Below are 144179 nucleotides of genomic sequence, written 5' to 3' on the forward strand. Positions count from 1 at the left end.
TAAGAATCGGAAGAGCTCCAACCTTAGCCAAAATGGGAGATTGTATCAAGCTGGTATCAGAGCCACCGTTCCTCGGGCATGCGATTCCTATGATGACAACCAGAGCCATGGCTACACGGTGAGATGATGAAGAAGAGATTCTCCCAATAGAGGAGGGGGAAACAGTTGCGGGGACTTCCACTCGCAGAACCGTCCGATCTAATCGGAATACGAAAGAACCTAGTGTTCAAGCCGTGTTGGGATCTCTTTCCGAACAAATGGCCATCAACAACCAAATGATGATGGAGATGATGCGGGAATTATGGGCGACGAGGGAAGCCATGGCGAACGGGAACGCACCATCGACCCTACGACGCGACTCCACTTCCATGAACACACCGCCGTCAGTTCAAAATTTGCAACCACAAGAGCCGCTGCTGCCACCACCTTATCGGCAGAGGCAAGCAAGGATGGTTCCACCAAGCCTAGTTGTAGGTGAACCCATCCGACGAGCGAACCACTATGGAGATCACCTTGGAGATCAAGATCCATGGGCGGGTCAATACGATCCGGAACCACGGCGAGTTAATCAAAACTGAAGGAGGGATCATCAACCCTTCATGGTGCATCCTCCTTCGGTTAGACAAGGACTAGAACATGATCCAAAACGAGACAATGGCATCCGTGGACAAATCATGCGTCTCGAATTCCCCAAGTTTAAAGGTGGCGATACGATCGATTGGTTGTATAGGACGGAGCAATTCTTCACATACCAAGGTACAGCGGAAGAATATAAAGTGACGCTTGCGAGCTTCCACCTTGAGGATGCAGCCCTTCTTTGGTTTCGAGCAGCCAATGCCAATGAGGCTATCGAAACATGGGCTGAATTTTGTGCTAATATCACACGGCGATTTGGAGCGTCGGGGTGTGAAGACTTCGATGCTCTCCTCTCAAAGGCGGTGCAAAAGACCATGGTTGGGGCATACCAAGAAGAATTTGAGAGGATAAGTAGCAGATGTCATCCCTCATAGACAGATCAGCAACTTCGCAGCACTTTCATCTTCGGGCTGCGAGGAGACATACAAGCCGATGTGAGGGCTTTAAGGCCTAGAACTTAAAAGGAGGCCTTCGAAGATGCGGTGCTCATGGAAGACAAACAAAGGGCCATGAAGTTACACTTGAAACAGAATTGGACGAGCCAAGGAAGCCGCAATCAAGCTCAACCAACCATAGCGGCGGGAAATACTACTGGAGTACCAAGAACCATTGCTGCGATGGTGCCTCCTCGAGCACCCTTGAAGCCATCCCAAGATGTGAAGTACGTATCTAGAGGTCCGAGATGAGCACTCACACCTACTCAAGTGGAGAAACAAAGAGCCAAAGGCCTATGCTTTTGTTGTGATGAGAAGTTTGTGCCCGGGCATCGCTGCGCTAAACCGATGGGATCGGTGATGCTAATCGACGGATTGGAAGAGGCTGAGAACGAGTTCGCAGCTAAAAATTAAGGTGTGGCTAGACATCAAGGAGAAGAAACTGTGGAGCAACCCATGGAGGACATGATAGCCGAAATCTCCCTCACAGCTGCACCAAAGACTTTACGGGGGAACGATGTAGTCAAGAAAACCACAGTAAGAATCTTGATCGACATTGGGTCCACCCACAACTTCATTGATAAGAGACTCCTTAGGAAGATTGGGCTCGAGTTGGAACCCACGAAAGGGTTCGATGTGACGATTGGAGATGGCACCATATTGCGAGCGGATTTTATTTGTGGAGGTATGGAATTGAAGGTGCAAGGCCAATGTTTTACGTTGGACCTTTATATAGCCTTACGAGGTGCCGACATTGTTTTGGAGACTTAATAGCTTCAAAGCTTGGGGCATGTAACATTTGATTTCTCAAACCTCACACTGACATTTTGGAGGAATGGTCAAAGGGTGCTGCTGGATGGAAATCAACCGCAGCAAGGGCCGACATTGCAACCACTTGTGGGCCTTTCTTGTGCAAGGGACTGAGCTCTACTATTGCAAATGGCTGTTGCTAAAACAGAACACCCACCACCAAAGGAAATAGCCGCTAACATGTAAGAGCTGATGTAGGAATTTAAGGATCTCTTCGAGGAACCCGAAGGACTACCGCCGACCCGTCAGCACGAGCATTGCATCCAGATCATTCCAAGGGCTGAACTAGCAAATGTCCGGCCCTATCGGTACCCGCATGTCCAGAAGGAAGAGATTAGTAAATTGGTGGTGGAAATGCTCGAGCAACGAATTATTCAACTGAGTAGAAATGCCTACTCGTCGCCGGTGCTGCTGGTTCGGAAGAAAGACGGAAGTTGGCGATTTTGCGTCGACTACCGAGCCTTGAATGCGATTACCATCAAAGATCGGTATCCAATACCAGTGATTGAGGAGTTGCTGGATGAACTCACAGGATCAGCCTACTTCAGCAAACTTGACTTAAGAGCGGGGTACCATCAAATCCACGTCGACCCGAAAGATGTGCACAAAACGGCGTTCCAAACTCACGATAGCCACTATGAGTTTCAAGTCATGCCGTTTGGGCTCACCAATGCACCGGCCACCTTCCATGGGCTGATGAATGACCTTTTATGCCCGCTCTTGCGTCAGAATGTGTTCGTCTTCTTTGACGATATTCTAGTGTATAGCAGAAGATCCTCTATTTTTAGATATGTGGGGGACCAATGCAGAAGATCAAATCATGGAGGAGCTTGAGTCAGAATTCAAAGATTGCTTCCCAAATTTCAAACCTTGAGGACAAGGTTGCGGATGCATGGTGGATTGATACGATTTAGATTTCACCGGTGTCGTCTCGAGCACGGATACACTTTAGGAGTGTCTTTGTTTCTTGTTTTAATGTTTAATTTCTAACAAAATAAATTTTCTGTAAGTCGCGTTCGAACGCGGGTGGAGTGCGGTCGAACGCAGTTGTGAACACCTGCATCACGTCCAGAGAGTGTGATTGTGCGTTCGAACTCGTTGTGAACGCCTACATCGCATTCGCAAATCTAGAGAAGAGGGAAATAGGTGCATTCGATTGTGCGTTCGAACGCTTGGATCACGTTCGCAAATCCAGATAAAAGAGAACTAGGTGTGTTCAAACACGATCAAGCACGTTTGAACGCGGTCGGCGAAAATGTACTGTTTAGGGTTAAGTTTGAATTGATAAATTGAGTTTTTGCCTTGCCTCCTTCATCTTCTTCGCTCTTGTTCTCTCAATCCCCGGCGACGCTGCTTCTAACCTCCCTCAACCAGCCAATCACCCTAGTCCCTTATGGGTAGCCCTCTCCTCCCCCTTCTTCTAATCTATCCAACACTTGCCCTAACCCTTCCATCAACCATAACCCTTCCACCACCACTTTTCACCGGTGCCACCCCATTAATGCTGGTCCACCTCCAACCACCATCAGCTAGGATCTCGTGCCTCCATCCACGGATCCTAATCAGACCACCCTGATGTTCATCCACTAATCGGATGATATCTCAAGATTCCCACATCTGATTCACCTAAAACATGATTTGTTGGAAAGATATTTTCTAGTGTTACAACATATCAAAATTTCACATCGATCCAATGGCGGCATCTTTTGGGATCTATTTACAAAGTTCTATGCCAGATCTACTCCAACTCTGAGAATCGGAAGAGATTGAACCTTAGCCAAAAGGGGAGATCGTATTAGCCTCCTCAAGAGTAGTAGGATATAGAGCACATACATTCGCTTGTATCTACTCTCGTAGCCCCGAAATAAATGTACTCATCAATGTACGTTCGGGCCACAATGGCTCACAACGACTACTAACTCTTTCAAACTCAGCTTGGTACTTCAATACGGTAGTCCTTTGAACCATCTTGCTTAATGTGGCAGCAAAATCTTCATAAGCCGCTGTCCCAAATCTGTGTGTAATTCTCCTACAAAAATCAGCCCATCTGATAAATCCACCACCACAAATTATCGATCTATACCAATGCAATGCTGTTCCTTGGAGGTGAAAGCTTGCCATCTGGACTTTTGCATCCTCCGCTATACCTTAACAATCAAAATATTGTTCAACTTGAAACACCCAATCCGTTGGATCACCGCCTTAGAATTTTGGAAAGTCTAAACATGCGGTTCTCCCCCGAATAGCATTGTCGGGTTGGCGAAAGATCCTAGGTTCAAGTCTAAACCTTTGTGCATGTTGATCACCTTCTCTAAATCCTTGACCACGTACATCACCATCTCCATAAGGATTAACCTTATCCTCATAGCGTTAATCCTCCTCATCGACGAAGCGCACTGGTGCCACACGCCTCTCGGGTTTCACCACCGCCGATCTTGGGTTTTGTAATGGAGGTAGAGGATAATGTGAAGGCATAGGTAGGAGGGGATCATTGACACTCATATGACGCACCTGGACTTGTGAGGTATCGGTTCTATGGGGTCCAACCGCTGGTCCTTCTTGAAACTCCGTTCGTCGTTGAGGAGATGACAAACCCAATTAATTCATTACATATTCCTTGAATTCATTGTGATTCTTTTATATGTTGTCAACTATATGCAACAATGTTTGGAATATGCCCCTCAGTTCATTCATATTCGAACCCATGGACGTTGGTTGACTTGGCCCTGTCATGGTTGCTCCAAAGGAATCGGCCTCACGGTTAGGATCATCGTGCATTCAGTCCTCCCTTATCGGTGTGCTCTCTATAGGTCTCTTTGTTGATGTCATCTTTCTTGTTTCAACCATTAATGGAGGTCTGAGGTTCGCCTGCTCTGATACCAATTGATAAGCTCTGATACCAATTGAAAGGCTTGGATACCAATTTGATGGATCTAGAATCAAAAGATCAGCTACGGAATAATTCCTTAAGATCTGAATTTATTGCAGGAAGTAGTCTGCGCAACTGTAGGAAAATATCTATCATATATTCTTCGGTATTCATAAAATTACGAAACTAATTGGGTTGGATCCGTAACTTTTTGATCTACAACTTTTGTATTTACCTCCTTTGCATATTCAAACTGTAGCAGGGACGAAAATATGGAATAACGTGGGTGATGGTGGTGGTGACGGGTGGAGTGGATGTTAGGGTTATGGATAGGTATAGAGATGAGGGTGGATTGTGGAAGTGATTAAGAGAAGTAGATGAAGGTAACGAAGTGGTCGAGATCCCAAAGAAGATGGGTGACTCGACAGACGAGGGAGATTAGAAGCGAGGAGAAACCTTGCCAACGGTAGAGGTGGAAGGATGGTGAAAAGGGAGAAGGGAGGAGTCTAGAGAGAAGATAGGAAGCAAGAAATTAAGAATCCAATAGCATTATGAAGTTGGTTGCCATCCACATATTTATAGAGGCTAGCCAACAAGACCTAAAACAATATGAAATCCTAATTTTAGAGGATTCCCGTCGATCGCGTTCGAACGCACTTAAAAAGCCCCTTCTCTGGATTTGCGAACGCGACATGGGCGTTCACAAGGCGTTCGAACGCGGGCGTTCACAAACGCGGGCGTTCATAAGGCATTCACAAGGGCGTTCGAACGCGACTCCACCTGCATTCGAACGCGACCTACAGAAATTTTATTTTAATAAAAATAAACACCTAATGCAATAATAAAAGATCCTAACTAAGTGTATCATTTCCTTTCATAAGTGGATAGCATCTGTGAACGCTCAAAAAGAGCCTTGCTCATGTAAGCCATGGGTCTGCCTTCTTGCATCAAAATAGCTCCAATATCAACTCCAAACACGTCACACTCAATGGTGAACGATTTGGTGAAATCTGCTAAAGCAAGGACCAGGGCTGAGATCATCACCTTCTTCATGGCTTCGAATGCTTCCCTTGCTTTGTCCATCCATATGAATGCACCCTTCCGCAGCAAGACCGTGAGGGGAGCCGCAACCTTGCCATAGTTTGCCACAAATAGACGATAGTAGCCGCTTAACCCGAAAAAGCCGTGTAGCTCCTTGGTAGTCTTGGGCAGCGACCATTCCACCATGCTTTGGATCTTCTTAAGGTTAGCTTCCACGCCATCTTTAGATATGATGTGGCCTAGGTACTCGACCCTTTGCTGCCCCTATGAACACTTGAGTCCTTGGCCTTCAATTGGTGTTGCCGTAATAGGCTGAGTACCTTCCGAAGATGTCGCAAGTGCTCCTCCCATGTGCAGCTGTATACTAATATGTCATCAAAGAATGTCAGCACATATTGCCTCAAATGAGGCCTAAAGATATCATTCATTAAGCTCTGAAAGGTGGCGGGAGCATTGGTAAGACCAAAGGACATAACGAGAAACTCGTAGTGCCCATCATGAGTTTTATACACCGTCTTATGCACATCGGACGGTTCTACTCTAATTTGATGGTACCCCACCCGCCAATTCATCCAACAATTTTTCGATCACCGGTATGGACCGATCTTTGACGGTGATGGAATTGGAAGCTCGATAGTCCATGCAAAACCGCCACAATCCATCCTTCTTCCACACGAGCAAGACCGATGAAGAATAGGTGTTTCAACTTGGTTTTATCACCCTGCTGGACAACATTTCTTAGACCATTTTCATTATAGCCTCCTTTTGAATGAAAGGATAATGGTATGGCCTATCATTTGCTGGACCCACCCTAGGTATGATCTCAATACGATGATCTTGCGTCCTAAGTGGAGGCAATCCATGTGACTGCTAGAATACATCTTCAAATTCCTACAAAATAGTATTAAAGTCAGTGGGTAAGTGCGTTGGATCATCCACATCCTTGGCCTCCTTAATGAGTTGCATGAGGAACCCGCGGCACTCGGGTTTCAGCAACCCTTTTAGGGATTGCAATGCTCCTTTGGCTTCCTTCTTGATGCAGCTAGTAGTTGGATCGGTTGGCCTTCATGACTGAACTCCATCGCCATGGTGGTGAAGTTGAAGGTGACCGATCCAAGATCCCGAAGCCATTGCACCCGAAGCACCAAGTCGGCTCCTCGTAGAGCCAACAGATATAGATCAGTTCAGAAGACATGACCCTGAATTTGTAGCTGGACCTTGCGACATATGCCCTCTCAACATGGTGCCATCACCGATAGCTACATCAAAACCGTTGGAAGGCTCCAACTCCAACCCCAAATGCCTCATAATTCGAGAATCCACAAAGTTGTGGGTGCTTCCTGAATCAATAAGAATTAGGATTTTATTCTTCTTGATCATACCTTCGACCCGAAGAGTTTCGAAGTAGACTCACTAGCAAAAGAATGAAGGGAGAGCTCTGCCACCTTCCTCCTCTTGCTACACCTCAAGATCTTCAATGGGATCATTCTCAATTATCTCCTCCATGAGCATAATGGTAACGAGCTGTTTGGAATATTTGTGGCCCGGTACGAAGCGCTCGTCATAATAAAAGCATAGGCCCTTCGAGCATTGATCTTCGATCTCCGCTAGTGTGAGGCGTCGACCCATCATCCGTGGCTGTGCCCTAGGGTCAATGGCTATCCGTTGTCAGGGTAGCCAATTGGGGTTTGATCGATACCCACCTTGAACGTGCCACACCCGAGATTGGCGGTCTAGGGTTAGAGTGCAGGTCGCTAGTGCTCCATATTGGATGGTGAGTCACCTTTAACTCCCTTATCTTCTCTTCCATCATTTGAGCTGCTAAAAAGGCTTCTAACAAAGTAGTAGAACGAGTCACTTTGACTTCTGCTTGGATATCTCGACAAAGCCCGAAGATGAAGGTGCTTTTCAAAGTAGAGTCCGACCACCCATGGACTCGATTACTAATTCTTTCGAACTTTTCTTAGTAGGCTCTTACAAAAGTATTTTCGGTTAGCTTCGTCACGGTGGCTTGGAACTCTTCATAATGAGGGTCCAAAATGCACACAAAGTGCATTGGAGAACTCCCAAGTAATAAAGGCACATGCACGATGTGCTGCTTGAAACCACCTCACCGATACATCTTCAAGGTGGAATAAGGCTAGAAGCACCTTCTGGTGGTCAGGTGTCCCTTAATAGGTAAATAATTGCTTTGCCCTATAGATCCAATCCAACGGGTCTCCCCCGTTAAATTTAAGAAAATCGACTCGAATGGTTTGGAATTGTAGCATTTAATGACATCCTCGGTGAAGCGGCTCTTGTTGCTGGGCCCTTGGTTGATATGGAGCTCCTCCCACTCCTCCCAAGGTTCCTCCTCTGGGTATGGGGCCATAGGAGCCCTCGGGTGCAAGGGTGGTAAATCGGCGCGGCACCCTTGCGCTTCATTGCATTGCTACCATGGTGCCGCTAGGATTGGTCCTTGCTGGACCCGATCTTGTGGTAAGGGATGATCATCTTGTCCTCGATAATGATCACGAGGTGGAGATCAACTATCTGGTTTGGCAACAACCGGTGGTGGAGCCACAAAAGCCGCAACCCCAGTTGATCTTCCTCATTGTTTCTAGGCGGGATGCCTCCTTGATTAACTTCCCCACCATTAATATGCTCAGGGGTATGTCTTGGAAGATTTTGGTTCATGTCCACCAGGGTTGCCTTCATCTCTAACATTGTTTGTGCCACGAACACCAGGGTTCATGAGAGATCAAAGAGGCCTTTTGTTTGTCCTCGCGAACTCTATGGGGATGGCGATCTTAACGGAGCCATATGGTCCATCTCTAAGTCTTGGTCGCTTGTTTGCTTTTTTGCTTTCGATCTTGTTGTAGCCATGATGGTCTGAGGAACGTTGGCTCTGGTACCAGTTGTTACGAACCGGCTTGATCCGATGCATCACGGTTCTAGACCAGTTTGAGGACAGGACTTTGGAAGGAAACTACGGATGATCTAGCCATTGGATCTTGCTAAATTTTGGATATGTTGTCACCCTTGAAGAGAACTTTCTAATAAATCTAAGATCTCAGAGTTTGGATGGCTAGATCTTAAGATATCGGTCGAACAGTGGACAAATGTCATATGAACCCTAACTTGTTAGCCCTTCAATGGCTAGATAGGTGCTAGGTTAATTCTTTCGAAGTGAAGGGGGAGAAGTTGCTATAAAAGAGGAGAATTAGGAGTTAGAGGAAGCCGCCCAAGGATTTGGACGATGGAAGGAAGGAGATGGGAGAGGGCACCAATGGCTAGAGTAAGAAAGAATGAGATAAGGGCAACAATGCCGTTCCAATTAGGATTTCCTTCACATATTTATAGAGAGGCTCACCCTTGGAACCCAAACAACTAAGTTAAAATCCTAATAAACCAACAATTTTCGCCGTGGTGCGTTCGGACGTGCTCAATCGTGTTCGAATATGCAAATACAGTTCTCTGTTGTTGCGAACGTGTGCAAGCGTTGTCGTTCAAATGGTTGCGTTCAAACAGGCCGTTCAAATGTGCAAATCACGTTCTTTGTTTTTGTGAATGCGTGCAGGCATTCGCATGGCTTGTTCGAACGCGGTCCATTGCGTTCAAACACCCCACAATAAAAGGTTTTATTTCTTCAAGCAAAAACCTAACCAGATAAATAGACTCATCCCAATGAACCTAATGTCGTGAGGGGAGCCATTATGATCGAGTCATATCAGGTTGGGTTAGAGAAAGAGTAAATTAATATAATCAATAAAAAAAAAAGGCCTGAATTTACATTTCAATAATAGAGGAGCCTATTTCTACCAATTAAAAAACTAAAGGTTTTGTTTTTTTGTTGCAAATCGCCCTTTTACTTAAATGAGACATAAGGACGCATGTTTATGATAAAAAAAAATATGTAGCTATGCACAAAGATTGGACATAAAAGTTTGTTGATATTTTTTCATTAAAATCTAGTTCAAAGTCTTCATCTGGTTCTCCTTATCTAGATCGCTCAAGATTACCCTGTATGTGGTTTTGACAATGAATTATTGGAACATGTTTATGTTCACTGTGGTTTCTTTAGATCAGCTTCTTATGGTGGCATATTGGAAAATTCTTTCTGTCAATTGGAAATCTTGGGAATTTTTCTATCCTTCAAATTCTTCTTTCGACTCTACCTCTAAACTTTGTAAATTATTCTGAATTTCCTTTTAATATGTACCAGTGGGTTCTTCCCATTTTCTCACAAAATAAGTATTGCATCCTTCAACCCCTACTTCGTTGTTGTTAATAATAAATTGTAGATCAATTATGTGAAGAACGAAAAAGCAAATAGTGGTGCCAAATCTACACCGACACAATGTAATAATGAGTGTTTTGCAATCAAACATTACTGAAGGATATGAAATATTAATACGACAGCTAGTTCTCTCTAATTATCAGTTTCCTCTTGCAAAACAAGGCAAGAAATAAACGCAGTGGAATAGAGTTGGCATCAGATCAGAAAAATAAATAAATAACAAAGATAAGTTGTTAAAAAAATTGCGAGTCCATTATCTGCAAATGGGACAGAGTTGTAACACAGGTTAACTATACATGTAGAACAAACATTTGAGACAGATACAAGCCATCCTTTCTTTCAAGGAGAAAGGAAATAAAGTTAATAAACTGAAAACCAAAGGTGTCTTCTTCATGCCAATATACAATGAGGTTTAATGTCATCTAGGCAAATAGCAAATATGAGGACTTTCAGCAATAGGTATTGGTCAAGCAAATCTTCAAACCAAGGAGCAAAAGAAGTTGATTACCTCTGCTACCACAAACAAATTCTATCCACAACAATTGTGAGCCATGGAAAAACACATGATGCTTCAAGGTGTTTCACAAATGGTAACTGGTATGATCAACAACAGTAAGACCATTCTGCGTCATGCATATGTACTCAAAACACGCTCTAATGTTCATTCTTTCCCTTTGAGAAAAATCAGCAAAACATACTCTAATGTTCATTCTTTCCCTTTGAGAAAAATCGGCTGAAACCGCGTCCATGTTTCTCAGGCGCTGAATTAGTCAAGGGGAAAGAGGAGGCTGATCTCGACGACCTGTGCTTTTGGCGTTTCGAGCTGATAGGTGATTTTGGAAAAGGGCTTGCCTCGGTATCAGATGGACTCATGTGGGAGTTGTATCCATCGAAGGGGGATTCGGCTCCTATTCGCTCATTCAAATTAGCTGCAGCATTTTCAAACTCAAACTGACCTAAGAGCTGCTGAGTGTGCACCCCTCGAGGATAATCACCACTTGTGCCTGGTTCATCTTCAAAAAGATCATCTTCAAATTGTTGTCTGTTGTTTGGGGAGGAACTGAGGGGCTCCATTGGAGGACGCAGAGATTGCAACTGCCGACCAAGAAGAAAAATCGTCTCCTGACACTCTGCAAGCTTCTCTGTTGCTGTTGCTATCTCTCTCTCCTGCCATTATTTCAAAGGTAATTAAAGAGTACTAGTACTATCAAACACATGAATATTCCAAATATTTTCAGGTAATTTTGGCCTTCAAATTGCAACAATGAAGTCATTGAATGAATCTAGACCAGTTATCTTTAAGTTTGTACCAGAAACAGTTGTCTAATATACAAAATTGTAATTGAAGGATGTCCATACTTTATGCAAGTCAGATATCAATGGAGATATGATGAGCATTTCTTGATGCTCCCAGTAAATACCATAACAATAATATACCATCAGTAATACCAATCATTTGAAACACCTCAAATTCCAACAGAATCTCATCACAGAAGGTTACCAGAAGTATGGAAGAGGCCCCAACCATTGACTAAAGTAGTTAACTTGATACAGCATATAAATCACTAAACGTAGCAGATATAGAGTTCTTCTAATCTGTCAAAGTAGCATTCTTCGATCTTACTGTCTTCCTGGAATTATTGGAAAAAGACAAGAAAAACTAAGAGAAAGCCCTAGTTGGGAAACAGTTGGGTGATAATATAATTAAGAGACGTGATTGATTCTATGTAGGGTTGGTCCATTTCATAAGAAGACCTAATCCAACTAGAATTTGAAGGGTTTTTTTCTTTTGAGGAGTTCTACTCCAAGTAGGAAAATGAAAATCTTTTTCCTTCTAGGCGTTCTATTCTTAAAAGGAACAGTGTGATTATCGCATATTCTTTGGGTTAAAGAATTCATTGGCTTGTTCGTTCAAATATGCTAACATGGATGGAGCATCCACAATAAAGTTAGTTCATCCATTGGAGAAGAGGCTAGTGTTAGATCCTTTTTTAGAAATTTTGATTTTATTTGTGTTCTGTGTGAGTGCATGGATTTGTACTCTTGGTTTTAGATTTGGAAATGAATCTAGTGTTCGATCCATGGTCTTTCCCTGGTTGAAGTTTTTCCACATAAATCTCATTTTTTTATCAGTTTTTCATTTTCTTTTTCTATCATTTGGATCTAATATGTGATATCCAGCTGAAAAAATAGATTTTGTAGATTAGCGAAGACCCTAGCAGTGAGCAGCAAATAAGAAAATTCTAGTAAATAGAGGTGCCTAAAGTCAAACTGCATTCTTCACTGTCCAACACTCAAACCACAATTCACTTTTATCAAATCCCTAATTCGTCATAACTTTCTTATCACAAAATTGGAAATTATCAATTAAATTGTTTGCCAATATGGCTTTTCATCATGGATGGCCGTGCCGACCGGCACGGGACGTGCCAGCGGCGTACCGGCAAGTGGCACGAGGGGTGCCGCACAGCACCCCTCCTAATAGCTTCGCCATCGACCTCGTCGTCGCCGCTAGCTTTCGCCCGAGCTCGTGTCGAGTGCCCTAGCCAAAAGAGGGGAAAAAAGAGAGAGAGAGAGAGGGGATTATTAGTTAAAACTTAAGTTGCAGATTCAGAGCGGCGACGGCGACCGGGAGCGGCAATGGCTACCAGGAGCGGCGACGGCGATGGCTAAGGTGGTACATTTTTCTCTCCTTTTCTTACGGCACGGCCGGCAAGTGTTGCGGCATGTGCCGTGCTGTGCCGTGCCTGTGGCATGGCCATCGTTGCTTTTCATATTGTTTCTTTAGGTACCAACTAGATTAGATTATGGTTTCAAGTTTGGCATGAGCTAGCCTAGTTCAATTTGAAACAGATTGTTTTCAGCTATGACTGTCCCAAAATGTTGTTGGGAGATAGGGACTTCTAGTCTAAGTGAACAAGGATGATACAGACCTTGAATTCCAACTCAATCCAAGAGCAACCTATTAGGTGAGGATTCAAGAGTCTATATAAATCAAGGATTCTAGTTTCGGCCGATCCCGAGTGGGATCGGCCGAAACCACCCGATTTTAGCCTGTACAGGTGGCTGCAAGCAACCACCTGCAGCATGGAGTTGTCTGCTGACAGTAGCAGCTAGAGAGAGAGAGGGGGAGAGAGAGAGAGAGAAAGAGGAAGGGAGAGTGAGGGAGAGAAAGGGAGAGAGGGTAAAAGGAACAAAGAATGAGGGAGAGGGAAAGATTAAAAAAAAAGAGGGTATGAGAGAGAGAGAGAGTGAGAGAGAGGGAAAGATTGAAAAAAAAGAGGGTATGAGAGGGGAAAAAAGGAAGAGAGAGTGAGGGAGAGGGAAAGATTAAAAAAAAAGGTGAGAAAGAGAGAAAGAAAAAGATAGAAAAAAAGGAGTGTCGGAGAGAATGGATACTTTAGACTAACAGTTAGAGGGATAGAAAAGAAGAGAGGGAGAAAAAGAGATTTTTACTTTTTAGGCTTTATATGTGAGTAATTATTATTTCTTATTTTCTTATAATTTTTTCTAAATTTTTAGAAATTTCTCAACATTTTTAATAATATTTAGAATTTTATTTAATTAAAATAGTCCGATCCGATACAGGTGGCCGATACGGCCGATATGACCGATACAACCGATACGTATCGTTTTTCGGACTGCCGATCCCGATCCCGATACCGATTTTTGAAACCTTGATATAAATCCATTCACCTTACCCTTTTTCCAAATATGGGAGTGACCCTGAACAATCTTTCAAGTCCAATCTACTACTCAACAAAAACCTTGGTCCCAATTTCTCTTTTGTTCATCTTAATGGTGTCGAGAGTCGGTCTCTTCCATCCCCTAACTAGTCTTTATGAGTCTGCAAGTCCTAGTTGTCAAAGCTCGTGCATCATCTCCATGCGCTTTTGTCCTAACCTGAGCCCAATCCCAAGGCCTAGCTTTACCAGCTGTATCACGCTGCAACTAATTAGCATCACGCTGCAACTAATTAGCATTAGATGACTTCACTCCAAGAGCTGACATATCCGCAAGACCCACCATGCAAGCAGTCCAAGATCATTGAACCATTAGCTATATTATCAATTGCTAGGGGATGGGGTTGTTGTGATCCAAGTGAAACAAAGCTTGATACAAACCTTAAAAAAGCTATTAGGTGAAGACCTCTATATAAATCTTTTTGTGTTTTCCTTTTTTTCAATGTGGAACTAAATCCTCACATGTGATACTCAACAAATTCACCCGAGAATTGGTAATTAGTTGCGGTCTTGATAGTTTCAATCAGTTTCCATGGTTTCAATTAGTTCCGGTTTTCATGGTTTGGCTGAAACTACCAAAACCGGTTAAATAAAATATATTAAATCCATTTTTGAATCATCTTGCCGACCAAACATAACTGAAAAGAACTAATAATTCACCTCTCAACTCTCTACCTCACCCTATTTCACTCATTAATCAAAATCTATAGCCCCTTGGCTCTCTTCCTTCTTTCCCTTCCAATCTCTAGCCCCTTGGCTCTCTTCCTTCTCCTTCCAATCGCAAACCTAATTTGCATAATACCACTTAACTTTATACTGACAAGGAGACAAGATGGTACATATATAATCTTTTTCCTGCAATGTATTTTCAGGTTTCTCCTTGTGTGGAGATACCAAGATCTTTATGGTGGCAACAGTTTTCATGCCTAAGACTTCAGGCAAAGCCAGGGGCAGCCATCTCGCTGTTGTATGATCCCTCAAAAGTAATCAAAACAGGACATTGGCAGGACAAAGAAAAACTTCAAAATTTGGAATGAATGTACTTCTACTGAATAGACCCAGTATCGAAGAGCTGAAGTATGACAGATTGACGAGAAAAGATGTAAAGCATAAGCAATCATTATTCAGGCAAAACACTAGAAATGGCAAGGAAGAAAATGAAATGAACGTGAAAAGTTAATATTCTAAATTACTCGCAAGTTATCGTCATACATTCATCTGTAGGTCATGAACATTTACCTGCTTCATTTTAATGTCAGTGTCAGGATCCGAGCACATTGAACTCTTCTCTTTCCTGATAAGAGGAAAACCATATGAGGAAGTCAAATGGGAGGAAATACTAATCTTTTCAAGCAGCAGTAAATGAAGAACCATAAAAGAAAAAATGAGGCAAATAAAGCACCAGCCTGAAAACAGAGACTAAAACAAGGAGAGAAAATATAGTAGATGAATTCAATGCTAACCTTTCCATCTGCTCTTGAAGTTCTTTGTATCTTGTCAAATCCTCCTGATGACTTTGCCTTTCTGCAAGAAGCTCCAAATTCAAAGTTTCTAGTTTCGTCTTCAGGAAGTTCATTTCAGCTTCTAATTCTAAAGTGTGTGATTCAAGTGAATTGTAGGACTCAGCCATGCACTTCAACTGTGTCTCAGCTAAGCTGTTTGTTTTCTGACTGGCAGCCAATTGTGATCTTAGCTCTGCCATGTTCTTCTCTGCTTCAGCCAACTGAAGTTTTGTGTGTTCCAACATTTCATTACATTCTACTAGTTCTATCTCTAGGTTTGTTTTATCTGATTTCAGTTGCTCATATTCCTCGAGAGAACATTTCTGTGCTTCAGTCTTCGATCCAAAGTCAGAATTAATAGGCCCTTCAAACTCAGGATCAGAGGAGGAATGAGATATGACAGAATGACGACCTGTAAAGTTCGCTTCTATTGGTCCATTCATAGCCACTTTATTTTCCAATAATGTTACCTTGTCCACGCAATCCAGATTATTGCTTTCTCCATCACTGCCTTTAACATTCGACATCATAAAGTTTATCTCACTGGTTTCAGATAAGATGTAGGATAAAGCAATTATAAAGTCACATAGACTTTTCTCATTAATTGGAACTTTCTTGACAGATGTGGAGAATAGTTCTATTTTCTCACGAAGTCCATGATAGTCACAAGGCCCACACTGAATTTCCACTTCTCTGCCAATTGATTTCACAAAATCATGAAGTTGAGAAATAGCATTCCATAATTCCTGATTTAGGGCATGTTTTGTGTCACTCTTTATATCACCATCTAGTTTTGATGAAGTTCCATTGTCTGTAACTTCATCATGACATTCTTTTTCATCACAATTAACATCCACTGAAGGTTCATCAATAATGCAAGCTAGAGAATGCTGGGGCAACTCTTCTTGTATATCTCTCAGAATATAGCTAATATTCTCTAGGACTTTTCCCACATCATCCGGTAAAAGTTGAGAATCAAATACTGAAGCTATTCTTGATTGAAGTTTCAGCAGTGGAGAATCCATTTTACTTGATGCAAACTCCACATGAGGGGATTGGTTACTGGAATATGATGGCCTTTCAGGTGATAGTAAAGCTGGCTCTGATTCTTTGCCACTCTCATTCCTTTCAGATACAACAGATAAGGTATTACTATTGTCAGCATTCTCAAATTTCATGTTAACAACCGCACCCTCTGAATTATTGTTTTCAGCTGGTAAACAAGCTAATCTCTCCATTTCTAGAAAGTCATCCATTAGTTCCAAATTATTAGAATTTTCGGCCTTACCTTTGTCAACTTCTTTTCCCTTTTTGAACTGTGAGAGTTCAGATATCAATGCAGTAGCCCAAGACTCAGAACAGCTTCCTTCGTCGTCAATTCCATCTTCAGACATGGAGCTCAAACTTGGCCCATTGCTTCCATTTTGGCTCAAAGTAACATCAAAACGGATGTCCATATTTGAATGTGATGGGCTCTTTTGCTGGTTCAGAGCCAGAAACTGCATTTCCATGCTGCGAAGCTTACTTGTTGTCTTAGCACACATGTTTCTTGCTGCCTGTAGCTCACTGTTACGTTTTGACAAAGCTTCTTTTATCATCTTAGTTTCTTCCTCCATTGCCAATAACCGTGCAGTCAGAAGTTCATTATCCTTTTGGAATGGCTGAAAGTTTTCAAAGGCAAATTCAGGAGCCGGAGGCAGTGTATGATGAGGGGCAGTATTCTTAGCAGGAGAGCGTCGTAATCTATTTTCACCATAATCTCGACCTAGATTTTCAACTTCTAATTTCATTTGAGCCAATGCAGCAGGCCCAGGCAACTTTTTCCGTACAAGCCCACGTAACCTTTGGCACTCTGCTTCCAACTTTGTTATCTTCTTGACATCCTCAAGGTGCTGCTTGTTCGCCACATCAGCTGACCTCAAGCTCATATTCTTTTCTTCATTGCGAATTTCAAGCTCCTTTGAGACAATATGAATTTCATACTTCAATGAACTTATTTCCCTTTCACAAGATTGAAGACCACTCTTTAACACTTCGATCTCAGCATCTGCTTGAGATTTTTCTTCACTGATTTTCATCAGCATGTTTGAGCGTTCTTGAAGAGATCTTGAAAGTGCAGCATTGTCAGCAGAAGCCTTTAGGAGCTCCTGATCAAAATCAATTATTCTTGCTTCTAGCTCAGACTTGACTTCTTCCCATTCTTTGGTTCTTAAAAATACCACATCATGCAGTTTTTGCTCACTTTCTTCCTTAACATTCCTTATCTGTTTCATGCATTCCTTTAGAGCACCATCTAGATGAGATGATCTCTCTTCAGCTGCTAGCCTTGACAGTGTAACAGATTCAAGTTGATGTTTGAGCACCGAGGCTTCTGCTTCAGCTTTCTCCCAACCTACAGAGAATGACAGGATATTCCAGAAGAATATTATTAACCAGCAATTTCAGAAACCATGACAATTAAATCTTGGGATCAACTTCTAAATATGACTGCAGACTCATGAATTAAGTAAGGTCTTTGCTAATAAGAATTGACTGGAGTGAAGAAAAGGACAAACATTATTATACCTGAAACTGCTTCTTCGGCGACTTTAGCATGCTGTTTTACTAGGTTTTCTTTAGTGGTCATCTCAGATTGTGCTGTGGCTAACTTTTCATTCAGGACTTTCACTTCCTCTTCCAAGTCAGTGAAATGTGCATATGTTTCTGGAGAAATTTGTACATAATTTACCACTTTTGTGTTTTCCTGAAAATGAAGAAAATTGATTCATGTGAGAATAAGTAGGGTAAATCATACTATGAATAATGTTTATCATTAATTTTTCCAATGAACAGAATTCAAAATGTCTCATGTCAGAAAGATAGAGAAGATAGCATAAGCGCTGATACTATAAAAAGGCCAATTAAAGCAAATGAAAGAACATGTCCATGACAAACATTCATGCATAAACAAAAGGGGATTCACTACATTTGCATACAAAAAATTTTATTAGGAGAAATTGTTATAATGCGTAAAGAACGGCATTTGCAATTCAATTTAATTTTATATAGTTTAATACCTAAAATACCTGTTTCACCTTTTACAATCTCCCTCCCCCTCCCTCCCAAAAACCCACACAAATGGATTCACATTAGTCACTAACAACCTCAACCAACCATGCTTCCCTTCACACTACTGGTCTTTCTCACCTTCACTACTGCCCGCCAATTCTACACTCTCCCCAGTCTGTATTCTCCTCCAACAACCCCTGCCTACTCTCCAGTGCAAGTCAACCCCACTCCTAACTCCTTCCTACCTCCTATCACAAAAGTCATCTTCTCAGTAGGTAGAGTTTGCTCTAAGCCAACTCTTCCGTGTATCTGAATAACATGATGGCACTACATAGCTCATTCTTATGAGGTTGAAATATACCACAACTAATGATTAACCAGGCATTAAACAGTTAGAGAATAGAATACATGGCTGAGTTTTGAATGGAAGAAAATCTTATATAGCTTGTGGCATGTAATTTGTCAGCGGGTACCCTATAATTAGCACCACAACATTTGATATTTTCATTTGTATTGCAGAACAATAGAATAGCCTAACCTCTGTCTTGCATTATGCCACACACCTTCTTAAGTAAATGCTAATAGAACCCTCACGGAAGAAAACAATTTTTTCTGCAATATGTACTGAGGCATGCTTAGCTAACTAGGTATATTATGCTTATAGTCAAGAATTTGCAGAATATTCCTGACTGTCAATATGCACACCATAAGATGGAAAAAATATTATCCTTCAATTTTAGTACTTTATCAGATAATAGATACCATTTATATTTTGAAGCAAAGGCCCCATTACAGGCCACAAGGAGAAACACCAAGATTTCTAAATGGTACAAATGCGAGTGGATAGAATGTTTAACTACTGATATTTGCTTAGATCAACTGAAAGCTTTATCTCAGAAAATGAGATCACTTCCCCTTCTTCGTTACCTCTGTGAATACATGACCTTCCTGAGTACTGCTATCTAAATGAATTGGGCTCTTACAACCACATTGTGTGTTCCTAAACTTTGACAAGCCTATGCAGGTACATGGGTGACTAACAGCCAGAGAACATTTGCCAGGGGGAAAAAAAGTCTTTTCATTTGTTTCTTTAGTTTAGAAACCTCATTTTACCAACAATAGAAGCAGGTGATTTGGAGAGATAAAAGACTTCCAGACCTATTACAACATGCCTCCAGAAATTGTGCTGGTGTTGGCAAATGACTAATTAAGCTGATTGGAATAAATAAATCCTCGTGTGGCAGAAGACACTATGCAGACCAGAGGTAGTCATTTTATAGGAGAATAAAATTACCACTGCCCTTATGCTGCCAATACCATTGCATCTTACACCATTAGCAAGCCAAAAGAACACAGAAAGGAGGAGGACTTGGATTACCTTAAATTATCAGTACTTGGTAACTTCATAAATATGATTACCTTAACTCAAGGATATCATTAAATTTTGCAGGGCAAGCAAAAAGTACGGTGTCTTATGACCAACAATGAGAAAAGATAGGGCTCAAGTTTAAAATAATGGATAAGCTGGACTCGAGCCATAACAGTTTAGCAACAAGCCAGACCAAGTAAAATCATGCAAACAAACCTGATCAGTTTGGTTGACACCCGAATTAGGTAAAGATGTATTTGATGGATCTGCTGTAGATGCTTTTTCAGAAGATTTTTTCTTCCAAGGCCAGCTTCGTCTATCCATTTTAAACTATATATCTGATGAAATATGCTGAAAAATCAAAATTATGCCAATGTCAACAATAATGAAAATAGATTAAAGTCACAAATAAGAGTAAATCATGTATGATCTGCCACTGTTGAGAACAAGGATAATAAAGAAGCTGCAAATTTCCTAAATAAGTTAGCAAATGGAGAATAAAAGTAATAACTTCTCGTTCTCAGGGATAATGTTAAAAGATATTTGAATAGAATAATTGATGATAAATTTTTGCATGTAGTCTACAAAAGAGTAGACTACAGACTTTTCCTAAAAGACCAAGTATAAACAACTGCAAGTCGGAATCCTGCAACTTACTTATAATTTCCATAATATTGTAAGATACCCTCATCTGACAGAAGCAAATTGATGAATGCTAACAGAATTGGACTCCGGCATAACATGCTTAATTGACAATGTGGAAGTTCAAAATTCAAATGTGTTCTTAATTAGAATGAGAGGATCATTCCATCTACCACTTGGATACATCTAGTGATCTGCAGCAGTCATGGTTACCACCAAAAGAGGTACTTGTACAAATAAACTTGGTCAAAACAACGGCAAAACTTCTGGTTGAAGCAAATCAAATATAAGTTCAAAACTGAGTATGAATACATGGATTACAGCATCTGTAGCCCTTATTAGGGACATAACACTAGGATGCAACAAAAGGATCATAGATCATCTCAACCACCTATTTGAGTCTAAATAGATAAAATGACATGCAAGTGAAGCATTTCCACCCAACCAATTTAACTACATTTCTCTAGTACCTGCATAAGTAATTACAAAAAGAAACATGTAGTTGATATGGGAACTAAATCCAAAAGAAAACAATAAGAAATAGTATAAAAGAAGTACCCCAAAAAAAAAAGTAGACCTGTTGTAAGGTAGTTGCAAGACTTAAAATAGGTGGGGCATAGAATGACAAGACCCACAGAACAATTAAATGATCACAGACGGTAATTAGAAGCATCCATTGCCCTGTCCGATAGAGTAAGTACCACACGGAGTAACTCCTTGCAGAGGAATAATGCAAACTCTACTTCTTTTTTATAATTTTTAAATCAGTTTTCATGAAAAAGCTTTATCCAATGAATTCAATAGCCATATAAACTTGGTCAAAACAACGGCAAAAAAAGAAACAAACCTTTGCAATCCAAATCACTACTTGAAAGAATAGAATTTAAAAACAATAATGAGAGAATAAGATGTCAGATAGCACAAAGCTAGATCCTTTTATATATTTGGCTAGAGAAATAACCCGTTTTTATATAATCTCTTTGTTTATCATATGGAAAACCATTAATCGTACGGCGTTGCAAGACGAGTAAAACAAGAGGAAGAGAAACCTGACAGTGAAAATATTCAAATATGCCCAAATCCACTTCAAGTACCAAAACTACGAGAAAATAGAACAGGAACAATCGTAAGAGGCAAAACCCGGAGAGAAAAAAAGAATCGGAATGCAGAATTACCAAACCTCTCCGAAATAGATCCAATAGATTGATCAGAGGGAATCGCTTCAGAATTCCATTAATAAATCAAATCGATGAGCACACAACAACATTAAAACAATAAAACTTGGCAATAAAACCGCTATAACACGCCAAACTCAGCAACATTTCGATTTTTAACAAGCGATTTATCGAATCCAGCTGCAAAAGTGAGGATCAGGAACCGAGAGAAGGCTCAAAAATCAAAAGAAAGAAAGGTCGCATCCTACCAGATGGAATGCAGATGGAAGGATAGGAATTTCAGCAGCAGATCTGGATTGAGCTGCAGGCGGATTGCATGAATGATGGCATTATTCCCTTGGGTTGCTTGCTTTAGCTTCAATCTACCACAGTAGTTTATAGTTCGGTAGATATAAAAAAAGAGAGCGGAGAAAGAGAGAGAAGAGAGAAGAGAGGAGAGAGGAGAGAGGAGAGAGGAGAGAGAGAGAGTGGGAAGAAAGTGGTGGAGAGAGAGAGCAGGTAGGAGTAATTGCTCCACTTAAAAGCTTGGTGATAGAAAGGATCCAAAGATGCTCGCTTTTGTTAAGTGTATTCAAATGGTGTCCTTTTTTTGAGACTAATGACACGTATTATCCTCTGGCAAAAAATAAATATATATTTTCTTTCCTCGCACCCTATCGACCATGTGGGACAAATCCACCTCTTTGACCGCTGGGTAATTACGCATTACAATAGAAGCGTTTTAGACGATTTCTACGTTCCAGTGTTGATGAAACTATACACGCTGTCACTGGAAACGACGAATTAACTTAAATAATTTAATTTTGTATCAAAATAAATAAGGATTAGGAGACAGTTCTATTTAACTTACTTATATTAAAAATATTAAAGATTAATTACATGTTGACGCTTCAACTAGTATCAAAAATTGTACATACACATCCCCTAAGCTATTTAAATATATTATTAAGTCTCCTTCGTCAATATTTTATTATAAATTTGATATAAATCATCTTAAAAAAATAACTAACTTAATACATAAATAAAAATACCTTTATCTTTCTTTTATATTCTTTGGTCCTGTTCTTTAATCATCTTCATGATAATTTCTCTAAATATTAAACTACAAACTAATCTTCACTAATTCTTTCAAAATTACTTCTAATAACAATAGAAGTAGAAGCATTGTTATCTATTTAACTAGTTAGTTAATTTTGAAATATTTTTTCTAATAGAATTTCTAACGAGAGGGCTTAATAATACATTTAGATAATTTACTAAGTGTATTTGTCTACTTTTTTTTCTTAAGAAGGTAAAAATGATACAAAGTAATAGTTGATGGATCAAATTAATTAATCTTTTTCAAATTTATAATATTTAAAAGATAAAAATATAGGTTCGATTAATTTGGGCAAAAAAATTTACACTTAACTGTTGCAATCCGATCAAAAATCCAAAAGATACTTTATTAAAGTACATGAAGTGAAATATATTTTATCACTAAAACAAAATTATTTTAATATATTTTAACGCTAAGATAAAAGTATGTTGCATATCATCCCTAATTAAGCTAATAAGTTTTGGGGAAAATATAATTTACGTTCGTCTAATTATGTCAAAATCCAGAGTGTCTTTTCGAAAACTGCTAATATTTTCTTCCAAAAACTAATTGTGAAATTAATTTGTTGGGAGTTGAACGGTGCCTTAGTACCTAAAAAATCTTAATTCCTAATGAATTGAATTTATTACTGAAAGGTGAAGATCCAAAACCTCGTTGTCCTCTTCCGTACTTCATTTGATCCAGAGCTCAAACGTACAGTTTTAGCAATAGCACTTCATTTAAATTAAATTAATTCTTGTGTCCTTCAAACGACAAAAACAAGAATAGAATTCAATTCATTTTCTAGACTTATATCAGCAAAGTTTAAAAGGGCGGTCACTTGTTTGCTCTTAACTTATGGTGCATTTAAGGAGAAGTTGGAGAATGCCTATCACCTTAATGAGTTAAAGGAGATCGAAGTTGGAATATGTCTATCAACTTAGATTATAAAATATATATAATAGTCACCTTTTCCTTTGTAGTAAGTGATAAAATAAAACATTTTCTTAGAACAGAGCAAATCAGACTGACTATTCAAACTAGTGCAGTACCGAAAGAATCGAATAAACTAAAAGTAATAATTTCTTTATATATATATAAAGAAATCTAAGGATTATTCTCTTGAGAGGCTATATTATTTGGTTGTATATCTATTCTTCAACATTTCTGTTGTTTTTCTCCTAGTCGCACTACTTTCATGCCTAACATTATGTGGCACTGAGCTCTAACAAATGGACCTGATTAGGCCATCCGATAATCATCATTGGGTGTCCCAATGGCCTATGTCACCAAATGCTCGCTTGCAATGTTTTGCCGCGAAGATTTACTTCACCTACTAGCATATTAGCATGATGTATTATCTTTGTATAGTGCATGTATGATTAGATTATACTATCATTATGTGAAGGCCGTTTGTCAAGAAGTGCATGAGGCCCTAGTAGTGAGTTTTTTTTAGGTTTCAGTTATTTTTCTTTCCTCGCTTTGAGGGCCTTCTTCACTGTTGCCGTCAACCTGCTCTCTTCTCTCCATCTCTCTCTCTTCCTCCTTATTTGTCTTTCCTCTCTCATCGTCATCTTATCGTCTTCTTATAGTTTCCGTTGATTATGTTAAGTTTAATTGATAATTTTATTTATGTAATATGTCTAGATTTTATATATGAACATATACATTAGTTATGACAAGCCATGAGATATTTAATAAAAACATATTAAAGTGAAAGATTGATTTGAAGTACTCAAATAATGTCACGATGGTTGGAGTAGAGTAAAAAAAATATCTAAGGGCACAAGAACAGTCACTTTGTATTTAATTATTAAATCAGTTATTCAAATGGACCCCACAGACGTTTAGGCATTTAAACAACCTTTCTAGGCGTTTGAACGGTTGGGCCTATAAAATCCAACTTATTATGAGCATTCAAATGGGATTTCGTGCATTTGATTGGCCTTATGAAAACACAAGTCTAAGATTGACTTAAATTAGTTTTTCTTGTCTATTTTGCAAATATATATAAGTCCTTGAACCCTAGAAGATGTGGAGAAGATTGAAGAATAAATATTAAAGCCCTTCGTTGATCAAGAAGATAAAAGATTTGAGAGCTTAAAGATTATTCTTGATCAAGAAGATAAAAGATTTTTTCTTGACTACTTGATTGCAATAGTGCTGCAGGCAAACTTTGAACATTTTCCTTATATGATTATCTAAGGTCATGATTCCTATTGCTTTTACATGTGCCTTTAGGCTTGATGTTTTTTTTTTATTGTAGTAATGCTTACTGTGTAACCAAGTGTGAGACTCATATCAAATGGTCACCGTTTTATTTCTTTTCCCAATTGCGTATCAAACAATGTTCTATGAATTAATATATCCTTACGGACTTTCATTAACAAAAACAAATGATTAGATAATACTATTGATTCGAGAGCACAAATTTCAAATCCATGTAGCTTTGTCTAGTTTTGGACAATCATCTTATTCCCTATTTTATCAATTACACGCATCGGAGAGACATAATCACCACCATTCTAATCCTTTGAGATATTTGTTTAGTTGTATCATATTTTGGATGGGCAAGATTATAAATGTCAAATGTGCTTGATTTGCATGCTGATGTGTATCCGACAACACACCAGATATAGACTAAATCTGGTTTGAGGTTAACTCCTAAACTCAATTAGTTAGTTTTATTTTTTTAGTTTTGATTTTTTGAAGAGTAAACTTAATTAGATATAAAAAAAATAAAAAATTATTTAGAACTAAACCAGTTTAGGGGTCTCTAAACTCAAAGCAAGAAAGGGCTAATGTCTTTAAGCACCTATTATATATCTTTGAAATTTTTGTGATTCATCATCAATTGCATATATTGAGCAACCGCAATTACAACTCATTCTAATGCATTAGATTTTCATATTCCATTCTGGAATGCGATGTGCGCATCATAACGACCGAAAATAGCATCCACCCAAACCAAACCAACCTTACAGCCATCCGGCGGTTTGTCCCTTTCGTTGCACTCAATCTCCCAAATTTTAAACAACTGATATTTAGTTGATACCTAATTAGTATGAGATAATAGCCTAATAACTAAAGATGGTCCCCCGCCCCCTACTCGAGCTGCCGTCCTTACAAAGCAATCGAGAGAGGGTCACATAGGGCTTCTAAATCACGAGCTCTTTGGAGTCAGGGTCGTCGTTGCATCCACACACGTGAAGTATATGACACATCAAAGTGCGTCGAGATTCGTGCTGCATCCTGGCCACTAGGATTTCCTTCGAATTGAGCAAGGTTTGGGTTTCATTATTTGGGTTGCCGTGATGGAATTGGGTAGTGCGAGTAATAATGGAGTAGGTGGGCTCACAAAACGTTGCTGTTTTGGTGTTTGTTTTCGTCTGGGGGAGAGAGAGAGAGAGAGAGAGAGAGAGAGAGAGAGAGAGAGAGAGAGAGAGAGAGAGAGAGAGAGAGAGGAACGGATTCCCGCGTGGGGTTTAGGAGAACGAAGAACGAGAAGAAGATGGGCGAGGGGCATTTCCGTCCAGACAACAAGAGATGGGCGTTGCCGTTTGATTAGATGCCATGCGTGCTCTTCAAACTTCCAACGCATACTGGCCCACCCCTTCTTCTGTTAGATCCAGAAACACTCCCCCCCCCCCCCCCCCCCCCCACATGTGATGAATTGGCCAAATTAACCCTATGCTGCAATCTACTAGTGATAATCCCATCTCGACCACCGACATACCAGCTATCTATGTCCAAAAGTTGAAACTTGGATTTAGTCATTTTAACCCATAATTATTTTATCTCTTTTTTAGTTGGACAGAAATTATTTTACTTAAATATATCATATGTTATAGTGATTTAACGAGAAACATTCTATACAGCAAAAAAGAGAAAATATACTTAAAATATTTTTAGTTTTTTAATGTTACAACATATTTATTTGAAAATAAAAGAGTATATGAGAAGGACCATGAGGAGGAGGGTAGTTTGGTAAAGTTGCCGAAACAACATCCCCAAGAAAACATGGCACGAGTTTGTTGGCTGGCGGCCACTTTCCCCGCGGCGGTAAGTCGAAGGCTTTTGTTTTTTCTGCTCGCGGGTGGGTCTCACACGGGACCGGGGGGGGCGTTGTGGGGGTGGCGCGTCCTCGCGGCGCTTAGTTGTCATCCGTCTGACCAGCACCGCGACACGTAGGCGCACGGGGTTGTACAGGCCCACGTGGATGACTGGACCGTTGGAATTCGCCGACCGACACGTGGCGAGAGCGGTGGGAGCAGAAAGGCTCTTTTTAGAGCTTTCCCGGTGCCGATTAACCGCGAGGGTGTAAAAGATTATTTTACCTTTCTGCCATTGAAGTGTCTCATCACTCGTCAGTCATCGCATGCTTACATCCTCCGGAAAAGGAATATTTACTGTTCAAAATTAAATTAGTTAGAACTCCAACGTATATCACTGTTCAAATTAAAAATAGTTTTTTTTCTTCGGTAGCAAAAACTAAATAGTTATAAATAATATCTGAATTGAATGTTCTACATGGGTTAGAATGTCTCACTTACTATAGAAATTTAATACGATTTGATTCATATTGGCTTAACGCGTGATATTGTGTGTATTGAGATAAACCTATTTATCTAGTTAAGTTTGTAAGAAGCAATAAAACCATTTTTGTCCGAGCGCATTCGAACGCAGGGATAGCGTTCGAACAGGGGTGCGAATGCCTGCACACGTTTGCAAAAATATGAAACATATATTATGCGTTTGAACAAATTAGGCTGTTTGAATGCGGTCGTTCGAATGCCTGCATATGTTCATATCGATAGAGAACAAAAATTCTGCGTTCGAACGTGCTCACATTCAAATGCACCGCGACAAAAGTGTGGGTTTTCTTAGGGTTTGTTAAGGTTGTTTGGAGTTGTTTGACTTAGTTGAGGAGTTCTTAGGGTGAGCCTCTACAAATATGTGGAGAAAACCCTAATTGAAGTCGGATGATGATAATTGAATTGGCTTTGGCCTTTATCTCATTCTCTATTTGTCTCTAACTATTGGCGCCTTCTCCCTCCTCCCTTTTTTCATCACCCAAGTCTTTGGTTGGTCTCTTCCAGTTTCTAACCACTATTTTTTTTATATTAACTTCTTCCCCTTCACACCAAAAACTAAACCTTGCACCTATCTAACCATTAGAGGGCTATCAAACTAGGATCTAATTGACCTTCGGCCACTATTTGATCGATATCTTAAGATCTAAACATCTGAATCCTGTGATCTTGTATTCGTTGGAAAACTCTCTCCAAGAGCAACAACATATATAAAATTCAAAAAGATCCGTTGGTTAGATTGTTCACAAATCTCTTTGAAATTTACGTGCTTTATTGAGTCCAAAACCGTTGCGGATCGGATTAGGCCGGTTCATAACAAAATTCACATTCATATGGCGAAGAGAAATGTTGAATATATAATACAAATTAAAGGGAAAATAGGTTTAGATTAAATTCATCCGGTATAGTTTTATTTGTGTTAATATATCTCTTTATATTATAGACTTAATATAACTATTTTAGCTTTTAACATATTTAATTAAATTATTAGTCAAATTTAAATTTGTAAATAGAGACAAAGTTGTAGAAAATTAAATAATCTTTTTAATGCACTTAAAGTAATATCGCAGTTTTGAGATAATAAAGATATAAATATATTGAACAAATGCATCTTTTTTATTATATTTTTGTCATTGTAAATTTAATCGATATTATTTTACATGTGTTGAAAAACTTATCTAATTCTCTAAAATTGTCTCTAATGAGTATCTTCAAATTCGACACATAGCTAGCTGACGCTTGCATTTATGATCGGAGGTAACTCGGTCATCATAGTAAAAACACAAGCTTTTTCTTCGACGCTCTTCTAAGTTGTTGGGTACAAAGCGGCGCCTAATCTGTCGGTTAAGCTAAGTAGTTGGTGCAAGCTGAGTTAGGGCAGATGTCGTCTCTAGTAGGCCGCCTTTCTTCTCTACTTCTTGCATATCTGGTTCAGCTGATCCAACTTGGACTCTATCAGTATAGCTAAGGAGAAGGCCTCGTCAGAAGTAGTGGGCCTCAAAGCCTTAATCTCAGCTTGAATGTCAGGCCTAAGCCCACTAATGAAGGTACTCTTTAAGACCGAGTCAAACTAGTTAGTGATTCGATTGCATATCCACTCAAACTCCTCCCAGTAAGCTCGAACTGTTATTGACTAAGTTAACTTAGTCAACATGGCCTGAAAGTCCTCACACTGGGTCAGGCTGAACCTAGCACAAATCGCATCCATAAAGTCCTTCCAAGACTTGAATGGTCGAGTTCGCTCAGTCGACTGGTACCATCTAATCGCCACACCCTCCAAATGGAATGAGACTAGCTGGACCTTTTGGTGGTTGGGCATGCCATGGTATATGAAAAACTACTTCGCTAGGTAGATTCAGTCTAGCGGGTCTCCTTTAGAAAATTTTGAAAAATCAAGCTTGATGGTCTGAGCTTGGATCCCAAAATATGGTCTATCATCACGGGCAAAGTGACCTCGGGGTTGAGGCTGGTCTTGTGGGTCATAGGCCCACGAGTTCGGCTCATGTCGGTCTTAGGCTACACGCGGGTTTGGCTCATGTCGCCCCTAGGCTGCACGTGGGTTCGGCTCAATTTGATGACCCGGGCCCATCGATTCATTCCACCATTCTTCCTCAGGCTCGTACTCATGCTCGGAGTCTTGTTCATGGGTTCCAAACTAGTTCGCATGAGATGGTCAAATTGGTTCGCAAAAAGTTGGCCTACCTTGAAAAGCATGCGCTTCATCTCCTTCATTCCAATAACCTAACCCTAAGGCTGAATTTGGAATTCAGCCTAGGGCGTCGCCATAGGATGCATAGGGGACGATGGTGGCTGGGTTCGGTCGGGGGTCACTAGCAGCTAACCCCTAGTTGGTCCTCGCGGCGGTGGAATGACGGAGAAAGGCCGAACTCGAGCTTAGGCTCGAGCTATTGTGGGGGCGGCCATGGTGCATCGCCAATAGGTCCACCGGCTCCCAACGGCTGTGGAAAGGATCAAGGGCCCCATTATGGGGGAGCAGCGGCAATGAAAAGCAGCGGTGGAGCCACCTCGGCGTAGGGGTAGCTTCCTATGGCTGTGTGATACGATTCGGACTTCACCGACATTGTCTCGAGTTTGGATTTACCTTAGGATAAGATTGAGTTTTAGGATAAGATTGAGTTTTAGGATAAGATTGAGTTTTAGGATAAGATTGTGTTTTAGGATAAGATTGAGTTGTTGGTTAGCCTATAAAAGTATGTGTAGGGCAACCAAAATTATTATTGATTATTGAGAATTGAGTTTGCCTTGCCTCCTTCATCTTCTTCGCTCTCGTTCCCTCAATCTCCCCGGCAACGCCGCTTCTAATCTCCCTCGACAGGCCAATCACCCTAGTCCCTTAGGAGTGGCCCTCTTCTCCCCCTTCTTCCAATTTATCCATCGCTATCCCTAACCTTTCCATCATCCATAACCCTTCCACCATCACTTTTACACCGGTGCCACCCCATCAACACCGGCCCTCCACAATCCACCATTACCTAGGATTTCGTGCCTTCATCCACGGAATCCAAAACAGAGTATCCTGACGTTCGTCCACTAAACGAACGATATTTCGAGATCCCCATCTCCGATTCGCCTGAAACTAGATCCGTTGGAAAGCTCTTTTCCGGGCCTACAACATATCAAAATTTCACAGCGATCCAACGGCGGGATATTTCGGGATCTGATCTCAAAGTTCCGTGCAAGATCGTATAAATCTTGAATCAAAGCCATAGCACCAAAAGAGGGTTCGTATCAATCTGGTATCAGAGCCTATAGCCGAGGAAGGATCGTAACAAGCTGGTATCAGAGCCACCGTTCCTCGGACAAGCGCTTCCAATGACGATCACTCGATCTAATAGGAATACGGAAGAACCTAGCGTTCTATCCATGTTGGGGTCTATTTCCAAACAGATTGCCATCAACAAGCAAATAATGATGTAGATGATGCAGGAAATACGGGCATGGACGAAACCTTTTTCAACAAGTAAGGCAATCACAAGACAGCATTGGGAACCCTCCACAACATACCCAACATCCTCCACGGCCTCCCCGTTCATCACAAAAATAGGGGAAAGTTCGGCTATCCAGCAAGAGCGAGATTCTACACCTCGACCTATGGTCAGCCGCAACGAACTGCCACCAACTACAATAAGATCTGCAACCATTGTAGCAGCCCTCGGAACCTCCACATCTTCCCATGCACCGGAGACCTTGTCGACAAATCGCGAAGTGCTGGCTACGCCACACCTGGTCGCTGGATATCCCTCATCAGGAATCCTCATCGGTGGTGAAGGAGATGATCCGAAACCGCGAATTTCGACACTTGGGCGGCCTTTCACTAGCTCCCTTTGCAACCATAGTGAGTCAGCAACTAAGAAGAAATCGCATATGGCCTCCAGCGATCTTCTACCATTCTCCTCGGTCAATCGACAGTCGACCACGACAGCTTCATCACCAGCGATGACGTTGCAGCTCCCTGCCAAGCTACCACTCAAAGGAGAAGGCCACGATCTTCCACCCATGGCAGCTGAAAGTGCAGATGTGGCTGGACATCGAGGAGAAGAAGTTGAGGAGCAACATCACGCGGAGGACACGATGGCCAAAATCTCCCTCGACGCCTATTCGGGGACAGCCGCGCCAAAGACCTTGCGGGTGAACGGTGTAATCAAGAAAACCACAGTGAGAATCTTGATTGACACCGGGTCCACCCACAACTTCATTGACATGAGGCTCCTTAGGAAGATTGGGCTCGAGTCGGAACCCACGGAAGGGTTCGATGTGACGATTGGAGATGGCACCACCTTGCGAGCAGATTCTATTTGTGGAGGTGCAGAATTGAAGGTGCAAGGCCAAATTTTCACATTGGATCTTTATCCATTGGCCTTGCAAGGTGCCGATATTGTTTTAGGGACCCAATGGCTTCGAAGCTTGGGGCCCGTGACCTTTGATTTTATAAGCCTCACATTGACTTTTTGGAGAGATGATCAGAGAGTGTTGTTGGATGGAAGTAAACCGCTGCTTGAACTTCCAAAAGAAAGGGGGCTCGCTTCTTTCTCGGCACCCACTTTTCCTTTCTTTTCAGATCTACGAAGAGCCAGTGCAGAGGATAGTGATCTGGTCCGACTCATGGAGGAGTTGAGAGCGAACCCCTCAAGCAACCCCGAGCACGAGGAGCGCAATGGGTTAGTACTAGAGCGCGGGCGAATCAAGGTACCCCGAAACGAAGAGCTACGGAGGCTATTGATGTCACACTTCCATGATACTCCTATAGCAGGTCATGAAGGGGTATTACGTACTTACAAGCGGCTGGCCCAAAACTGTACTTGGACTGGGATGAAGACGGACGTGAAGAAGTATGTGCGTGAATGTCAAATCTGCCAACGAACCAAATCAGAGGCACTCAAGCCTAGCGGGCTACTGCAACCACTACCGATACCAGAGCGTATTTGGGAGGATATCTCCATGGACTTCATCGAGGGGCTGCCGGAAGTTCGAGGACAATCGGTGGTGTTTGTTGTGGTGGATAGACTGAGCAAGTATGCACATTTCATAACATTGTCTCACCCATTTTCAGCAAAAAGGGTTGCTGAAATTTTTGTTCGGGAAGTGGCACGCTTGCATGGGATGCCTAGGACGATCGTGTCAGACCAGGATCGCATCTTCATAAGTGAGTTTTGGTCCGAGTTCTTCAGATTGCAAGGGACTCAAATCAATCTTAGTTCAGCTTATCACCCCGAGACGGATGGCCAAACCGAGGTGGTGAATCGTGGACTAGAGCAATACTTGCGATGCTTTGTGGCGGATCGACCAAAGGATTGGGTCAAATTTCTTCCCTGGGCTGAGTGGTCATACAATACCGCTCATCACTCAAGCATTGGCATGACCCCATTTGAGGCGGTTTATGGGCGCACTCCCCCTGTCTTGCGTGCCTACGATAGACTCGCGGCGACGGATAGGACTGAGCTTGACTTGGAGCTTGCTGATCGAGATGAAACATTAAGACGGCTCAAGACTCACCTAGCCACAGCACAAAACCGCATGAAGCAAACGCATGACAAAGGCAGACGTGAGCGAGAATTTGAGGTGGATCAATTGGTGTTCGTTCGAGCTCAACCGTATCGATAATCCACATTGAGGCCAATTTTGAACCAAAAGTTGGGATACAAGTACTATGGTCCGTACCGAGTGCTACAACGAATCGGTCCAGTAGCTTACCGATTGGACCTACCTGAAGGAACCAGGATACATCCCGTCTTCCATGTCTCGGCATTGAAGGCCAAGATCGGGCCTAACCATGTAGTGGGTTCGACCTTACCCGAACCAATGGAGGAAGATGGCTCCACTGAGCCGGTTCGAGTCCTAAGTCGTAGGAGAAGACGCCAAGGATCCAGATTAGAGACTGAAGTGCTGATTGAGTGGTTGGGCAAACCTACTGACGAGTCTACATGGGAGCTAGAGGCAGACATCATGGATCGCTTCCCAAATTTCAAACCTTGAGGACAAGGTTGCGGAAGCGTGGTGGATTGATACGATTCGGACTTCACCGACATTGTCTCGAGTTTGGATTTACCTTAGGATAAGATTGAGTTTTAGGATAAGATTGAGTTTTAGGATAAGATTGAGTTTTAGGATAAGATTGTGTTTTAGGATAAGATTGAGTTGTTGGTTAGCCTATAAAAGTATGTGTAGGGCAACCAAAATTATTATTGATTATTGAGAATTGAGTTTGCCTTGCCTCCTTCATCTTCTTCGCTCTCGTTCCCTCAATCTCCCCGGCAACGCCGCTTCTAATCTCCCTCGACAGGCCAATCACCCTAGTCCCTTAGGAGTGGCCCTCTTCTCCCCCTTCTTCCAATTTATCCATCGCTATCCCTAACCTTTCCATCATCCATAACCCTTCCACCATCACTTTTACACCGGTGCCACCCCATCAACACCGGCCCTCCACAATCCACCATTACCTAGGATTTCGTGCCTTCATCCACGGAATCCAAAACAGAGTATCCTGACGTTCGTCCACTAAACGAACGATATTTCGAGATCCCCATCTCCGATTCGCCTGAAACTAGATCCGTTGGAAAGCTCTTTTCCGGGCCTACAACATATCAAAATTTCACAGCGATCCAACGGCGGGATATTTCGGGATCTGATCTCAAAGTTCCGTGCAAGATCGTATAAATCTTGAATCAAAGCCATAGCACCAAAAGAGGGTTCGTATCAATCTGGTATCAGAGCCTATAGCCGAGGAAGGATCGTAACACTGTGGCTATCGGATTCGACCACCCAACTGTTGCCGGCGACTGCAACGGCCACTTCTAGCTGGTAGTCGGCCCAAGGAAGCCGGCTGTGGCCACCGGTGGGCATGTGAGCGTCAGACCTACGGCCACCAGCCGTAGGTTTTCTATAGTGCAAATTGCCATCGCTAGCGGTCTTCAAGCTGGAGTGGGAGTCCCATGGGAGGGATCGAAAGTGAGTGTGGGGGTCCCTTAGGAGGGATCGAAAATGATGGTGGGGGCCGGGAGCGACCAGATGGCCACCGGTGTGAGGTTAGGGTCTTTAGCCCTAGCTCCACTACGGGTAGGGAAGACAGCTCGAGGGCCGTCTCTAGCGGCTGCTCCGACATCGATTCAGCGGGCTCGACCTATAGGGACGGAAGGCGTTCCTTCTCGACTGGAGGAAGGGTTCTCGCTGGCGGTTAGGTCTCCTCTCCACCTCTTTCACGATTTGAAGTTGGTGATCATGGCTGGGCTATTTCTGCTATAGCCGGCGATGCTAGTAGCATTGGCGGCATGGGCTGGCTGCGCTGGGCTAGGAGAACAGTCGTCAAGGTTTGGATTGCCTTCTCGATCCTTTTAGAACTTTCCATGGCTCTCCTCAATGATTCACGCAGCGAGTTCATGGACTCTACCCATGCCTTCGCCCACGTTGGCGGCTCGTTGTCAACTATTGGTGGTGGTGGCGGGGGTGCCAGATCCATAGGAATGGAGATGAGATCATGGTCCTCCATGGTTGATCCCTCCTCATGGGTCTTAGAACACGTGTAAACCATCTTCCAAGGAATGTCGGCTCTGATACTAATATTACGAACTAGATGTGGAATGATCCGTTTGTAAAAAAATTATAAAAATTTAGGTGGAGGTAGCCTCGTGAGCTAGGGTTCTAATGGCTTTGGTTCACCTAAATTGGAAATCGAAATGAAAAGTTAAAAATAAAATAGTGGGGATAGGTCAAAGAGGGCAGAACAGTAAATATTTGATGTTGTGGTGATCATTAGAGGGTGGCGGTTGGCCGTATTGTAGGGTGGCTTTTGGAGGTAGGAGGTGGCTAGCGTTTGGATGCTTGAAAGGGATCTACAGTTATGATCTACTCCTATGAAGATAAAAAGAATCTAACGGTTAAGGTAAAAAGATAAAAACGAAAATAATAACTAGCTAAACTCAGATTTTTCCCAATGATAATTATCAACATATGTTCGCCCCTATTTATAGGAGTAAAATCCCTAGTGGATCGGATCCACATGCAGATTATCTGATTTATTTAAAATATAAAATAATAAGATAACGCTAAGTAACTAACTTGACTCAACCTGACTTAACCAATGTGGTCAGATCGTAATAAATGTTATAATACGATCTCTTCTTAGGCTAAGGCTCGATCTATCCCGATTTTCAGATCTGGACAAGATCTGACATAGAATTTTGAAAATAGATCCTAAAAGATGTAGCCGTCGGATCAATGTTAAATTTTGATATATTGTAGCCCTAGAAAAGAGCTTTCCAAAAAGATCTAGTTTTAGGGTAATCGGATAGTGACATCTCAAGATATCGTCCAAGAAGTAGACGAACGTCAGAGAGTCCGTCTAAGGATCTATTGATAGAGGCACAAGATCTTAGATGAAGATAGATGGTGGTGGACCAACGTTAATGGGGTGGCACCGGTGAGTAAGTGGAGATGGAAAGATTATGGAAATGGAAGGGGTTAGGACAAGGTGATAGATAGATTGGAAGTAACGGGAGGAGTGGGCCGCCCTTAAGGGACTAAGGTGAGTAGCCGGTCGAGGGAGGTTAGAAGCGGTGATGCTGCGGAACGAGAGAACGAGATAGAAGAAGATGGAGACTAGGGCAAAACTCAATTCATTTAATAATGATTCCATGGTTACCATCCACACCTTTAGAGGCTAACCAAACAATTCAAAAATGACAATTATTAATCCTAAAAATAGTAGATTTTCGCCGACTGCATTCGAACGCGATCGATCGCGTTTAAATACACATTTTGCATTCTCTGTATGTGCAGGCGTTCGCAAGCGCGTTCGAACGCATATTTTGCATTCTCTGTATTTGCGAACCTGATGCAGGTGTTCGCAAGTGCGTTCGAATGCACTCCACTCGCGTACGAATGCGATATACAAAAAACTTATTTTTCTATGAATTAAACACTAAAGCAAGAATAAAAGACACCCCCAAAGTGTATCCATGCTCGAGATGATATCGGTGAAGCCCGAATCGTATCAGGTTATGGTGATAAGATGGTTTATTTTTTGCATGATCTATTTTGGTCTTAGGTTGGGTTTGTTGCTACATCGTCTTAGTTTTCTCTTCCCCTTTTCTCCTCTAACGCTTCCTTCATACAGTATTGGGTTGCAGTTGGTGCTTGCAAGTTTTTAGATCTGTCGATTCCATACCCTGCCACAACCTATAACCTTCTATCTACCACCTTCTTCTATCTTTCTCCAATCATCTACCACTGCCTTTAATTGGGTCTAGGTGCTATGCATTTTTGTTGGAGCCTTCTTTTGTTTTCTAATTTTTGTTCCTATTTTATGTTGTTAGGTTTCTTAAGGGTCTTTTCTATTGTTTTTTTGGTGGTCATTATTGAAACTCCTACCTTCGAGGATCCTTAGGGCCATGTCTTAGATTGTCAGATTGATAGAATCTACAGGCTGATTCGAAGCGCTCTGCCCTTAGGGATTTGTTAGGGCTATTCATCACTTTATTTTATATTTGTGTCCTTAGGTCTGACACTTATTTTTAATGTAGTGCATTATTGTAAGTTATAAGTAATTTATTTTCACATCGTAGGTAAGTTAGTATTATTTAAAATAGTATAAAAATAATAAAAAGAAAGAGTATAATAAGACTTGATTTTGTAGTTCCTATGTGAAACTAAATTATCCTTTTCATACATTCGCGCCGATTATTACAAATTTAAGTAATCTAATATTTCTAATAGTTTATAAAATTACTTTAGATACATCCAACAATCGTACTTGGTCCAATTTTATATTTTTATTTACTCGATAAGCTAAGCAAGTTTATTCACTGTCCATGTTTGAATTCGTATTGGAAAAAGAAAAATGGATATATATATCACCCCTACACCAATAATATTTATCTTTTTATAATATAGAAATATATCAATGTCATCTTTCTATTAGTGTACCGTCAGATAAATTAGGAGAGTCAACTTATGTGGCAGCCACTTCAGATATAAAATAACCTAAATGCTCGGGAAGACAACTTAATTTTATTTTGGTCCAACAATAATGATGAATATAGCATTATCTTTCCTCTCCGTTCCCTCATTCCTTCTATTCTCTTCCTCCTTAATGATGCTTCCACCCATGGCTTTCCTGCAGGCGAGAGTCTCCACCATGACAGGATCTCCCTCTCTTCCTCCTACCTTGCCCTTTCCGTGCACCTTGACTTCACTATTAGCCTTCTCGATGCGCTCATGAATTGGGTAGCGGATCGAGGCACAAGATCTGGGGCAACATCGCTGAGGTTGTAGCCCTTGCCCTCATCAATGGCACCGATCCCAATGTCCACAGTTAGTACGTCTCTAGCGAAACTTCGTTTAATGGATCTCATTGACCTCCTCTTCCTTGCTTTTATTGCCATATTTGTTGGACTCTAGTGGCATTGCTGCTCAAAAGTGAGCAATGACGGACTTCCCTCGGGGCCGCCAAGGTGGCTGATGGTGGCAACCTCTTTCAAGTGATCCTCCAATGGTGCCTGTTCATGTACGTGGCGTGGCCTGTTACGATCCGACCATGTAACAACCAAAAAAAATATTAAAAAAATAAAATAAAAATAAAAAATAAAAAAACATAAAAATTCTTCACTGCATGGCACGACAGCTTCGTGCCATGCAGTGGCAGCTGGGAAGGGCGCCACGCGCCCCAAGCACTAGCCCGGCCAACTTGGCCGGGCCAGCTAGCGTGGTGGGCCCCCGCCGCCGCCGCTGCAGCCTCCCTTCCCACCGCCTCTCTCCCTTTTTTTCCTCTCTCTCTCTTTTTCTCTTTCGGGCTCTCTCTCACCTTTCTCTCTTTCTCTCTCTCTCAAACACCCTTTCTCTCTCTCTCTCTACCCGCTACCACCGTCACTCCGTCAGCCTGCCGCTGTCGCCGCCACCTCACTAACACCGGTGAGCCGAGCCTCCTTACTTCTCTCTCTCTCTCTTTCTCTTTGTCGGCTTCCTCTCGTGATCGTCGGAGGATTGGCCGTCGGGGAGAGGCCAACCGCTGAGTGGCCACCAATGGTCGCACCCCTCCCCCATGGCCCAACCCTCTTCTTCCTTCCGCTTTCTCCTCCTCCTCCTCCTCCTCCTCCTCCTCCTTCTTCTCCTCCTCCTCCTCCTCCTCTTTCTTCCCTTCTTTCCTCTTAGACTGCACCCTGCAAGTGGTGCTGGGCTCGGCCCAGCGCCCTGTTGTGCATGGCGTTGGGCTGAGCCCAGCACTATGTATAGTTATTATAAAATATATATATATATATATATATATGCATATTTTTTATTTCTAATTATATTTGATTATGTTATTAATTATTCAATTAGTTTAGTTAATTTAATGTAATTAATTTGTATAAATTAAATATAATTATATCATAGTTATTAAATAATTCTAATTATATCATGTTTAGCAAAACACCTGCAATATAAATTACTATTTTAATCCTAGGTAGGTAATAGTATTTATTAGGGTTATGTACGTATATTCTTACGTAATTATTTGCAGTAACTTAATTCTTATTTTCTTAATTATCAAGGAGAATAATAGGCAGATAATTGTGTTTTAAATACACTATTAAATAATATAATTATGGTTAATAAATAACAAAACAAATATAGAATTGAAGAGTACATAATTACAACAAGAAACTATCTTTTTGTCCGGTTAATTTTAATTAATAGAAAGACTGACATATTTGATATAAATAATTTCAGGTCCCGACCCCCCTGTTCAAGACTCCGTGAACTTAGCTATCGAGGCTTGATTATTATTCTAGTAGCGTGAACGAGTGGTGGTTTGGTATTTGCAGTGGGGTGAGTAGTCTTATCCCCTAGACGCCTTTCTCAAATTAGGATATTTTATATATTATGTACATACATGCTTTGGCCTCCAACATGATTATATGATTTTATCTAGAGATGATTTCAGTCAAGCATATTTTATCATGCATTTGATTAGGCTAATCTGAGATATGAGTACATTGGTGATATATAGAGATGATTGGAGATGATTCTACTACTATAATTGTATATCGAGATGATCTCTAGTATGAGTGTGCATGTGATAGACTAGCGGGAGTGTGCATGTGTTAGATACATGGGTGGAGACTATATTGCATCATTTTTCTCTTGACTCATGTTCCACCTAACATTCCTGTTATGCATTGACTTATTATTGTACTGGATATATGCATATGATCTGACATGTAGAAGGAAAGCATGAAATGTGATTGATAGGATAGTTGATAGAAAGCGTGAAGATACCCGAGTAGGTGCCAGGGTTAGGGGTGCCTGGAGTGATGATTATGGTCACTGATATGCCATATCTCGTGGCTCACGTCCGAGGTTAGTGAGTCTGTGTGCATAGACAATCGAACACATGCCGTTCGCTAGGGCATATGTGGCGAGTTATCCTCACGAGGTTTCTATCAGCTAGGAGGGTGCCTAATCTAGATGGATTTTGATATACCCTTAGCGTATGGCAGGGTATGATTATGACTGAGATACCCTTAGCGTATGACAGGGTATGCTTTGAGCCTACGGGCAAGATGTTGAGACCGCGTACCGGGTGTTGACTGTGCACAGTGGTCTAGTGTGATGATGGTATACCGAAATGTCGGTAGTGATTGTGATATGAAGGATTTCACCTGATTATTGAGTAATTATCATAATTTATACACCATTGCATTTGACATCATGAGATAGTCGGCATGCATCATGTGTCATATTTGAAAGAGAGTTATGATGATAGTATGACATGGAGATCTATTTATTCATTGTCGATGATTATATACTTCTATCAGTTATGACATGCTATCTACTTTTCAATTATATATTATTGAGAAACATTCGTATACTCATTCATGACATAATACTCTTTCTGATTTACATTATCCAGTACTTGATTTATTCTCTGTTTGGCTTCACTGATTCGGGGTAAGGTCTATTCACTAAGCCTTTAGCTCATGACTCTCTTTGTTTCTCATTTCCAAAAACCCAGGTGAACAAGAGGAGTAGGATACTCCCTTAGAGGTCTTGCCGGTGAGTGAGGAATAGAGTGTGGTTAGTGTTATATGCCAGATGAGTTATCTTATCTGATGTATTATTAGACATCCTCCAAAGTGTATCTGTATCCTTGTCTTATATTTTAGTTGGTGACTTTGTACTTGTATAATTATGTATATACCACTATTGTGTATATGTAGTTGTGAAAAGCTCTTGATGATGTGTTGTGGCCTGTGTGGGGCCCAAGTAGGGTTATCTGTATACTGTTGACAGTTAGACTTGAGTTATTCTTAGTTTAGATGTTGTGGATAAAATTATAATGTTGCTATAGGTTTATTTGATTGTTAGTAACTAACCAAATGGTCAGGTGCTACGCACGTGCCGTGTGGGCTCGTGCCATGCACGTGTTTAGGGTTTGGGTGTTACAGACCACATGAGTTAAGTCGAGCAAAGTCGAGTCAAGTCTATTTAGTTATGTGAGCTAATAAGGCAAGTCAAAATAAGTTATGACAGCCCTTAAGGCAAGTCTAATTAAGTCAAGTAAGCCTTTAAGGCAAGTCCAATTAAGTCATATAAGTATTTAAGGCAAATCCTAATTTGAGTCGTGTCAGCCTTTAGGGCTATGTCCAAGTAGGATTCATTGTACCCCACCTCTATATATAAAGGGGTAGGGATTCTTTATTATTCATCAAAGAATCCAGGAATCCTAGTATATCCAAGCATTGAGAGTTGAGTTTAATTATTTTCTTATTACCGCATTTATCGTTTTATCATTGCCGTTAAATCGTCTTTATTTTTTTAGGAGTAGATCTAAGTTAGAAACCATAATTCTACCATGAACCCATAGCCACCATCACCTCCAACGACCACCCTATCTTACAGCCGTCCACCACCACCCTCGGTAGTTCGTCACCCTTCGACGACCGCCGCAATATTGGATATTTACTATTCTACCCCGTTCTGGCCTTGCTTCACTATTTTAATTATTTTTCATCCAGACATTCGATTGATGTGAAACTAAAGCCATTAGAACTCTATCTTGTGAGGCTACTATTAGCTAAATTTTCATAATCATCCTACCGATGGATCATTCTAGATCTAGTCCGTAACATTGATATCAAAGTCAACGTTCCTAAGAAGATGGTTAACACGCGTTCCAAGGCCAACGAGGAGGGATCGACCATGGAGGACCACGATCTCATCTCCATTCCTGTGGGAGTTTCTTTGGAGCCCCCTCCATCCCCAGCAACTATAGACGACGAGCCACTAGCGTGGGCAATGCTTTTTTTTAAAGCATTTTTGGTCAAGTCGAAAGAGAACGCGAAGGATATCTAAACCGCCCTCAAGGACTCATATCAGGCCTTGACAGAGGTCCTACTAGCCGCCCTCCACTGATTTGTGCCGCCAGCGCCGCCGGCCACCCATGACAAGAAAACTCAAGCCGTGAGGGAGGGATGAGCCGACGAAAACTGTGGCCTTGACCCCTCCTCCAACCGTGGTGGAGGTCTCTCCACCACCGTAGATCATCACAGCCACTGCAGCGACACCGGAGCAGCCGGTAGAGACGGCCCCTGAGTCGTCTTCCCCACCCGGGTTGGAGCTAGGGCCGAAAACCCTAGCCTCCCACCAGTGGCCATTCGGTTGCTCTCGGCCTTTGCTACCTCATCCAGTCCCTTCCATGGGTCCCCCGCACTTGAGCCAAACCGGCAGCAACCATAGTATAGAAGGCCGGAAGAGTGCCATCGACGACCCTCCTCGCTGTAGCAAAATTGCGGAAGGTGGCCGCGTGTCCGGCGTTTGAGCAACCACTGATGACCACGGTCGGCCTCCTTAGACCGATTGCCTCCTAATGGTGGCCACCGTAGTCGTCGAAGACCACCGCATGGCCAAACCCAAGGGCCACACTCGCGGCATTATTACCCGAAAGAGGCCATATTGGGGTGGCTTCCGCAGGCCTCACCACCGCTTTGGCTCCACGGTAGTGGGACTATGGCCATCGACTGTAGCCGCCGAGGATCGAGGGACTCACCGGCAAGGCACCACGACCGCTGTTGCAGCCACCCGAGCTCGAGCTCAATAGTTGGCTTCCATTGCTGCTTGCCGCTGTGACGACCAACCAGGGGCCGACTGTCAACGACCCACAACCAAACCTAGCCGTCGCCGCCCCCATGCAGACCATGAAATTTGTACTTAAAGTATGAATTTCATACTTAAATTACAAAATTCAAATTCTACATAATTTTAGCAATATATTCATAATATACACATCTGACATCCAAAAAATATGAAACTAATTGAATAAATCCATGACATCATAATCTAGAACTTTTGTATTCGGAGTTTCTTCATATTTAAAATTTATCTATAGTGAAAGAAAGAATTTGACAAGAAATTCATAGTTTAAGTATGAAATTTATAGTTTAAGTATGAAATTTGTACTTTAAGAACGAAATTTGTAGTTTAAATATGAAATTCTGACAAAAATTCATAGTTTAAACTATCTTTAATTAGTCTTTTACTGTATTAATTAAAAAATGATTAGAGAGAGACTTGTATAGAAAAAATATCTCTAATTAGTCACTTTGGTAAATGTAATAACAACTTTCATTGATTTTAAATAACTTTCATTATTTATTAAAACCGGGAATTTCATACTTAAACTACAAATTTCTTATCAAATTCTTTGTTTCACTATAAATAAATTTTAAATATGAAGAAACTCAAAATATAAAAGTTTTAGATTATGAAGTCCCGGATTTTATCTAATTAGTTTCATATTTTTTTGGATGTCAGATGCATATCTTCTGAATATTTTGTTAAAATTACGCAAAATTAGAATTTTGTAATTTAAGTATGAAATTCATACTTTAAGTACAAATTTCAATTGTGCACAGTTTTGAAAAAGAATATTTACAAGATAATTATTTGAAGTCCAAAATTATGAAACTAATTTAATAAAATCTATAATATCATGATCTAGAATTTTTTTATTCAGAGTTTTTTAAATTCGAAATATATTTATAACGGAATGAAGAATTCATAGTTTAAGTACGAAATTCGTAGTTTAAGTATGAAATTCTGACAAAAATTTATAGTTTAAACTATCTCTAATTAAAAAACGATTAAAGACTTGTATAAAAAAAGGATTAAGAGATAGAAAAATGAGTAATCGAAGAAGAAGAAGAATTAGCAGCAACTATGAAGTAGATGATGAGTACGAATTATTTATCTCTCTCTCTCTTAAAGTGTCCCGGCAATATTTAATGAGGTACTAAATGATAGAAATGACAAAGTTGGAAAAAAATTAAGAAAAAAACCTCAAGTGAAAAAGAAACTGAAAATGACCCTAACCTGTCAAATAAAAGACTAAGTGAATTTTTGGTGCAAATAACCCACTATAGATTGGTCAATTTTCGCATCGGAACTACTATTTCAAACTAGGATGCTCATAGAATTAGACTTCCACATATTATTGTAAAGTTGGTTGGGTCTCGAGCTGTTGGAAATCAAAATGAACGAGTTTAATAAATGACCCAAGGTTGAACTTTTTTCCTAAATCATGTAATCAAACTTATGTATTTTGTTTTTCTTTTTACGAAATACGTAATTTAATGATGAAGTTCATTGTAATTAACCTAATGTATATAGATCCCAAAATTATGGATTTTCTCCTTAAAATACGAAAATTATGAAGTTCTTTATTAGTTAGCAATGTTATTTTGCTGCATAAGTTCAAATGCAATGTATTATGTAAATGTAATTATGAACATGTTGTCTTTCACTCATGGTATAACATGATGACTTACCCTAACAAAATTTTCTATTTCTTTGTCCCAAATAATTCCATAGCTTGATAGAATAATATTGACATATTATATATTAGCAGAATATTACTATCTTAAAAAATATCGATAAATATATCAAAATTGTCAGAAGAGAATATGTACTTTAAATCGGCTTCAAAGTCACTAAAAGGAATTTGCATTATTTAAGACAACTTTGACTTTAATTTTAATAAACTATATTTTTCTGTTTATACTTTTGTGAACTGTATTACCGTTTTCTATAAAAATCTGTTCTTCTTATCCAAATAATAACACTATTAATCTGTTCTTCTTATCCAAATAATAACACTATTATAATGAAATAGAACCCTCACATTATATTATAGTTAGATAGTTGTTTCATTCTAAGGGTGGGTGAGATAAGATAAAACAGAGAAATCCAAACTTAAAAGAACCGAGATATGAAAAAAAAAGAAAAAGTAGCTTTTTCTCCATTCCTATCCTATCTAAACATTTCACCTTTACGTAAAAAAATGTTTTCTCTGCTTGCGACGTTTAATAAGACACTCAATACTAAAAAGCAAAATTAGAAGGGAGAAAAAAGAAAAGAAAAAGTTGTAAGGGAAAAAGAAAACGGGTTTGGGTTGACAAAATAAGAAATTAGCATACTTTCTGTACAAATTTTCAAGATTAACTCGTTTTTACTGTAATATGCAAAACAAATTATAAATTATTAATGATGATTAGACATTGCCTCACTTTATTGCGTCTTTCTTTGATAGACTATCAGACATATTAATAGAAGATGTGATATTTGTTTGACGAAACTAAGATAAATATTATACTTTATAAGTTTCGATGAGAGTTATGATAGCATGAATTTAATATGATTTTCTCAAGGATGTAGCAGTACATGCAATACCTTAAATAAAACTTTTCAAAGGCACATGGAAATAAATATTAAAAAGCACAGCTACTATTTCAACAATATTTTATCATGTTTTATAATTATATTTCTCAAATTATCATATTATTTTTCTTGGAAACACATTTGGACTATCACATCTATATATTTAACTTTGGCCTTTTGTAAAATAATTATATGTATTTTTTAATTAATAGTAATGAGTTTTAGTATATATTATATATATAAATTATGTACATTTTATTATATTAAAATGTGATAATTATATAAAATACATGCTCAGCTTTTCTTTTGCACCTTGGGATATAAGCTTCCGATAATTTTCTTAATAACAATAATTTCATGAGATAAAACGCTTTGGACACCTTAAGATTTGGGAAGATAGACAAACTAATGGTTACGACTAAACGATAATGTGAGATAAATAATAATAACTTAACTCAATACTCATTTCACACCTCCTAATTAACCCATGACTTCTCCTAGTTATAGAAGTAGAGTCATAACTGGTTGTATCTAATTCATCTTATTAGAATTACATTTGCTTTGATTTGAAATTAAAAATAATAAGCAAATATAACCGATTAGACTTGACTTAACTTAACTAACTCAACCCACGTGAATAGATCATAACATTGCACCATGCTTTTGATACCTTATCCTCAAGGCAACTAGTAACAATCCACCCACCATCCTTGCTAGCATCGCACTCGAGCTTCTAGCAAGTCCAGCAAAATTAGCTATTGTGAGCCCACTAGGTCATTCCACCACTCGTCCTTGGGCCCCAAGTCACGCTTATGGGTTCCCAATTAGTTCATGCAAGGTAATCGTGTTAGTTCACGAAAATCCAGCATGCATAGAGATACGTGAATTTTATCTCTCCTACCCAAGCTCAAACCTTAACCCTAGGGTTGAAAATATTTTTCAGCCTAGGGGCACCACCATAGGCTACATGGGCAGTGGCGGTAGCTAGGCAAGGTTGATGGCCAATGGCAGTTGACGTCCGACGGGTCCTCACTATAATGGAAGTCAAAAATAAAGCTCGGGCTAGATATGTTGCAATGACAACCATGGGACATTGTTGGCAAGTCCACCGTCCCCTGATGGCCACGGATAGGTCCCAAGGTCCCACTGTAGTGGAGCCCTAGCTATGGAGAGGCTAGCGGAAGCCACTCTGATGTGGCTTGGCCTGGGCAATATTGCCACGAGCATGGCTATCGGGTTTTATCCACGCGATTGTCCCTAGCGATTGCAGTGGCCACCATTGGATGACAGTTAGGTTAGGAAGGCCAACTGCAATTTTGGTGCAGTCAAGAGGGTTGTCGATGGCAGCCTTTCGACTAGTGCGGGCATGAATGATAGCCATGGATCGGTGTAAGCAGTTGTCTAGGTCTATAGGGGTGGAGGGTGCTCCACCATGGCCAAAGTTGCGGGTTGGGTCTCCTCTCTACCTCCCTTACAATTTGAAGATGGTGAATATTTGAACGATGGATTTGTCGTGGTCGATGATGCTAGCTTTTCGAGTCTCGCAGTGTTCTCCTTGGCAGATCTTACAAATTCCTCAATAGATTCGAGTATTGTCGTCACCTACACGGGTGGTTCGTCAATGACTGGTGGCACCAAGGAAATCTCCATAGGGATGGAGATGAGATCTTAGTCCTTCATGGCTACGATCTCCCTTAGGTTAGTTTTGGATCGCGTGTTCACGGTGAGGAACGTTGGCTCTAATACCACTATTACAAACCATATCTAGAATGATCGGTTTGTAGGAAAAGCTTGATATTTTATGGTGATAGCCTCGTTAGTTAGGGATCTTTTGGCTCTAGCTTTATATGATTTCGAGGTTAGGGTAAAAAGCTATGACTAAAATATTGGAGATAGGCCAACATGGAATAGAAATAAAAATATTCGATATTACGATAGTCGTTGGAGGGTGGTGGTGGACGACCGTAAGAGAGGGTGGCTCATGAAGGAAGATGGTGACTAAGATTTGAAAGCTTAGAAGGGCTCTAAGGTTAAAATCTACTCCTAGGAAAGTTAAGATAATCCAACGACTACAAATAAATGATAATTGCGAGATAAATAGTAATAACTAAACTCAATACTCATTCCACACCTCCTAATTAACTAATTACTTCTTCTATTTATGGGAGTAGAATTATAGCGGGTCAGATCCAATTCATCATACTAGGCTTACATACGCTTTAAATTAAAATTTAAAATAATAAGCAAATATAACAAACTAGTCTTGACGCGACTAACTTGACCAACATGGATGAATTATAATAATTGGACTCCGATAAGAGATGTCAAAATTAATTAAAACATCCCGAGATCAAACATTTTTATATTATGTATAATATTAAATACTAAATCGGAAAAGATCCTATCATGCAATAATATGTAAATATAGGTCAACGTATAATCAATTTAGAAGTCAAAATAGATTCCAAATTTTAAAAATTGGATAAATAGAAATTTCCGTAAAATAGATGTTTAGATTTTTCATATTTTTAGCAATTTTCAGATTTCAGCGATTTTTAGATTTCCAAAATTTTTAGATTTCCAGAAATTTAGTAAATAATAATTTCAAAATAGATTTTCAGAAATCGAACTTTCAGCAAAGAAGCAAAATAAAAAAATTCATTATGTATGGTAAAATGATAAAGAACCAATAAAAAAAATCAAACAATTTGACCAAAACAAAAGATGTGCTAAAGAAACATAAACCGCATGATGTCCCAAAATATATGATGAAAAAATATAGCAAAAACTCACGACTAGGGATAAATAATATTTGAGAAAGCCCCCCCTAGTTAAAATAATCTAAGAATGGATCAGTGCACTATTCTGAATGAGTGTGGTGAAATCTACTCAGGAAAATTGTTCATATTTTCACACGAAGAACACTCATATGGGGTTTCGCAAAAACACATTTTCTTTTCTAACATAAAAAATAGTGAGCATACATGTGTGAGGTGGAAGAAAACATATAGATTTAGTATAACTTTTTATGCTACGTTGTTACAAACCAGCTTAATCCGATTCGTAATAGTTCTGGACTCAATGAAACTTGTAACTTATAAAGGGATCTACTGACCAACGGATCCTCCTAAATTTTAGACATGTTGTGGCTCTAGGAGAGACTTTATAACGAATCCAAGATCACAAGATTCGGACGATTAGATCTTAAGATATAGACTAAATAGTGACCGAAGATTAATTAGATCCTAACTTGATAGCTCACCAATGACGAGATAGATGCTAAGTTTAGTTCTTAGTATGAAAAGGGAGAAGTTGTTGTAGAAGAGATATGTTAAAGTTGGAAAAGGCCAACTAAAGACTTGAGCGGTAGAAGAAGGGAGGAGAGAGAGGCTGCTAATAGCTAGAAATAAATAGAGAAGGAGATATAGGCCAAGCCAATTCAATTATCATCATAAAACTTTAATTAGGATTTTCTCCATATATATATATATATATATATATATATATATAAAGGCTCACCCTAAGAACTCCTCAACTAAGTTAAACAACTCCAAACAACCCTAACAAATCCTACCAAAATTTATACTTTCACTACACGCCTGATCATGTTCGAATGTGGAATTTCTGTTCTCTGTCGTTGCGAACGTGTGCAGGCGTTTGAACGGCCCGATTCCGTTCAAACGTGCAATTTGCATTCTTTGTTTTTGCGAACGTTGTGTAGACGTTCGCATCCCCGTTCAAACGCAGTTTCTGTGTTCGAATGCACCCCGGCAAAAATAATTTTATTGCTTCTGACAAACTCAATTAGATAAATATGTTCATTCTAATGAACCCAATGTTACGCGTGGAGTCAATATAGATCGAATCATATGACTCATCTATGACAAATATGAACAAAACTTTTTTGTTGTTGTTTTCCACTCGTAGTATATATATGATCATGGTTGTATATGGATCTCACAAAGGAGTAAATAACAGCATCACTTCAATTTTTGGATATAGAAAGTATATCTGAGGATGTGTTTTTAATGTAGCCATGTTCTTTCACCTCTCAAAGTTTTGTTTCTCGTCAAAGAACTAGGAGTAGATGTATCTTTTGATATTTCAATCTTTCTTTTATTCTCTTGATTGATCTTCAACAAACTTGTAGGGAATATTTTAAGAAATTAATTAGCTTTTAAAGAAAAATCAAATTCTAATTCCTTAATTCTCTCATCTAGATTTTTCTTAGATTCTACATGTTTATGCACATAAACTTTTAAAAATTAAATTTTATCAAAGAAAATTTTTTGGAAGCTACATCATAAGAGAGATAAATAAATTTCCAAATCTCATTGAAGCTTCTCTTTTCTTGTTTAAGTTGCTCCGCTTTATTGGCCAACTTTGTCGATCCTTTATCTCATCATTTTCATTTTTCAAGCTCTTTGTCTTTCCTATAAGTTTTAGGTTTGCCTTTCGTAATTTGTAGGACTCTTTGGCACTGTATGTAGTCTATGCTGTCATCTGCATCATCCTCGTTCTCACTTTGTCTATCTAAATAGAAAATCTCATAAGAATCATTAGTAGATAATAAACACGAACTTAGAGGTACATACTCCTCTTGGTTGAAATACATATATAATGCTTGAAAATCGCAAGCAAACAAATGCACATTAAATCAAATCAAATAAATAAGTTCACACCATAATGATCGGTGCTCTTTCATTTGATTAATCTGAGGATGACATGCTCGGATTATAATTTCAAGGGTGTAGTATTTCTATATTACTTTAAATATATAAAAATTAAAGGACAATTAAAAGTTAAAGTCAAAATCAAAGACTAAATCTGAATTGGTTTACGAAAACCAAATAATAATTGAACTTAAAAAATCAAAATGGAGTAGAAATGGAAACCGAATACTATTCTAATTATAAAAATCGAAACTCAAGTTAATGAGTGAAAATCAGAATAAGAGTAAAATACAGAAAGCCAAGTAAGAATAGGAAAAGTAAAAGCACATTTAACACACAACCATGACTTTTTTAATGTGAAAAACCTATCTTACCAACAAGAGAAAAAAAAACTGCACATCCATTTAAACTAGATCAATTTATATCATATCATTTTTAGAAATAAGAAGCACTTATAACTCTCTAGACAATCTGTCATCTAAGTGTAAAAGTTCGCATCTCTTGTTCGATGTGTGTTTCTCTTGCTTGAAGTCCATCTCGATTAACTATTGCATGATTAGATTGCCTTTGTGTATGGTTTATAATGCACGCTACGGATCCTTTCTCAAAACTTTTCTGATACGAATTGGATCAAATCGGATCACATCAAAAGGTGATTAGGCTCAATGGATTGAGTCTAATTATCTTATTTGGTTATTTGGTTTAGTTAGATTCTTAGTAGTTTAAGATTTTATTCAATTAGCTAAATCCAACTCTGCGTAGTTTGGGAAAAAATATTCATAGAATATTATACACATATACAAATAATATCAAACTAGTTTGATAAGGTTGCCAACCTCTAGATCTACAACTTTGATATTCATGACTTTTCCATATTCGAAATATATTTGCAATAAAACGAAAGCTTAATTTGAGAGGTAATAAGAGAAGATAAGGAATACTGGTTTAGTTGGTTTGTTAGAGTTTCATATTGTTTTAGGATTTGATGGCTAGCCTCTATAAATATGTGGATGGTAGCCAACTTCATTATGGAATTAAATTATTGATTTTTTGCCTCCTATCTTCTCTCTAGACTTCTCCCTCCTCCCTCTTCTCCCTCCTCCCTTTTCACCATTCTTCCACCTCTACTCTGTCGAGTCACCCTTCTTCTTTGGGATCTCAACTAGTTCATTCCCCTCGTTTACTTCCCTTAATCACTTCCACAATCCACCCTCATCTCCATACCCATCCATAACCCTAACATCCACTTCACTCGTCACTACCACCCTCACCTGTGTTATTCTATATTTTTGTCTCTGCTAAAATTTGAATCTATAAAGGGTGTAAATACAAAAGTTGTAGATCAGGAAGTTACAGATCCAACCCAATTGGTTTTGTAATTTTCTGACTACCGTAAAATATCTGACAAATATTTTCCCACGGTTGTGCGAACTGCTTCCTATAATAAATTCAGATCTTAAGGAATTGTTCCGTAGCCGATCTTTGGATTCCAGATACTATTATTTTGGTATCAGAGCTTATCAAATTTGTATCAGAGACATTTTCATAGGTTGGTGAAGGTTCTCAATATAGATGACTCATTTAAGCTCCTTTGTTGCTACAATAATTGATAGATCTCCAAACAAGGAACAAAGTAAAGCTCTCCTCGACTTTGATAGAAAATAAGTTCCTTAAGAAGAGTAGAACTCTTAAATATTTAATCTATAAACCCACTTGAGTTTTTGGCTTCATCTAACATCCGACATCCTTTTATAAGTGTAGGAAAACATTCATAATTCGTTCTAGAAGAATCCAAAAGATAGGCTACGGAACGATTCCTTCAAGATCTGAATTTATTACATAAATTAGTCCACACAACCGTGGAAAAATATTCACCAAATATTCTCCGATAATCATAAAATTACGAAATTAAGTAGATTAGATTCGTAACTCCCTGATCAACAAATTTTGTATTTACGCTCTTCACAGATTCGAACTACAACTAGGACGAAAATATAAAAGAACGCAAGTGATGGTGGTGGTGACGGATAGAGTGGATGTTAGGGTTATGGATGATAATGGAGATAAAGGTAGATGGTGGATGTGGTTAAAGGATGCAGACAAAGGGGAAGAAGTGGTCGAGATCCCAAAGAAGAAGGAGAACTCGACAGATGAGGGAGACTAGAAGTTAGGAGAGACCTTGCCAATGGTAGAAGAGGTGGAAGGATGGTGAAAAGGGAGGAGGAAGAGAGAATAGAGAGAAGATAAGAAGCAAGAAATCAATAATCCAATAGCATAATGAATTTGGCTACCATCCACATCTTTATAAAGGCTAGCCTACAAGCCCTAATAATAATAACTAATCCTAATCCTAGTGCAATCCCATCGATTGCGTTTGAATGCGCCCGATCGCGTTCCAACGCATAAAAGATGTTATCTGTATATGCGAACGCAATGCAGGCGTTCGAATGCGCTTGATACAAGCGTTCACAAGGGCGTTCAAACGCGACCCTCCTACGTTCGGACGCGACCTACAAGAATTTTATTTTAATAAAAATAAATAACTAATGTAATAAGAAAAGACTCTAACAAGGTGTATCAGCCCACTACGCTTTCCCCCACCTTGTCCTTAAGGTGTAAAGTTAGGGAAACTCTCCAAAATATCAGTCTCCAACTCCCATGTCGTCTCATCGGATGGCTTGCCAAGCCACTCGACTAGAATCTCCATCTCTAATCTGGTACCATGTCGTCATCGACGCCTAGCAAGTACACAAACTGGCTCTATGATCTCTATCTCCTCCAATGGCTCCGGTAGAACTGATCCAATGACCTCATGATTTTTAATCCGTTCTCTCAGCAATGAAACATGAAAGACAGGATGCACCCTCGACCCCTCCGACAGCTCCAAACGATTTGCAACCAGACCAATACGCTCTAACACTCGAAATAGATCGAAGTAACAATATGCTAACTTCTGGTTTCATATCGGACGCTACGTCACCTATCGATACAGTTGTACCCTCACAAACACCCAACTGTCTATGTCGAACTCTTGCTTTCTATGGTTGCGATCATAAACTTGCTTCATGCGGTTCTAAGAAAGTTTAAGATGGGCATGCAACCTCCTCAATGTGGCGTCTCTATCCATCAAAGCTAAGTCTACCTCCGTCCGATCTGCAGATGCCACTAGGTCATAAGCACGTAATGTTGGAGCTGTGCGTCCATACATCACCTCAAATAGAGTCATGCCAATGCTGCTATGGTAAGCGGTGTTGTAAGACCACTCCACACATGATAAGAACTCCAACCATCGTCTCGATATCTCTCCAACAAAGTACCTTAAGTACTGCTCAATGCCTCGATTGACCACCTCGGTTTGGCCGTCCGTCTGTGGATGGTAGGCCGAACTGAAGTTTAATCGAGTCCCCTATAATATGAAAAACTCCATCCAAAAGTCGCTCATAAATACACGATCACGATCCGAGATAATCGTACATGGCATGCCATGTAATCAAACAACATCTCTTATAAAAATTTTAGCCACTAACTTAGCTGAAAATGGATGTGACAATGCTGAAAAGTGAGCATACTTGCTCAATCTGTCAACCACCATAAAGATAACGAAATAACCACGTACCAGTAGAAGACCCTCTATGAAATCCATAGAAATGTGCTCCCAAACACGGTCTAGTATAGGTAAAGGCTGAAGTAATTTAGTCGGTTTCGATGTAGTTGCTTTAGCTCTTTGACAAACTTCGCAAGCATGGACAAAACTCTTTACATCCCGCCTCAATCCTGGCCACGTGCAACTCTGAGATATCCTCCTATAAGTCCTCAAGAGTTATAGGACTTCACCGATGTTGTCTCGAGCATGGATACACTTTAGGGGTGTCTTTGTTTCTTATTTTAGTGTTTAATTCTGAAAAAAAAAGTTTATTGTATGTCGCGTTCGAACGCGGGTGGAGTGCGTTTGAACGCGGTTGTGAACGCCTGCATCAGGTTCGCACATCTAGAGAGTGCGAATTGCATGTTCGAACGCGCCTATGAACCCTTGCATCACGTTCGCAAATCCAGAGAAGTGAGAAATATGTGCGTTCAAACACGATCGGGCGCGTTCGAACGCGGTCGGCAAAAATGTATTATTTAGGGTTATTTTTGAATTATTTGGTTAGCATCTAAAGGTGTGGATGGCAACCATGGAGTCATTATTGATGAATTGAGTATTTTGTCTCGTCTCCTTCGTCTTCTTCTCTCCCATTCTCTCGATCCCTGACGACGCCGCTTCTAACCTCCCTTGACTAGCCAATCACCCTAGTCCCTTAGGGGCGGCCTACTTCTCCCCTTTTTTTCAATCTATCCAACACTTGCCCTAACCCTTCCATCCCCCATCACCCTTCCACCACCACTTATTCACTGGTGCCACCCCATTAACACCGGTCCACCACCAACCACTATCATCTAGGATCTCGTGCCTCCATCCATGGATCCTAAGACAAACCCTCTGATGTTTATCCACTAATCGGACGATATGTCGAGATCCCTATATCTGATTCGCCTAAAAATTAATTTGTTGGAAAGCTCTTTTCCAGGGCTAGAACATATCAAAATCTCAAGTCGATCCGACGGCAGCATCTTTCGAGATCTATTTCTAAAGTTCCATAGCAAATTCTGTCCAAATTTAGAAATTGAGAGAGATTGAACCTTCGCCTAAAGGGGAGGTCATATCAGACAGACTTCGCAAGCACGAATAAAACTTCTCACATCCCGCCTCAATCTTGGCCACGTGTAATTCTGAGATATCCTCCTATAAGTCCTCAAAACACTCTCATGACCAGCCTCTAGAGTTTGGTGGAAGTGTTCCAACAATTTCTACCGCAATCCATCATTTGTGGGCACCTAAATGCATTCGTGGTCTAGCAGCAAACCGTCTCGATTCTCCAACTCTAGATGGTGTTCCGGATCATCCAACACCTCCTACAATAATCTCAAAATATTTGGGTCAGATGTACATGTATATTTTAGCTCGTCAAGGAAGGAAAAAGTAGGAGAATAGGCTGCAAGCTCGGTGGTATCGGGTTGGCACGATAGTGCATCTCCCGCTCTATTTTTTGTCCTCTTCTTGTATTAGATTTCATAATCATACCCCAACAATTTTGTGACCCATCTTTGCTGTGCTGGAGTGTGTATATACTGTCCCATAAAGTATGGAAGGTTTCTTTGATCGGTTCAGATAATGAATCACCTACCAATCAAATAAAGCCTCCACTTTGTCACCACATGCAGAATTGCTAACATCTCTCTCTCATAAGTCGATAATTGCTGAGATTTTTATGATAAGACTTTGCTAAGAAAGGCAATGGGACGTCCTCTTTGCATTAGTACAGCTCCTATGCCAACACCCGACGCATCACATTCTACAATGAACTCTTTGGTAAAGTTCGGTAGCACTAAAATGGGCGCCATCGTCATTGCTGTTTTTAGTTTTTCAAAGGTTGTAGTGGCTTCATCCGTCCATCTAAAAGAGTCATTCTTCAACAAAGAAGTGAGAGGAGCAGCAATCTTGCCATACCCGATGACGAAGCGATGATAATATCCGGTCAGCCCCCAAAAATCCTCGCAATCCTGTGGTGGTAGTAGGAATAGGCCAAGCGGTCATGCATGCTACCTTTTGAGGATCCGCCACTACACCTTCTGCTGAGATGATCTGGCCTAAATACTCCATTTGTGGTACTCCCCATAGGCACTTGGACTCTTTGATTTTCAGCTAGTTTTGCTTCAACAAATTCAGCACATCCTCCAAATGCCGCCAATGCTCAAATTCAGTCCTGCTATACACCAGAATATCGTCAAAAGTAGCTAGAGCATTGGTGAGACCGAAAAGCATCACCCGGAACTCGTAATGCCCATTCGGAGTCCGAAATGCAGTCTTATACACATCCGCCGGGTGAACTCTAATTTGATGATACCAAGCCCTCAAGTTAAGCTTGCTGAATATAGTTGCCCCTACAAGCTCGTCTAGCATATTCTATATAATCGGAATGAGATACCAGTCTTTGACGGTAATAGCATTTAGTGCCCGATAGTCGACACAAAAACGCCATGTCCCGTCCTTTTTTGGCACCAATAGCACGGGGGATGAGCATAAGCTATGACTTGGTTAAATAAGGTATTGCTCTAATATATCGGCTACCATCTTGGAGATAACTTCCTTTTGCACATGTGGATACCAATGCCTTACATTCATCGGTGCAGGCCCGGGCATAATCTCTATGCAGTGGTCCGCCGTTCTCCTTGGTGGCAACTCCTTTGGTTCCTCGAATAGTCCAGCAAATTTGTCTAATAAATTAGACAACTCAATGGTAGTATCTAGACTCATTTGAGGCTCATCTCCTACTGGTTCTAACTGAAGAAGATATGCCAAATCACTCGCACATGGACATCTTTGGTTCCTTGCTTAAATTTCATCCACATGCTCCGGAAATCAAAAGTGACGAGTTCCAAGCTTTGTAACCATTGTGTGCCTAGGACAATGTCTACTCCTCACAGTGCTAACGGATACAAGTCCATAATGATGTCGAGTTCTTGCACCCGTATATCGACCCGGCGACACAAGCTCTTTGCCTTAAGCTTCGTGCCATCTCCAATAGCAATATTCAACCTTGTGGTTGGTTCAGCATCCAAGCCTAATCTCCTTACTAATCTCTCATCTAGAAAGTTGTGTGTACTCCTGGAATCGGTGAGAATGTGCACAAAATACTTTCTAACGAGTCCGTCTACTCATAACGTTCTCGGCACGGAAGTATCCGAATATGCATGCATCGATATTTCAGCTTGGATATCTTCTCCCTCGCCCTCCTGAACAGCTTCCTCATGGACCTCCTCTGGACATTCTCCATTAGCAACAACCTCATCATCCTCCTCATCGAGACTTTGATGAGCATCACACTCTCGATTGGTTTGTAACACCGATGATCGGGGGTGAAATGTTCATCGCATCGAAAGCAAAGGCCCTTCGCTCTTTGCTTCTCCACCTAGGCAGGTATGAGAGTTCGAACGGGGGGGTCTTGTTCCTCCTCTAACATTGGAAGAAGGTCTCAAAGGTGGTTGTGGTTGAGTACTAGCAGCTGTTGTCTTTGAACCCGCAGAATTTTCAACTTGCATTCTAGGGCAAACCGCCCATCTTGAGAGCCTTATGCTTTTGCTCTATCCTCATGGCCTTCTCAAAGGCCTCCTTAAGAGTGGTAGGACAAAGAGCACGAACATCCGCCTATATCTCCTCTCGCAACCCTAAAATAAGTATGCTCATCAATGTTGGTTCGGGCCAAGGTGGCTCACAACGACTACTAACTCTTTCAAATTCTGCTTGGTACTCCAATACGGTCATCCTCTGAACCATCTTGCTTAATGTGGCAGCAAAATCTTTATATACTGTTGTCCCAAATCTACGTGTTATCTTTCTACTAAAGTTAGCCCAATCGGTAAATCCCCCACCACGAATAACTGATCTATACCAATGTAATGCTTGTTGGTGTGCTCTCCATTGGTCTCCTTGTTGATGTCATCTTTCTTGTTTCAACTATTAATGGAGGTCTAAGGTTCGCTTGGCTCTGATATCAAATTGATGGGTTACGATACCAAAAGATAGGCTACAAAACAATTCTTTCAAGATCTGGATTTATTATAAGAATTAGTCCGCGCAACTATAGAAAAATATTCACCAAATATTCTCTTATAGTCAGAAAATTATAAAACTAATTGGATTAGATTCATAACTCCCGGATTTATAATTTTCATATTTATGCCCTTCGTAGATTCAAATTGATGGGTTACGGTACCAAAAGATAGGCTACAAAACAATTCTTTCAAGATCTGGATTTATTACAAGAATTAGTCCACGCAACTATAGAAAAATATTCACCAAATATTCTCTTATAGTCAGAAAATTATAAAACTAACTGGATTAGATTCATAACTCCCGGATTTATAATTTTCATATTTATGTCCTTCGTAGATTCGAATTGCAACTAGGATAAAAATACGAAAGAACACAGGTGATGGTGGTGGTGACGAGTGGAATGGATGTTAGGGTTATGGATGATAATGGAGATGAAGGTGGTACGATCTCCCCTTTTTGGCCAAGGCTCGATCTATTCCGATTTTCAAATCTGGACAAGATCTGACACGGAACTTTGGAAATAGATGCAGAAAGATTCTGCTATCGGATCGACATGAGATTTTGATATATTATAGCCCCGGAAAAGATCTTTCCAACAAATCAAGTTTTAGACGAATCGAATATTAGGATCTCGAGATATCATCCAATTAGTGGGTGAACGTCAGGGAGTCTGTCTTAGGATCCGTGGATGGAGGCACGAAATCCTTGGTGATGGTGGAGGTTGGTGGACCGGCGTTAGTGAGGTGGCACTGATGAATAAGTGGTGGTGGAAGGGTTATAGGTGATGGACGGGTTAGGGCAAAGTGATGGATAGATTGGAAGAAGGGGCAGGAGTGGGTCGCCTCTAAGGGTTTAGGGTGATTGGCTAGTCGAGGGAGGCTAGAAGCGGCGACACCGAGGAATGAGAGAATGGGAGATAAGAAGACAAAGGAGATAAGGCAAAGCATAATTCATTCAATAATGACTCTATGGTTGCCATCCACACCTTTAGAGGCTAACTAAACAATTCAAAAATGGTAATTATTAACCCTAAAACAGTAGATTTTTGCCAATCACGTTCGAACGCATATTTTGCGTTCTCTGTATTTGTGAACCTGATGTAGGCGTTCCCAAGCGCGTTTTAACGCACTCCATCTACGTTCAAACATGGCGTTCGAATGCGCCCGATCGCGTTCGAGCATACATTTCGCCTTCTCTATTTTTGCGAACCAGATGCAGGCGTTCACAAGTGCGATCGAATGCACTCCATCCGCGTTCGAAGGCGACATACAGAAAACTTATTTTTCTATAAAATAAACACTAAACAAGAATAAAAGATACTCCTAAAGTGTATCCATGCTTGAGATGTCCTTGGTGAAGTCGGAATCGTATCAATCCACCACGCTTCCATACACCTTATCCTCAAGGTGACTCGAGTCAAACTTGCTGTGTTCGGTGGGTCATCCTCAGTCGAGCTTGGATACTTGTACTCCTACTAGCCCAAGGTGGGATTCGGGTCCGTCTACATTGAGTCCACTTGGTCTCGGTTGGTCGAACCAATTGACTCAATGTCAGTTCAGCTATAGAAATCTAGTGCATCCGATTGCGCTCGGGAGGTCAAGTTAGATGTAGTTAGGGGATCTTGATTAGGTCCACCTAGTGACTCGAGTTAGGTTCAACTAGCCGAACTGACTGTTGGTTGTGCTCATAATCGTTTTGCCCACTCCATGAATTAGGATCCAAGTCAAATGTGTCCTGGTATAAGCAAACTCGACTTAAGTTAAGTAGAGCATTTCTGATCAAGTCCCTTATTTGACTTAATTGAGTCCCCAAGTCCAGAGATGACTCACACTTGACTTGACCCCTTTGGCTCTTAGGTCCAACCCAACTCATGTCTAGCAATTCAACCTGGTCAAGCCCAACCATGTAGCCATCTTGAAATTCTAACCACTGAGGGTTTTTTAAAAAAAAATTGTTATCCCTAATATTTCTCCCATAATTCCATCTGTATTAGCCGTTGCCATAGGAGTTGCCTTGGCACGTGGAGGCCATAGCTGAGCAATGACCACCTCTGATAATTGCTTTAGTAGGGTTCCCGGCAGTGTGGAGGCTGTGGAGGATGTTAGGTATGTTGCGGAGGGCTCCCCATGCTGCCTTGTGATTGCCATGCTTGTTGAAGAAGGTTTCAGCCACGCTCGTATTTCCCGCATCATCTCCATCATCATCTAGTTGTGGATGGCCATTTGTTCGGAGAGAGACCCAAACATGGCTTGAACGCGATGCTCTTCCGTATTCAGATTTGGTTGGGCAGTTCCGTAGGTGGAAGTCCCCGCAACCATCTCCCCCTCCTCTATTGGGGAGATCTCTTTCTCCTTGTTTCGTCGTGTAGCCATAGCTCTGCTAGTTGTTATCAGAATCGTGTGTCCGAGAAATGGTGGCTCTGATACCAGCTCGGTATGATCTCCCCTTCTTGGCCAAGGCTCGATCTATTCCAATTTTCAGATCTGGACAAGATCTGACACAAAACTTTGGAAATAGATTCCAAAAGATTCTACCATCAGATTGATGTGAGATTTTGATATGTTGACCCTATAAAAGAGCTTTCCAAAAAATCAAGTTTCACGAGAATCGGATGTTGGGATCTCGAGATATCGTCCAATTAGTGGATGAACGTCGAGGAGTCTATCTTAAGATCCATGGATGGAGGCACGAAATCCTTGGTGATGATGGTGGAGGTTGGTGGACCGACGTTAATGGGGTGGCACCGATGAATAAGTGGTGGTGGAAGGGTTATGGGTGATGGACGGGTTAGGGCAAAGTGATGGATAGATTGGAAGAGGGGGAAGGAGTGGGTCGCCCCTAAGGGACTAGGGTGATTGGCCGATTGAGGGAGGCTAGAAGCGGCGACACCGGGGAATGAGAGAATGGGAGAGAAGAAGACGAAGGAGATACGGCAAAACTCAATTCATTTAATAATGACTTTATGGTTGCCATCCACACCTTTAGAGGCTAACCAAACAATTCAAAAATGGCAATAATTAACCCTAAAATAGTAGATTTTCGTCAATCGCGTTCGAACGCATATTTTACGTTCTCTGTATTTGCGAACCTAATGTAGGCGTTCACAAGCGCGTTCGAATGCACTCCATCCGCGTTCGAACGCAGCCGATCACGTTCGAACACGCATTTCGTGTTCTTTATTTTTACGTACGCGTTTTCTATTTTTTCGAATGCACAAAAGACGTTCTCTATATGTGTGAATGTGATGTAGGCGCTCGAAAGTGCCCGACTACATTTGAACGAGCTTTTCGCGTCCTCCATATTTGCGAACTTAATGCAGGCGTTCGCAAGGGCATTCGAACGCAACCCCTTCTGCGTTCGAACGCGACCTATCGGAATTTTATTTTAATAAAAATAAACAACTAATGCAATATGAAAAGATTCTAACAAGGTGTATCAGATTTATCATGAAGGATCAAGATCTCATCTCCGTTCCTGTGGCAGTTGATCTAGCACCCTTGCTACCACCATCAAATAATTTACGATAAGTTGCTAGCGTGGGCGAAGGCAATTTTTAAAGATTTTTCTAATGAGATCACTAGATCCATCACGGAGGCTATTCAAGCCTTGACGACAGCACTCCTGACTCAACACGGCCACCTCGCGCTGCTAGCAGCGCCGACCATAGCTGAACCAGGCTTGTTGCGGCCACCAATACCAAACCGTGAGGGAGGGGATGAGCCGACCCAAACTGTGGCCTCAACCCCTCCTTTGGCAGTGGCGGAGACTCCTTCGACCCTGCAGACCCTCCCAAACGCCGCTGCCACGTCGGAACCACCTATAGTAGTAGCCGCAGGGTCATCTTCCCCACCCGAGATGGGAGTTAGGGTTGAAAACCTTAGCTTCCCACCGGGGGCCATCTAGATGCTAGTGGCCCCCGCCGCCACACCTAGTCCTTTCCACGGGACCGTCGCACTTGAGCCCAGGTTGCTGTTTGTGCCGACACTGGTTGGAAGACTGCCACTGACAATGGTTGGGCTATTGGCCGACAAATGATTCTCTTGTGGTAAATTTGCTCTTTATCCACAGGATTAGGTTTCGAAGTAAAACTTGTTTTGGAAGTGGATCTCTACTCTCCTAAGGATATCCTATGCCATTACTCATGTAGAGGTTTAATTTTTTTCCTATTAACAGTTCATAGATAACTCATGAGCTCATAAGGAATAAAATCATAGTCTTATGCAACATTACTATTATTTGTAGCTATAGCAATGTCTGCAATATCTTGACTATCAGAACCACTTCTTCTATAATAGGACTACTAGGTAACGCTTACTGTACAACAGGACTATCAGGTACAATTGGGTCATTACGTTCTTCTACCGGAATATTGTCCAGCAACATAGATCGACTCTTCTGCAACTCATATTCGAGTCTTTTAAAACTAAATGAAATGAAGATTTGATTAAACTTGCGTCTTTCTATATTGAAATGTCTCTCAAATCTGAACTGATAGTGACGTTTTGGATACTAAGTAAAGGATCTTGCTCGCTCTCAATAACAATATTTTACAAACTAGATGGAGATGGAGGTCCTTGCTCAGTTGAGCATTTTGCAAACTAGATAGAATTGAAGGTCCTTATTCAATATCATCATATGATTGCAAACTAGATTAAGGTAGAGGTCCTTGCTCAATATTAGGTGGATGAAGAGTTTTAATAATGGACAAAAGGTTAAACAGTGATAGAGTGATGAACGAGGAACTTAAACAATGGTCGCAACTCTTCCCTCTATTGATAATAATGAAAAGCTCTTCCTTCAAAATAATTTATGGTCTAACAGTAAATCAGCAGATATGTTTGACGATCTTGTCTTATTAAGTTACATACTATATTAAATGAAAAACAAATTTTTTTGTCCCCACTGAAAAACAAAGTAAAAGCAAATAGTAAAATTGAGTGATTTATAATAAAAATATAAAACGGAGAAAAATTGCTACATCAAACATATCTCATCAGACAAAACTCTCAAGTTTTGATATATATAGATTTAAGGATATCTCCTATGTTGTCATCCACTTTAGAATAGACAAAACCCAATCAAAGAGAAATTAATCTAATCCCACTTGGAAATATTAAATGTAAGTAGGTGATTTGACCTCAACTTGACAACCTAACCTGGAGTAGTCTACAGTGATAGGCCAAAAGGAAGTTTTGAAGTTCGATGACTTATTCATGATATATGTACTTTCATTACCATTTTTAATTAGTCGTAATCTATTTTGGTTTAAATTGACGCGCATTTGAACTATCTAGGCGTAAAAACAAGTGGGATTAAGTCCAATCAGATCCGGTTTTCTATCTGAGTTTAATATGGATGGGATTTTTTCTATTCGTTTTGATATACAAATTTATATTTGTCTTCAGATAGTTCATACGTTGAAAAATAATATAAGAATCAATATATGCATATCATTTAGTTTACAATATTATGAAATAGTGATATGAAACCCTTTTTATATTTTATATAAATCTCTAATCTAGTTTATACACACAGACACACACACACACACATATATATTTACTAATTAATTTTAATAATTATATCATAAGTTCTTATAATTCATGAGCCCCTAAATAGGTAAATAGGTCTTACAAGTAATTATACTCTTTCATCCAATAGTTGTTTATCAATCATAATAAATTTACATCATAAACTAATATTATTTATGTTTTTTACCCTTGCTCATTCTATTTTTTACTTTCTTCTCTTTTTTCTTTAGCGTTAAATATTCACATATCTTGATTTTGTTTTCCTAAGTTATCTTCTCAAGTAAAATTTCTAATTTTGATAAAAACTCAAAATTTTCACCTTTCCAAATCCCAGAGTATTTCTTCTAGCAATATTTATCTTTGATGACAAGAAACTCAAGCACGCTCCACCAAGGCCTCGTAACACTCAATCTCCTGCATTGTCTACCTCTTCTTTTCTCTTTCGTCGTTGGTAAGAAAACTAGGTTTTGCTAAAAAAAGATATTGTCATATTGAAGTAGCCTCCAAATGAAAAATTGAAACAAAGAGATCAAAGTTTTCAAGTTTAACAGTTATTGCTATTCAAACTTGTTGTTTTATAATTTTATTATCGCTACGTAGGTTAATGAATAAACAAAACTAGGTATTTCTCAGATTTTGTATGTAAATGACATGTCTCTATTAAAATATTAGTTATTTGGAAATTGTTTGTATTAATTTACAATGACAGTGGTCAAAATACTTTTTTTAATATTGTTTTATGTTTATATTATATTATTCTTTTATGCGGGTTATTTATGTGAAATCACATAAATAATAAGCTAATTCTAAATCTCATTATTTTTATTCTTATTATTTTCTAACAAGATCGGTAATATTGGTGTAAAACTAGTTTTCAATATATGATTAATGGTAATATAACTACTAATTTTTGGCATAATGGGTAATGCACTACACTCATTAAATAATACCAAATATATGAAGGATGCAAATTTTATGGTACATACTTTCAGCATATATTTAATTAGGGAATCTATAGATATTATTTTTGTAATTCATATATATATATATATTAATAGAATTTATAATTAATAATTATTTACAAATATTCTACCAGCACAATGGGTAAATGACTAGCTATGGATTATGGCACCGACTCCTTGCGAAGAATCTTTTAATTAGTTATGATTGTCTCAAGATTGGGCATCTTTTAATTAGTTATGATTGTCTCAAGATTGGGCATCCAACATTTTCTCTATGTCCGATAACCATCCATTAGCTTCTAGTGGATCAACACCTCCACTGTAAATCGGGGGGTTTAACTGCATAAACTTATTTAAGGTAATGCCCACTGTAGGAGGTGGCTCAGAACTCTCTGCTGATATACCAGCTCCTCTGTTTCGAAGGATTTCCTCAATAAGTCTTTCTTGACTATCTAGGAGGCGCGAAATAGGATCACGTTCCTCTACAAATGGAGGAACTTCTAGGGTCTCAGTAGGGGTCTTAGCTATGGAGGTCACCCTAGACTGTGAACCTCTACGACGAGGTGGCATTTTTCTGTGAAAATAGTCAAATTCATCAACTGATTAGTAATCAAGTAAACGTCTAAAATTTATCTCTTACATAACCCTAAGATCGCAATACTTCCCTAGACTTAAGGTGACAATGTACAAAAGCTCTTGATGATATGCCGGATACTTAACAAACTTGGCTCTGATACCACTCTAAAATGTAACACCTAACTCTAAACACGTGCACGGCACGAGCCCACACGGCACGTGCGTAGCACCTGACCATTTGGTTAGATACTGACAATCAAATAAACCTGTAGCAACATCATAATTTTATCCACAACACTAAGCTAAGAATAACTCAAGTTTAACTGTCAACAGCATACAAATAACCCTACATGGACCCTACACAGGCCACAACACATCATCAAGAGCTTTTCACAACTACATATACACAACGGTAATATATACATAATTATACAAGTACAATGTCACCTGCTAAAATATAAGTCAAGGATACAGATACACTTTAGAGGATGTCCACTAGTACATCAGATAAGATAACTCATCTAGCAGAAAACACTAACCACACTCTACTCCTCACTCACTGGCAAGACCTCTAAGGGAGTATCCTGCTCCTCTCGTTCACCTAGGTTTTTGGGAAAGAGAAAACAAGAGAGTCATGAGCAAAAGGCTTAGTGAATAGACCTTATCCCGAATTAGTGATGCCAAAGAGAGAGTAAATCATGTACTGGATAATATGAATCAGAAAGTAGCATGATGCAATGTATGAGCATGTATATATGTATCCTCAACGACTTATATATGAATGAAATCAATTCTCATGAATGACCATATTATATCTTCAAATGAAATTATATAACATGATGAAATTACCATATAACATCACCGAATATAACACCATATCATGTATAATAATTATGATCCAATGATACTAATCACATCAATGATGATGCATAATGCATGCCAACCACTAGATAATCGTATATATCAGAAGCAGATATAATCTACATATCTCTTACTATCATAATTATCCATCTCAACTCTGAATATCATCCATCATGTTGGGTTACGATACCCGGCCCCAAACTCGATACACATCATGTCACAAGCTAAGAGCATACCCTATCATACGCTAAGAGTATCTCTGGAGATAAATCATACCCTGTCATACGCTAAGGGTATCTCTGTAGATAAATCATACCCTGCCATATGCTAAGGGTATGAGGGTATCTCAAAAGAAAGTAATCATACCCTGCCATACGCTAAGGGTATATCAATGATAGTTATACCCTGTCATACGCTAAGAGTACAACTATCAGCCATCACCATACTCTGTCATACGCTAAGAATATGTGCAGTACTAGTCCGGACCAGATACCGTTCCAGCCATCACATCACATCACATACACAACGATTATCATGATTTCCTATACATGATAGATCATATGCATATATCCAGTACTGTAACAAATCATGCAACTTAGGAATTTAGGTGGTGAAGAAGCCAAAAGAAAAATGATATAATGCCGACTCCAACCATGTATCTAACACATACATACTCCTACTAGTCTATCACATACATACTTATGATAGAGATCATCCTGACATAAAACCATAACAGTATAATCATCTTCAATCATCTCTATATATCAACAATGTACTTACATCCCAGATCAGTCTAATCAAATGCATGATAAAATATGCTTGATTGAAATCATCTCTATATAGTCATATAGTCATGCTGGAGGCCAAAACATGTATGTACATAATATATAATATAACCTAATTTGAGAAAGGGATCTAGGGGATAAGACTACTCACACCACTCGTTCACGCTGCTACGATAACAATCACGCCTCGATAGCTAAGTCCACGGGATCTTAAACAGGGGGGTCGGGATATGAAATTATTTATAACAAATATGTTAGTCTTTCTATTAATTAAAATTAACCCGACAAAAGGATAGTTTCTTGTTGTAATTATGTACTCTTCATTTCTATATTTGTTTTTGTTATTTATTAATCATAATTATATTATTTAATAGTGTATTTAAAATATATTTTATTTATCTATTATTCTGTTTGATAATTAAGAAAATAAGAATTAAGTTACTGTAATTAATTACGTAAGAATATACGTACATAACCCTAATAATTACTATTATCTACTTAAGATTAAAATAGTAATTTATATTGCAGGTATTTTGCTAAACATGATATAATTAGAACTATATACTAACTATGATATAATTATATTTAATTTGTATAACCTAAATACATTAAATTAACTAAGCTAAACTAATTGTGCATATATATATATATATATATATAATTATATATAGTGCTGGGCTCAGCCCAGCACCATGCACTATATATAATTATTTAGGGTTTTTGGATAATTGACTAATCTCTATATATGTGGAAAAGCAGCAAACTTGGAATTATTGATTATTGGAGCTTGTTTTGCATCTAGGCTTGAGTTAACTTCTCTCTCCTGCTTCCTCCCCATTAGTATCCAACCCGAGCTCTCGTCTACGGCCGAGGTCAAAACTCCATGGCTTCTCCCTTCTCCCTTTGGTGATCAGCCATACTTAGAAGCTCCCTCTCCCATCTCATCTAGTTCAAAGCACTAATTCATCCACTATACCATAATCATCTCTTACAACCCTAACTATATATTTCACGTCTATCCCGCTACCTCTTGACCTTTTGTTATTTTTTCCTATATAACTTTTGATCTACTCACCTGATTGTTGAGATTCTAGTTGCGTTAGATTTTTAACTCACAGAGGAACAATATATTCGAATCTCAGTTCATTCCAACAGTTGGATTGATCTCAATTACTTTCTCAAGTTCTATGCTGAGTTCTGTCTAGATTATCAAATCTGATAGAAAATCATCTTTACCCAAAAGCGACCTTAACAAATTATATATGGAACAATCTAGATTTTGGAGTATGTGAAATAATGAATATATATTTGCTATACAACACTGGAATACTTAAAATGTAGATCAATATATAATTTTGTGTACAACTGGAAAATATTTTATCAAACAAGCTATATAATTTATAAATATTTTTTTGAAAATATTTGTGTACAATAATAAGGTATTTTCATATACAATCTATATAATTTTATGATTAGTATTTTTGGATTTCGTATATACTGACTCTAGATTTTATAGATATTAATTTCAAATTTCTAAAGTTATTAATTATGGATTTTGTACTAGAATAGTGGGGTGCACACCTCGACATCAAACTTGTATGTTAGTAGATCAAGTGTGTACTTAAGCGACGAAACAACAAAAGAAAACTAAGAAATCTTTTCAGACATAGAATTTTCTTTGGTAATTTTCCTAGTACGAAGTAAAATAACTTTTTATTTTTATCTTAGTTACTTTTTTGGTTGGTATCTTTGGAATTCTATATATATAAACTACGGATTCTATAAATACCAACTTCAAAATTCATAGTTACTAAATTTGGATTCTATCGTTTATAATTATGGCTTCTTGGGATAGTAACTACAGATTCTAAATACACTCAGTTATAGATAAAATGACTTAATTGATTAAATTTAAGGGATTTTTTACAAATCACCTCCTACATTTTATCTATTTTGTAATTCACACCCTGGTTTTGAAGATTTTGTAACCTGAGCCGTTCTTCACTTATAATTCTCATTTAACACCCTAGATTAACTTAGACAGTACTAGAAAATAAATATTCTATTATAATATATAAAAAAATTTATAAATATCTAAATTACCCATGCCTTCTTCATTTTCTTTCTCTTTCCAAAAAAGAAGAGGAAGAAAAGGAGGAGAAAGAGGAGGAGGGGTAGAGGGAAAAATGAGGAAAGGTGGCGGCGACGGTGGCAACGACGACGGTGACAGTAGAGGATGTAGGTGGGGAAGATGGTGGAGGAATATAGAAAATAAGAGCGAATGGTGAGGATATTTTTATAATTTGATCGACATTAGTTAGTAAAAATAATGTTAGTGTTTTAAATGAGAATTATAGGAGAAAGGAGGGGTAGGGTTATAAAATCCATAAAGATAGGGTGCGAATCACAAAATAAGTAAAATATAGGGTGTGATTTGTAAAAATCTCTAACTTCAATTCTATATATAGTAACTAATAAGAAGTATTAACTCTAGATTCCATAGTTTCTAAATCTAGATTATATATATATATATATATATATATATATATATATATATTATATATAATACTAATTTTAGATTTTGCAGACAGGATTTGAACTTTTTTTTTACCATATACACTCTCTAATCCAATGTTTTTGGTTTAGAGGTCTATAATTTTTTTCTTAGTTCAAGGAGGTTTATGTGGGTAACAAAAAAATTTAATGAGTGTATGCATAAAACAGTAATAGTTTAGTGGGTCTAAGTGTATTTATTCAATGTTTTTAATGTGTAAACGACGAGTACTTCCATCTTCATAACAAAAGAATATTTTATACTTATTCACTTTTATAGCATTTTCTATGGTATCCTACGATGCATAATGTTATAGCGGTAAAGTTTTCTAGTTAAGATTTTCATTGGAGAGGTGAAAGAGAAAGAAAGAGTTTGATGAAGAATTCTTTATTATAATTGAAAAACATAAATAAAATAGTTATATTATTGGAAGAAAAGAATAGATAAGTGATATATATTGTCTCTCTCTATATTTGCCCATGTCTTCTCTAAAGTACAAACTCTGTTCTTAATAAGTAAAGTGAAGATTAAAATACATAAAAATAATATTTAATATCGTAGGTGATGGTGACTTCTCCATCAAAATAGGTTCAAGGGTGTTATTGTTATTTTATAAAAAAATGATGAAAGTGTAAAGTAAAAATGAAATGCGTATAAAATTATAAATTATATTAGTTTATGACACCAATCATTCTAATAATATTTAGGAGCTAAATATATTCAACATAACTTACAATATTGTGCATCACTATGAGTAACAACATACTTCTATGGATTTTTAGCTCATAGATCTACATTTAACTAGAGGGCTCCTTCACGATGTCCAGTGAGTACTGCACTCATAGATTATTTGATCAAAGATCATCAAGAGATTTTGCTATGCAAGAGAGTAGAATCGAATCACATAAAAATCGAATGACATAACAAGTCACAATACTCAGTGATCTAATACAACTTTTGTTTTTTTGAGAGAAAATGATCTCACACAACTTTGTTACTAGAAGCCTAGAAATGAGAATGAAATAACACAACTATATTCAATAAAATGAGACACTAATAAACCTTCTTATTTATCATCTGGTACTTTTGTCTTGATCATCTGTAAAGGCCATGCATGCTCCCAAATTATTGCAATTTATTAGTGGATCATAGTGGCTAGGAAGCAATTATTGTTGATACCCACCAGATTCCCTTTATTTTGTTTTGATACGGTCCGATATAATTTGCACCATCTAGTTGAGCAGACAAATCCAAGAGAATATTTTCTTGTTTGAATGAATAAAATGGAATTAGTGTACAAATATATATATATATATATATATATATATTAAGAAAATGTCTCTGAAGATATTTATCCAATATAAGATTAGATTCATGAGTTGTTTAAAACTAGGAAATAAGAAGCCTCACAAAAAGATAAATACAAAGAAAAAAAGTACTTAGAAGCACGATAGTGATGCCTTACCTGCCTCTTTGTTTTGCTTACATCACTCTCTTAAGCATCAGAATTTTCTCCCACTTAATATATATAAAAAAGTATATAAAATATTCAATACTTTTCCGCAACCAATTAACACCATAAACTAATAATATTTTCTTTTTCACCTTTTGAGCTTACTTTCACCTATTTTAGCTGTAAAATGACTGTAATACTCGTATACCTATTTTAAGTTTTAAGAGGACAATGTCAACATCTACTGTAAAATCAAATGTTACGTTTTCTTTTCTTTTGTAGTATATATTGTACTATTTGGGTATGAGGATTTATACTTTTTACAAAAAGATAGGGCAAATTGCAAAGCGATGGATGAAATTTATGTAAATTACTTCTTTATTCTCCCCGTTACACCAATATAACAACTCCAATTACATTCCTTTTTTTTTTCTCGATAGCAACAAAGAGCTATCATTTTCCTTCTCCTTTTCATTATTCTTCAACAAACTCTTAATTAAAAGAACTTTACCTCTATACTATTATACTATCGTCTTTTTCTACATAGAGAGTATTATAGTAGTAATGAGCAAAAAATATTTTTTCTTTATAAAAGGTGAAAGTATTCACCATGAATGCAAAATTTTATAAACTAATGAAAGGGTATTGATATAAATATGATATTACTATTAAGTATCATTATTGGATATTGAAGAAAGTTGAGATTCATTTGTCGACATTATTGGGGATGATGATCTCTTGTTACTGTTTGAACTCTATCCATCATATAAAAGAATTATATATTTACTCGGCAGCAAAATATACAAGCATAGAATGGACTAACATAATATTTATGTATTCATAGGTATTACAGATTTAACAAATATTTATCTTTGGATTATACAAAAGTTCACCTTTGGATTTCATAGAAATATATATTTATATATACCATAGATATATTTTCAGATTCTATAAATATTTTTATAGATTTTGTAAATACAATTTGAATTTGGTAGATATATTTCTCAACTTTGTAGATATATTTTTAAATTTTGATAAAATAAAGAGTCCTAAAATCGAATAAAAAGTAAACTATTAAGCTTTTCTAAAATGTTTTGAAATCTCTCTCAAATTGATTTTCGGTTCCACTTTAAATAGATTCAAATTTGAAGAAATTCTAAATACAAGAAACCCTCTAATACACTCTAATTCTGTCTCCGATTTAATTCAGGTTTGAATCATATCATTGCGGTTCGTGCATAGATAGCTATTTAAATAAAATGCAGGTAAAAGTTAGCGGCACTAAAGACTCATTCATCGATATTTACTAATATCATTAATGTTTTATTTTGGTAATTTTTCTTTTAGAAATAGTTGGAAGGATAGCATCATGGTAAGCTTAGTGGAAATCATTAGGTGAGGCATCATTGTCGCCAAATAAGTAGGATGTGTAATCTGGGATTAAATGGCTACTTAAATTATTTCTTGATAAGAGTTGGCACTAATGAAGATTATCGAGTATGGATGATCTAATTATTAATGCTAATGAGTTGTGAAGCCTAAGTTGATGGCAATATTCTATTAATTACCTACTGGTTTGTATCTCATTAAAGGTTTTGCTTTTAGTTGAACGATTGTAAACATGTCTTAATATTATAGGTATAATAAATCTTTCAATATGTTAGGAGGTAGACTCTGCAAGATAGCGATCAGAAGTTGCATGATGATTTACTTCTTTCCTTTTTCGGGGACAAAAAAAAAGGAACAATTTACATCTCCACATTTAGGACAAAATTCAAAGTGTTTTTATACTTAACCCTTTGTATTTTTAATATATATGTATATATATAATTAGTTTTTTAATTCAAAGATCATTGTTAAGGTAATTTTCCATCAAAGTGGTTAACTTTTTTTTAAATTTTTTTTTATATCTATTTATTACTTTTCTTTCCTCTCTTTGAAAGATTTGCAATGTTAAAAATGCAAAACTGAAGAAATCAAAGAAGTATAAGACTTAAGGATTTTACGAAAAACATCTATTTTACTATTTTTCCAAGTGATTGTTGTAGGTTAAAAAAAGGCATTCTGATCCCTAGAATTACTTAATTTAATTCCTAAGCCTCTGTTCATTTTAGGAATAATAAAATTTTTTATTTCAGAATAATAGCTAAATATCACAATAGTCATATTCTAGAATATAAACACTATTTGTTAAATTACATCTTATACCACACACTAACCCAATTACCAATTTATTCTTGATTTGATAATAACTTATCTTTAAAATTTTATTATAATTATAATTTATCTTTTATCTCTTTTAAATATTTTATCATACTTCATTACTCCTTTCTTCTCTCTCTTAAACATCTTATCAACATCCTATCATAATTTATCACTCCTCTCTACTCTCTCTTTCCTCTCTTATCATATTTTTTTAATTTTATACTAAAAATAAAATTTAATTTAAACAGCATAAATGTTAATAATTTAATATTTCATGATTTTAAAGGTAGTTAGGCTATGGCAAGCCGTAGAATATGAAATTAAAGGTAGATTTGGCATGTGAATAGTCTAAATTGATGAAAATGATGAGATGAACGCTGTTGCAGTTCTTGATTTAGGTGCATAGTGAACATGATTAAATTGTTTTTTATATTAATTTTTGTTTATGTTTTAGAAAAATAAGATAGTTTTTGGTAGGTGTGTTTGAACGCAAATGGATGGCGTTCGAACGCCTAATTTACGTTCGCACATACAGAGAATGGGTTTTGGCCGTTCGAATGTCTTATCATATATAGAGAACGTGTTTTGGCCATTCAAACCTGATCAGGGTGTGTTCAAACGCACGATAGGTAAGTTGAGTCCTAATAGGATTTATTTAGGGTCTTTTGATAATTGACTATCCTCCAAATATTTGAAAAAGCAGCCTCTTTGGAATAATGGAATTTGTTTCCATCTAGGCTTGATCTATCTTCTCCATCCTTCCTCCCTTTTGGAATCCAACCCGAGCTTTCGTCTATGGCTAAGGTTAATCCTCTATCGCTTCTCCTTCCTCCCTCTAGTGACCAGCCATACTTGGAAGCTCCCTTCTCTCACCTCATCTTGTTCAAAGCACTAAATTATCCACCATATCCGTAATTATCTCCAATAACCTTTACCATGTATTCCATGTCTATCCCCTTACCTCCTGACCTTTGGTTATTGTTTCCTGCATAACTTTCGATTTACTCACCCGATCGATGAGATTTTAGCTGCGTTGTATTCCTAACTCACAGAGGAACATCCACATCTCTAATCGTTCCAATAGTTGGATCGATTCAAGTTACCTTCACAAGTTCCGTGCTGATTTTTGTCTAGATTATCAAATTGGATAGAATTCATCTTCACCAAAGATGATCGTAACAAGTTGTGATATCAAAGATAGCTTTCATTGGCATGCATCTACAATGACGTCAACCACGAGATCCATGGCGGCTCAAAAAAGAGAAGAAGAAAGGGAGATATCCACATGCATGGGAGAGCAGAATTCTACAACTCCATCATCAGGCTATGAAGGGCACAAAGAGCATGCACACATAGCGTTACCACCTCCATCTTCCATCATTGACCTGGACATATGGTATCAAGGTCAATTGAAGCACTGAGACAACCTTCTCCACCATCCTTGCCCAAACTATCGGAACCTTGAGTCATATGATAGTGCAACAAAACACCGACTTATTACTGGCGATCCAAGAAGGGTCAAATCATGGACCTAAAATACCCAAGTCTTCCACCCTCAAAACTGATGCAAACCGGGTCAGGTCAGATCACATCAAGGAGAGATTAGACTCAATGGATTGAGTCTAGTTATCTTATTTGCTTATTTGCTTATTTGGTTTAGTTAGAAGGTTAGGATTTTATTTAATTAGCTAAATCTAGTTTTGCGCAGTTTTAAAAAAATATTCACAAAATATTCTATAGTCGTTTGAATAATATCAAACTAGATGGATAAGATTGCCAACCTCCATAACTACAACTTTGGTATTCACAACTTCACTAGATTCGGAATCTATCTATTGTGAAACGAAGGATTAATTCGAGAAAGATAAAGAATGATGATTTAGTTAGTTAGCTAGCTTTATCTTGTTGTTTGAATTTCAAATAAATCGGATAATCTGCATGTAGATCCGATCCGCTATGGATTTTTACTCCTATAAATAGGAGTGGACATGTATTAATAATTTTTATTGAATTGAATGGAATGAATCTAAGTTTAGCGGGCTATTATTATCGTCCTTATCTTTTTTACTTTAGCTGTTAGATTATTTTTATGTTCATAGGAGTAGATTATAACCGTAGATCCCTTTCAAGCATCCGAACCCTAACTCACGAGGCTACCTCCACCCAAATTTTTATAATCATCTTATAGACGGATCGTTCCAAATCTGGTCCATAACATCATATTGGACTATAAACGATTTGGTGAAGTTAGGCAGTGGGAGTACGGGAGCTGAGGTCATGGCAGTCTTAAGGCCATGGAGCTAAGGTTGTTCTAGATCTGTCGTGGGTTTGTCACTTCAGATGAAGCCATCCTTTCTCAACAACGTGGTCAATGGGGCAACAATCTTTTCATAACCTGCTAAAAATGGTCTGTAGTATCTTGTCAAACTCAAAAATCCTCACAATTCCTTGGAGTTCTTTGGCATCGGCCACTCTATCATGCAAGCTATCTTCCCTAGGTCAGTTACAACGACCTTGGGCTAAATGATATGCCCAAGGTACTCCACTTCTTTTGTTATCACTTGTCACCACCGCCCCTGCCTCCCATAGATATTTGGACAGCTTGACCTTCATGAGTGACGTAATAAATTCAAGACCTCCTTCAAGTACTGTAGATGATCTAGGCAAGTTTTGCTATAAACCAATGTCATCAAAAAAGTCAAACACATATCGATGAAGGAGTGGTTGGAACACTTATTCATCAAGCCTTAGAACATCACTAGAGTGTTCGTCAAGCCAAAAGGGATAACTTGGAACTCATAGTGGCCATCATAAGTCTGAAAGGCGGTCTTGTGCACATCTACCGAGTGCACTCGAATTTGATGGTAGCGCACGTGTAAGTTGAGCTTGCTAAAATATGTAGCCCTTACTAGCTCATCAAGAAACTCCTCAATAATTGAAATATGATATTGATCCTTGATGATAGTGGAGTTCAATGCCCTATAATCGACACAGAATCTCCAACTACCATCCTTCTTCTACACCAATAGAACGGGGGAAGAATATGTGCTGCGATTAGGCTATATAATCCCTTGTGTAAGTATTTGCTTTACCATCCATGTAATCTCCTCCTTTTGTATATGAGGGTATCTATAAGGCCTCTCGTTCTATAATGCCCCCGCCCAGCATGAGCACATGCACGCCCACGTGCCCAAGATGCGATAGGTCAGACGGGCCCATCACACACAGATACACTCTTATGCTCAAATATAATACATCTTAGAGATAAATCATATAATTAACCAAATAAACCTGTTAACATATCAATATCTAAATCCACAATAACCATATTAGACAGCTACATAAACTGGTAGGTCATAATTTGGCAGAGCCTACACAAGCCAAGATAAACCATCAAGATACAACTTATAACTATTGACATATGAGTACAATATAATCCGACCTAGATTATATAAATAATCATCTAATATAATGGAGTACAAATATCTAATAATGGTACAACTCAATTTCTATATAAATTATCATCTATACTGTCTTGCATCTACAGCTCACCCCATCATTGCTCTAAATATTTTCTCAAGATATCTCAAATCGTAATCACGTACCACATATCTGAGAATGTTAGAAAATAAATTAGTCATGAGCAAATTCGAACTATCGAACCACCCCTTGACTCTCTCCTAACTTCTAACTTCTAATCTCCCTCGACTATTGAACCACCCCGCTTCTTTGGGATCTCAGGGATCTCAACCACTTCGTTCCCTTCATCTACATTCCTTAACCACATCCACCATCCCCCTTCACCTCCATACCCATCCATAATCCTAACATCTACTCCACCCGTTACCACCACTATCACCCACGTTATTTCGTATTTTTGTCCTAGTTATAATTCGAATCTGCAAAGGGAATAAATATAAAATTTCTAGATCAGGAAGATACAAATCTAATCCATTTAGTTTCATAATTTTTTGACTATCGAAGAATATTTGATGAATATTTTCTCACGGTTGCGTAGACTGATTCCTATAATATATCCAGATCTTGAAAGAATCGTTGCGTAGCCATCTATCTTTGGTACTGAGAACCCATCACAATGATGCCAAATAGAGAGTAAATCATGTACTGGATAATATGAATTTGATATACTTAGTTATGGTATTTTCTTATTGCATTAGTTGTTTATTTTCATTAAAATAAAATTCTTGTAGGTCGTGTTCGAATGCGGAAGGGGTCGCATACGAATGCCCTTGCGAATGCCTACATCAGGTTTGCAAAAATAGAGAATGCAAAATACGTGTTAAAATGCGGTTGTGTGCGTTCGAACACCTGTATCGCATTCGCATCGACAGAGAATGTCTTTTGTGCAATCGAACGTGATCGGACGCATTCAAATGCGATTGGTAGGAATCCTCTAGAATTAGGGTTAATAATTATTATTTTGTCTTATTGGCTAGCCTCTATAAAGGTGTGGATGGCAGCCAAAATCATTATGCTATTGAATTATTAGTTTCTTGCCTCCTATCTTCTCTCTATTCTCTATATCATAATCTCCCTCCTTCCTCTTCACCAATCTACCACCTCTATCGTTGGCATGGTCTCTCGTAACTTCTAATCTCCTTCATTTGTCAAGTCTTCCCTCTTCCTTGGGATCTCGACTACTTCTTCCTCTTCGTCTTTATCACTTAAACAACGTCAACCATCCACTCTAATTTCCATTATCATCCATAACCCTAACATCCACTCCACTCATCACCACCACCATCATTAGAAAAGTATTGTATTTTCATTCTAGTTGCAGTTGGAATCTGCAAAGGGAATAAATACAAAAATTGTAGATCAGGGAGTTATGGATCGATTCCACTTAGTTTCATAATTTTCGGACTATAAGATAATATTCGGTGAATATTTTCCTTCGGTTGCGCTAATAGCTTCGTACAATAAATTCAGATTTTGAAGGAATTGTTCCATAGCCTACCATTGGTATTAGAGCCAGGAGAACCTCATACTTCCATTAATGGTTGAAACAAGGAAGATGACGTCGACAAGGAGACCAATGGAGAGCACATCGACAAGGGAAGACTCATTCCATGATAACCCTAACCGTGAGGCCGATTCCTTTGGAGCAACCATGGCAGGACCGAGTCAACCAACGTCCATGGGTATGAACATGAGCTTGGCGGATGAACTTAGGGGCATGTTCCAAATATTGCTATATAGGGTTGACGCAAGACATAATGATCATAATGCTTTAAACGAATATGTCATGAACCGATCGACTTCGTCATCTCCTCGACGAAGATTGGTGCCTCAAGAAGGACCAATGGTGGGACCACACTGAATCGATACCCCATAGGTCCAGGTGCGACATGTTAGTGTCAATTATCCTCTTTTATCTATGCCTACACATCATCCCCCACCTTCGTTACAAAACCCAAGACCGGCGGTGGTGGAACCCGAGAGGTGAGTGGCACCGGTGCACTTCGTTGATGAGGAGGATTGGCACTTTGAGGATAAGATTGATCCCTTCGGAGATGGTGATGGACGTGCTCGAGAATTTAGAGAAGGAGATCAACATGCACAAAGGTTTAGACCTAAACTAAGGATCTTTCACGAACCCAATAATGCTATTCGGGGGAGAACCGCACACTTGGACTTTTCAAAATTGCAAGGCGATGATCCAATAGATTTGGTATTTTAAGTGGAGCAATACATTGATTGTCAAGGGACAACGAAGGACGCAAAGGTCCAGATGGCAAGCTTTTACCTCTAAGGAATGGCAATGAGTTGGTATTAATTAGTTATTCGTGGTGGAGGATTTATTGGTTGGGTTGACTTTTGTAGGAGGATTACACGTAGATTTAGGAAAGCCACATATAAAGATTTTGTTGCAATATTAAGCAAGATGATTTAGAGGACGACCGTTTTGGAGTATCAAGCTAAATTTTAAAGAGTTAGTAGTCGTTGTGAGCTACCTTAGCCCGAACCGATATTGATGAACACATTCATTTCAAGGCTACAGGATGAGATACAAGTGGATGTTCGTGCTCTTTGTCCTACCACTCTTGAGGAGGCCTTTGAGAAAACCGTGAGGATGAAGCAAAAGTATAAGGCTCTCAAGATGGCAGCGAAAACAAGTTGGGGCAACCGAGATAGGCAGTTTGTGCCTAGAACCCCGGCTGGAAATTTTGTGAGTTTAAAGACAACGGCTACTAGTACTAGACTACAACCACCTTTGAGACCTTCTTCTGATGTTAGAGGAGACACAAAACCCCCCGTTCGAACTCTCACACCTACCCAGATGGAGGAGCGAAGAGCAAAGGGCCTTTGCTTTCGATGCGATGAACGTTTCACCCCCGGTTATCAGTGTTCCAAACCGATCAAGAGTGTGATGCTCATCAACGGTCTCAAGGAGGACAATGAGGTTGTTGGTGATGGAGAGTGTTTAGAGGAGGTCGTTGAGGAGGGCACGAAAAAAGATATCCAAGCTGAAATATCGATGTATGCATATTTGGATATGAAAAACTCCTAGACACACGTATGTATCTAACCTCTAGGCAATGATATTTCTCGTTCGCTTAAGTAAAAGTCGGAAGAAATATTAAAAACGAAAGTAGAGATGAACGCCAAGATTTTAACGTGGAAAACCCAAACAGGAAAAAAACCACGGATCCAAACTCGGATCAAAACCAATCAGTATGATAGTAGCAGTTACAAGACTGACTCACAAAACAACCCATCGATCCAAACGACTTTGTTCCTCTCAGTCTTGATCGCTAGAACCCACGATTCACTGCTTCTTGTGATTGAAGTCCAATCTCAGTAGCCCTCGAGATTGATCTTTCGTCTAGATCACCCTTAAAACGAAAGATTAAATTCTTGTAGATGAGTGGAACGTTGTTAGTTGAAGAATCGATGTAGCCTCAAGAAGTCTCCTTCAATAATATTTCTTCAACTCACCTTGAGATAGGGTTTCACAATCCTTATACATGATCTTCAAGATAGAGACAAATCCGAGTCTTATCCGTACTCATGATCTTCAAGATATAGCCAAATCTGAATCTTATCTGTACTCATGAAAGTCCAATATTTTTAAACTTTGTTGGTGCGTTCGAACGGGCTCGAGTGCGTTCGAACGTGACAGCTTGAATTCTTCACGTTGCGTTTGAACGCGTCTTTCTGTCTGTGTGAACGCAGTGCCCGCGTTCGAACGTGTTTGTGAACGCTGCTCTCTGTCTGTGTGAACGCAGATTTCGTGTTCGAACTCGTTTGTGAACGCACCGCGTTCAAACGCGTTTGTGAACGCGGTGTGAACTCAACAGCTTTTCTCCAATAACCTTGCAATTCTTCAGACCAGAGATATTCTAGACTTGTGTAAAGCTTATATACATGTAAAAAATACACTTAGAATATTTTGTACACAATTGCCAACAAATAAAAACTTAACAATCTCCCCCTTTGGCAATTTGTGACAAAACACCTAGGTTACAAGATATTACAAAGACTTCAAATTGAGCAATCAATAAGTCTAGAATATTTTGCACATCAAGCCCTGCAAATAAATATATACCAATCCAAGATCAAGTGAAAATAACTTGAAATGAATAAACAATCTAAACACAAGTTATCAATGTAGCATAAATTCAAAAGTACTTAAGCAGACAAAGTTCACAGTTACTTCAAGCAAAGTTCAAAAGTACTTAAGACTCTCATAAACTCCCCCTATGCACATACTCCCCATACACACCTAGACACCTAGACACTAACCTAGACACTAAGACACTCTCTCCCTTTTTGACACAAATGCCAAAGACTAGGAACTCGGAGAAAACTGACGATGAAGAATCGTCAACACAGAGTCAAGGTAGGTGAAGAAGGCGGCCTTGGTTTCTTGGTAACTGTAGCTTTTTTTAGGCATTCTAGAGAAGGAAAAAAATCGCAAGATTCAACATATGCCCAAAGAATACAAAAAAAAATCCAAAAATTCTAGAAACCATGAAGACCCTAAGTGAAATCCATCTTCCACTTAAAAATGCAAGTTATCACGTTCAATCGCACAAAAAACATCAAGATATTAACTTTAACGTGATCAAAACTTGAAACTACAAGAAATCAATCAAGATCAATAGACTTTGGAGATGCACTTCTAGAAATTCAAAATACATTCAAGACATAGAATATGACAATCAAATGAAATAAGTCATACACAGATCAATCAAGTCATCAAAAGCATATTATAATCAATTCTAATGCATCACTCAAAATTAAATTAATCTTGATTGATCATAACGATACGCATATGCAAGATGAGCATAGATAACATGAACCAATCTTCTTAAACAAACTTTCTTATATAAACAATGATGCAACACAGTAGTCAAACCGACTTAGTATTGAAATTTTACATTTTTTGACTTATTCTCCATAACATAACAGGAATTTTTCCTGTATTTTTTAAAAAAAAAAATAGGTGCAATGATGGCTTTCACACATGAGTAGGTAGCCCTTTTCTTGTAGTACAAATCAAATAAAGTGCAAGAAGAAATTCACATCTATCATTTTTTTTTGAATTTGCATATAATGTACTGAGTCAAACTGGACTCGAAACAAGACGGCTTTCACACTAACTCATTGTAGCCCTTTTCATTGATCTTTTATAAAAATATATTTGATAACTAAGTATGAGGTCAAACTGTGCAAATCAAAGTTAATAGTGAGCTATTTAAAAAAATATTCATGATATCATGCTCACACAAGAATACACATACGTTATGAGGCATTAAAAATTTATTATTATAGAAGTCGAGGGAGTGACAAAATCAAAAATTGAAACAATATACTACAAGATGACAAAATTGACTATAATAACTCATAATCAAAAGAAAAATCATATTTTTATGTCAAGAGTATATTATTGAATCTAGGAATGCATCAATTTTTTTTTATAACAAAAACTCTCGACAAATCTAAAACTGAAACCAAAGAAAATTTTAGAGTAAAATAAAACCTAAAAAAAATGAAACAAAATAATAAGAAACTTGCAAACTAAAACACAAATCAATCCAAAGCACAAATCCCTAAAGAAGTACGAAGATACTAAAATCTCTGTAAATCAAAAAGTTTTGTAACAAATCACCCAACTGTTTCTCCGTCTCAACATGTTCTATTGCTATTGTTTTGTCTTGTTACATTTCAGATTATGTGAAGTTCTAACAATATAGCAATTATTAGATGTTCTAGATCCAAAACATATAACATTACCATCATGATCTAGAATAGTACAATCATTTTTAGAGAATTCTACCTCATAACCTTCATCACAAAATTGAATGATGCTTAATAAATTTGCTTTCAAGCTATTAACATAAAGAACATTTTCGAGACTAGGAATCCCTAGAGTACTTACCTTTCCTTTACCTATTACCTTGGATGAGTTACCATCTCTGAATGTCACAACTCTCCCTTCATGTTTTTCGAGATTAGAAAATAAAGACTTGTCACCCGACATATGTCTTAAACAGCTACTATCTAAATACCACAATTTAGAATTTAAGGCTTACAAAGCAGTATGCACAACATAACATTTCAAATCAGATTTCTTGATCCATATGGTTTTTGTTTTCATCCCATAAATAAAAGCACTTCTAGGTTTTTGCAAAAATTTACAATGTGGTCGAATATGCCCTAGAATGCCGCAATGATAGCATGTCGGAACAAACCTTTTTTTACTCACCTTATGTCGAGGAGAGTGATTAGAGTTTACCTTTGGTACCGTCGAAGATTCACCAGTTTGTATATTCAAGTTCTGTTTAGAAGGGTTCATCCACGATTGCTTTGTAAATGCGGTTGATGGCTTCAGGTATTCTTCCTTTTATATACCTGCAGAAACAAATATAGTTTTATTATTATTTGAATTACCAGAGTATCCAACACCATACCTGTCTTTTCCAGAGATCTGAGCTTTTAGAATTTCGTCAAGTTTGTTCTTCCCTTTCAGAAATGTAACTTCCTTATGCAATCGCTCTAGTTCAATTTCATCAGCCTTCATTTTATTTTTTGCATTGTCAAGTTGTTTAGAAAGGTCTTTGACACGTTCAAGCTCCAATTTGTACATCTCTTCAAATTGAATTCTTTCTGGTTCGATTACCTTGAGTCGTTGAAGTAGTCTAAGATTGCTTTTCTTGAGTTTAAACGACTCTAGGTATAAGTCATTATATGCCTTTTGGATTTCAGATTCATCTTCCTCAGCAGGTAACATATCCTGATCATCTGTACTATCAGTATCAACAATAGAGTCAGTATAAAGTAGAGAAGAGGTAAAAGCTACAAAGTTTTCTTCGTCCTTTTCAGAATCATCAATAGATTCATCTGAGTCATCTCAAGTGACTTTCATAGCTTTGCCCTTCCTCTTAAGACGATTAGGGCATTCTTGTGCGATGTGTCCAAAACCAGAACATTCAAAACATTGAACTTTATTATCAAAATTCTTATTTTTCTGTTTGACATTGTTGTTGGTACCACCTGTATTTGAACTCACAGTATTCTTCCTTTTTACAAAGGCTTTGCTTTTCTCAAGTTTTTCAGCATTTAACTTGTTTGGCTTCCGAAAGAATTTATTAAACTTTTTGACAAACATGGTCAACATGGTCAAGAATTTATTGAACTTTTTGACAAACATGGTCAACCACGGATCCAAACTTGGATCAAAACCAATCACTATGATAGTAGCAGTTATAAGACTGACTCACAAAACAACCCGTCGATCTAAACGACTTTGTTCCTCTCAGTCTTGATCGCTAGAACCCACGATTCACTGCTTCTTGTGATTGAAGTCCAATCTCAGTAGCCCTCGAGATTGATCTTTTGTCTAGATCACCCTTAAGATGAAAGATTAAATTCTTGTAGATGAGTGGAACATTGTTAGTTGAATAATCGATGTAGCCTCAAGAAGTCTCCTTCAATAATATTTCTTCAACTCACCTTGAGATAGGGTTTCACAATCCTTATATATGATCTTCAAGATAAAGACAAATCCGAGTCTTATCCGTACTCATGATCTTCAAGATAGAGCCAAATCTGAATCTTATCCGTACTCATGAAAGTCCAATATTTTTAAACTTTGTTGGTGCGTTCGAATGGGCTCGAGTGCGTTCGAACGCGATAGCTTGAATTCTTCATGTTGCGTTCGAACGCGTCTCTCTGTCTGTGTGAATGTAGTGCCCATGTTCGAACGTGTTTGTGAACGCTGTTCTCTGTCTGTGTGAACGCAGATTTCACGTTCGAACTCGTTTGTGAACGCACCGCGTTCGAACGCGTTTGTGAACGCGGTGTGAACTCAACAGCTTTTCTCCAATAACCTTGCAATTCTTCAGACCAGAGATATTCTAGACTTGTGTAAAGCTCATATACATGTAAAAAATACACTTAGAATATTTTGTACACAATTGCCAACAAATAAAAACCTAACAGGATATGTGCATATGTGCATATCCTCATCTATTCTGGGAGTACACACAACTTTTTAGACGAGAGGTTAGTGAAAAGATTGGGCTTGGATGCTGAAACGACCATGGGGTTTGACGTTGCTATTGGAGATGGCATGATGCTTAAGGCGGAGAGCTTGAATCGCCGAGTTGGTATACGGGTGTAAGGACAGACATCATTGTGGACCTGTATCCATTGGCACTACGAGGAGCGGACATTGTCCTTGGTACTCAGTGGTTACAAAGCTTGGGACCTGTCACTTTTGATTTTCGGAGCAAATGGATAAAATTTAAGCAAGGAAACAAAGATGTGCGGCGTGATGGCGTTCAATCTTAGCCGATTCCTACGATGTAGCGAATGGTGGGGCTACCATGTGCGAGTGATTTGACATATCTTCTCCAGTTAGGACCAGTAGGAGACGAGCCTCAAATGAGTCCAGATACTACCATCGAGTTGTCTAATATATTAGACAAATTTGCTGGACTGTTTGAAGAGCTAAAGGAGTTGCCACCAAGGAGAACAACAGACCATCGCATAGAGATTGTGCCCGAGGCTATACTAGTGAATGTGAGGCCATATCGGTATCCACATATGCACAAGGAAGCTATCTCCAATATGGTAGCTAAAATATTGGAGCAATGCCTCATTCAACCAAGTCGTAGCTCTTACTTATCGCCCATGCTATTGGTGCGAGAAAAGGACTAGGACATGATATTTTTGTGTCGATTATCGGGTACTAAATACTATTTTCATCAAGTACCGGTATCCCACTCCGGTTATAGAGGCGACTATATTCTGTAAGTTTGACTTGAGGGCTGGGTATCATCAAATTAGAGTTCACCTGGCGGAAGTGCATAAGATTGCATTTCAGACTCCGGATGGGCATTACGAATTTCGGGTGATGCTTTTTGGTCTCACCAATGCTCCAGCCTTATGAATGATATATTTCGGCCTCTATTGCGAAGGTATGTTTTGGTATTCTTTGACGACATCTTCGTGTATAGGAGGACTAAATTGGAGTATTTGGAGGATGTGCTGAATTTGTTGAAGCAAAACCAGCTAAAGATAAAGAAGTCCAAGTGCCTATGGGGAGTATTATAAGTGGAGTATTTAAGCCATATTATCTCAGCGGAAGATATAGCGGCAGATCCTCAAAAGGTAGCATGCATGACCGTTTGGCCAATTCCTACTACCACCACAGGATTGCGAGGATTCTTGGGGCTGACCGAATATTATCGTCGCTTCATCGCCGGGTATGGCAAGATCGCTGCTCCTTTCACTTCTTTGTTGAAAAAGGACTTTTTTAGATGGACATATGAACCCACTATAGCCTTTGAAAAACTGAAAATAACAATGATGATAGCTCTCGTTCTAGCGCCACCGGACTTCACCAAAGAGTTTATTGTGGAATATGATGCGTTAGAAATTGGCATATGAGCTATACTAATGCAAGGAAGACGTCCCACAGCCTTTATTAGAAAGGCTTTATCACAAAAAATCTCAGTAATTATCAACTTACGAGAGAGAGATGTTGGCAATTATGCATGCGGTGACAAAGTGAAGGCCTTATTTGATCGGTAGGCGATTCATTATTTTAACTGATCAAAAGAACCTTCCATACTTTATGGGTCAGCGTATACACACTTTGGCGTAGCAGAGAGGGGTCACAAAATTGCTGGGGTATGATTATGAAATTCAATACAAGAAAGGAACGGAAAATAGAGTGGCAGATACACTATCACGCCAACCCGATACTGCTAAGCTTGTAGCCTATTCTTCTCCTACTTTTCCTTTTCTTGATGAGCTGAGGTATGCATGTACATCTGACCCAGATGTTTTGAGATTGTTACAAGAGGTGTTGAATGATCCGGAGCACCATCTAGAGTTGGAGAATCGATGTGGTTTGCTGTTGGACCGCGGATGCATTCGAGTGCTTGCAAATGATGGATTGCGGTAAAAATTGTAACGCCCCCGCCCGGCACGGCACGTGCACGCCCACGCGCCCACACGGCACGTGCGGCGCACGCGACAGGTCGGGCGGGGCCCGTCACGCACAGATACACTCCTGTGCACATACAATCATGATATCATCAAATAACACCTGCTAACATATCCATGATCACATAATCCATCACCAAATAAATCATACTCTTAACCAAATAAACCTGTTAACATATGAATATCAAAATACACAATAATACACACTAGACCGCTACATAATCTGGCAGGACCCACACAGGCCACAACAAACCATCAAGATACAACTAAACAACTGATACAAGAGTACACTATGATTCGACCTGTATTATATAAATCATCGTCTAATACAAAAGAGTACAAATATCAAATTTTGGTACAACTCAATTTCTATATAAACTATCATCTATGCCATCTCGCATCTATAGCTCACCTCATCATCACTCTAAAATATCTTCTCAAGTCGCTATCACGTACCACATATCTGAGGGGTTAGAAAAGAAATAAAGAGAGTCATGAGCAAAAGGCTCAGTCTATTATCAGTGAAGCCAAACAGAGAGTAAATCATGTACTGGATAATATGAATCAGAAAGCAGTATGATGTCATGTATGAACATATATATATATGTATCCTCAATGACATATATATGAATGAAATCAGTTCTCATGAATGACCATATTATATCCTCAACCGAAATTATATAACATCACCGAATATAACACCATATCATGTATAACAATTATGATCCAATGATATTAGTCACAACAATGATGATGCATGATGCATGCCAACTACTAGATAATCATATATGTCAGAGCCAGATATAATTCACATATCTCTCACTATCACAATCATCCGTCTCAACTCTGAATATCATCCACCATGCTGGACTACGGTACCCGGCCCCAAACTCGATACACATCATGTCACAAGCTCAGAGCATACCCTGTCATACGCTAAGAGTATCTCTGTAGATAAATCATACCCTGCCATACGCTAAGGGTATCTCTGAAGAAAATAATCAAACCCTGCCATACGCTAAGGGTATATCAATGATAGTTGTACTCTGTCATACGCTAAGAGTACAACTATCAGCCATCACCATACTCTGCCATACGCTAAGAGTATGTCCAGTACCAGTCCGGACCAGATACCGTTCCAGCCATCACATCACATCACATCACATCACATCACATACACATGTACTTTTATGATTTCCTATATATGATAAATCATATGCATATATCCAGTACGACAACAGATCATACAACTCAGGAATTTAGGTGGTAAAGAAGCCGAGAGAAAAATGATGTAATGCAAACTCCAACCATGTATCTAACACATGCATACTCATGCTAATCTATCACATGCATACTCATGATAGAGATCATCCCGACATAAAACCATAATAGCATAATCATCTCCAATCATCTCTATATATCACCAATGTACTCATATCCCAGAGCAGTCTAATCAAATGCATGATAAAATATATGCTCGACTGAAATCATCTCTATATGAAGTCATATAATCATGCTGGAGGCCAAAATTATGCATGTACATAATATGTAATATATCCTAATTTGAGAAAGGGATCTAGGGGATAAGACTACTCACCCTGATCAGAAGCTATAAACCACGCATCTCTCACGTCCGTTAGTTAACCGAGTGACCCTCATCTCTAGCAAAGTCCACGGGGTCTCAAATAAGGGGTTCGGAATCTGAAAATATTTAAGTAACATAAAGTTAGTTGTTTATCCCAATATAATCCGTTCGAGTAAAATATGATGAGTTATTAGATTTTAGAATTTCTACTTATTTTTTAATTAGCTATATTTTTAAATATAAATATAGATAAAAACCTAATTATAATTAAATTATATCTTGATTAATTAGGGACTATGTAGTCATTATCTTTTTTGTTACAAAATAATAATGTATAATAAATTAATAGAATTACTTAAAAAATGTATATCATAAGAATATTAGAATATAAATCTAATAATTATAATTTACAAATTTATCTATTAATCTAATATACATATAAGTAAGTAAATAAATAAATATAAGTATTACCTATATTTATGCCTAATTAATCATTAATTATAAAAATTATCATTAATAAAATTACATTGAAGGATATATAATATTATTAAAATAGTTAATGTCTAAATAATCTATTTGCATTAATTAAGAAGTAAAATACTTAAATAAATAACATAAATAAACTAATTAATTAATAATTTAATTACAACTGCCATCAATGCTGGGCTCGGCCCAGCACTGTCTGCTATAGTGCTGGGCCGAGCCCAACATTGTGCAGAAAGAGAAAAGAGGAGCTGAGGAAGAAGGAGAAAAAGAAAGAAAGAAAGAAGGAAAGAAAGAAGAAGAGGAAGAAGAGGAAGAAGAAGAAGAAGAAGAAGAACAGAAGAGAAAGAGAAGAAAGGAGGTGAGGGAGGTGTGGACCCGGGCCGGCGGGGAGGGCACCGACAGCTGGTGGCCAGCCAGCTGCCGGCCTCTCGCCGGCGGCTCGGCTGCGACGGGCCCGAGCCCAAGGTAAGAAAAAGAGAAAGAGAGAGAGAGATAGAGAGAGAGAGAGAGAGAGAGAGAGAGAGAGAGAGAAGAAGAGAGAAGAGAGAGGAGGAGAAAGAGCTCACCGGCGCTCGTGGAGGTGGTGGCGGTGGCGATAGTCCGGCCTCGGCGAGAGAGAGAGAGAGAGAGAGGTTTAGAGAGAGACCAACCGGGAGAGAGAGAGAGAGAGAGAGATTTAAAGAGAGAGAGGGAAGGCGGTGAGGGGGGGCGGTTTGCGGCGGCGCCGGGGCCCGCCGCGGCCAGCTGGTCACAGCCCATTGGCTGTGGCAGCGGCAGCGGGCACGTTGCGCCCCCACCACACAAGCTGCATGCGCAGCTTGCATAGGCACGAGGCCGGCCACAGTGTGGCCGGTCGCGTCGTGCCCAGAATTTTTTTTTTTTTTTTTTTTTTATATATTGGGTTGTTACATTTTCCTTCCCCCCTTATAAAAATTTCGACCCCGAAATTTAAATCACATTGGTATTGTAAGAAAATCTACAAATCTAGTTCTACTACCTTCCCATCAAATCGACAACTGTATAATCTTACTGTTTCAAATCTATAACTTATACCACCATAAGTAACTCTCTTACAAAATTAAATTTTCTAAATCTAAGCCATATTCTACTCCAAAATACCTCAAGCTATACCAATTTATCACTTTTCCTCCTAACTACAATAATACACATCGTAATGCAATAATCACTTATGGTCATATGATACAACCTATTTAGGTAAATTATCTTCAATCTGTTGAATATACACTCCGATCCCAAACATACTCAATGGATTATTCCTCAATACAATCACTAATACCAAGTGGAACGATAAATACAAGTTATTTCAAAACATCCGAAATACTTAACTCTTGCTTCTCTTCCTAAATAAATAATCTCACTAATCTAAACATACTCAGCATCATTCGATATCCTCATAAAATTTAGGCGATAGCACAAACTCTCTTATTTAAAGTGCACTGCTCATATGCTTAAACTATTATACAAATTACTAGGTAAATCAATATAAGAGATCATACCTATCCATATAAGACTACAATATCAACGTGTATTCATAATACATTCTTCAGAATAACATACAGTGCATCAAATCCGACCTATCAATGTAAATCCTAATGCAACCTCAACCGAAATTTATATCCTCTTCTAATTCTCCACATTATCTTCCTTCTTAATCTGCAATATCTAAAAGGGTTTAACTATCTCAAGAAACATACATGATAAACTTTATAATGATCTTTCTATCAATCACTTTTATATCCAAACTATTCATTCCTCGATTCATATAATTCCAGTTTGATCATTATCTATTTAATGACCATCACTACTAGTATATCCACCAAAATACCACTTAATGATATCGATATTCCGATCCAAAGACTATCCATGGAGTTCTATTAAGTGATCCAATAATCTCTTCAATATCTCGACAGATATAATATTCAATTCATAAACCAATATATACTAATCCATCATACTTGATCTTTTAAAAAAATACAGAAACACATCTTAAACAAATCCATAAAATCATTATAAATGAACTAAAGTTACTAAGATTAACCTCCTGAATTCATAATGCTATTATGATTTGCTAATAATAAACTAACTGACACTAACTGATTCCTATAGATTAGAAGACATCCAACAATATAGATAACAACATTCTTACATCCTTAACTTTGCAATCCATTAAATGATCAAATTTCCACAAACTATAATAGAACCAATCATGAAATCATTATCTTCCAATCAAATGTCTTTATCTTAAGACTTAAATTTAAACCTGTAAGTCTTTACAATCATTAAATCAATCTAATCATTCAAAAAGGCTCGCTCAATAACCTCTAGTAATAATCGAGCATGTAAGCCAATGGTTAAACAATTTCTAATATAATCACTTTCCTATACATCATTATCTGTTTACCATCTAGCAGTATAATAAACATCCATCGATACATTGTACATGAAATATCATAGTCCTCTATATTCCTTTCATTATCGTCCTATAAAGCAATTAGTTCAACTTCCAAACCATCTCTCAGTCATAATAAATAATCAAGTCTATAGGCTCTATGAATAACGCTATCAAATTAGCTCACCAATTAGTATCATTGAAACAACTAACATGTCAAAACACATAATATCTCAGTTTAACATCTATACTAACATATCTCATTCCTAATTAAATCATTTGAACCTCATACTTCTTTAAGAGTCGTAATTTAATATTCTATCACATCCTCTATACAAAGTCCACTATATATGCTGCACAATTTAATCGTATAGAATCATCAATATCCCTCTACAACATCATTAATATCACCTAATAATCATAATAAAATAAGTCTGTATACTTGTAATTAAAATTCATCACCCAACATACACGATCTTCAAGTTAAAATATTCTTATCCTCTAAATCAATTTTCAAAACTAAACTAATAACCATAATATAGTTTCACTGCCATACAAGATATATCCTGAGACTATCAACTTTAGCAACTATCATCACCCGATATAATTCCTTTCATTATTATTCTTTCGATCTACTCAAATTCACACAGTCAGCAACTTCTAAACTAAACCTACTATCATGCCATCCAGAAAGATATACATTACTTCTTAGTTACTAACACCACTCACAAACTAATAACTGTATCCATGACATATTTCTTATACCCGTTACCCTATTTGGTATTCAACTCAAAGGTTTAAACGAGACATTAATCCTCTAACAATATTGTTAAACATATATTCCTACTAAATCACCCATCTTATTGATACAATCACTATGTCATACCTACTACACAAGTATCTTGCAAACATAATTTATCATACTGGTCATCTGAAAATTATTTTCTATATACAATCTACAATCAGCTATATCACAACACATAATTTCTTTTCTACTATACAAAATCATCATATGTCTTACTCATCCATCCACAATCCATAATTATAACCCTCATAAAGATCAAAATAGTCTTTCTGCGCACATATCTCTTTACATCAATCTCCTAATATCAAATATATCCATAAAAGATCAAAAATCCAAAAATATGCTATATCTGCTCATAATAACTTCAAATCTACTTATAATAATTCTTTTGTACAAAATACATATCTCCACATATTTACAAATTTCTACACTTTATCACAACATATGAACAACTCTATATATCCAATATTATGCTCCACAGACTATGACACCTCAATATCAATATCAATACATGATTTTAATAATACCTCTTCCTATTCATTAGTCGCTCAGATAAATTCTCAATATACCAATATCACAAATTATTTCTATCAATATCGACAAGTATTAAAACTTAATAATCTTAACATCACAACCTAGATTCCTATCTCAACCAATTCATATCAAACTCATCGAGATCGACTACTAGCGTAACCCTAAACCAAATTGACGACTACTATACTTGATGGTTTGCCAGATCATCCTTAAACCTAAGCTCTGATACCACCTAAACTGTAACGCCCCCGCCCAGCACGGCACGTGCACGCCCACGCGCCCACACGGCACGTGCGGCGCACGCGACAGGTCGGGCGGGGCCCGTCACGCACAGATACACTCCTGTGCACATACAATCATGACATCATCAAATAACACCTGCTAACATATCCATGATCACATAATCCATCACCAAATAAATCATACTCTTAACCAAATAAACCTGTTAACATATGAATATCAAAATACACAATAATACACACTAGACCGCTACATAATCTGGCAGGACCCACACAGGCCACAACAAACCATCAAGATACAACTAAACAACTGATACAAGAGTACACTATGATTCGACCTGTATTATATAAATCATCGTCTAATACAAAAGAGTACAAATATCAAATACTGGTACAACTCAATTTCTATATAAACTATCATCTATGCCATCTCGCATCTATAGCTCACCTCATCATCACTCTAAAATATCTTCTCAAGTCGCTATCACGTACCACATATCTGAGGGGTTAGAAAAGAAATAAAGAGAGTCATGAGCAAAAGGCTCAGTCTATTATCAGTGAAGCCAAACAGAGAGTAAATCATGTACTGGATAATATGAATCAGAAAGCAGTATGATGTCATGTATGAACATATATATATATGTATCCTCAATGACATATATATGAATGAAATCAGTTCTCATGAATGACCATATTATATCCTCAACCGAAATTATATAACATCACCGAATATAACACCATATCATGTATAACAATTATGATCCAATGATATTAGTCACAACAATGATGATGCATGATGCATGCCAACTACTAGATAATCATATATGTCAGAGCCAGATATAATTCACATATCTCTCACTATCACAATCATCCGTCTCAACTCTGAATATCATCCACCATGCTGGACTACGGTACCCGGCCCCAAACTCGATACACATCATGTCACAAGCTCAGAGCATACCCTGTCATACGCTAAGAGTATCTCTGTAGATAAATCATACCCTGCCATACGCTAAGGGTATCTCTGAAGAAAGTAATCATACCCTGCCATACGCTAAGGGTATATCAATGATAGTTGTACCCTGTCATACGCTAAGAGTACAACTATCAGTCATCACCATACTCTGCCATATGCTAAGAGTATGTCCAGTACCAGTCCGGACCAGATACCGTTCCAGCCATCACATCACATCACATCACATCACATACACATGTACTTTTATGATTTCCTATATATGATAAATCATATGCATATATCCAGTACGACAACAGATCATACAACTCAGGAATTTAGGTGGTAAAGAAGCCGAGAGAAAAATGATGTAATGCAAACTCCAACCATGTATCTAACACATGCATACTCATGCTAATCTATCACATGCATACTCATGATAGAGATCATCCCGACATAAAACCATAATAGCATAATCATCTCCAATCATCTCTATATATCACCAATGTACTCATATCCCAGATCAGTCTAATCAAATGCATGATAAAATATATGCTCGACTGAAATCATCTCTATATAAAGTCATATAATCATGCTGGAGGCCAAAATTATGCATGTACATAATATGTAATATATCCTAATTTGAGAAAGGGATCTAGGGGATAAGACTACTCACCCTGATCAGAAGCTATAAACCATGCATCTCTCACGTCCGTTAGTTAACCGAGTGACCCTCATCTCTAGCAAAGTCCATGGGGTCTCAAATAAGGGGTTCGGGATCTGAAAATATTTAAGTAACATAAAGTTAGTTGTTTATCCCAATATAATCCGTTCGAGTAAAATATGATGAGTTATTAGATTTTAGAATTTCTACTTATTTTTTAATTAGCTATATTTTTAAATATAAATATAGATAAAAACCTAATTATAATTAAATTATATCTTGATTAATTAGGGACTATGTAGTCATTATCTTCTTTGTTACAAAATAATAATGTATAATAAATTAATAGAATTACTTAAAAAATGTATATCATAAGAATATTAGAATATAAATCTAATAATTATAATTTACAAATTTATCTATTAATCTAATATACATATAAGTAAGTAAATAAATAAATATAAGTATTACCTATATTTATGCCTAATTAATCATTAATTATAAAAATTATCATTAATAAAATTACATTGAAGGATATATAATATTATTAAAATAGTTAATGTCTAAATAATCTATTTGCATTAATTAAGAAGCAAAATACTTAAATAAATAACATAAATAAACTAATTAATTAATAATATAATTACAACTGCCATCAGTGTTGGGCTCGGCCCAGCACTGTCTGCTACAGTGCTGGGCCGAGCCCAACACTGTGCAGAAAGAGAAAAGAGGAGCTGAGGAAGAAGGAGAAAAAGAAAGAAAGAAAGAAGGAAAGAAAGAAGAAGAAGAAGAAGAGGAAGAAGAAGAAGAAGAAGAAGAACAGAAGAGAAAGAGAAGAAAGGAGGTGAGGGAGGTGTGGACCTGGGCCGGCGGGGAGGGCACCGGCAGCTGGTGGCCAGCCAGCTGCCGGCCTCTCGCCGGCGGCTCGGCTGCGACGGGCCCGAGCCCAAGGTAAGAAAAAGAGAAAGAGAGAGAGAGATAGAGAGAGAGAGAGAGAGAAGAAGAGAGAAGAGAGAGGAGGAGAAAGAGCTCACCGACGCTCGTGGAGGTGGCGGCGGTGGCGATAGTCCGGCCTCGGCGAGAGAGAGAGAGAGAGAGAGAGGTTTAGAGAGAGACCAACCGGGAGAGAGAGAGAGAGATTTAAAGAGAGTGAGGGAAGGCGGAGAGGGGGGGCGGTTTGCGGCGGCGTCGGGGCCCGCCGCGGCCAGCTGGTCGCAGCCCATTGGCTGCGGCAGCGGCAGCGGGCACGTGGCGCCCCCACCACGCAAGCTACATGCGCAGCTTGCATGGGCACGAGGCCGGCCACAGTGTGGCCGGTCGCGTCGTGCCCAGAACTTTTTTTTTTTTTTTTTTTTTTTATAGATTAGGTTGTTACAAAAATTATTGGTGTACTTCCACCAAACTCTAGAGGCTAGTCATGAGGTTGTCTTAAAGACTTATAGGAGGATATCACAGAGTTGCACATGGTTAGGATTAAGGCGAGATATGAGAAGTTTTGTCCGTTCTTGCGAAGTTTGTCAAAGGGCTAAGGCAACCACATTGAAATCGGTCGGATTACTATAGTCTTTACCTATACCGGATTGTGTTTGGGAAGACGTTTCTATGTATTTCATAGAGGATCTTCCGTTAGTATGTGGTTATTCAGTTCTTTTTGTGGTCGTTGACAGGTTGAGCAAGTATGCGCATTTTTTGACATTGTCATATCCATTTTCAGCCAAGTTAGTGGCTGAAATTTTTGTGAGAGATGTTGCTCGGTTATATGGCATGCCACGCATAATTATCTCGGATCGTGATCATGTATTTATGAGCGACTTTTGGATAGAGTTTTTCAGATTGTAGGGGACTCGATTGATCTTCAGTTCAACCTATCATCCACAGATGGACGACCTAACTAAGGTGGTCAATTGAGGCATTGAGCAGTACTTGCGGTGGTTTGTTGGAGAGATGCCAAGACGATGGTTGGAGTTCTTACCATGGGAGGAGTGGTCTTATAACACTGCCTACCACAGTAGCATTGACATAACTCCATTTGAGGCGGTGTATGGGTGCACGGTTCCGACACTACGCGTTTATGATCTAGTGGTATCTGCAGATTAGATGTAGGTTGACTTATCTTTGATGGATATAGATGCTACATTGAGGAGGCTGCGTGCCCATCTTAAACTTGCTCAAAATTGGATGAAGCAAGTTTTTGATCGCAGCCATAGGGAGCAGGAGTTCGACATCGGCAACTGAGTGTTTGTGAGGGTGCAACCATATCGACAAGTGACATTGCATCCGATACGAAACTAAAAGTTAGCACATCGCTACTTCGGTCTGTTTTGGTGTTAAAATATATTGGTCTAGTTGCATATCGTTTGGAGCTGCCGAATGGGTTGAGAGTGTATCCTGTCTTCCATATTTCATTGCTGAGAGAGCGAAGTGAATTGGAGATCATGTGGTTGTTAGATCAGTAGAGCTAGTTCGTGTACTTGCTAGGTGCTGATGACGTCATGGTACTAGATTAGAAATGGAGATTTTAGTCAACTAGCTTAGCAAGCCACCTGATGAGGCGACATAGGAGTTGGAGACACGAATATTTTGGAGCATTTCCTCGACTTTTCACCTTGAGGACAAGGTGGGGGAAGTGTGGTGGGCTGATACATTTAGTTAGGGTCTTTTCTTATTGCATTAGTTATTTATTTTAATTAAAATAAATTCTTGTAGGTCGCGTTCGAACGTGGAAGGGGTCGCATTCGAATGTGGAAGGGGTTGCGTTCGAATGCCCTTGCGAACGCCTGCATCAAGTTCGTAAAAATAGAGAATGCAAAATACGTGTTCAAACACGGTTGGGTGTGTTCGAATGCCTATATCGCATTGGCATCGACAAAGAATGTCTTTTGTGCATTTAAAAGTGATCTGGCGTGTTCGAACGCAATCGGCGAGAATCCTCTAAAATTATGGTTAATAATTATTATTTTCCCTTATTGGCTAGCCTCTATAAAGTTATGGATGACAGCCAAAATTATTATGCTATTGGATTATTGATTTCTTGCCTCTTATCTTCTTTCTATTCTCTCTACCCTAATCTCCCTCCTCTCTCTTCACCAACCTACCACCTCTACAGTTGGCAAGGTATCTCCTAATTTCTAATCTGCCTCGTCGATCAAGTCCTCTCTCTTCCTTGGGATCTCGACCACTTCTTCCCCTTCGTCTTTATCACTTAAACAACATCAACCATCCACCTTTATCTCCATTATCATCCATAACTGTAACATCCACTCCACCCATCACTATCACCATCATCAGCAATATATCATGTTTTCATCCCAATTGCCATTCGAATCTGCGAAGGGCGTAAATACAAAAATCATAGATTTGGGAGTTACAAATCGATTACACTTGGTTTAGTAATTTTTTTGACTATGGGAGAATATTTGGTAAATATTTCTCCTTGGTTGCATGGACTGCTTCTTGCAATAAATCCAGATTTTGAAGGAATTATTCCGTAGCCTATCAGAATCACATAGGAGCATTATGTCATGAATGAGTATATAAATATATTTTCAATAATATATATATGGAATATAGATATCATGTCATAACTTATCAAAGTATATCATTCTCGACAATATATAAACAAATCTCCGTATCATACCATAATCATAACTCTTTCTCAAATATAATACATATGATGTATACCGACCATGACCATACTATGATATTAAATACAACCATATATGATATATATTGACCACTCAATAATCATGTATATCATATGATAATAAAATCATATGTATTTCTCAACATTACGATCGTCATCGATATCTCGATATAATATCATCATACTAGACCACTATGCATAGTCAACACTAATTATCTAATCTCATCAAGATGCCTGAAGGCTTAGAACATACCTTGTCATCCGCAAAAGGTATTTCAATCATAATCATACATTGCTATCCGTAAAGGGTATCAATATCCATCCAGACCGAGCACTCTTCTAGCTAATAAAAACATATAAGGATAACTTACCACATATGCCCTAGCGAACGACATGTGTCCAAATATCTATTACACACACAGACTAACGACCTCTGATGTAAGGCCACAAGATTGCGACATATCGACCAATCAATCATCCACCAAGCGCATCCTAACCCTTGCGCCCACTTGGGTATTCTCACGCTTTCTACCAACTATCCTATCAATCAAATTTTATGCTTTCCTTCTAAATAACAGATCATATGTATTTTATCTGGTACTATAACAAGTCTTGCATATCAGGAATTTAACTGGAAGAGGAGTCAAAAGAGATATAAAGCAATGTAATCTCGAATCATATATTTATCACACGCATACTCCTATCTAAGATCAACCTAATCAAATGAATAATTAAATATGCACAACTGAAATCATTTCTAAATAAGACCATGTAATCATGCTGGAGGCCAAAACATGTATATACGTAAAAATATAATATATTATAATTTGATAAAGGCGTCTAGGGAATAAGACTACTCATTATCTGATCAGAAGATACAAAACACGTATCCTTTATATCCGCTAACTGAGGGTTAACTCATCGCTAACATGGTCCATGGGGTTTCGCATAAGGGGTTTGTGATTTGAAAATATTTAGGTAACATAAAGTTAGTCGTTTAACTAATTATAATCTATTTGAGTAAAATATGATATTTTATTAGGTTTAAAATTAATTAGATTCATAGGATAAATTTAATTATGATAATATTAATATTATATTACCATAATTTATATTTATTTACTAAAAATCCTAGTTTGTTAATTATAGAATAAGTAATAAGTACATAGTAATGTAATTTATCTCCTTTTTGTAAATAACCAACAATGACTATATATATATATATGATTTAATAAAAATATAATTATAAAAATAATATTGTTAATAATTATTTTGTAATGCCTACTCTTATTTAATTAATCATAAATTATATGCAAAATAGTCATTATCCTATTATACAAAAATAATATGCAAGCTTAGTATTCCATTTTATATAAAGTAGTAGATACTAAAAGTAGTTATATAAAATATAAATATAATTATAAGATTATTATAAGACTACATGTATTAATCTAATAAATAATAACTAAACTATAAATAAATTTATAGGCAATATTTATAATTATAATTAGTAAAATTATATTAGTGAGTGTAAATTATCAAAATGATTAATTATCTAAATAAACCAATTTACCTAACATTAGAAAATAATTATATAATTAATAGAAAAGAAAAAATAATAATCCTCTTTGCTACAGTGCTGGGCCGAGCCCAACACTATTGCAACAAGAGAAGGAGGAATCGAGAAGGGAGAAGAAGAAGAAAGAAAGAAGGAAGAAGAAGAAAGGAAGAGAAGAAAGAAGAAGAGAAAGCAGAAGAGAAGAGAGAGAGAGAGGAGGGGAGAGAAGTGTGTACCCGGGCCAGCGGGGAGGGCATTAGCCGCTGTTGGCCAGCCAGTGGCCAGCCTCACGTCAGCGGCTCGGCTTCGATAAGCCCAAGCTCGGGTGTGTGCGAGAGAGAGAGGGAGAAAGGGGGAGAGAGGGATGGCAAGGAGCTCACTGACGCTTGTGGAGGTGGCAGCGGTGGGTTCCAAGGATGGCGTTAGTAAGAGAGAGAGAGAGAGAGAGAGAGGGAGAGAGAGAGAGAGAGAGAGATTTAGGAGGGAAAAGGCGACGGCGGTGCCGGGGCTCGCCGTAGCCAACTAACTCACCCCGATTGACCGGGCCAATGGTTGTGGGTGTAGGTGGTGCCCTCAACGCGCGCCTAAACACTAATTTTTTTTAATTACTTATTTTTTCTCTTTATTTAATATAATTTATATATTATTGTTATTATTATTATTATTTTATTTTATTTAGATCTGGGTTATTACATGTTTGCCTACTCTCAGTATAATCTCAATGTAGTGATCTGCATCTCGTACCAACGGCAATTCCTTTGGCTCTTCAAGAATAGCCGCAAACTCCTACAATAGACTCCGCAAATTAGTTGGAGCACTCAATATCTGCACCTCGGATGGTTCAATAGGGGCTAGTTGCATCATAAAAGCACCATCGTTGCAGCTAGGCAACCCTAAGAGATGTTGTAAGATGGCACTTGCTGTGGACGCGCTCCATCTAATCATACCCGTCTACCATTATGCTTGAAGGTGAAGCACATCTTGCGAAAATCAAAGGTCATGGGCACAAGACTCTACAACCATTATGTCTCTAATACGACGTCCACGCCGCGAAGTGCAATTGGATACAAATCCATGACAAAGATATGACCTTGAACTCGAATTTGAATTGTACAACATATGTTGTGGGCTCTAAGTGTCATACCATATCCAATATTGATGTCGAACTCCACCGTCGACTCAGAAGTGAGTCCAATCTTCCTAACTAGCCACTCGTCAAGAAAGTTGTGCGTGCTCCATGTGTCAATGAGGATACGCACTATACGCTTCCTTATTAAATCGTCCATGTAAAGAATCTTCGGAGGCATTGTAGATCTGGAGTAGGCGTGGAGAGAAATGCCCGCTCTAATCTCTTCCGCCTTAGTCTCCTCCACCTCGATTTGCTACTGCTCATCTATCATGTCCTCCACAACACCCTCATCATTAGTCGGATCGTCCTCTTTGCCCTCCGCATCTATAATCATCACGGATCCAGTCTGTCGTGCACAGTGATGTCCCGGTGTGAACTTCTCATCGCAGTCCCTTGGTCCTTCGCTCCTCCACCTGGGCAAGTGTGAGAGTTTATACAAGGGCTCTAGGAGCTATCACATCTAAAGTAGTGTGAAAAGTAGGTCATTGTCTATTTGTACTTGGGAGGGTCCTTAGTGGGTAAACTGAGCCACTACGGTCGCCCAGTTTCATCTACTACTTGTTAACACATGGTTGCTTTATATGCCCTCTAAGTGCTCGATGTTTGTGTTCTATAAGCAAGGCATCCTCTACTAGTTGCCCTAGTTTCAGAGGTCACAAGGTATGTACATCAGCTTGAATTTCTTCCGTCGATCTAACAATAAATGTCACTTTGAGTTGCCATCCGTCTAAGGTGGTACACAACGACTAGACGCCTATTTCGGACTCTTCTTGGTAAGCTCTCACCATTATCTTCTAGATTGTCTTCGTCAAGAAAGCATCAAAATCCTTATACCCCGATGATCCAAACCGTTTGTAGATCAAATAGTAGAACTTTGCCCAAGTTGTTATTTCTTGGTGCATCATCGCCGAGCAATACCACCGCAATACTGTGTCCTCCAAATAAAAAGATGCAAGGAGCACCTTTTGATTTTCTTTGATGTCATGGAAGTCAAAAAATTGCTCAATGTGGTAAAGCCAATCTAGTGAGTCACCTCCTTTACATATATGGAATTCCAACCACACCATTCGCCTGCAGATACCAATATCATGCTTTGGATTGAAGAGAGCTCCTGCCCTAATCGGGGGAGGATGCTCCTCGGGCCATACCATCTCTCTATGCCATCCTCTCGCTACAGTTGTGATATTATATTATTTTTCTTCCCTCTTAATCTAGAGATCGTCATCTTCTTCGTCGACAAATCGTGTTCGCTAGCAAGGCTCATCTTTCTTCAGTTCGAGTGTGGTCTCCCTCCATAGTCTTTGGTCGACTGGTGGAACCACCATGGGGTTTTTGTTATGGATTAGATCTGGAACGATCCGTCCGTAAGATGATTATGAAAATTTGGGTGGAGGTAGCCTTGTGAGTTAGGGTTTAGATGCTTGAAAGGGATCTACGGTTATGATCTACTCCTATGAAAATAAAAACAATCTAACGGCTAAAGTAAAAAGATAAGGATGAAAATAATAACAGGCTAAACTTAGATTCATTACATTCAATTCAATTCAATTCAATAAAAATTATCAATACATGTCCACTCCTATTTATAGGAGTAAAAATCCATAGTGAATCGGATCCACATGTGGATTATCCGATTTATTTGAAATTCAAACAATAAGATAAAGCTAGCTAACTAACTAAATCAGCATTCTTAATCTTTCTCGGATTAATCCTTCATTTCATAATAGATAAATTCTGAATCTGGTGAAGTCATGAATACCAAAGTTGTAGATATGGAGGTTGGCAATCTTATCCAGTTGGTTTGAAATTATTCGGACGTCTATAGAATATTCTGCAAATATTTTTTGAAATTGCATAGAGCTGGATTTAGCTAGTTAAATAAAGAGATAATTCCCTTTTCACCCCCTGAACTACCACTCATTTCCACAATGACCCCCTAAACTATTAGAAATATCCCACCCCCCTAACGCCATTGACAAAATAGGTGAATTGACCAAGTTGCCCCTCTACTCAATATAGCAGGTTAATTATGTGGCAGAGCTAAAATTAAATAAAAAATTTATTTTTTGAAATGCCTTCTTTGCCTTCTTCCCTAATACCCTTTTGCCCCAATTTTTTTTTTCATTCTCCTCTCTCGCACCCCACCGATCTCCTCCAAGCACATCCCACCACCCTGACCCCTCCTCATCTCGTCTCCACCACTCTGCGCACCTCCTCTCCTCTCTCCATCCCGAGCACACTGCGTGCACCTCTCCTCTCTTCCTCTCCTCTCTTTATCCCGAGCACATCCTCATCCCGAGCTGTCCTCCTCTCTAGTCTCCACTACTCCGAGCAACATCCCTACTCTCGGCTGTCCTCCCCTTCTCTCTTTATCTCTTCCTCTCTCTCCTCTCTCTATCCTGAGCACATCCCTACCCCGAGCTTTACTCATCCCTCGTTTCCACTATTCCGAGCATATCTCCAGCAGTTGCTCTCAACTATTTGTAGGGGATATAAAGGAGAATAGACGATAAAGGGTGTTAGGTAAGATGTTCCCTTACTTGAAACCCTTAACTTATTTTATATTCTTTCTAGGGCATGAATTTTTTATCATGGCCCCCAACTATGCGCATGTGTGTAATTATAAATTGGTGTTAGGGATCTGTTGCCCAAACCTTACCATTGTGGTCCCTTGCCCTTAATTATAATGTCAACTGACAACCGTCTTTGTTCATAATTATAAAAATGGGTCCCATGGTATATTAAAGCTTTAATTTCTTCTCCTCTTTGGCAGATAAGATATTTTTCCACATATTATGTGGTCCCATGTAATGTAATGTGATTTAGATAGTTAATTTTATTATTCTTTGCTTGGTAGATGGCTAATTGCAGACGTAACTTGAGAATATTTTATGGGGGTAAGATGCTGCATGATCCCAATAAACACTACATGGGTGGGGAGATATCATATTCTTTTATGGACCTAGATAAGATGTCAGATATTGAATTTATGGATATAACAGTTTAATTTGATTGCCCACCTACTTGTAGAATATATTATCTGCTGCCAGAGACATCATTGGATGAGGGTTTAGTGGAGATAGTTCATGATAAAGATGTTCTTCATATGTTTAGTACAATTCTAGATTCACAAAGTATTGATATGTACTTTGTGGATAGTACTATTAACATGGAAGAGCTTTTAAGTCAAACTATTAAAACGCTAACTGTTTTTACTGAAGAAGAATCATTAACTTAAGCCACTGCTAGGAATGAACCAGCTGTGAATGAACCAGCTGTAAATGAACCAGCTATAAATGAACCAACTAGGAGTGAACCAGTTGGGAATGAAGAGAATGTGAATCAAGATGATGAAGATGATGAATATAGCACTAATGATACAAAATGTGATGACATCCGTTAGACAAATAGCTCAAGCAATGAGAAAAATAAAGATGATGATAGCAATGACGACATGCGTAGCTTGCATGGTTCTGATGATGAATGTGGCAAGCCTGACTTTCCAAAAGTTATAGGAGAAAGAGATATACAAGAACTAACCTTCAAAATGGGATAAAATTTGCCACACCCACTAAGTTTAGGAGTTTCCTAAGGGAGTATCATATTAAAGAAGGTTATGAGTTTAAGTTTATTAAAAATGAAACAAGAAGAATTACGGTGGTATGTAAGAGGGGTTGTGGTTTTAGATATCTTGCATCTCCTATTGGGCACACAAGTACTTTTTAAATTAAAAGTTTGAGAGGTCCTCATACTTGTGGTATGGTGTATACAAATCATAGTGCCACAAGTACTTGGCTTTCAAAGAAATATTTGGATAAATTAGTGGATAACCCGGAATGGAGTGTTGGATCCATTAAGAGGACAATTTTAAGGGATTAGATGTTGGATGTTTCTACTAAACAAGTATATAGGACTAAAAGGAAGGCTATTAAGGTTATTGAAGGAGATCATTCTATGTAATATATGAGATTGAGAGATTATTGTGAAATGATAAGAGCAAAGAATCTAGGGAGTGCTGCCATGTTGAAGGTTGATAGGGCTATCTTGGAAAATGCCACTGTGTTCCAGAGATTGTTTGTATCATATGCTGCACAAATTAGTGGGTTCATTGATAGTTGTAGGCCCATAATAGGTCTAGATGCATGTCACTTAAAAGGATCTTATGGTGGCCAACTTATTCATGCAGTTGGTAGAGACGGAAACAATCAAAAGTTTCCTATTGCAGTTGCAGTCGTTGAGGCAGAGTGTAGAGATAGCTAGACTTGGTTTTTGGAGAATCTGATTTCACTAATTGGGAGGCTTGAAGAGAAAGGGTGGTGTTTTATTAGTGGTAGACAAAAGGTATAAATTTACTATTTACTATTTTTGTTTTTTGTTTAAGTTTATGTTAGTGTTTACTATTTATTGTTTTTGTTTTTTATTTAAGCTTATGTTAGTTTTCTATTTCTATGGTTAGTTTAATATTAGTTTTTACATGTATATAGTTTACTGTTAGGCATGAAGTTTACATGTATATACTTTACGGTTATTGTTTATATGGTTAGTTTATATTAATTTTTACATGTATATTAGTTTTTATATGTATATAGTTTACTATTAGGCATGAAGTTTAGAATTAAAGGTTTACTGTAAGGCATGTATATAGTTTTTACATGTATGTAGTTTACTGTTAGGCATATATGTTAGTTTTTACATGTATATAGTTTACTGTTAGGCATGATGTTTACATGTATATAGTTTACTATTACTATTTATATGGTTAGTTTATATTAGTTTTTACATGTTTACTTTATATGGTATTTCTGTTACCGCTAATGAACCAGTTAATTATATGTTTACATTATAGGGCTTGGTCCAAACATTTAAGAACCTCCTAATGTGGAGCATAGATATTGCATGCGTCATATGTATGCAAATTTTAGTAAAATTTTTAAAGGAAAGGAATATAGGGACCTGATGTGGGGAGCAGCATCAGCTTACACAGTCCAAGATTTTGAACATCAAATGGAGTTGTTGAAAAATAGGAACAATGATGAATGTAATTGGTTGATGAAAGAGGAACCATGCTATTGGGCAAGAAGCATGTTTAGCATAAGAGCTCAAGAATTGTGAACAATTGTAGTGAATCATTCAATGTTTTCATTAAGAATGCTAGGGATAAACCAATTGTCACAATGATGGAGATGATAAGAAGACAACTTATGTCAAGATTCCAACATCTTCTTGAAGTTGGAAAACAATTTAATGGGAAATTGTGTGCTAAAATTCAGAAAAAATTGGAAAAAAGGGAGGCACTTGCAGGACATTGTCATGTGCTTTATTCAGGGAATAAGGTATTTGAGGTTACAAATACTTCAACTCTTAGGAGTTATATTGTTGACCTACAAGGGCACATGTGCACATGTAAAGAATAGGACTTAAGTGGCATTCCTTGTTCTCATGCAGTGGCTTCTATATTTTTGATAGAAGTCAACCAAAAGATTATGTCAGGTTCCCACTATCATAAAGATACATTTATTAGAACCTACAGCCATGTAATCAGTCCTATTCCAGATTAGTCTATGTGGGGATATTTCAATTTTGACCAAATATTGCCACCAAAAATTCGAAGGCCACTTAGCAGGTCTAAGAAGTTGAGTAGAAGAGGAGAGGACGAAAGTAACAAACCTAAAAATCTAAGTACTATTAGAAGATACCACACTATAATTAAGTGTAGAAAATGCAACCAAGTTGGGCATAATGCAAGAACATGTGGAAGACCAACTAATGTAGCAGCATCTTCATCAGCAGTAGCCTTAATTCCAGCAGCAACATCTCCATCATTAGCAGCAGTAGTTCCTGTAGTATCTTCATCATCAGCAGCAGCAGCATCTTCATCCTCCCTTCCAGTAGCAGCAATACCAGTACCAGTAGTAGTACCAGGAAAGAAAATTGCTGAACAAGGCAACTTGTACCAAGCACAGGTACTTATTTACATTAGCAGTTTATTGTTTACTTATAAAAAATAATTTAAAATTTATGTTTTTTGTAGCCTTCAAGGAGCCTAAGATTACGGAGTGCAATGTTTTTAGCCCCAAGAATAGCTAATAAAGGACAGGTACTTGTTTAACTTTAGCAAAATTTATTTTATACACTGAATTTTACTTCATATGTACCTAATACAATTCAATTGTCATTGAACACTCGCAGGTATCTGCAAGCATTACTAGAAAGGGGGGTCTGCTCGTGGTAGGCGGTAGGCACTAATCCTGAAGTCATGTTACTTTTGGGTACTCATTAGTGATGTTGGATGTATTTTGGATGATATACTTGATGTATATTTTGGATACTATTAATGTATTTTGGATGGTGCATAATATAATTTAGATATACTTTGTATGGTGGATGATATATTTTAGATGTACTATTGTATGTATTATATTGGTACTTTGGATGTATGACATATATCTAGGATGCTTGACAAACTGGCCATTAGTGATAATTGTATGACAAGTTTGGATTGAATATTAATGAATGTATGACAGGTTTGGATGTATGACATACTAGACATATTTATTTGAATAGTTTGGTTTGGATTTATTATTAGTAGTTTGGATTGAATGTAATTGTTTGGCCTTGTTTGTTATCAATAATTTAAATAGTTTGGTTTGGTTTCATTAGGATGATTTATCTGAATAGTTTGGTTTGGATTGAATATTAGTAGTTTGGATTGAATGTAATTGTTTGGCCTTGTTTGTTACCAATAATTTGATTGCTTTTATCATTTTTAAACAATGTAACCTGATGGCTTGTATAGAAATGAAAATTACATATTGCAATACCAACATCATATTACACATTTGATACATATTACAATACCAACATCATAGTCCAGTACCAATATTATATTACACATTCGACATATTACAAGATGAGAATTTGCTTTACAAATTGCATACCCAGAAAATAAAAGCTACTACAAATAAGAAAATGGTAAATATCCTCTTTTCCTTTGTCTGATAGTGAGCAATCTTCAATGATAATTTCTGATTATCTTCATCTAGTCTCCTTAACTGATTATGTATTTCATTGTTCTCCATTTGTATCTTTTCTACCTTAATTAGCATGTCTTCTTCTCTCTTTTGTAGCTCAGCATTCCTATTCAATAAAATCTTTGCAAATTCTTTTGCTTTTGGACAAATAGGGGGATCGATCCAACAAAAAAATTCACAACCTGATCTCTACACATTTAAAATTTAGGTGAAAACTTAACTTAAAAATCAAACTATAGAACTGAAATTTAACCTTGAAATGGGCACATCCAAGGAATCTCTTGCCAGGATTGTTCTCTGTGAAGCTTGTTTGAAGTGCAACGATTATTCCACAATGGCATATCACTTCGGTTGAAGGGTGCGGCCTTTTTTGATTATCAATGCTACCAGTTAGAGAGCTTGAAGATGTCATGAAGGTGGGAGATTGATGATACCGGTAGGGAGAGAAGCTTGATTGTGTAGGGTGTGGAGGTGGGAGGTTGAAGCTTGAAGAACGAAAAAATTTTTTAATGAAGGTGGGAGGTGGGGAGTTGGAACGATTGGAGAAAGGGATGGGATGGAACTGACTTTAGAAGAAAAATAATGGGAATCGGGCTCAGCTAATATTGGAGAAGAAGAAAGGGTTTTAATTGGCTATCTAAGGGTATTGTGGTCATTATAAAAGCCTATTTTAAGTTGTCACATGTATATAAGGGTATTCTGGCCATTTAGTTATGACATGACTAGCACATGGCAACTTATGGACGGAAATGGGTAACGGAACCCTAACGGAAGGGGTCAAGTTAGATATTTCTAATAGTTCAGGGGGTTATAGCGTACCAAAAAAAGTTTCGGGGGTCATTGTAGAAATGAGCGATAGTTCGGGGGGTGAAAGGGGAATTATCCCTTAAATAAAATCCTAACCTTCTAACTAAACCAAATAAGCAAATAAGATAACTAGACTCAAATCTATTGAGTCTAATCTCTCCTTGATGTGATCAGATCTGACCCAGTTCGCATCATATGATAATTCAAGGGTTGGCATAGGAGCAGTGTTAATGTGATAAGTTAAGGAATGTCCTCTTCAATATCTGGATTGGTTGTAAGAAGCAATTCACACAACTGACGGAAAATATTTACTAGATATTCTTTCGTAGTCAGAAAATTATGAAACTAAGGGTGATCGTTTTGTAACTTCCTAATCTATTTTTTTGGTATTTATGCTCTTCTTAGATTCGGACTACAATTGAGACAAAAATACACTAGAGTGAGGGTAATGGTGGTGCTGACGGGTGGAAAGGATGATAGGGTTATGAATGATAATAAAGATGAGGGTAGATTTTGGCTACCATCCACACCTTTTAAAATGCTTACCAATAAGCCAAAAGAATAATTATTAACCCTAATACTATTGGACTCTTGTTGATCGCGTTTGAACGGGGTCGACTGCGTTCGAACAACAAAACACAAAATATGTTCTCTATAAATGCGAACTAATGCATGCAATCACACGCAGGCATTTGAACGTGCCAGATTGCATTTGGACACACATTTTATGTTCTCTATTTCTGCGAATTGATGCAGGTGATCGCAAAGGCGTTCGAACACGCGCCGCGCCCCCTTCCGCATTCGAACGCGACCTACAGAAACTTTATTTTCTCGAAAATAAATAACTAATGTAATAAGAAAAGACTCAAGCAAGGTGTATCAGCCCACCACGCTTACCCCACTTTGTCCTCAAGATGTAAAGTCGGGGAAACGCTCCAAGATGTCCGTCTCTAGCTCACATGTTGCCTCGTTGGATGGTTTGCCAAGCTACTCGACTAGGACCTCCATCTTTAATTTGGTACCACAACGTTTTCGGTTTCTCGCAAGTATATGAATTGGCTCCACAATCTCTGTCTCCTCCAATTGCTCCGGTAGAACTAATCCAATGACCTGATGATCTCCAATCCTTTCCATTATCAATGAAACATGGAAGATCAGATGTACTCTTGATCCCTCAACCAGCTCCAAGCGATACGCAACCGGACCGATACACTCTAACACTTGAAACGTACTGAAATAGCAATGTGCAAATTTTGGGTTTCGCATCGAATGCAAAGTCACCTGTTAGTATAGTTGCACCCTCATGAACACCCAACTACCGATGTTGAACTCTTGCTCCCAATGGTTGTGATCATAAACTTGCTTCATGCGATTTTGAGCAAGTTTAAGATGGGCAGGCAACCTCCTCAATGCGGCATCTCTATCCATTAATGTCAAGTCCACCTCTGTTTGATCAGTAGATGCCACAAGGTCATAGACGTGTAATGTCGGAGTCGTGTGCCCATACACCACCTCAAATTAAGTCATGCCAATATTGCTGTGGTGGGTGGTGTTATAAGACCACTCCGCCCACAGGAAAAACTCTAACCATCGTCTCGACATCTCTCCAACAAAGCACTACAAGTATTGCTTAATGCCTCGATTGACCACCTCGATTTGGCCGTCCGTTTGTGGATGGTAGGCCGAACTAATGTTCAACCAAGTCCTTTGTAATCTGAAAAATTTCACCCAAAAGTCGCTTACAAATACACGATCACAATCAGAGACTATCGTGTGTGGCATGCCATGCAACTTAGCAACATCTCTCACAAAAATTTCAGCCACCGACTTGGTTAAGAATGGATGTGAAAATACAGAAAAGTGTGCATACTTGCTCAATCTGTCAACCACAACAAAAATAATAGAGTAGCCACGTACTAGTAGAATACCTTTTATGAAATCTATAGAAATATCTTGCCAAATACGGTCTGGTATAGGTAGAGGCTGAAGTAATCCGTCTAGTTTCAATATGGTTGCCTTTGCCCTTTGACAAACTCGCAAGCACGGACAAAACTCCTCACATCTCGTCTCAGTTCTGCCTACGTGCAGCTCTATGATATCCTCCTAAGCCCTCAAGGCACCCTCATGACCAGCCTCCGGAGTTTGGTGAAAGTGCTCCAATAATTTCTACCGCAATCCATCATTTGTGGGCACTTGAATGCACCCGTGGTCCAGCAGCAAACCGCTTCGGTTCTTTAACTTTGGATAGCGCTCCGGATCATCCAATACCTCCTGTAACAACCTTATAACATCTAGGTTAGATGTTCATGCATACCTCAGCTCGTCAAGAAAAGGAAAAGTGGGAGAAGAAAAGGCTGTGAGCTTGGCAGTATCGGGTTGGCACGATAGTGCATCCGCCGCTCTATTTTTTGTCCCCTTCTTTATTAAATTTTATAATTATACCACAGCAATTTTATGACCCATCTCTACTATGCTGAAGTGTGAATTTGTTGTCCCATAAAGTATGGAAGACTCTCTTTGATCGGTTGGAATAATAAATTGCCTACTGATCAAATAAGGCCTCCACTTTGTCACCGCATGTAGGATTGCCAACATCTCTTTCTCGTAGGTCGATAATTTCTGGGATTTTCATGATAAAGCCTTGTTGAGAAAGGCTATGGGACGTCTTCCTTGCATTAGTACAGCTCCTATTCCAACTCCTAATGAATCGCATTCCACAACGAACTCTTTGCTAAAGTCCAGTAGAGCTAGAACGGGCACCGTGGTCATTGCTATTTTCAAGTTTTCAAAGGGTGTAGTGGTTTTCTTCGTCCATCTAAAAGAGTCATTCCTCAGCAAAGAAGTAAGAGGAGCAGAAATTTTGCCATACTTGGCGATGAAGCGGCGATAATACTTGGTCAGCCCTAAGAAGCCACGCAATCCTGTAGTGGAAGTAGGGATTGGCCAAGCTGTCATACACGCCACCTTTTGAGCATCCGCCGCCACTCCTTCCACTGTTGTGATGTGGCCTAAATACTCCACTTGTGGTACTTCCCATAGGCACTTGGACTTCTTAATCTTCAGCTAGTTTTGCTTCAAGAAATTCAGCACATCCTTTAAATGCCACCAATGCTTCATTTCAATCCTGTTGTACACTAATATGTCATCAAAGAATACCAAACCATACCGTCGTAGCTGAGATTGTAAAATATCATTCATGAAGCCTTGAAAAGTAGCTGGAGCATTGGTGAGACCAAATGGCATCACCCGAAACTCATAGTGCCCGTTCGGATTCCAAAATGCAGTTTTGTGCACATATGCCGGGTGAACTCTAATTTGATGATACTTGGCCCTTAAGTCAAGTTTGTTGAATATGGTTGCCCCTGCAAGCTTGTCTAGCAGCTCTTGTATGACCAGAATGAGATACTGGTCCTTGACGATGATAGTGTTTAGTGTCCGATAGTCGATACAAAAATGCCACGACCTATCCTTCTTTCGGACCAATAACATGGGCGATGAATAAGAGCTATGGCTTGGTTGTATGAGGCTTTGCTCCAACATCTCGGCCCCCATCTTGGAGATAACTTCCTTCTACACATGTGGATACTGATATGGTCTCATGATCGTCCTAGGCATCCCATGCAAGCGTGCCACTTCCCGAACAAAAATCTCAGCAACCTTCTTCACTAATACGGGTGCGTCACTACTATGAAATGAGCATATTTGCTCAGCCTATCCACCACAATGAACACCACCGATTGGCCTCAAACCTCCGACAACCCTTCGATGAAGTCTATGGAGATGTCTTCCCAAATATGCTTCGGTATAGGCAGTGGTTGCAATAGCCCGCTTGATTTGAGCATCTTCGATTTGACTCGTTGGCAAATTTGGCATTCATGCACATATTTCTTAACGTTTGACTTCATCACTGCCTATGTAAAACTTTGGGCCAGCCGCTTGTAGGTATGTAAGACCCCTTCATGGCCTACTATAGGGGTATCATGGAAGTCTGCCATCAATAGTCTCCGTAGCTCTTCGTCCACGGGTACCTTGATCCGCCCGTGCTTGAGTACCAATCGTCACGCTCCTCGTGCTCGGGGTGGCTCGATGAGTTCTCTCTCAGCTCCTCCATGAGTCAAACTTGATCACTATCCTCAGTGCCGGCTCTCCGCAAATTTGAGAAAGGAAAAGTGGGTGCTGATAAAGAAGCAAGCTCACTTGCGTTCCTTACGCTTGGAAGTTCAAATAGCGGTTGCAACGCTAGTTCTTGCTGCGGTTGATTTTCATCCAGCAGCACTCTCCGATCATTTCTCCAAAATGTTAGTGTGAGGTTTGTAAAGTCAAATGTCACGAGATCCAAGCTTTGAAGCCATTGCGTCCCCAAGACGATATTGGCACCCCGCAAGGCCAACAGATAAAGATCCATTATGAAAGTTTGGCCTTGCACCTTCAACTCCACACTTCCACAAATAAAATCTGCCCGCAATGTGGTGCCAACTCCAATTGTTACATCAAACACGTCCATGGGTTCCGGCACAAGCCCAATCTTCCTAAGAAGCCTCTTATCAATGAAGTTGTGGGTGGACCTGGTGTCGATCAAGATTCTTACTGTAGTTTTCTTGACCACACTATTCACCCACAAAGTCTTTGGTGCGGTTGTCCGGGAATAGGCGTGGAGCAAGATTTCAGCCATCATTTCCTCCACGGTTTACTCCTTAGCTACTCCTCCTTGCTGTCCAGTCACACCCTCATCTTTAGCTGCAATCTCATTCTCTACCTCCTCCAATCCGTCTATTAACATCACTGATCCCATCAATTTAGCGCAGTGATGTCCGAGTACAAACTTCTCATTACAACGAAAGCATAGTACTTTGGCTCTTCGTTCCTCCACTTGAGCTAGTGTGAGTGCTCGACTCGGACCTCTAGGTGCATACTTCACATCTTGGGAGGGCTTCAAGGTGCTCGAGGAGGTACCATTGCAGTTGTGGCTCTTGGTACATCGGTAACATTTCCTGCTGCTATGGTAGGTTGAACTGAATTGCAGCTTTCTTAGCTCGTCCAATTCTGTTTGAGGTGTAACTTCATGGCTTGATATTTGTCTTCCATGAGTACTGTATCTTTGAAGGCCTCCTTTAAGGTTCTAGGCCTTAAAGCCTTCTGATATGATCACGCCTCGGGCTATGGAGCTCTCATACCAAATTGATACAATCTCCCCTTAGGCTAAGGTTCGATCTCTTCCAATTTCTTGATCTGGACTAGATCTGGCACAGAACTTTGAAATAAGAACCCGAAATATTTCGATGTCGGATCGACGTGAAATTTTGATATGTTGTAGCTCCGGAAAAGAGCTTTCCAACAAATCAAGTTTCAGGCGAATCGAAGTTGGGGATATCGAGATATCATTCGTTTAGTGGACAAACATTAGGATGCTCTGTTTTGGATCCTAGGATGGAGGCACGAGATCCTAGGTAATGGTGATTGGTGGAGGACCGGCGTTAATGGGGTGGCACCGGTGAAAAGGTGGTGGTGGAAGGGTTATGGGTGATGGAAAGGTTAGGGCAAGTGTTGGATAGATTGAAAGAAAGGGGAGGAGAGAGCCACTCCTAAGGGACTAGAGTGATTGGCCGGTCGAGGGAGGTTAGAAGCGGCGTCGCCGAAAATTGAGAGAACGGGAGCAAAGAAGACGAAGGAGGCAAGGCAAAACTCAATCTCAATATTCAATAATCAATTATGACTTTGGTTGCCATCCACATCCTTTTAAAGGCTAACCAACAACTCAAAATTAACCCTAAAAATACAATTTTCCCCGACCGCGTTCGAACTCGCCCGACCGCGTTCGAACGCATGATTGAACGCGCCTCTCAGTATTTGCGAACGTGATGCAGGCGTTCACAGTGCGTTCAAACGCACCGCGTTCGAACGCACAGTGCACTCGCTTCACCCATGTTCACAACCCCGTTCACAAACTGCGTTCGAACTCACTCAATCCGCGTTCGAACGTGACTTACAGAAAACTCGGTGCAGTCCGAATCGTATCACCTTCATGTCGGCTTGTATGTCTCCCCACAGTCCGGATATGAAGGTGCTGCGAAGTTGTCGATCCGTCCATGGAGGTTGGCATTAGCTACTTATCCTCTCAATTTTTTTCTTAGTATGCCCTAACCATGGTCTTTTGCACTGTCTTTGAGAGGAGAGCATCGAAGTCTTTATACCTGGATGCTCCAAATCGCCGCGTGATATCGATGCAGAAATCGGCCTAAGTTTCAATCGTATCATGAGCATTGGCTGCTCAAAACCAATGAAGCGCCGCATCTTCAAGGTGGAAGCTCGCAAGTGTCACCTTATATTCTTCCACATCCTCTATTGGAGAGATCTCTTCCTTCTCGTTTTGCTGTGCAGCCATAGTTCTAGTGGTAGTCATCAGAAAAGGTGGCTCTTATACCACTCTTGTTATGATCTCCCCTCGGGATAAGGTTTAACCCATTCCGTTTTCAGATTTGGACAGAATCTAGCATGGAACTTTGGAAATAGATCCCGGAAGATGCAGCCGTCGAATCAATGTGAAATTTTGATATGTTGTAGCCCTAGAAAAGAGTTTTTTAACAAATCTAATTTTAGGGAAAGCAAACGATGAGATCTTGAGATATCGTCTGAGATGTAGACGAATATCAAGGAGTCCATCTATGGATCCATGGATGGAGGCATGAGATCCTAGGTGTTGATGGATGGTGGTAGACCGGCGATAATAGGGTGGTATCGGTGAGTAAGTGTAGATGGAAGGATTATGGATGAGGGAAGGGGTTAGGGCAAGGTGATAAATAGATTGGAAGAATGGGGAGGAATGGGCCGCTCCTAAGGAACTAGGGTGAGTTGCTGGTCGAGGAAGGCTAGAAGCAATGACGCTAGGAAAAGAGAATGAGAGAGAATAAGAAGAAGAAGAAGAAGACTAGGGCAAAACTCAATTCATTCAATAATAATTCCTTGGTTGCTATCCACACCTTTAGAGGCTAACCAAAATATTCAAAAATGGCAATTATTAACTCTAGAAATAGTGAATTTTCGCCATCTATGTTCGAATGTGCTCGAACGCACATTTTGCGTTCTCTATATTTGTGAACCTAATGCAGGTGTTCGCAAGCGCGTTCGAACGCACTCCACCTGCGTTCAAATGCGACATACAGAAAACTTATTTTTCTATAAAATACACACTAAAACAAGAATAAAAGACACCCCTAAAGTGTATCCATACTCGAGACGACATCGGTGAAGCTCATATCGTATTAGTACGAGCGTGAGATGTTGGTGATTTTGCATGTGATCACCAAGTGGCGACCTTACCTCATTGGTCGACGCTTTTTGATCTTGACGGACTAGCAAAGCTTACTCTACTTCTTGAAACAGTGAGTACATAAACACGTGCATCAAAGATGGGTGTCAAAACTCATGGGATACAACTATGAAATGGTGTACAAGAAGGGGACAAAAAATAGTGTCGTCGATGCCCTATCGTGCAACCCCGAACTAGCGGAGTTGGTGGCATACTCTGCACCTATTTTTCCTTTTTTAGAAGAATTGATACTTGCAGGTATTGCTGACCCTGCATATGTGACAAAATTACAAGAAATAAAGGTGGATCCAAGGCAACATTTAGAGATCGAAGAGAGAGATGGGTTATTATTTTTTCTAGGTTGCATTCTTGTATCCGCCGATATCGAGCTCCGACGGTGATTATTGGACTACTTCGATTACACTACTACAACTGGGCATGAAGGAGTGTTGAGAACATACAAGTAGTTGTCCAAAAGTTGCACTTGGCAAGGATGAATGCTAAAGTGAGACTCAACGTCAATGAATGCCAAATTTGCTGACGCACCAAAACCGAAGCAACCTGCTGGACTACTCCAACCTTTTCCAATTCCATAGCAAATTTGGGAGGACATATTTATGGATTTCATTGGGGGACTTCCAGTTAAATGATATTCTATGGTGTTGGTAGTGGTGGATCGTCTTAGTAAATAGGGTTGTTGAAATTTTTTTTCAGAATATTGCTAAATTATATGGGATGCCAAAGACGATTGTATTCGACAAAGATTGTATCTTCATCAGCAAATTCTGGTAAAAAAATTTCAGATTGTAGGGTACATGGTTGATACTCAATTCGGCTTTCCATTTGCAAACCGACGGCCAAACTGTAACAACCCAAAAAAAAAAAAAAAAAAAATTTTGCATGGGCACGACGTGGCCGGCCACAGTGTGACCGGCCTCGTGCCCATGCAGTGGGGCTGCGTGGGGGAGGTGCCACGCACCCCCCACCTCGCGTCGCCGCAGCCAACCGGCTGCGGCCATCTGGCAGCGGCGGGCCCCAGCGCCGCCGCAGCCACCGCCAACCTCCCACCGCCTTCCCTCTCTCTCTTTAAATCTCTCTCTCTCTCTCTCTCTCTCTAGATGCTCTCTCTCTATCTCTCTCTCTCTCTCTCGCCGAGGCCGGTCGTCGCCGTCGCCACCTCCTCGAGCGCCGGTGAGCTCCTCTCTCTCTCTCCCTCTCTCTCTCTCTCTCTCTCTCTCTCTTTTGCCTGAGGGTGGGCTCGTCGGAGCCGAGCCACCGGCGAGAGGCCGGCCGCTGGCTAGCCAGCAGCGGCCGGTGCCCTCCCCGCCGGCCCGGGTCCGCAACCTCCTCCCTCACCTCCTCTCTTTCTTCTCTTCCTCTTCTCTTCTTCTTCTTCTTCTTCTTCTTTCTTCTTTCTTTCTTTCTTTCTTTCTTTTTCTCCTTCTTCCTCAGCTCCTCTTTTCTCTTTCTGCACAGTGTTGGGCTCGGCCCAGCACTGATGGCAGTTGTAATTAAATTATTAATTAATTAGTTTATTTATGTTATTTATTTAAGTATTTTGCTTCTTAATTAATGCAAATAGATTATTTAGACATTAACTATTTTAATAATATTATATATCCTTCAATGTAATTTTATTAATGATAATTTTTATAATTAATGATTAATTAGGCATAAATATAGGTAATACTTATATTTATTTATTTACTTACTTATATGTATATTAGATTAATAGATAAATTTGTAAATTATAATTATTAGATTTATATTCTAATATTCTTATGATATACATTTTTTAAGTAATTCTATTAATTTATTATACATTATTATTTTGTAACAAAGAAGATAATGGCTACATAGTCCCTAATTAATCAAGATATAATTTAATTATAATTAGGTTTTTATCTATATTTATATTTTATTTATAATAAAAATCGAGCCAATTATAAAAATAAGTAGAAATTCTAAAATCTAATAAATCATCATATTTTACTCGAACGGATTATAATGGGATAAACAACTAACTTTATGTTACTTAAACATTTTCAGACGATCCCGAACCCCTTATTTGAGACCCCGTGGACCTTGCTAGCGATGAGTGTCACTCGGTTACCTGACGGACGTGAGAGATGCGTGGTTTGTATCTTCTGATCAGACGGTGAGTAGTCTTATCCCCTAGATCCCTTTCTCAAATTAGGTTATATTATATATTATGTACATGCATGTTTTGGCCTCCAGCATGATTATATGACTTTATCTAGAGATGATTACCGTCGAGCATATTTTTATCATGCATGTAATTAGGCTGATCTTTGATATAAGTATGATAATGATAAATAAGGATGGTTGGAGATGATTATACTGTTATGATTTTATGTCGAGATGATTTCTAGTATGAGTGTGCATGTGATAGACTAGCGAGAGTATGCATGTGTTAGATACATGGTTGGAGACTACATTGCAGCATTTTTCTCTTGATTCCTGTTCCACCTAAATTCCTATTATGCATTGACTCGTTATTGTACTGGATATATGCATATGATCTGTCATTTAAAAAGAAAGCATGAAATATGATTGATAGGATAGTTGATAGAAAGCATGGGGATACCCGAGTAGGCGCCAGGGTTAGGGGTGCCTGGATTGATGATTATGGTCGCTGATATGCGATATCTCGTGGCCCATATCCGAGGTCAGTTGAGTCTGTGCGCATAGACAATCGGACACATGCCGTTCGCCAGGGCATATGTGGCGAGTTATCCTCACGAGGTTTCTATCAACTATGTGGGGTGCCCGGTCTGGATGGATGTTGATACCCTTAGCGGATGGCAGGGTATGGTTATATTTGAGATACTCCTTGCGGATGGCAGAGTATGCTCGGAGCCTTTGGGCATGATGTTGAGACCGGGTACCGGGTGTTGACTGTGCACAGTGGTCTAGTATGATGATATTATACCGAGATGTCGATGATGATCGTGATGTTGAGAAATGCATATGATTTCATTATCATTCGGTTACCTGATTATCGAGTGGTCAATATGCATCATATATGCTTGCATTTGATATCATAGCATAGTCATGATCGGCATGCATCATGTGTCATATTTGAGAGAGAGTTATGATGATAGATGACATAGAGATTTGTTTACTCATGGTCGAGGATTATATACTTTTATCAGTTATGACGTGTTATCTACTTTTCATTTATATATTATTGAGGATACATTCATATACTCATTCATGACATGATACTCTTTCTGATTCATATTATCCAGTACATGATTTACTCTCTGTTTGGCATCACTGATTCGGGGTAAGGTCTATTCACTGAGCCTTTTGCTCATGACTCTCTTTATTTCTTTTCTAACCCCCTCAGATATGTGGTACGTGATAGCGACTTGAGAAGATATTTTAGAGCGATGATGAGGTGAGCTATAGATACGAGATGGTATAGATGATAGTTTATATAGAAATCGAGTTGTACCAATATTTGATATTTGTACTCTTTTGTATTAGACAATGATTTGTATAATACAGGTCGAATCATAGTGTACCCTTGTATTAGTTATTTTAGTTGTATCTTGATGGTTTGTTGTGGCCTGTGTGGGTCCTGCCAGATTATGTAGCGGTCTAGTGTATATTATTGTGGACTTTGATATTCATATGTTAATAGGTTTATTTGGTTAAGAGTATGATTTATTTGGTGATGGATTATGTGATCATGGATATGTTAGTAGGTGTTATTTGATGATGTCATGAACGTATGTGCACAGGAGTGTATCTGTGCGTGACGGGCCCCGCCTGACCTGTCGCGTGTGCCGCGCGTGCCGTGTGGGCGCGTGTGCGTGCACGTTCCCGTGCCGGGCGGGGGCGTTACACAAACAAAAGTTGTTAATCATGGGTTGGAGCAGTCTTTGAGTTGTTTTGTAGCGAAAATGCCAAAGAAGTGGTTGAGGTATCTTCCATAGGCAGAGTGGTCCTATAACATCGTATACTATCATTCCATTCAGATGACACCTTTTAAGGCGGTGTATGATCGGACAGTGTCGACATTGCAGACATATGATAGAGTGATGATAGCATATCAATATCAATTAGAGGTAGACTTAGAGTTGATTGATAGGGATGAGACATTGAGGAGATTAAAGGAGCATTGCACAACAGCTCAAAATCGCATGAAACAGGTTTATGACTGAGGACATTGCTAGAGAGAGTTTGCTATGGGCTATTTGGTTTACATATGGGCACAACCTTATTGGCAGATTACTGTAAGGCTCATAATGAACCAAAAGTTATCTTTTTACTATTTTGGACTCTATAGGGTCAAGGCGAGGGTTGGCTGGTACAGACCAGATCTAGAACGATCCATCTGTAGGATGATTATAAAAATTTAGCTGGAGGTAGCCTCGTGAGTTAAGGTTCTAATGGCTCTAGTTTCACCTAAATTGGAGGTCGGGATGAAAAGATAAAAATGAAATAGTGGAGATAGGTCAGGGAGGGCAAAACGGTAATTTTTGAAGTTGTGGCGGTCGTCGGAAGGCGGTGGACGGCCGTGTAGTAGGGTGGCTACTAGAGGTAGGAGGTGGCTAGGGTTTGGATGCTTGAAAGGGATCTATGGTTAAGATCTACTCCTATGAAGATAAAGACAATCCAATGACAAATATAAAAAAGATAAGGACGAAAATAAGAACTAGCTAAACTCAAATTTCTCTCAATGATCATTATCAACTCATGTCCACCCTATTTATAGGAGTAAAATCCCTAACGGATCAGATTGACATGTGGATTATCCGTTTATTTGAAATTCAAAACAGAAAGATAAAACTAAGTGACTAATTTGACTCGACTTAACCCATGTGGTCGGATCGTAACAATCCACCACGCTTCCGACACCTTGTTCTCAAGGTAACTAGTCTCTCACGCCCTTGTACTCATATAACTTGTCGTGCCAATCAGTGGATTCGGGTTCGTCTCCTTCGAGTCCACCTAGGAACATGACGTGGGATGGTTGGCCTTTTCTTTGGCGCTCTTCCAAGTCGTTGGGTACAAAGCGGCGCATGATCATCTGTCGGTTAGGCTGAGCCATTGGTGCAGTCTGAGTCAGGGCAGATGCCGTCTTTAGTGGGTTGTGGGCTTAGGTCGCCTTTCTTCTCTTCTCCTTGCGGATCAGGTTTAGTTGATCCAACTTCGACTCCATTAGAACAGCTAAGGAAAAGGCTTCTTTAGAAGTAGTGGGCCGCAAAGCCTTGACCTCAGCCTGAATGTCAGGCCTAAGCCCACTAATGAAGGTACTCTTTAGGGCCGAGTCAAACTAGTTAGTGACTCAGTTGCATATCCACTTGAACTCCTCTCGGTAAGCTCGCATTGTTGTTGACTGAGTTGACTCAGTCAGCATGGCTCGAAAGTCCTCGTATTGGATCGGATCGAATCGAGCACAAATCGCATCCGCAAAGTCCTACCAAGACTCAAATGGTCAAGTCCACTCAGCCGACTAGTACCACCTAATCGCCACGCCCTCCAAGTGAAATAAGGCTAGCTGGACCTTCTGGTGGTCGGGCGTGCTATGGTACGTGATAAACTGCTCTGCTAGATAGATCCAATCTAGCAGGTCTCCTCTAGAGAATTTTGGAAAATTAAGATTGAAGGTTCGAGCTTGGATCCTAAAATGTGGTCTATCATCACGGGCGAAGTGACCTCGGGGTCGAGGCTGGTCTCGTGGGTCATAGGCCCACGGGTTTAGCTCATGTCACCCCCGGACTACACGTGGGTTCGGCTCCATCTGACGACGCGGGCCCACCGGTTCATTCCACCATTCATCCTCGTGCTCGTACTCGTGCTCGAGGTCTTGTTCATGGGTTCCAAACTGGTTCGCACGAGGTGGTCGAATCGGTTCGCGAAAATTTGGCCTGCCTAGAAAATCATGTGGTTCATCTCCTTCATTCCAATAACCTAACCCATAGTTTATTCATAATTTATCTATAATATAAATGTAACTAGTTATAAAGATAAGTAGTAACTTTAAACCTAATAAACCATCATATTTTATATGAATAGATTCTAATTAGATAAATAATAATTTTATGTTATTTAACCATTTTTAGATCCTAAACTCCATATTAGAGACCCCGGGGACCCTGTTAACAATGAGTTGATACTTGATTGACAAATGTGAGGGACACATAACTTGTTTTGTCTGAACAGTCAATAAGTAGTCTTACCTTATAGAGAGCTTCCCCATATTAGGATATATTATATTTATATCTATATGCTTTCTACTTTGGCTCGCAAGATGATTATATGATCTTATTTAGAGATGATTTTAGTCGAGCATATTTTATCATTCATATAATTAGACTAATTATGGATATAAATATGTTGATATATAGAGATAATTGGAGATGACTATAGTGAAAAAACCCCTAGACACACGTACGTATCTAACATTTAGGCAATGATATCGTTTGTTCGCTTAAGTAAAAGTCCGAAGAAATATTAAGAACGAAAGCAGAGATGAACGCCAAGATTTTAACGTGGAAAAACTCAAAACAGGAAAAAAAACCACGGATCCAAACTCAGATCAAAACCAATCACTATAATTGTTCCTCTCAGTCTTGATCGCTAGAACCCACGTTTCACTGCTTCTCATGATTGAAGTCCAATCTCAGTAGCCCTCGAGATTGATCTTTCGTCTAGATAGCCCTTAAGACGAAAGATTAAATTCTTGTAAATGAGTGGAACCTTGTAAGTTGAAGAACCAATGTAGCCTCGAGAAGTCTCCTTCAATAATCTTCTTCCACCACCCTAGAGATAGGGTTTCATAATCCTTATATATGATCTTCAAGATAGAGCCAAATCCGAGTCTTATCCGTACTCATGATTTTCAAGATAGAGCCAAATCCGAGTCTTATCCGTACTCACGAAAGTCCAATATTTTTAAACTTCGTTGGTGCGTTCGAATGGCATGACTTGATCTCATCAACTTTGCTCTAATAATTTTGCAATTCTTCAAACCAGAGATTTTCTAGACTTATGTAAAGCTCATATACATGTAAAAAATACACTTAGAATATTTTGTACACAATTGCCAACAATTAGAAAACCTAACATATAGTGTTATGATTTTTTGCTGAGATGATTTCTAGTATGAGTATGCATATGACAGACTATCATGGGTATACATGTGTTAGGTATACGGTTGGAAAATATATTGCATCATTTTTCTCTTGGCCTTTTTACCACCCAAAAATATACATGACTTGTTGTAATACTGAATATATGCATATGATCTGTCATGTATATATAGGTATATGTGATGTGATGACTAGATATCTGGTCTAGACTAGTACTAGACATACTCTTAGTATATGGCAAAGTATGGTGGTGGCTAATAGTTGTACTCTTAGCGTATAAATGGGTACAACTATTATTGAGATAATATTAGCGTATGGTAGGATATGATTATTTTCAGAGATACCCTTAGCATATGGCAGGATATGATTATCTTTAAAAATACCCTTAGCATATGGCAGGATATGATTATCTTCAGATATACCCTTAGCATATGATAGGGTATGCTTTGAGCTTATGGTATGATAGTAGGACATATATCAAGTTTAGGGCCGGATGCCATGGTCCAACATAGTGAATAATATTTAGAGTTGAGATTGTTGACTGTGATAGTGAAAGATATGTAGATTGTATCTGGCTCTGACATATATGATTATTAAGTGGTGGGCATGCATCATACATCATTACTGATGTGGGTACTATCACTGGATCATGATTGTTATATATTATATGTTGTTATATTGGGTGATAATATATCATAATTTCATCATGAGATATATTTTTGATTGAGAATATGATATGATCATTCATGAAATAATATTGTGATGGGTTACGGTACCAAAAGATAGACTATGGAATGATTCCTTCAAAATCTAGATTTATTACAGGAATCTGTCCGCATAACCGTGAAAAATAATAACTAAATATTCTCATATAGTCAGAAAATTAAGAAACCAAATGTATTAGATCCGTAACTTCTTTATCTACCATTTTTGTATTTACGCCCTTCGCAGATTCGAACTACAATTGGGACGAAAACATGAAATAACGTGGATGATGATGGTGGTGATGGGTGGAGTTGATGTTAGGGTTATGGATGATTATGGAGATGAAGGTGGATGTGGTTAAGAGATATAGACGAAGGGGAAGAAGTGGTCAATATCCCAAAGAAGAGGGAGGACTCGACAGACGAGGGAAATTAGAAGTTAGGAGAGACCTTGCTAACGGTTTAGGTGGAAGGATGGTGGTGACGGGTGGAGTGGATGTTAGGGTTATGGATGATTATGGAGATGAAGATGGATGGTGGATGTGGTTAAGGGATATAGACGAAGGGGAAGAACTAGTCAATATCCTAAAGAAGAGGGAGGACTCGATAGACGAGGGAAATTAGAAGTTAGGAGATACCTTGCTAACGGTTGAGGTGGAAGAATGGTGAAGATGGAAGAGGGATAGAGAATAGAGAGAAGATAGGAGGCAAGAAATCAATAATCCAATATTATTATGAATTTGGCTGCTATCCACACCTTTATAGAGGCTAGCTAAAAGCCCTAATAACAATGATAAACCCTAATCCTAGTGCACTCCCACCGATCGCGTTAGAAAAAGCCTGTCGCGGTCAAACACACAGAAGACGTTCTCTGTATGTGCGAATACGATGCAGGCATTCGCAAGGGCGTTCGAACGTGACCCCTCCTGTGTTCGAACGAGACCTACAAGAATTTTATTTAAATGAAAATAAACAACTAATGCAATAAGAAAAGACTCTAACAAGGTGTATAAGCCTACCACGCTTTCCCCACCTTGCCCTCAAAGTGAAAAGTTGAGGAAATGCTCTAAAATATCAGTCTCCAACTCCCAAGTCGTCTCATCGGATGGCTTGCCAAGCCACTCGACTAAAATTTCCATCTCTAATCTAGTATCATACCATCATCGGTGCCTAGCAAGTACACGAACAAGCTCTACGATCTCTATCTCCTCCAATAGCTCCGGTAGAACTGATCCAACGACCTCATGGTCTCCAATTCGCTCCCTCAGTAATGAAACATGGAAGACAGGATACACTCTCGACCTCTCCGGCAACTCCAAACGATATGCAACCGGACCAATACGCTCTAACACCTGAAACGGACCGAAGTAGCGATGTGCTAACTTTTGGTTTCTTATTGGATGCAAGGTCACCTATCGATATGGTTGCACCCCCACAAACACCCAACTACTAATATCGAACTCCTACTCCTTATGGCTGCGATCATAAACTTGCTTTATGCGGTTTTGGGCAAGTTTAAGATGGGCACACAACCTCCTCAACGTGGCGTCTCTATCCATTAAAGCTAAGTCCACCTCCGTCCGATCTATAGATACCACTGGATCATAAGCGTGAAATGTTAGAATAGTGCACCTATACACCGCCTTTAATAGAGTCATGTCAATGCTGCCATGGTAGGCGGTGTTGTAAGACCACTCCACCCACGGTAAGAACTCCAACTGATACGATTCAGACTTCACCGACGTCGTCTCGATCATGGATTCACTTTAGGGGTGTTTTTATTTCATGTTTTAGTGTTTAATTTCCATTAAAATAAGTTTTCTGTAAGTCGCGTTCGAACGTGGATGGAGTGAGTTCGAACGCGGTTTGTGAACGGGGTTGTGAATGAGGGTTCGAACGCCTGCATCGCGTTTGCAAATACCGAGAGAGGCGTTCGATCGGACGTTCGAATGCCTCCATCGCGTTCGCAAATCTAGAGGAGTGAACACAATGCGTTCGAACGCGGTGCGTTCGAACACGGTCAGGCGAATTCAAACGCGGTCGGCGAAATTTATATTTTTAGGGTTAATTTTGAGTTGTTGGTTAGCCTTTAAAAGGATGTGGATGGCAATCAAAGTTATTATTGATTATTGAATATTGAGATTGAGTTTTGCCTTGCCTCCTTCGTCTTCTTCGCTCCCGTTCTCTCAATCCCCGGCGACGCCGCTTCTAACCTCCCTCGACCGACCAATCACCCTAGTCCCTTAGGGGTGGCCCTCTTCTCCCCCTTCTTCCAATCTATCCAACACTTGTCCTAACCCTTCCATCACCACTTTTTCACCGGTGCCACCCCATTAACGCCGGTCCTCCACCATCCACCATTATCTAGGATCACATGCCTCCATCCACGGATCCAAAACAGATCATCCTGATGTTTGTCCACTAAACGGATGATATCGAGAGATCCCCAATCTCGATTCGCCTAAAACTTCATTTGTTGGAAACTCTTTTACGGGGCTACAACATATCAAAATTTCACATCGATCCGACGGCGGCATATTTTGGGATCTTATTTCAAAGTTCCGTGCCAGATCTAGTCCAGATCTGAGAATCAGAAGAGATCAAACCTTAGCCTAAGGGGAGATCGTATCAATTTGGTATCAGAGCTCCATAGCCCGAGGCGTGATCGTATGAAGCTTGGTATCAGAGCTCCATAGCCCGAGGCGTGATCGTATCAAGCTTGGTATCAGAGCTCCATAGCCCGAGGCGTGATCGTATCAAGCTTGGTATCAGAGCCACCGTTCCTCGGACAAGCGCTTCCTATGACGACCACCAGATCCATGGCTGCACGGCGAGATGATGAAGAAGAGATTCTCCCAATAGAGGAGAGAGAAACGGCTGTAGGGACTTCCACCCACGGAACCGCCCAATCTAATCGGAATACAGAAGAACCTAGCGTTCAAGCCGTGTTAGGGTCTCATTCCGAGCAAATGGCCATCAATAATCAAATGATGATAGAGATGATGCGGGAACTATGATCGACAAGGGAAGCAATGGTGAACGGGAACGCACCCTTGACCCCCACGACGCGAGTCCACCCCCTTGAACCCACCGCCACCGGTTCAGCCTTAGCAACCACAAGAGCCACTGCTACCACCACCCTATGGGCAGAGGCAAGCAAGGATGGTTATACCAGGTCCAGTTGCGGGTGAACCCATCCGACGAGCAAACCATTATGGAGACCACCTTGGAGATCAAGATCCATGGTTGGGTCAACATGATTCGAAAGCACGATGAGTTAATCAAAACTGAAGGAGGGATCATCAACCCTTCATGGTGCATCCTCCCCCGGTTAGACAAGGACTTGGACATGATCCGGAACGAAACAATGGCATCCGTGGACAAGTCGTGCGTCTCGAATTCCCCAAGTTCAAAGGTGCGATCCGATCGATTGGTTGTATAGGGCAGAGCAATTCTTTGCATACCAAGGTACGGTGGAAGAATACAAGGTGACGCTTGCGAGCTTCCACCTTGAGGATGCGGTGCTTCATTGGTTTTGCGCTGAATTTTGGGCTGAATTTGGGCTGTTTTTGTTTCATGTTTTAGTGTTTAATTTCCATTAAAATAAGTTTTTTATAAGTCGCGTTCGAATGCGGATGGAGTGAGTTCGAACGCGATTTGTGAACGGGGTTGTGAACGTGGGTGAAGAGAGTGCACTGCGTGTTCGAACGTGGTGCGTTCGAACGCACTCTAAACGCCTGCATCGTGTTTGCAAATACCGAGAGAGGCATTCGATCGCGCGTTCGAACGCCTGCATCATGTTCGCAAATCCAGAGGAGTGAACTCGGTGCGTTCGAACACGGTCGGGCGAGTTCGAACGCGGTCGGCGAAAATTGTATTTAGGGTTAATTTTGAGTTGTTGGTTAGCCTTTAAAAGGATGTGGATGGCAATCAAAGTTATTATTGATTATTGAATATTGAGATTGAGTTTTGCCTTGCCTCCTTCGTCTTCTTCGCTCCCGTTCTCTCAATCCCCGGCGACGCCGCTTCTAACCTCCCTCGACCAGCCAATCACCCTAGTCCCTTAGGGGTGGCCCTCTTCTCCCCCTTCTTCCAATCTATCCAACACTTGCCCTAACCCTTCCATCAACCATAACCCTTCCATCACTACTTTTTCACCGGTGCCACCCCATTAACGCTGGTCCTCCACCATCCACCGTTACCTAGGATCACATGCCTCCATTCACGGATCCAAACAGATCATCCTGACGTTTGTCCACTAAATGTACGATATCTCGAGATTCCTAACCTCGATTCGCCTGAAAATTGATTTGTTGGAAAGATGTTTTACGGGGCTACAACATATCAAAATTTCACATCGATCCGATGGCGGCATATTTTGGGATCTTATTTCAAAGTTCCATGCCAGATCTAGTCTAGATCTGAGAATCGGAAGAGATCGAATCTTAGCCTAAGGGGAGATCGTATCAATTTGGTATTTAGAGCTCCATAGTCCGAGGCGTGATCGTATCACTAACCATCGTTTCAGTATCTCTCCAACAAACCACCTCAAGTATTGCTCAATGTCTCGATTGACCACCTCTGTTTGGCCATCCGTTAGTGGATGGTAGGCCGAACTGAAGTTCAATCGAGTCACAATCTGAAAAACTCTATCCAAAAGTCGCCTATAAATACACGATCACGATACGAGACAATCGTGCATGGTATGCCATATAATCGAGTAACATCTTTAACAAAAATTTCAACCACCGACTTGGCTGAAAACAAATGTGACAATACTGAAAAATGCGCATACTTGCTTAATCTGTCAACCACCACAAAGATAATGTAATAACCACGTACCAGCGGAAGACCCTCTATGAAATCCATAGAAATATCTTCCCAAACACAGTCCGGTATAGGTAAAGGCTATATTAATCCGGCCAGTTTTAATGTGATTGCTTTAGCCCTTTGATAGACTTCGCAAGCATAGACAAAACTCCTCACATCCCGCCTCAATCCTGGCCACATGCAACTCTGAGATATTCTCCTATAAGTCCTCAAGACACCCTCATGACCAGCCTCTGGAGTTTGGTGGAAGTTTTCTAACAATTTCTGCCGCAATCCATCATTTGAGGGCACTCGAATGCATCTGTGATCCAGCAGCAAACTGCCTCGGTTCTCCAACTCTGGATGGCGCTCCAGATCATCCATCACCTCCTGCAACAATCTCAAAATATACGGGTCAGATGTACATACATACCTCAGCTCATCAAGGAAGGAAAAAGAGGGAGAAGAATAGGCTGCAAGCTCAACGGTATCGGGTTGGCGCGATAATGCATCCGCTGCTTTATTTTTCGTTCCCTTTTTGTATTGGATTTCATAATCATACCCCAACAATTTTGTGACCTATCTCTGTTGTGCCGGAATGTATATGCACTGTCCCATAAAGTATGGAAGACTTCTTTAATCGGTTCAGATAATTTATCGCCTACCGATCAAATAAGGCCTTCACTTTGTCACCGCATGCAGAATTGCTAATATCTCTCTCTTATAAGTCGATAATTGCTGAGATTTTTGTGATAAAACTTTACTAAGAAATGCAATAGGACGTCCTACTAGCATTAGTATAGCTCCTATGCTAACTCCTGACGCATCACATTCCACGATGAACTCTTTGGTGAAGTTCGGTAGCGCTAAAACGGGCGCCGTCATCATTGCTACTTTTAGTTTTTCAAAGGTTGTAGTGGCTTCATCCATCTATCTAAAATAGTCATTCTTTAAAGAAGAAGTGAGAGGAACAACGATCTTGCCATACCCGACAATGAAGCGGCCATAATATCCGATCAGCCCCAAAAATCCTCGTAATCTGATGGTGGTAGTAAGAATAGGCCAAGTAGTCATGCATGCTACATTTTAAGGATCCATCGCTACACTTGTCGTTGAGATGATGTAGCCTAAATACTCTACTTGTGATACTCCCTATAGGCACTTGGACTTCTTGATCTTTAGCTGGTTTTACTTCAACAAATTCAGCACATCCTCCAAATGCCGCCAATGCTCCAATTTAGTCCTGCTATACAGCAAAATATCGTAAAAGAACCCCAAGACATACTTTCGCAATAGAGGCCGAAATATATTGCTCATGAGGTCTTGAAAAGTAGCTGGAGCATTGGTGAGACCGAAACGCATCACCCGGAACTCGTAATGCCCATCCGGGTCCGAAATTTAGTTTTGTGCACATCCGTTGGGTGAACTCTAATTTGATGATACCCGGACCTCAAGTCAAGCTTACTGAATATAGTTGCCCCTATAAGCTCGTCCAATAGCTCCTCTATAACTAGAATGGGATACTGGTCCTTGACGGTAATAGCATTTAGTGCCCAATAATTGACACAAAAACGTCATGTTCCGTCCTTTTTTCGCACCAATAGCACGGGGGATGAGTATGAGCTATGACTTGGTTGAATGAGGCATTGCTCCAACATCTCAACTACCATTTTGGACACATGTGGATACTGATATGGCCTCACATTCGTCGGTGTAGCCCCGGGCACAATCGCTATGCGGTGGTCCGCCGTTCCTCGAACAGTCCAACAAATTTGTCTAATAAATTAGACAACTCAATGGTAGTATCAAGACTCGTTTGAGGCTCATCTCCTGCTGGTCATAACTGTAGGAGATAAGCCAAATCACTCGCACATGGCAACCCCACCATCGGCTGCATCATAGGAATCGACGGAGATCGAACGCCATCAAGCCGCACATCTTTGTTTCCTTGCTTAAATTTCATCCACATGCTTCGGAAATCAAAAGTGACGGATCCCAAGCTTTGTAACCACTAAGTGCCTAGGACAATGTCTGTAACTCACAGCGTCAACGGATACAAGTCCACAATAATGTCGTGTCCTTGTACCCATATACGGACTCGGCAACACAAGCTCTCCGCCTTAAGTTTCGTGTCGTCTCCAATAGAAACGTCAAACCCCATGGTCAGTTCAGCATCCATACCCAATCTCCTTACTAACATCTCGTCTAGAAAGTTGTGTGTACTTCCGGAATCGATAAGGATATGCACACAATGCCTTTTGATGAGTCTGTTTACTCGTAATGTCCTCAGTGCGAAAGTACCCGAATATGCATGCATCGATATTTCATCTTGGATATCTTCCTCCACGCCCTCCTCAATAGCCTCCTCTGGACACTCTCCATCATCAACAACCTCATCATCCTCCTCAAGACTGTCGATGACCATCACACTCCCGATCGGTTTGGAACACCGATGGTTGGGGTTGAAACGTTCATCGCATTGAAAGCAAAGGCCCTTTGCTTTTCACTCCTCCACCTAGGCAGGTGTGAGAGTTCGAACGGGTTGTCTTGTGCCTCCTCTAATGTCGAAAGAAGGTCTCAAAGATGGTCGTGGTCTAGTACTCATAGTCGCTGTCTTTGAACCCATAAAATTTTCAGCCAGCATTCTAGACGCAAGCCGCCTATCTCGGTTGCCCCAACTTAGTTTTGCTGCCATCTTGAGAGCCTTATGCTTTTGCTCCATCCTCACAGCCTTTTCAAAGGCCTTCTCAAGAGTGGTGGGACAAAGAGCACGAACATCTGCCTGTATCTCATCCAACAGCCCTGAAATAAATGTACTCATCGATGTCGGTTCGGGCCAAGGTGGCTCACAATGACTACTAACTCTTTCAAATTCAGCTTGTTAGGTTTTTTATTTGTTGGCAATTTTATACAAAATATTCTAAGTGTATTTTTTCATGTATTTGAGCTTTACACAAGTCTAGAATATCACTGGTGTGAAGAATTGTAAGATCATTGGAGAAAAGCCGTCGCGTTCTCACCGCGTTCACAAACGCATTCGAACGCAAAATCTACGTTCACACAGATAGAGAGCCGCGTTCACAAGCGCGTTCGAACGCGGGCACTGCGTTCACACAGACAGAGAGCCGCGTTCACAAGCACGTTCGAACGCGGGCACTGCGTACACACATATAGAGAGCCGCGTTCACAAGCGCATTCGAACGCGGGCACTGCGTTCACACAGACAGAGAGCCGTGTTCACAAACGCGTTCGAACGCGGGTACTGCGTTCACACAGACCGAGAGCAGCGTTCACAAACGCGTTCAAACGCAACCTGAAGAATTCAAGCTGTCGTGTTCGAACGCACTTGGGCCTGTTCGAACGCACCTGAGATTAAGTTAGGCCGTTCGAACGCACTCGGGCTGCGTTTGAACGCACCTATGAAGTTTGCAATTTATTGAATTTTCGTGAGTATGATTATGACTTGGACTTGGCTCTATCTTGGAGATCATATATAAGGATAGTGTTACCCTAACCTAGGGGAGTTGAAGAAGATTATTCAAGGAGACTTTTTGGAGGCTACATCGGTTCTTCAACAAACAAGGCCCTTCGCATCTACAAATCTTAATCTTTCGTCTTAAGGGCTATCTAGACGAAAAATCAATCTCGAGGGCTACTGAGATTGGACTTCAATCACAAGAAGCAGTGAATCGTGGGTTCTAGCCATCAAGACTGAGAGGAACAAAGTCGTTTGGATCGACGGGTTGTTTTTTGAGTCAGTCTTGTAACTGCTACTATCATAGTGATTGGTTTTGATCCGAGTTTGGATCCGTGGTTTTTTTTCCCGTTTGGGTTTTCCACGTTAAAATCTTGGCGTTCATCTCTACTTTCGTTTTTAATATTTCTTCCGACTTTTACTTAAGCGAACGAGAAATATCATTGCCTAGAGGTTAGATACATACGTGTATCTAGGGGTTTTTCAATTGGTATCAGAGCAGGTTCTCTCACTCTTTGAGAGAGATCAGATAGGCATGGATTTTTATAGAGATGGACCCTCATCTATTAGACCTCCTATTCTAGATGGATCAAATTATGGATATTTGTTACGATCCTTCCTCGGCTATAGGCTCTGATACCAGATTGATACGAACCCTCTTTTGGTGCTATGGCTCTGATTCAAGATTAATACGATCTTGCACGGAACTTTGAGATCAGATCCCGAAATATCCCGCCGTTGGATCGCTGTGAAATTTTGATATGTTGTAGGCCCGGAAAAGAGCTTTCCAACGGATCTAGTTTCAGGCGAATCGGAGATGGGGATCTCGAAATATCGTTCGTTTAGTGGACGAACGTCAGGATACTCTGTTTTGGATTCCGTGGATGAAGGCACGAAATCCTAGGTAATGGTGGATTGTGGAGGGCCGGTGTTGATGGGGTGGCACCGGTGTAAAAGTGATGGTGGAAGGGTTATGGATGATGGAAAGGTTAGGGATAGCGATGGATAAATTGGAAGAAGGGGGAGAAGAGGGCCACTCCTAAGGGACTAGGGTGATTGGCCTGTCGAGGGAGATTAGAAGCGGCGTTGCCGGGGAGATTGAGGGAACGGGAACGAAGAAGACGAAGGAGGCAAGGCAAACTCAATTCTCAATATTCAATAATAATTTTGGTTGCCCTACACATACTTTTATAGGCTAACCAACAACTCAATCTTATCCTAAAACACAATCTTATCCTAAAACTCAATCTTATCCTAAAATACAATCTTATCCTAAAACTCAATCTTATCCTAAAACTCAATCTTATCCTAAAACTCAATCTTATCCTAAAACTCAATCTTATCCTAAGGTAAATCCAAACTCGAGACGATGTCGGTGAAGTCCGAATCGTATCAATATTGGAAAGCTAGGATGAGAGCTTATTTGAAGTCTATAGATGAGCGAGTATGGATGGCCATTGTGAACGGTTGGAGTCCACCAATGTACATGGTGAATGATGAGTTAGTTGAGAAACCGATTGAGTCATGGGATAAAACAGATTATGAAAAAGTTGGCTGGAATAGCAAAGCTATAAATGCAATTTTTAGTTGTGTTTTCTCAGAAGAATTTAGAAGAATATCTACTTGTGAAATAGGAAAACAAGCCTGGATGATCTTAGAAACAACTCATGAAGGTACTATGGCTGTAAAACTTTCGAAACTTCAGATGTTGACTACTAATTTTGAAACCCTACGTATGGAGGAGAATGAAACATTTGATGAGTTCTATGCAAAGTTAAGTGATATAGTCAACTCCAATTTCAACCTAGGAGAGAAAATTCCTGAAAATAGAATTGTCCGTAAGATCCTTAGGTCTCTTCCAGAAAGGTTTCAGGCGAAAATTACAGCTATTGAGGAAAGTAAGGACATTGACTCTATGAAAGTTGAATAATTGGTAGGAAATCTACAAACATTTGAGTCCAGTATTTCAAAACCGAGGAAGTCCAAAGGGATAGCTCTATCCACTGTTGAACAAAATTTAGAGGAGTCTGAAGATGAAGGTGATTTAGATGTTGAGATGTTGGCTATGTTTGTCAAAAAGTTCAATAAATTCTTTCGGAAGCCAAACAAGTTTAATACTGAAAAGTTTGAAAAAAACAAAACTTTTGTGAAAAAGAAGAATACTGTGACTTCGAATACAGGTGGTAGCAACAACAATGTCAAACAGAAAAATAAGAATTCTGAGAATAAAGTTCAATGTTTTGAATGTTCTGGTTTTGGACACATCGCACAAGAATGCCCTAATCGTCTTAAGAGAAAGGGCAAAGCTATGAAAGTTACTTGGGATGATTCAAATGAATCTAATGATGATTCTGAAAAAGACGAAGAAAACTTTGTAGCCTTTGCCTCTTCTCTGCTTAATACTGACTCTATTGATGATACTGATAGTACAGATGATCTTAATATGCTACCAGCTGAGGAAGATGAATCTGAAATTCTAAAGGCATATAATGACTTGTACTTGGAGTCGTTTAAACTCAAGAAAAGAAATCTTAGACTACTTCAACGACTCAAGGAAATTGAACCAGAAAGAATTCAATTTGAGGAGAAGTACAAATTGGAGCTTGAACGTGTCAAAGACCTTTCTGAACAACTTGACAATGCAAAAAATAAAATAAAGGCTGATGAAATTGAACTAAAGCGATTGCATAAGGAAGTTACATTTCTAAAAGGGAAGAACAAACTGGACGAGATTCTAAAAGCTCAGATCTCTAGAAAAGATAGGTATGGTGTTAGATATACTGGTAATTCAAATAATAATAAAACTGTTTTTGTTTCTGCAGGTATACAAAAGGAAGAATACCTAAAGTCATCAATCGTATTTTCAAAGCAATCCTGGATGAATCCTTTAAAATTGAAGTTGAATCTACAAACTGGTGAATCTTTGACGGCACCAAAAGTAAACTTTAGTGACACTCCTCGATAAAAGGTGAGTAGAAAATGGTTTGTTCCGACATGCTATCATTGCGGCATTCTAGGGCATATTCGACCTCATTGTAAATTTTTGTAAAAACCTAGAACTGCTTTCATTTATGGGATGAAAACAAAAACCATATGGGTCAAGAAAAGTGATTTGAAATGTTATGTTGTGCATACAACCTTAAAAGCTTTAAATTCTGATTTATGGTATTTAGACAGTGGCTGTTCAAGACATATGTCGGGTGACAAGTCGTTATTTTCTAATCTTGAAAAACATGAAGGGGGAGTTGTGACATTCGGAGATGGTAATTCATCAAAGGTAATAGGTAAAGGAAAAGTAAGTACTCTAGGGATTCCTAGTCTCGAAAATGTTCTTTATGTTAAGGGCTTGAAAGCAAATCTACTAAGCATCAGTCAATTTTGTGATGAAGATTATGAGGTAAAATTCTCCAAAAATGATTGTACTGTTCTAGATCATGATGGTAATGTTATATGTTATGGATCTAGAACATCTGATAATTGCTATGTCGTTGGAACTTCACATAAACTGAAATATAACAGTGCGTCTTTCGACATTGCAGATCTTTGGCATCAAACGTCTTGGACATGTGAATCACAAGGAATTATTTACTCTGTCCAAACATGAAGTGGTAAGAGGAATACCTAAGATAAAAGAAATGTCAAAAAGAGTTTGCGGTTCGTGTCAAATTGGAAAACAAATTCGTATCTCACACAAGAAGGTAAATACAGCTACCACTGACCATGTGCTACAATTAGTTCACATGGACTTGATAGGTCCAACAAAAATTGAAAGTCTTGGAGGTAAACGCTATATATTCTTAATGGTCGATGATTACTCCAGATATACCTGGGTTGCCTTTCTACGTGAGAAGTCTGAAACCTTTGAAGTTTTTAAATCACTATGCTTAAAATTACAGAATGAAAAATCTACAACCCTAGTTAGGATTCATTCTGATCATGGTAGAGAATTTGAAAATGAAAATTTTTCTATATTTTGCGATTCTCTTGGTATTCAACATGAGTTTTCAGCTCCTATAACTCCACAACAGAACGGGATTGTTGAAAGAAAAAATCGAGTTGTGCATGAAATGGCTAGGGTTATGCTTCATGCTAAAAAGGTTACTTAAAGGTTTTGGGCAGAGGCGGTCAATACAGCGGTACATGTAATAAATCGTGTTTATCTAAGACCAGGTACAAATATGACTGCTTATGAAATCTGGGAAAGGTAAGAAACCTAGTGTTAAATATTTTCGAGTTTTTGGTAGTAAATGTTATATCTTGCGTGATCGAGAATATTTGACTAAATTTGACACTAAAAGTAGCGAAGGCATCTTCTTGGGGTACTCGAATAATAGTAGAGCCTACAGAGTATTTAACGTACCGGAACCATCTGCTATTTCTGTTTCTGCAGATACATATTACGAAGAAATAGGAAAGGAGCTTGATCTGGAAATTGAGAATCAGGACGAGGACAAAGTTGAAATGAACAAAAATGACTGCAACGTACCGGAACCATCTGCTAGAGTGAAATCAAATCATCCACTATAACAAGTGATCGGAGACGTGAATGGACCAATTAAGACAAGACGACAAATCCAAAGTGAGGTATCATTTACTTGTTATACATCTTCTTTTGAACCTAAAAATGTGAAGGAAGCATTGTTAGACGATTCTTTGCATGAGGAATTAGAGCAATTTTCTAGGAATGATGTTTGGTATTTAGTTCCTAGACCTAAGAATGTGAACGTTATTGGAACAAAATGGATTTACAAAAATAAAAGTGATGAACATGGCAATATAGTTCGAAATAAAGCCAGACTAGTAGCACAGGGATACACTCAGGTTGAGGGTATAGATTTTGATGAGACATTTGCTCCTGTTGCTAGATTAGAGTCTATTCGTATACTGCTTGCCATTGCTTGTCATTTAAAATTTAAATTGTTTCAAATGGATATTAAAAGTGCTTTCTTAAATGGTATCCTGAATGAAGATGTTTATGTGGAACAACCTAAGGGTTTCGAAGATCAAAAATTTCCTTCTCATGTTTTTAAATTGAAAAAGGCTCTTTACGGGCTAAAACAAGCTCCAAGAGCTTGGTATGAGAAGTTGACCACCTTTTTAGTGGATGCGGGGTTCACTCGAGGGGGAGTGGACAAGATATTATTCATTAGACGTGAAAACAAGAGTTTAGTTGTGGCACAAATATATGTGGATGACATTGTCTTCGGGGCGACGAGTCAGTTATTAGCTAAGGAGTTTGCTGATCTCATGCACAGTCATTTTGAAATGAGTATGATGGGTGAGTTGAAGTTCTTTTTAGGGCTTCAAATTACTCAATTGGAGAGAGGGATTTTTATCGCTCAAACCAAGTATGTTAAGGATCTTGTGACTAAATTTGGTTTAGAAAATGCAAAACATGCTAGAACTCCTATGAGTACAACTACCAAACTAGGTAAGGACATGTCAGGAAAAAGTGTTGATCAGACAGTGTATAGGAGTATGATCGATAGCCTTTTGTACTTAACAGCTAGTAGACCTGACATTGCATTTAGTGTCGGTGTGTGTGCTAGGTTTCAGTCTGAACCCAAGGAGTCACATTTGTTTGCTATGAAACGTATCATAAAATATGTCAGTGGCACAGTTGATTTAGGTATCTGGTTTACTTATGACTCGGGTGCTATCATATCGGCATACACGGATTCTGATTGGGCAGGTTCATGTAATGATAGAAAAAGTACTTCAGGTGGATGTTTTTATGTTGGAAACAATCTGGTTGCTTGGCACAGTAAGAAACAAAACTCAATATCTTTATCTATTGCGGAGGCCGAGTACATTGCAGTAGGAAGTTGTTGTTCTCAGTTACTATGGATGAAACAGATGGTCAAGGATTATGGCATTGAACAAGATACTATAATGCTTTATTGTGACAATATGAGTGCTATTAATATATCAAAAAGTCTTGTTCAACACTCGTGTACAAAACATATTGATATCCGACATCATTTTATACGTGAGTTAGTTGAAGATAAAACAATAGCACTAGAACATGTTGAGATGGAGAAACAGTTGGGTGACTTGTTTACAAAACCTTTGGATTTACAGAGATTTGAGTATCTTCGTACTTCTTTAGGGATTTGTGCTTTGGACTGATTTTATTGGGATTTGTGTTCTTTTTAGTTTGCGAGTTTCTTTTGTTTCGTTTTTTTTAGGTTTTCATTTACTCTGAAATTTTCTTTGGTTTTAGTTTCAGATTTATCGAGAGTTTTTGTCACAAAAAAATTTGATGCACTCCTAGATTCAATAATATACTCTTGACATAAAAATATGATTTTTCTCTTGATTATGAGTTATTATAGTCAATTTTGTCATCTTGTAGTATATTGTTTCAATTTTGATTTTGTCACTCCCTCGACTTCTATAATAATAAATTTTTAATGCCTCATAACGTATGTGTATTCTTGTGTGAGCATGATATCATGAATATTTTTTTTTAAATAGCTCTCTATTAACTTTGATTTGCACAGTTTGACCTCATGCTTAGCTATCAAATATATTTTTATAAAAGATCAATGAAAAGGGCTACAATGAGTTAGTGTGAAAGCCGTCTTGTTTCGAGTTCAATTTGACTCAGTACATTATTTGCAAATTAAAAAAAAATGATATATGTGAATTTCTTCTTGCACATCGTTTGATTTGTACTACAAGAAAATGGCTACCTACTCATGTGTGAAAGCCATCATTGCACATATTTGTTTCAATAAAAAAAAATACAGGAAAAATTCCTGTTGTGTTATGGAGAATAAGTCGAAAAGTGCAAAATTTCTATACTAAGTCGGTTTAACTACTGTGTTGCATCATTGTTTATATAGTAAAGTTTGTTTAAGAAGATTGGTTCATATTATCTATGCTCATCTTGCATATGCATATCGTTATGATCAATCAAGATTAATGTAATTTTGAGTGATGCATTCGAATTGATTATAATATGCTTTTGGTGATTTGATTGATCTTGTATGACTTATTTCATTTGATTGTCATATTCTATGTCTTGAATATATTAGGGCGTTCGAACGAGGATTCTTGAGTTCGAACGCGTGGACTGGTGCGTTCGAACGCACGCGTGGGTTCTTTAAATATTGCGTCCAAACCCAAGGGTTTCATCTTCCATTCTCCAAACCCTAAAAACCCTTCATTTTCCCCTTCTCAAATCTTCAAGATCTTGGTGTTTTTCATCGAATTTTTCACTTCAAATCCTTTTTGGGGGTAGATCTCCTCCGGATCTACTGTCTTTCAACCAAAATTTTGAGTTTCTCCCCACATTTGCAAGGTATGATCATCCATTATTTTCTTAGTTTTTTTTTTCAATAAACATGCTTGATCTTGAGTGATTTGTGCGTTCTCAACTTTTGATCACGTTAATGTTAAACTCTTGATGGTTCTTGTGAGATTGAACGTGATATCTTAGCGTTTTTCAAGTGCAAGATGTTTTTCCTTTTGGGGCTTCATGGTTTCTACCATTTTTTTTGGATTTCTTGCTATTTTTTGGTTGCTTTCGGCATGTATTGAATATTGAAACGTGTTTTCTTTTCAAGAATGCCTAAGAAAACGACGGTGACCAAGAAACCAAGGCCGCCTTCCTCGCCATCCTCGACTCCCAAGTTTTCTTCAACAACGGCTGCGGGTCGTTACAAGCATAATTTTGGCACCCGTCCTGTTATCTGTGAAAGACCCGTGGTTATATCTGATTTTTCTGAGTTGGGGATTGAATAGATCTTTACTGAACGAGGATGGTTATCAGTGTGTCGTTTGAGCGGGACTGCTTATGTGGAAGTTGTTTGAGAATTCTTTAGTAATGCCACGATTTTCGATCACTGTATACGTTCTACTGTTCGTGGTGTATCTATATACCTGGATTCCGATGTTATTCGTGCTGAACTGAGTCTGCCTGATGGTGAGTTTCAGTATCCGACGTCTGCTCCACTCCCTGATATAAATGACTATGCCGGTACAGTCCTGATCAAAGGGGAACGTTGGAAAGGTAACATGATGCCGCATGCAAGGCTGACATCTGTGGCTCGCATGCTTCACCTCTTTTGTCTGTACAATGTCACCCCCAAGACTCGACATTCCAGCATTAGTCTGGATCGTGCGTTCCTTCTTCATGCCATGTTATCGGGAGTCTCTATTGACTTAGCTGCAGTGATCTATGATTCGATTCTCTCAGCTGCACAGAAAGAAGCACCTCGTGAGGGATTACCTTTTGGCATTTTTCTTACCAATTTGTGCACTCAGAGTGGGGTGCGAGTAGATGCTTCGGAACCTTCTCTTACTTCGCAGAAACCATTGGATCGGATTACTCTGAAGCGGAGTCAAGCTCACGACCAGACGTCTCCTCTCAAACCATCCTCTTCCGCCGCTGGTCGGTCATCGCATCTCGACAGTTCTGATGATAGCTCTACCGATGACTCATCTCCCACTGAGGGGGAGTTACCACAGTACTCGGACCGGTTCGATCAACTTAGTACTCAAGTGCAGGATCTCCATTCCGCGGTGAATGATCTACGTACTGAGCAAGTCCGTCAGGGAACTGTACTTGATTCCGTGTTGACGATTCTTCATCATCAGTTTCCTCTGAGTTCCTAGTCTTTGGCATTTGTGCCAAAAAGGGGGAGAGTGTCTCAGTGTTTAGGTGTCTAGGTGTGTAGGGGGAGTATGGGCATAAGGGGAGTTTAGTAGAGTTTACTTGATGGTTGAACTTTGCTTTGTCTTAGTGTCGTTAGCATTTGAACTTAACTTGAAGTAATTGTGATAACGTGTGTTTAATCTTTGTCTGTTTAAATTTTTGCTCTTGTGATAACTTGTGTTTTGATTTTTTTATTTCAAGTTATTTTCACTTAATCTTGGATTGGTATATGTTTCCTTGCAGGGATTGATGTGCAAAATATTCTAGACTTGTTGATTGCTCAGTTTGAAGTCATTGTAATATTTTGTAACCTAGGTGTTTTGTCACAAATTGCCAAAGGGGGAGATTGTTAGGTTTTTTATTTGTTGGCAATTTTGTACAAAATATTCTAAGTGTATTTTTTCATGTATTTGAGCTTTACACAAGTCTAGAGTATCACTGGTGTGAAGAATTGCAAGATCATTGGAGAAAAGCCGTCGCGTTCTCACCGCGTTCACAAACGCGTTCAAACGCGAAATCTGTGTTCACACAGACAGAGAGCCGCGTTCACAAGCGCGTTCGAACGCGGGCACTACGTTCACATAGACAGAGAGCCGCGTTCACAAGCGCGTTCGAACCCGGGCACTGCGTTCACACAGACCGAGAGCAGTGTTCACAAACGTGTTCGAACGCAACCTGAAGAATTCAAGCTGTCGCGTTCGAACGCACTTGGGCCCATTCAAACGCACCTGAGATTAAGTTAGGCCGTTCGAACGCACTCGGGCCGCGTTCGAACGCACCTATGAAGTTTGCAATTTATTGGATTTTGGTGAGTACGATTATGACTTGGATTTGGCTCTATCTTGGAGATCATATATAAGGATAGTGTTGCCCTAACCTAGGGGAGTTGAAGAAGATTATTCAAGGAGACTTTTTGGAGGCTACATCGGTTCTTCAACAAACAAGGCCCTTCGCATCTACAAATCTTAATCTTTCGTCTTAAGGGCTATCTAGACGAAAGATCAATCTCGAGGGCTACTGAGATTGGACTTCAATCACAAGAAGCAGTGAATCGTGGGTTCTAGCCATCAAGACTGAGAGGAACAAAGTCGTTTGGATCGACAAGTTGTTTTGTGAGTCAGTCTTGTAACTGCTACTATCATAGTGATTGGTTTTGATCCGAGTTTGGATCCGTGGTTTTTTTTTCCCGTTTGGGTTTTCCACGTTAAAATCTTGGCGTTCATCTCTACTTTCGGTTTTAATATTTCTTCCGACTTTTACTTAAGCGAACGAGAAATATCATTGCCTAGAGGTTAGATACATACGTGTGTCTAGGGGTTTTTCACAGCTTGATACTCCAATACGGTTGCCCTCTAAATCATCTAGCATAATATAGCCGCAAAATCTTCATATGCCACTATACCAAATCTACTTGAAATCCTCCTACAAATGCTAGCCCATCCGGTAAATCCTCCACTACGGATAACCAATCTATACCAATGCAATGCCGTTTCTTGGAGGTAAAAGCTTGCCGTCTAGACTTTTGCATCCTCCACTATCCCTTGACAATCAAAATATTGTTCAACTTAAAACACCCAATCTGTTGGATCACCGCCTTGGAATTTTAGAAAATCTAAGCGTGTGGTTCTCCCTTGAATAGCATCGTCGGGCTCGCGAAAGATCCTTGGTTCAGGTCTGAACCTTTGTGCATGTTGATCTCCTTCTCTAAATCCTCAAGCACGTCCATCACCATCTCCGAAGGGATCAACCTCACCCTTAAAGTGCCAATCCTCCACATCAACGTAGCGCACTGGTGCCGCACGCCTCTCGGGTTCCACCACCGCCGATCTTGGGTTTTATAACGGAGGTAAGGGATGATGTGTAGGCATAGGTAAAAGAGAATCATTGACACTAACATGTCACACTTGGACCTATGGGGTATCGGATCGGTGTGGTCCTATTGTTGGTCCTTCTTGAGGCACCGATCTTCATTGATGAGATAACGAAGTCGATCGGTTCATAACATATTCCTTTAAATCATTATGATCCTTTTGCATTGCGTTAACTCTATGCAGCAATGTTTGGAACATGCCCCTAAGTTCATTCGCCAAGCACATATTCACACCCATGGACGTTGGTTGGCTCGGTCTTGCCGTGGTCGCTCTAAAGGAATCAGCATCATGGTTAGGGTTATCGTGGGTTGAGTCTTCCCTTGTTAGTGTGCTCTCTATTGGTCTCCTTGTTGATATCATCTTCCTTGTTTCCACTATTAATGAAGGTCTAATGTTCACCTGGCTTTGATATCAAATTGATGGGTTACGGTACCAAAAGATAGACTACAGAATGATTGCTTCAAGATCTGGATTTATTATAGGAATCTATCCACACAAACGTGAGAAAATATTCACCAAATATCCTCTTGCTATTAGAAAATTACGAAACGAAGTGGATTAGATTCGTAACGTCCTGATCTACAATTTTTGTATATACATTCTTCGAAGATTTAAACCGTAACTAGGAAGAAAATACAAAATAAAGCAAGTGATTGTGGTGGTGACGGGTGGAGAGCAGATGTTAGGGTTATGGATGATTATGGAGAAGAAGGTGAATGGTGGATGTGGCAACGAGATATAGATGAAGGGGAAGAAGTCATCGAGATCCCAAAGAAGAGGTTGAACTTGACAGACGAGGGAGATTAGAAGTTAGGATAGACCTTACTAACGGTTGAGGTGGAAGGATGGTGAAAAGGGAGGAGGGAGAGAGAATGAGTGAAGATAGGAGGCAAGAAATCAATAATCCAATAGCATTACGAATTTGGCTGCCATCCACACCTTTATAGAGGCTAGCCAAAAGCCCTAATAATAATAATTAACCCTAATCCTAGTGCAATCCCGTCGATCACGTTTGAACGCCCTCGATCGCATTCGAACGTACAAAAGACGTTCTCTATATGTGCGAACGCGACTCCTCCTACATTCGAATGCGACCTATAAGATTATTTTAATAAAATAAACAACTAATCCAATAAGAAAAGACTCTAACAAGGTGTATCATATTGATTAGATTTATATATATGTTATCAAGGATAGATATATACGTGCTTATACATGACATCATGCTTCTTTCTAATTTATAACATATGATTTATTCTATGTTTAGCATCACTAATTCGGGGTAAGGTCTATTTACATTCTACCATAATTTTATCACTCTCTACTCCCTCTCCTCTCTTATTATATATTTTTTTATTTTATACTAAATAAATAAAATTTAATTTAAACAGCACAAATGTCGATAATTTAATATTTCATACAAATAAACACATTTTAAAAAGTATTCTTAATATTATAGTATTTAATTGATATAATAATTATCTTATAAAATATCTTATTATTTAAATATTTTATATGTACTAATAACATCAAAAAATAATATTAATAAACTAATATTTTATCAAATTAAATATTAACTTATAAATAAAATAATATATTTACGATTTAAACTACATATTAGTGTAATTGAATCTTTTTTAAAAAAAATTAAAAAATTTGTAAATTTAATATAATATTATTAATAATCTCATGTTTTAAGTTCAAATAAAATATATGAAAGTATAAATATTTCAATATTATTAATAATCTCATTTTGCAAAGATTATTAAAAAATATATGTTCCATGTAAAATAAAATTTTAATTTTTTTACTATTTAATATAATATTTAAAATATAACATATTATTTTCGGCTAGAAATTATGTAGGATTAAATGTAACAAAAGACTAAAATAAATAAACTAATATCTTAATACGTAACATATATACCAGCACACAATCTACAAGTACACTCTCACTTGCCAAAATGTAATATATCACGTATATACCAGCGCATAATGCATCGGTACGCTCCCACCATAGTAATTGGCGTTGGTAGATAAGTAAAACATGCTAATGATTGATATTGCTTGATAAAATATATGCATTACATACATACTAGGACACAATGCATTGGTATCCTCCCACCATAGTAATAGCGTTGGTAGATAAGTACAGCATAATAATAATTGATATTGCTTGCCGAAAAATAATGCATTACATATGTATTACATATGTACCAGCACATAATGCATAGGTATGCTCCTAAGATAGTAATAGGCACGGGTAGATAAGTAAAGTATAGTAATAATTAATATTGTGTCCCAAAAGATAATGCATTATATACGTAGCAGCACATATTGCATATGTATGATCTCACTATAATAATACGCGTTGTAGAAACGTAAAACATGATAATGCAATATTTCATGTATTCATTGCATACTTCTAATATTATAAGTTTCTCTCCCTCTATCCCATCAATCTATTTTAAATCAAATCGAAGGGTGTTATTGTAATGCCCCCACTCGGCACGAGCACGTGCATGCCCAACACCCACACGGCACGCGCAGCTTATACGACAAGATGAGCAGAGCCTGTCATGCACAGATAGACATATGCACACATAATCATGACATCATTAAATAAAACCTACTAACATATATATGCTCATATAATCCATCACCAAATAAATCATACTATTAACCAAATAAACATGTTAACATATGAATATCCAAATCCACA

The 144179-nt window shown here is 39.1% G+C and overlaps 4 protein-coding genes across 6 annotated transcripts; 2 read left to right on the forward strand and 2 right to left on the reverse strand.

The window, feature by feature from the left end:
* Window positions 1-5613: 5613 nt before the first annotated feature.
* Window positions 5614-5976, reverse strand: LOC140761196 (uncharacterized mitochondrial protein AtMg00860-like). Its single transcript, XM_073098419.1, has one exon. It carries the CDS (start codon window positions 5974-5976, stop codon window positions 5614-5616), a length of 363 nt encoding a protein of 120 aa, XP_072954520.1.
* Window positions 5977-10299: 4323 nt separating this feature from the next.
* On the reverse strand, window positions 10300-22061 carry LOC140760809 (filament-like plant protein 4). The gene is made up of 6 exons (XM_073097827.1): window positions 21797-22061; window positions 19948-20082; window positions 17880-18057; window positions 15276-17706; window positions 15052-15106; window positions 10300-11236 (listed from the first exon to the last, which is right to left on the reverse strand). The coding sequence occupies exons 2-6, from the start codon at window positions 20053-20055 to the stop codon at window positions 10769-10771; spliced, it is 3240 nt and encodes a 1079-aa protein (XP_072953928.1). The 5' UTR covers window positions 20056-20082; window positions 21797-22061; the 3' UTR covers window positions 10300-10768.
* A 7722-nt stretch (window positions 22062-29783) lies between these two features.
* LOC140761367 (uncharacterized) lies at window positions 29784-118429 on the forward strand. 2 transcript variants are annotated; one of them, XM_073098656.1, is made up of 3 exons: window positions 29784-33925; window positions 116859-116967; window positions 118183-118429. In XM_073098656.1, exon 1 carries the CDS (start codon window positions 30657-30659, stop codon window positions 32838-32840), a length of 2184 nt encoding a protein of 727 aa, XP_072954757.1. In that variant the 5' UTR covers window positions 29784-30656; the 3' UTR covers window positions 32841-33925; window positions 116859-116967; window positions 118183-118429. The 2 variants fall into 2 exon arrangements, with proteins under 2 accessions (XP_072954757.1, XP_072954756.1); XM_073098655.1 differs by lacking the exon at window positions 118183-118429 and having other exon boundaries at window positions 116859-117358.
* LOC140761577 (uncharacterized) lies at window positions 101817-106011 on the forward strand. Of its 2 annotated transcripts, XR_012104587.1 has the most exons (4): window positions 101817-102188; window positions 105456-105628; window positions 105697-105762; window positions 105855-106011. XR_012104587.1 is itself a non-coding variant. In XM_073098973.1 (3 exons), the coding sequence occupies exons 1-3, from the start codon at window positions 105227-105229 to the stop codon at window positions 105909-105911; spliced, it is 525 nt and encodes a 174-aa protein (XP_072955074.1). In that variant the 5' UTR covers window positions 105068-105226; the 3' UTR covers window positions 105912-106011. The 2 variants fall into 2 exon arrangements, 1 of the variants encoding a protein (XP_072955074.1); XM_073098973.1 differs by lacking the exon at window positions 101817-102188 and having other exon boundaries at window positions 105068-105628.
* Window positions 118430-144179: the final 25750 nt, after the last annotated feature.

Source organism: Typha angustifolia, chromosome 6, assembly GCF_048772165.1.
Source record: "Typha angustifolia cultivar Huaian chromosome 6, ASM4877216v1, whole genome shotgun sequence".
Classification (NCBI taxonomy): Eukaryota; Viridiplantae; Streptophyta; class Magnoliopsida; order Poales; family Typhaceae; genus Typha; species Typha angustifolia.

Bases quoted from the DNA above. Each gene is read 5' to 3' on its own strand.
- LOC140761196 (XM_073098419.1), bottom strand. From the start codon at position 5,976: ATGGTGGAATGGTCGCTGCCCAAGACTACCAAGGAGCTACACGGCTTT.
- LOC140760809 (XM_073097827.1), bottom strand. From the start codon at position 20,055: ATGGATAGACGAAGCTGGCCTTGGAAGAAAAAATCTTCTGAAAAAGCA. The intron at 18,058-19,947 runs GTTTGTTTGCAT...CTTCATTTTCAG, and splicing joins GTGTCAACCAAACTGATCAG to GAAAACACAAAAGTGGTAAA. The intron at 15,107-15,275 runs GTTAGCATTGAA...TCCTCTTATCAG, and splicing joins CTTCAAGAGCAGATGGAAAG to GAAAGAGAAGAGTTCAATGT.
- LOC140761367 (XM_073098656.1), top strand. From the start codon at position 30,657: ATGATGCAGGAAATACGGGCATGGACGAAACCTTTTTCAACAAGTAAG.
- LOC140761577 (XM_073098973.1), top strand. From the start codon at position 105,227: ATGTGGGGATATTTCAATTTTGACCAAATATTGCCACCAAAAATTCGA. The intron at 105,629-105,696 runs GTACTTATTTAC...TGTTTTTTGTAG, and splicing joins GCAACTTGTACCAAGCACAG to CCTTCAAGGAGCCTAAGATT. The intron at 105,763-105,854 runs GTACTTGTTTAA...GAACACTCGCAG, and splicing joins GAATAGCTAATAAAGGACAG to GTATCTGCAAGCATTACTAG.